Genomic DNA, 121,896 nt, shown 5'->3' on the forward strand with positions numbered 1-121,896 from the left:
AAAAGATGTTTGCTGTTAGATATCTTCTTCTTCTTTTTGTGCTAGTCCTATCGAAGATTGGAAATCATCAAGGCTATCCTGACCTTGTTTACAGCTGACCTAAAGAGTTCATTACTGACCCTTGAAATATCGTTTTTAAGAAAAAGCGCTAAATGTGAAAACTGGTTCTTTTTTTCAGTTGTCCCAGATGTCTCACATCTAATGCAAGGGTTAACTAAACGCCAAAGTTTGCTTTTAAAATTTGAATTAAACTTTGACAGCCTTAACGTAAAATAATGTTAATTGTTGCGTCTCAGTGTTCCCACATTGAAAGGAACAGTGAGACATTTAGTAATTTTTAGTTTTAATATTTTTGAGGTGCAGTGGCGCACCGAGGGGGGGGTTTTGGGGGTTAACCCCCCAGGACCCTATTCCGACACTGTTACTTACACATTTTGGACTCAAAATGGAGGTAACATCATGAAAAAAATTTTGGTGGCCAACCAAAAGCCCCCCCCCCAAAGGCAAATTCTAGAGGTGCGCTACTGTTGAGGTGTTAACTTTAGTTTATATCAAAAGCATGATTTTTCAGTTCTTGTTTATATACCAAATATAGAGGTACAATATAAGATTAAACTAGCATTTAATAAAAAAGTTATTGTCATAGAAAGTTTTGCGTCTCAGTGTTCCTACCACTCCCCTTGTACCCTCTTTAATGACAGATTAGAGGTTACACAAAGAACGGTACTAGGCTCGGGCTTCAGTCTGGTAGAGATCTCTTGGTCGGGGCTCTTATTACAGCTCAAATATAAAGAATCAGTTAGAGAAGTACTGAAGATACAGGGACGAGTAGTTCGAAGATAAAGAGAAGAGAAGTTAGAAGATAAAGAGAAGAGATGTTAGAAGATAAGAGAAGGGAAATATTTGGGCACTACCCTGTTTTTAGAGGAACAGGGAAACCTTAAGACATATAGAATAAGATAACAAGAAAGGTAAGGTACAGTTAAGATAATCACGGGAGAATAAAGTAAACCGTGAGAGAAAAGGTAATATGATTGTGCGGTACTCACTTAATATTTCGACACATATACACTGGTTATATGATAAAACAAATAGTAATATAAATCAATAACAATGCCTGAGAGATTCACCATGCACAAAAATATAAATTTATATCATGGCACAAAAATAAAAGGCAAATAGTTCGTCATCAAAGTTATATTGAGGTATAGTAGTTACAGTAAATGGACTATAACAATTTTTACTGAACAGTTAGCACGAGGTAAGTTATTGCACAATTTTTTATTGAATACAACAAAAAATATCTTTTTTGAAAAATAATTATAAATAATGTAGTATCCTCAAGAATAGAAAAAAAAGCAATGAATATTATGATTGTATCTACGTCAATATTCGTCAAATAAGTGATTTTTATGCCTTGAGAATACGTAAACATTTACTAAATTTTGAACGTGATCACCTCCAATTTATGCATAAAATTTATCATAAATATAACGTACATTAATATAAAACAAATTTATTTTATACTCGTAATAGTTCATTCGGTTAGAGTTAACCATAAATAGCAAAGTCACTACACTGAAGTCGTAAATCAACTTCTTATGATTTAGGTAGCGAAGATGAGCTTTAGTCAATCAAAATATAGGTACTCACAATACAACAGGCAACAGGTAGGCACAGGTAGTGTACCCTCTTAATGATTGATTGGAGGTTACACAAATAACGGTACTAGGCTCGGGCTTCAGTCTGGTAGAGGTATCTTGGTCGGGGTTCTTGTTACAGCTCAAATATCACGGATCAATTAAAGAAGTACTTACGACACAAAGACAAGAAGTTAGAAGAGAAGATAAGAGATAAGAGAAGAAAAGTTATTTGGGCACCACCCTATTTTTAGAGGAACAGGGAAACCTTAAGGCACATAGAAAAGGATGACGAGAAAGGTAAGGTACAGCTAGAGAACTCACGCGAGAATAAAGTAAACCGTGAGAGAAAAGATATCGGAATTATGCGGTACACTCCTAATATTTTGACACATATACTCAAAATATACGATCAAACAAATAATAATATAATTCAATAAAAAATGCCTGGAAGAGAAACACAAAAATATAAATTCAAATTGTATAAAAAAATATAAAAGAAATAAAAAGCAAATAGTTATTTAACAAAATTATATTTAGGTATATTTGTTAAAGTAAATGTACCATATTAAATTTTATTAAACAGTTAAATGGCATGATTATTGCGTAACTGATTATTAATTACAAACAAAAAATATCTCTTTAAAAAATAGTTATAAATAATTTAGTATCCTCAAGAATTAGAAAAAAGACAAGGAACATTATAATTATATCTACGTCAATATTTGGCAAGCAAGTGAATTTTATGCCTTGAGGATACCTAAACATGAAGTTACTAGGTTTTTGATCGTGATCACTTCAAATCTAAGAATAGAATTTATCAGAAATATAATCTACATATATAAAATAAATGGTACGTTATTTATACGTATATATTATCCTGTATTTTTACTATATTACTCAGTCAAACCAAACCTCCATAAATAAGAAGGTACACTGAAGTGGAGTCATAAATCAACTTCTAAAGATTTCGTTATCACGGTTTAGTCAATAAAACTTATACTCACAAAACAGGTGTATTCAAATAATGGTATGACGCCCTCAATAAGGCACTTGACTTCGGTCCGAACAACAGGTAGTTGGGATGACACGACCACAATAAATTGCGGTCTTCCTAACGTAATCCCTTAGATTGTCTGTTAGGCCGACGAAAAGAGGCAGCTAGACCGGGGTACTACAGGTGGTTGAAATAACATAAAGATGACTGATGATCGAGGTGAGCGAACGTTGCGGTGAATGCTTGAAAATTGTACACGTATGGACGGTGTATAATAGGAATCGGTGTAAAATCTGAATCGGTGTACAATCTGAATTGGTGTACAATCTGAATTGGTGTAAAATCTGAATTGGTGTAAAATCTGAACGGCAAACATAAGTGACTTCAATTGGAAGACGTCTGTTTGACAAAAGAGAAAATAATTGATATAAGACACACTGTGTAAAGATAAATAAGGGTGAATTGAAAATCCACTTACCGCCGATTGTCGAAGATAAGACCGCTTGCCACAGGAACCAACTTGGAAATGAACATCGGATTGTGAACTTAGAAGGGCTTAGACAAGCCAAGGTTGAAAATAGGGAGGGGATATTGGCTGAAGGATGCCACGCGAAATTGACATTAAATAGACGGGCTACTGGGGTTCATTTTCATAACTTTTACCAACGGAAAGTAAACTTTCTACGAAAAACAACTCTTCTGTTTTTCTGAGAAGGTAGCTCGGAGGTTTCACAATAGGTCCTTTTTCCTTTGTTATTAGGAAAGATTTTTATGTACCAAAACAAGATAAAAAGAAGAAGGAACATTTGGCGAAGTTATTTCTTTGTAAAAAAAAGGCATAACGAATCGCTCGGTAGTGTCGGTTATTTGAGGAAAGTATGCAGGCATGGGCGGCGTGAAAATAGTTTACTAAAGAGAATAATTTAAAGATTATGAAATGATAAAGAAATTATGAACATGCTTCAGTAGTGGCGTTCGTTTATAGAACGCTCTCAATAAAAGCACTTGACACGTTGTCCTCGCAACAGGTACTTGGGACTGCAGGTACGGTAACGAATTACGATCTTCAATCTGCAATCTCTCAAATTGATCTAAGCAGACGAAAAGGAAGAAAGAGAAAGCAGCCGAACAGGCACAGTACACAGTAGTAAATAGTAGAGATAGATGAAGAGACGAATGAACGGCAAACACAAGTGACTTCGTTTCTTCGAATTGGAAGACGTCTGTTTGACAAAAGAAAAAATGGTTAATATACGAATCACTCTGTGAAGATATATAGATAAGGGTGAATTGAAAATACACTTCCCGCCGTTTGATGGAGACAAACCGCTTGCCACAGGAACCAACTCGAAAATGAATTCGAATTCTGATCTTAGACAAACTAGGGATAAAAAATGAGTGGGAGTATTGGCAGAAGAGTGACACACAAAAGTGATATTTAAATGGCAAGGCTAGAGTGGTCGTTTTTGTAACCTAACCACTTTCTCTTGATAGGAATTATAATTTCACCGAAAACCAACTCCTCTGTTTTTCTTAGAAGGTGACAGGGTATTTGTCGATAGAAACTGATCTCTTTGTTACTATGAAAGGGTTTCTATTTAACAAATGAAAGTTAAAAAGAGCAGCAAACATTTGGCGAAATATTTCATTGTTAAAAAAAAGCGTGACAAATCCCTCGTTGCTTTTGGGTTATTTTTAAGGCTTTTAACAAAATATATAGACATAGGTGGCGTGAAAGTAATTTTCTAAGGGGATAATTTAAAGAAATTTTAAACATGCTTCACCCTATTCAAAGGAAAATAGAAAATGACATCGGCCAATACGTTAGATGTTTCTTTGGTCTAATTTTCCTAGATCCATTAGACGTAGGTGAGTGTTTTGCTTTAGACTTAAGCGAGATATTACCAGAATAACACCAAGCCGTATAACAATCGACAATAAGACTAGGTACCTACTTGGTGGACAACTATATTTCTGAAGGGGCAGACTTCCCTCCTGAGATGTGGGTGGAAAAGAGTGCAAGAGTACAACCAATGCCTGTGAAAGTTTCCATTCTAAATTTAATTCGTCATTTTACAATCCGCACCCTAATATATTTAAATGTTTAGAAGTTTTAAAAAATATTTAAATTGACACATATAAAAATAAGAAGCTCTGTGAAATTAAAAAAAGTATACTGAAAAGTACTTCCAGAGAGTCAAAAACTTGTTGATCACAAAACAGCGTAATTAAAGCAAAATAAAATTAGTATATTTGATTTTGTCAAATGTATTTCATTCAAAATTCAAATTCAAAATAAAATAAAGTGAATATAATCTAAATAATATACCTAATTCCACTGTCTCGTATATATCTAAATATGTAACAACCAATATTTTATATAATTTCAATGTAAAATACAAAAGTCACAGTATCAATTTTACCGATAATATTTTCCTAGAGCTTGGTATATAACTAGGTACTTACTCCGCTTAACCATGGGAGCGAACTAGTATACGGTCTTTGGAGCGTGCTCCGGCCACTTTTAGTAAGCTTTATATTTTCTTTAATTGATTTTCTATCTTTGTTGTCTGCCAATATGGTTTTTGTTTTTTTGTTGGTCATTTTCCCTTCTAATGGCTTCTTCTATTACTAGGTGTATTTGGGTTTTTATGTTTTTATATCGTTCTTCATTTATTTCCCCTTCCATTTCTTTCGTTTTTGATGTTAAACGTAATATTGCCTATTTCAATAAAGATTTCATTCATTAAGTATTTTCCAGTAAACTTATTTGGCCAAGGTACATAGGTAAAGTACCTACCTATGGTTTGTTCAAAAATTGCAATACTTTGAATATTTTATTGATTCAACAGATTGCAATATTTTGTTTATGGCAAAGGCGTAAATAATCATCAATTTTTAAAGAGATATATTTAAAAGTAACTTTTCAGGTCTAGCTATTTTAAAGTGGATGAAATTTCCTCTGTACAATGGCCTAAGGTCGAAAGTTATAGTCTAGAAATTAAATATACTGTTTAATTACTTCGAAAATATACAAATTTAAGTTAGAACTAAAAATTAAATAAATGCGAAATAAGAATAATAATGATAATCTAAGCCAATTGGCTGCATATTCATGTTACTTTAGCACAAATCAGATTAAGTGACAGGACAGAAGACGATCGAAATTTTTGACATATATTATTTTCCAATGTTTTCCCGCGTTGTTGTGATTATTGTGATAACTATTGTTTTTATTTTTAATACACATTACACATTGTCGGTAACACAGTTTAGACAAAGAATGTTGATAGACGCATAGAGTTTGCAATTTTGCATGTGTGGTTTGCATCTATGATTCATAACATGCAATTTGTTAGTCAATTAGAGATAACGTGGTAGATAAGATTTATACATTATGAGAAAATGAGGAAATTAAAAAATGTTACTCCAGATAAACTTAAACAATCATATATTGTTGATTATTATTCTACGCAAAAAGCATTGAACATGGATGATAAATTTACATATCAATCTCTACGAATGGCAAAAAGTAAATCTGTTCATATAATTCAAAGTAAGTAAAGAATGCAATACTTTATTTGGTTGTTTCATTTCATAACAATTAGAGCTAATATTGTATCAAAGAATATAGACACAATTGTATATAGTTCATAGTACTGTTAACCATTTACTTTTCTATACTGTATACTCACATCACAATTTTTATGTTGAATTATCTTTGGTTTGAAGTGCTTGGTTGGGTGTGTAGTGTAAGGTACCTGGAAACAATTATGGGAATACCCTATTAATCTGAAATTTCAAGTGGATTATGATTTACTTATGATTCATCTTACAATACATATTTTAAGTTGAGTTAATGGAGGGTTTGGCAACTATAAATATCAAATTCAGTGGAGGATCATAGACAAATCATATGTTAACTTAAATTACTTCTCTCTCTATATTGTACTGTTTGTGTGTGATTGAGTGAACAAGTAAGTATTTTTTATCTAATAGTCATTTAACTGGTTTCTACATTAATGGCTAATTCTGCTTTTGTATTATAAAATCACACAAATCACAAGAGGTGCCTTCACATGTTGTACTAATGCGTCAAAAACACAAGGAGTAGAAATAGGATTTTACTGGTTGTAAAACCAGACTGGCAATAGATCTCAGAAATATTCCTACAGTGTTTAAGACAGAGCCGCTAGCAATCAATTTTTAGACTCAATGAGTGCCTTAAAAATATCTTAGCTTTGGCTAAAATATTTATTAGAGCATTCTAGCTGCTCTGAAGGTACTGAAGTTAAGTTATGAGTCAATAACAGCTTGGAATTGCAAAGACTCCCTTGAGCTACGGACAGGGTGCAATAAAGTCACTTTACTGTGGGTGCCAGAGTATAAAGAACTTGTTGGTAATGAGATTGCTAAAGGAGGAGCGCTACTCTTTTTCTCAGAAGAGGGCCATTCTGTGGTGTACCAAAAACACACTCCACAGTGGAAGACAATGTCTTAAAATCTGAAAGAGAACTTTTGGAATGGAAATGGGATCCGAACATTATATATATAATAACAGAAAACCAAAAAAGGTATATCAATGGAAGGCAACCATATATATACATATTTCTGACTATTGGTCATCTTCAATACGGTGCAGCCAAGTTAGAAAAGGAGCATGTTAACTTGGGAAATGATCACTACAGGAGCAATGCTACCAATTTGTGGCATTAGAGTTAGAAGACCCTGATGGTTTCCAGGGCAACAAATAAGCTACAGCTACCTGGGGAAAGAAATGCCAAACATTTAAAACAAATGGAAAATGATAATGCTAGTGAATAATAAAAGTAAAATGTAATGGCATGTCTCACAAAACAGAGAGCCAAAAAAGGTATATCGATTGAAGGCAACCATATGTATGTATTTCTGACTATTGCTCGTCTTTAGTACGGTGCAGCCAAGTTAGAAAAGGAGCATGTTAGTTAACTTGAGAAAGGATCACTACAGGAGCAAATCAACCAATGTGTGGCATTCACATTGCATTTGGTTGCTCCTGTAGCGTGATATCCTTTCCCAAGTTAACATGCTCCTTTTCTAACGTGGCTGCACCATACTGAAGATGACCAATAGTCAGAAATATATATATATATATATATATATATATATATATATATATATATATATATATAAAATAAATGAAAAAGGATAATGCTAGTGAATAATAAAAGTAAAATGTAAATGCATGTCTTGCAAAACAGAAAACCAAAATAGGTCTTCCATCGATATACCTTTTTTGGTTTTCTGTTTTGCGACACATGCCATTATATTTTACTTTTACGTATATATATATATATATATATATATATATATATATATATATATATATATATATATATATATATATATATATATATATAATGAACCAGAGTATTTGCTGACAACGTAAGGAAGTAAACGTTAAATAGTGTTTAACGTTTACTTATATATATTTAACGTTTACTTATATATATATATATATATATATATATATATATATATATATATATATATATATATATATATATATATATATATATATATAAATTACGTGAGGAGAGACATCAAGGAATTTTTTTAATCATTTAAAAGGTTTCTCATTGCTAAAACGGAATATACATAATATTGTTCAAAAGTATGCCGTAGCACCACTGTAGCTATAGTACATAAAACAGGCTGAATTTGACTGATACATAGTATGAGTTATGTTGGCTTTGAAAATGATTTGGCCTATTTGGGGGTGTGATTTGGGGCTTATTCTCATAGACCTTTGACTTAAAAAAATATCACAAAAAATAATCTTATAGTGTCAAATCGCATAATCTTGGTGGCATTCACATTACTTCCATGTGTGATGACCATACCAGCGTTAGGATAGCAAAATACGTAATAAACAGCAAAAATATTTTAATTAACAAAATTGCTGTAAAACAGTGTTATTGAAATACTAATTAGATTATCTTTTACAAGGACCAAAAATTGTACTGCCACCACCGATTGATCCAAATAGGCTACCCTTTCCTCTTCCAGTTTGTAAAAAGCCAGGTGAGTAAATGACATTTCAAAACATTTTTCATTTGGAAAACTGCAGCTAAACATACTATCTAGGGAAAAAACGTTTGGCATTCCTTTCCCCAGGTAGCTGGAGCTTCCTATGTCGTTATTGTTAGTTGTTGCCCTGGAAACTGTGAGTCTTTTAACTCTAATGCCACAAATTGGTCGCATTGCTCCTGTAGTGATCCTTTCCCAAGTTAACCTGCTCTTTTTTTAACTTAGCTGCATCTTACTGAAGACGACAAATAGTCAGAAATACGTATATATGGTTGCCTTCCATCGATATACCTTATGCCATTACATTTTAATTCCCCGGAAAAATTCTAGGTGCGCCACTGAGGTATATATATATATATAGATATATATATATATATATATATATATATATATATATATATATATATATATATATATATATATATATATATATATATATATATATATATATATATTGTGACGATTGGGGTTTATAGAAAATAATTTATAAGTTATATACTAGAGAATTTAATAAAAATATATTTATGTGAGGGCATTTTTAATAAATTAGCATATAATAATTGTAAAAAGTTGTATTTTAATGTTGTAAATATATTTAAGTGAGCCATGTGCATAGGCAACCAAAAATACTCTCGAAGTGACAGATAGAAATTAAGAATTATAAGGAATATAAAGTGGGGTTATAATAATAATGTTAGTTTAAAATGTTTAATTTATATATATTTAATGATTTAAATGTTTATTCTGATCTGAAAAGCCTAAATGTCAACAAAATTATCAATGGAACATTAACGAATTCTCCAGAGTGCAGAGTGTGACCATTGTTTACGTTCGAACATTCTGGAATAATGATTATGTCGGTGGATGGAACAGATACTTTTTTCGAGAACATCCATATCGAAGAAATAGAACGAAATTGGAGCATGATATCTTACCAGATGGTTCTAGAATATCCAAAAAGATATAAATACCCGTGATTTGGATTCAAGATGGCAGTTTTTAGTCAGAAATCAGGCCAGTTTATTATGAAAGTTAGTAGAAGATAGACACAATTAATTAGTGAAGTCAATTGTTCACAGTTTTAGTAAGTCAGTCAAGCAGTTTAATAAGAAATATGAAAGTTAGTTGGAGATAGTCCAATTGTTTAATATAGTGAGTTAAATGAAGATTAAAAATTATGCATATATTTAATGCACATTTATAATTATACACAAATAATTATTGAAGATTATAAAAGTATATTAGAAGAATATTGGATGGACATTGGAAGGAATTAAAATTATATTATGATTGGAGATTAGTATAAATCAACTTATAATAATTGGATATTGGTATATTGAAAAGAAGAATAAATATAAATGGTGTTTGCTGGTTTGGTTGGTGGTGTATAAATGCTGGTGAAGAAAACTATATCTTAAATTGGTAGAAGCTGATAATTGGAAAAAGTAATTTCACAAAAAACAAGGATAACTGAAGTACGAAGACATTCAGTGGTGATTAGAATATATATAGTGGAAAACAGTTCATTTAGGCATTCAGTGAAAGAAAGGTACAAAATTTTGTTAATATAATTTAGTTAGTGTTATAACAATTTCAATTTTGAAGATAGTTTGTTTAAATTTAACATTGTCTATAGAATTTAATTAGTTTTATAAGAACATCAATTTAAAGATAGTTTATTTTAAATTTACATTGGCTAGGTTAGATATATATGTGTGTTTCATAATAGTTATAATAAAGATAATTTAAAAAAGTACTTACAAGCTAATTCTTTGAGAACCGCGATAAAAACCCTATATATTATATTATTAAAAATACTCATTGCTCATCATTCAAACAAAAAACACATCATAACAATATATATATATATATATATATATATATATATATATATATATATATATATATATATATATATATATATATATAATTTATGTACTGGGAGACATCATTGAATTTTTTTAATCATTTAAAAGGTTTCTCATTGCTAAAATGGAATATAATATTATAATCCACAAGAAACTAAGTTCCTGTAGCTGGCTGTATACCAAAAAATTTGTTAAAATCCTTTATAAAAGGTATATAAATTAAAAAACCCAATCGGGCTATGTCATGAAGACAAAACATTTTTGGAATCCATATTCCATCATCAGTGTCTAGGTGTACATTGTTTGAGCCACTAAGTATCTGGGTAAAAACCTGTTAAAAGTTATAGGTTACATTTTAGGGTTTTTACCCAGATATTTAGTGGCTCAAAACATGTACATCTAGACACTGATGATGGAATATGGATTCCGAAAACGTTTTGTCTTCATAACATAGCCCAGTTGGGTTTTTTAATTTATATACCTTTTATAACGGATTTTAAGGATTTTTTTTTTGAATATAATATTGTTCAAAAGTGTGCTGTAGCAGAGAACAACCCAACACAGAGAAGCGACAGTCCTTTGAAGTTACGTGGCCAAGCCGCCAATGACAGCTAACAACCAGAAAATTAATAGTCAGTGGGCATATCACACAATATAAATTCTTAAGAGCGTAGGCGCAAAATTTCGGGCCAATGTTTTTTAAATGCATTCATTTTTTCCGAATCCTGAAAAAACTAATAAGTATTTTTGAAAAATTTAAACGCAGAGTGAAAGACTACATTATTACTGAGGGCCGAAAGTCCCTGAAAACTTCTATAATGTTTATTTTAATAAGTTACAGGGGTGAAAAAAAAAAGAGAAAATTTAGTGTGATTTTTAATTTGAAATATCTCATTCAAAAAAACTTTTTGTTTATTCTAAGGGACTTTCGGCCCTCGGTAATAATGTAATCTTTCATTCTGTATTTAAATTTTTCAAAAATATTTGTTAGTTTTCTCAGGATTCGAAAAAAAATGATTGCATTTAAAAAGAATTGGCCCGAAATTTTGCGCCTACGCTCTTAAATCAAATTGAGCATTTATGTTGACTTTCAATAAATATGAAATATTGCACTAAATAGTTACCTGCAGGGCCGACTTTTGTTGACATTCTTAATGGTGTAATTATTTTTTATTTACAAAAGGTAATTTACTGATGCCACCCGGCTGTCGCGGAAGTTACGCTAAAACGTCTTTTGACGTGTCCCGTCCTTAAAGAGTTACACAATGAAATTTTTTTATTATTTAAATTATTTTATGTATTTCGATCCATATATTTGATCTTTTTTATTTATATTTAACGAATTAAAAATTGGCAGACAACTTTTGTATATAGCAAAAAGTAGATGAGTACCTATTTAGTTTTTTCATAATTTAATGTAAGTTTGTTTATTTGCAACCATGTTTTTGCAATTTTGAAGTCTTGTTCTGTTGGAATTTTAAGATTTTCCCAATTATCGGTCTAATTATGTTTCCAACAATTTTTAGTTTGAGCATTTTAGTAATTTCTTTGTTTCGTTTAAGAGCGTAGACGTAAAATTTCGGGCCAATGCTTTTTAACATTTTTTTGGAATCCTGAGAAAACTAACAAATATTTTTGTAAAATTTAAACACAGAATGAAAGATTACATTATTACCGAGGGCCGAAAGTCCCTTAGAATAAATAAAAAGTTTTTTTGAATGAGATATTTGAAATTAAAAATCACACTAAATTTTCTCTTTTTATTCACCCCTGTGACTTATTAAAATAAACATTATAAAAGTTTTCGGGGACTTTTGGCCCTCAGTAATAATGTGGTCTTTCATTGTGCGTTTAAATTTTTCAAAAATACTTATTAGTTTTTTCAGGATTCGAAAAAAATGAATACATTTAAAAAACATTTGCCCCAAATTTTGCGCCTACGCTCTTAAATAAAATATTCTCGTGTATAAAACCCTCTATATATTTTTATTTCTTAAAAATACTATATTCGTATTGTTGTCTTCGAGCGCGCCGACATTTGGCCACCATCTGTTGATTTTTTGACCTGAGCCTTCGGAGACTTGCGTCTTTCAATAAAAGAAATAGCACTGACACCAAATTTAATGTTTTCATTTTGAACTAGGTATCCCTTGGCAGACCAAAGTTTATTTTTTTATAGCTCGGACAGACACGTCGGCGTCGGCTTACTGTTCGAAAGTCAAACCAATACTATTATGTAATTAGTAATAACTAATAATAATTACAAAGCAATAGTAATTACCTGTTATTATTCTTAGGAAATCTAAATAAACTTATTCCTTTTCCTGTCACAGATGAACATCCGCGAATCTCACAAATATATCCAGACATTTTAAATATAAATTAAACTTTTAACTATAAACTATAACTATAAACTTATATATTTAACTATAAACTATAACTATAACCTTTTAACTATAAATAAATTATATAAATGGTCAAATGCACTTGTGTCGAGTATTTACCATAGAGGCCTACGGACTATCGAAAACAACCAGAATTAAAGAATAAGCACGTGTTTTTGACAGTAATACAACCAGAATCGGGCATGCGTATACAAAAATGGTACACGCTTTTGGACCGCTATGTCGCTTCTATGTGTCTCTGTTATTCTAGGGCTGTAGCATCACTGTAGCTATGGCACATAAAACAGGCTGAATTTGACTGATAGTATGATTTACGTTGGCTTTGAAAGTCGCTGTGATTTTGGGCTTATTAAAATAAAATCTAATAGTGTCAAATCGCATAATCTTGGTGGCATGCACATCACCTCAATGTGTGATGACCATACCAGCGTTAGGATAGCAAAATATGTAAGAAACAGCAAATATTCTTTAATTAACAAAATTGCTGTAGAACAGTGTTATTGAAATACTAATTAGATTATCTTTTACAAGGAACAAATAATGTACCGCCACCACCGATTGATCCAAATGGGCTACCCTTTCCTCTTCCAGTTTATAAAAAGCTAGGTGAGTAAATGACATTTCAAAACATTTTTAATTTGAAAAGCCGCAGCTGAACATACTATCTAGGGTAAAATTTTTGTGTCTGATACTGTTCATTAGCTAAGTTTAAGAATTATAAGGCAGCTATATATCTTGAATCTATGACCTTGTCGCTGATATATTCAAAATGTCATCATCATCATTGGCTTTACAACATGGGTCTTGGCCTATTCCAGAATCAGCTTCCATATCGTCCCTTTAGTTTTCCAATTTCTTACTCTTTAACACTATTGAGTCATCCTCCACCTAGTTCTTAAATTGTGCTCTGGGTCTGTCCCTCTTTCTCACTCAGATTCTGGTTTCGACGGCTCCTATCTTGTTAATTCTCTTCATCTGATCTAACCACTGCAGCCTGTTTATTTTGAAAGACCTATAATATCAAGTTCATATAGAGGCGGTAGCGCCTACGCCATTATCCTTTTTCTTGCACGCCTTTATAAATTTGTCTTAAGATTTTGTGTTCAACATAGCTAAACATTCTTCATTGCTTTTTGTCATCGTCCGCACTGAGGTGAGGCAGACTTGATAAGAGTTCTGTATACCAATATTTTTGTTCTTTTTGTGACTAGGTAATGATATATCAAAATAATGTAGCCCCATTATTTTGATTGCTGCTTCTACTGCTGTGATCGATTGGAGGTCCATCTTTCTTTTTGCAATGATGTAGATGTTCTAGTGATGTAGATGATATGCTAGTATTTGTACACTCCCACTAATAATGGTTTCTCTGGCTGTTATTCCAGGTTATCTAATAGCTTTTTCTAGTGCAATGTTAAATGGAAGATATGGTGTGCTATCTTCTTTTCGAAGTCCTATCTGTGTCTGGAAAATTCTTGATACTTCATTTTATACTTTAACCTTACACTTGATTGTTAAGTGGGTTGCTTTTACCAGTTTTACTAAGTGTACTGGGATATTAAATTCTACCGTCGCTTTATATAGTGCATTTTTCTACACTAGCACATCTAAAATCTATAAACAAATGGTATCAATTACATACTCATATGTTTATCCAAAACTTGTCTTAGAAGAAAAATTTGATGGATTGTTGATTTTTCTGTACGAAACCCACACTGGTATTTGTCTATTACGTTTTTACAATATTCTAATAGTCAATTGTAAAGAATGTAGACCAATATTTTGTAAGGATGATTCCTGTATAGGTATCACAGATTGTTTGATTTCCTGTCTTGTGAATAGGTAGAATTATACCTACATTCCAGTCTTCTGGTAGTTTTACCTACTTCAAAATTAGTTATACCAGCTTACATATACATCAGATTTTTTGCAACATGTTTTAAAAACTCAGAAGCAATGCCATCTACTACTGCAGGAGCCTTGTTCTCTTTCAATTCTTTTATTGCTTTCATGACTTCTTCCTCTGTTAGGAAGTTATATTTCTCTTTTGTTTTCAATGTCTTTGAACTGGATTTCTTGTGATTCTATCTCACTTCTTATATTTATATATGCCTACTATTAAGTTTGCAAGATACAGTTATAAATATGCAGTAGTAATCTTTTGTCCAACATACCCATTTTTTGTAAGATAATATACGAAATCTGATCTGAGGCTGTGTTTTTGGATATTTTAACAGCATATTACAGTTCAGATTAGATTTCTTTTAGTAAATAATGTTCTTCTATAAGTGTACGTGGGTGAGGTATATGTTTGTCAACAAAAGGTAGACATAGCTTCTGTAGAATATCTTCTACAAATGTAGGGGGAGCATACAGTATAGGTAAAAGTTCATGGTCGGTATGGACCTTACGTGAGATGGAGTGAGAAACACATGTTTAAAAAGAGAGAGGTATATTAGGTCCGCCCTTTAAATCGCCAAAACATGCATGAGTGGATATAATAAAAAAGGGGAAGTTCAACGTTGCCAAAAGTATTGGTTTTATTTGACCTGTTGTCTTTTTAGCATTTGAACAATGTTCTAAGAAATTAAATGTGGGCGAAATGGATTTAAATGGCAGCTTACTGTTTTTTATTGGGAATATGCCACAATTTTACTTTACAATAAGTGTAAAATAAAATTTTGATTTCCACTTCGGAAATCGTTTTATATAAATAAAATTTATTAATGATTCGTATTTTAAGTACGATTTCCGAATTAAAAATCTAAACATCCAAATAATCTTATTTTAAAGTCAGTTGTGCCTTATTTCCAATAAAAATAATAAACTGCATATAACGTCACAATAAAAAAACTTCATACAAAATTATTTGGCAACGTCTCGTGTCGCGTGGTCAAAGCACCGAATCAAAGTAGGGACACAGGTAACGAGTAAAGGTGGGTCGTTGACGTTTTTATCGTTAAGAGCGTAGGCGCAAAATTTCGGGCCAATGCTTTTTAAATGCATTATTTTTTTTTAATTCTGAGAAAACTAATAAATATTTTTGAAAAATTTAAACGCAGAATGAAAGAATACATTATTACGGAGGGCCGAAAGACCCTGAAAACTTCTATAATGTTTATTTTAATAAATTACAGGGGTGAAAAAAAGAGAAAATTTAGTGTGATTTTGAATTTCAAATATCTCATTAAAAAAACTTTTTGTTTATTCTAAGGGACTTTCGGCCCTCGGTAATAATGTAATCTTTCATTCTGCTTTTAGATTTTTCAAAAATATTTGTTAGTTTTCTCAGGATCCGAAAAAAATGAATGCGTTTAAAAAGCATCGGCCCGAAATTTTGCGCCTACGCTCTTAATGCAACTAAACCGATTTTCGTAAACAAGTAACTATGATTGTTAAACAGTAGTTTCAAGTAAGAGAGTACCTACATAAACAAATATAATGGCTATTATCGTTTATGTGTATATTTATTGAGGTGAAAGAAACTAATGAAGGATATATTTATTATAACTTGAAAAATAAACTAAACAATACAAATAGTAAATCGTAGTTACATTTACATTACACGGTATTATTAAATCGCGAATCGTCTCAATTGGCATTTAAAAGCATAAGTTTTTCTACTTTACTTCTTGTTAACCGTGTTCTTCTTTTATTTAAAATTAAACCAGATTATGAACATGTGTTCACATTTACAATACTTTATGAATATAGTGGTTAAGTTAGGATATACAAGGCGATGGTTTTTCCACCATTGTAATGGACTCTGGATACAGGTGTACGTTTAGATGAGTCATGTCCAATTAATTGATCAAAAATACACCATGGACTTAAGTTATCTTTATCGGTTTCTTTTTCTTGTACTGGTTGATTTTCAATAGTACAATTTTCTTTTTCTTTTTTTTTTTATAGAAGTAACCAGCTTCTTAACTCTTTCTTTTGTTTTTTATCTGCATTTTTATCAGAAAATCCCTGCACTTTAAATGGTGAATCCATAAATGTACATAATGACAATGTGCCACTCTCTTCTATCCCTCTAAATCTTTTTGCTAAACCCGATATTAGTAATTGTACTACGTCGGATACTATGGATGTAAGGTTACCGTTTGCTAAAATTTTATTGCAAGATTCTTGCAGGCAGTGTACCATAACAATCACTGAACTACCCTTCAAGTATTTTTGGCCACTCATTGTACTTGTTATTTCTTTAAAAGGCCGTAAAATTTGGGAAAGTTGATAACAAATAATCCAGTCTTCATTATTTAGATTTGGTCTAAGTCTAAGTCTGTATTAACTAATACCAATGTGGAACGGATTGCCTCTTCTAACTCGGCCATTCTTTTTAACATGTAATAGGTGAAGTTCTACCTAGTTTCCACGTCTTGGATTGGCCGTTTGGGAACTTTGTTATGTTGTAATTGATACTTTAAAAGTCTTTCCGAAGATAAGGTACTTTTTGGAAATGTGTTTTTTGCCGAATTGTCGAAAAAAAGACTTTATTTTATCTATTTGTACACGACAGCATTTAAGTGCGTCCTCCACCAATAAATTTAACGTATGTGCAAAACAATTTAAATGTTTTCATCCCAAAACATCTTTAATAGCTTTGACCATATTTGAGGCATTATCAGTTACTGCAAAATTTACTTTTCGTTTTAGACCCAACTGATTAATAATTTCACTAATTTCAAAAGCGATGTTTTCTGAATTTTGGTTTCCAGAAAAATGGCAGCAGCCTAATAAAAGCGTTTTAAATTCCAAATTTGCGGTTAAATATTGTCATGTTAATGCGATGTAACTCTCAGTTACTCCAGATGTCCAGAGGTCAGTAGTAATACCGATATTTTCTACTTCTTTAACAACTTGTGATCTAATAATTTGCTCAGTTTTGATATAACATTCCTGAAGTAATGAACCTGACAAAGTTTTTCTTGTTGGCGGTTTATATCCAGGAATCCACCCTGCAAACTTGTTAAAAGCTCGTTCTTTAACTATGGAAAACGGATGAAAGGAGTCTTTGCATAGGTTTAGTAAATCCATATATATTTGTTTCTTTTGTGCTAAACTAATATTTTTATTAATGGAAGTATCCATCTCCTTCGAAAATGCAGATCAATCGTAAATCGAAACTCATTCATTAATCAGAATACCTAGTTATTTTATTTTCAACGTTAACCGATAGCCCGACTGTCCACTGTTCCGAAAGAGTCGCATGTTATTTTTAGTTTTGTAGTAGTCTCTTAGATCAACTAATCGTCCTCGTCGACGTAAAGTGTTCGTTGCCCCTCTGTTTACGTCAACACAAAACGTAGTTTTTTTGAATCAACCATCAACTAGTTGGCTTACCACTGAGAAACCGTATATTCGTAAATGACAAATAATGATTTAAAATGCAGGGATTTTCTGATAAAAATGAAGGTAAAAAAACAAAAGAAAGAGTTAAGAAGCTGGTTACTTCTATAAAAAAAGAAAAAGAAGATTGTACTATTGAAAATCAACCAGTACAAGAAAAAGAAACTTATAAAGATGACCATGGTGTATTTTTGATGAATTAATTGGACATGACTCATGTAAACATACACCTGTATCGAGAGTTATAAAAGAAGTCGACATTTATTTGTCTGATGATATATTACCCACAAAAAATTTTGAACGGAGCTTGGAACTGTCCATTACAGTGGTGGAAAAACCATCGCCATGTATATCCTAACTTAACCACTATATTCATAAAATATTATAGTATTGTAACAAAATCTGTTCCTTGTGAACACATGTTTAAAATCTGGTTTAATTTTAAATAAAAGAAGAACACGGTTAACAAGAAAAATGGAAAAACTTATGTTTTTAAATGTCAATTTAGACGATTCGCGATTTAATAATGTGTAATGTAAATGTAAGTAGTATTTACTATTTGTATTGTTTAATTTATTTTTCAAGTTATAATAAATATATCCTTCGTTAGTTTCTTTCACTTCAATACTTATACACATAAACGATAATAGCCAACATGTTTGTTTGTGTACTCGGTTATTTGAAACAATCAACTAGTTACTAGTTTACGAAAAACGGTTCCGATAAAAAGGTGGATCGGAACCAGAGATATGTAAAATATCTCTGATCGGAACTAATCGTCTCACTAATGGGCAATAGGCGTCCATTAGAAATATGGAGGGGAGACCAAGGGGAAATATGATTGTTATCTTTGTCTATTCGCTGAAAATATGATTTTATATCTGTGTTAGATATCATGTTAAATTGTACCATACCGACCATACACTTTTACCTACACTGTATATCATTTTTTTGTGCTGTTTAATCTGTTCACCATCTTTTATAGTTGAGTTAGGCAGCTGGAGTCAAGACTTAAACAAAATTGAATCCATGTGTTTCTGGCTTTCTGTTTAAACATTTTTTTAGTGTATTTTATACATTTTTATATTCGAGAAAATTATTCAGAGTAGATTAGGTTTTGTACAATTTAAGCGCATTCTTCTTAAGCTCTAACTGTGTGTCACATTCATCATCCCATCAACTCCATTTTTGTCTATGTTTAGGAATGAAGGATGTTTTCATGTATAGAAGCTTCGGCGCTGTTATTAATTGCGCTATTCAGAGTAAGTACCATTTCATGACAGTTATCAGAGTATACAACATTCTTTAGTTCCACTTCAATAATTCTCTGGAATAATTCCGAGTTGGTCTTATCTAAACTCCATTTCTTTGTTGGATAGACAATGGTAGAAGGTACATCAATACTTAATTTAATGGATATAATATAATGATCAGATCCAAGAGTTCTATCCAATGTTTGCTAATGAGCTACTGCAGTTAATCCAGGAGTTACTAACGTTAAGTCTTCAGCTGATTTTGTGGAATATTGAGTAATTCTGGTTGCTGAACCATCATTTAGAATCATTAAATTCTTATCAGCAAGTGTCTTAATTATCCAATTGCCATCAGTATCACTGCCTTCTCCTCCTAATATCGTCTCTCCTTCAAGTGAGGAACACCAATTAAAAAGTTGTTCCTATTCCCGGGTGCTTATATTCTTCTCAGCTTTATATAACGAAATAATATTAATTAATCTGCAATTAAAATGAATTCTACACCACACATTTTAGTTAATGAATTAAAATAAATTATTATAACATCCAATATTTTATCATTATTCATCCGTAAACCTAAAAATATAGCTACACCTCAAAAACTGAGATCTTGACGATATTTTCTAATAATATTGTGCCTATTTATGGACATATCCGCTTTCTTTTGTCACCGATTCAATTGCAATGTCAGTGACATTAGAATATAGAAATTGTTTAAAAGCTTCCGCATTAGATACAATAGAACGACTATTCCGTTGAATTAAATTTAAATTCTTTGAACTATTATGAGCCATTGAAAGTGGATAAATTTTCTAATAAATTAGAAATGTGTTTTTAATTGAAGTTTGATCATTGTGTAAACTGTTCTTACAATTTAAAACATCTGAGAGAAAGCTGAATATTATATTAGAAATGCATTCCAACTATTTTTTCTTTATGCAACATGAACTCATCTCTATAAGGATTTGGTGAGATCGACGAACTAGCCGTATTCTTCTTAACTCTTTCATTATTCATATTATCGCTCTCATTCAGTTTTTGTTGATGATTCTGAGCTATTATTTGATGTGGAATTTCTTCTCACAACTTTCGGTTTATAGATAATGCTTACTGAAGGTAAATTGACATTATTTCTAGAAGGTAGTGGAGAAAAACGGCTAGAATCATTAGCCAACAACGAAAATCTGTTTAGTACCTACATTAAAAATTTAAAAATTCTTTAATACTGTAAAAAGCATGGCTAACTAGAAATGTATTTAGATTTTGTTCAAAGAATTTAATAGTACCAAGATGCATCTTATGTGTCACCGACATGTCCCTGAACTTATTAAAACATGTGGATGTAGATCAGCGTTTCTAAGGAATGTTTGCTCATGTTTTTTTTATATATTATTAGCTGTCAAATATATAGGCTAGGAAGAGGTAAAATGTTAGCTTTTATAAATAGTGGCTTACATGATGTAGTTGGTGATACTTTAAACATAGTTAGTAATATTTTTTGAGATATAAAAGCACTATTCATATATGGAGATGAGCCCCAAAATATTAAACTGTACTGAAGGACTGACTGCACCAAGCCATATTAGATTATTTTTAATATATGGAAGGATACAGTATCCCTTATATTTCTAATTATACAACGACTACTTAGTGTCAAGGTTACTTTAGCTATGTGATCTTTCCAACTTAGCTTTATATTTAGCATCAGTCCTAATAATTTTATTACTTATACGTGTAATATTTACTTGTATGTTCTATTATTAATCAAAATACGTTTGAATAATAATTGGGATTATTATAGACTTTTTCAGCATCATGAAACGAGATATTTTTTGTTGACATGATGTTCTTAATTTTACCCTGTTTAATGTATTCTGAGCATTCTCTTGATAGTGCCGAGTTCTGGTGAGCACAGTGTACCATTTGGTTACCATAGAGCAATCCGTATTAACACGTTAATCCCCATGTGTACCACACTGGCACACACTCTAATTTTATCTGGGACCGTGTGTACCTATCAGGCCACAGCTAAGTGTCGTGTTCCTAAAGCTGTGGCTCGTCGAGGATCGCATTTGCCGTGCTTTCTTACGTATAAATTTGTGTAAACGGTCTGTGGTAAACAAAATCAGAGGTTGAACGTCTAACGAGAGTGACTTTAGTGATATCAGTATGCCTGAAAGTACGTTTTATAATTCCGATGCCGATCCAGTGTACAATGAAAATGTTACTGATGGTTCTTCAGACTCATGCAGTAGTGAATATGAGTCTCATAGAAAAAAGCTAAAATTTGCAAACAAACACAAAATTGCAAAGAATTTACTGCAGGTCCTAGTTCTAACCAAAAGAAGCCTGATACAAGAAGGATAAGTAAGTTATTTAGGAATACACAATTTCTGTTTGTAGTTTACTCTTTTTTGCTTTATAGAAAAATCTGAATCTGGAAGCTGTTATTGACGATGTTGTATCAAGAAATAAAATAACATGGAGCGATGTGCCAAATCCAGATGATCTCAATAAGTTCGAACTATCCTTTACTTCAGGAAGAAATTGCAAAACTTACAGACTACAAACCAATATATTTCTAAATACTGTTTATCGACCGTCAAGTGCAAGATTTGTTGGTTACTGAAACTGCCGAACAATTGCTTATGAGTTGCTTATGAGTAACTGGAGACCAATTGACAGAGAAGAATTGCTTCGATTTTTGGCTCTTATTATTTAGATGGGGTTAAACAGAAAACCCGAACTCAGAGATTATTGGAGTAACAATTTACTTTACAAGAATGAAGTCTCTAAAATGTGTGAAATAAGTAGAAGTCGATTTTAAATAATATTACACTTCTTTCACATTTCAGATACGAGAGCTGCCCACCTGGAAACAGACTCTTCAAAATTTCTCCTCTTGTACAAATACTAAATGAAAAGTTTCAGAAAATGTATACTCCTAGAGAATCGTTATGTATTGACGAATTTGTGGTGCCATTTAGTGGTAGACTTAGTTTTTTGCAATACATTCCTGGAAAAAGACACAAATATGGAGTCAAATTGTTTAAACTTTGCGTCGCAGATGGATATACGTACGCCGTAAAAGTGTACGGTGGAAATGAAATGCAACCATCTGAAAAGTCGTTAGCATCCAGACTGGTGATGGAATTTATGCGATCGCTTCTGGATACAGGCAGAACTTTATATACTGATAATTTTTATACGGGTGTTGACTTGGTCCATGATTTAAATAATAGGAAAACCCATTTAGTCGGAATATTACGTGCCAATAGGAAACATAATCCAAAAGCGGTAGTCGATGCAAAATTAAAAAGAGGTGACATGAAATATTTACAGAGTAATACAAAAGTTGTTATCGGAAAATTGAAAGATAAACGGGACGTTTTGTTTTTAACGACCAAGGATATTCCTTTGATGGTAGATGTTTAAACTATAATTCTGCAAAATCTTTTATCGATGTGTCGGATGAAAAGGCTGCATATAATTCCCCTGTTCGACGAAGTATAAAGTGGTATCGTAAATTGGCTGTTGAATTACTAACAAATACCGCGATTGTGAACTCCTTAGTTCTCTATAAATCTGTTACCGGCAAACATCTCTCAATTACTGAGTTCCGTGAACAGACTGTTCAAAGTCTTTTAATGTCACAAACAACTTCTGAAAACACTTTAACAACTCTGCATACGTTGGACGAGAAAGAGAAAAGGGGAAGGTGTTCAGTATGTTATAAGAACTTTTCGAACCGTGAAGGAAGAACATCAGCGATGAAGAATTCCAAAAGGGTGTACACTTTTTGTCCGGCATGTGCCGTTACTACCGCATATATGTGTGTTAAGTGTTTTGTGAATATGCATACATGTTTTTTGAAAAAATAAATTGTTTTTGTATTTTTAAACTTAAAATATCTTAGGGAGAAGGTATTTGATTATCTTGCTGGTGTGAGCCAATATGGCATACATGGTACACATTAAAACAAATTACAAAAATAATTATAAATAGACCGTGTGTACCGTGTTGGTACATGCCTTTTTTTACTTAAAAAAATGTATTTTTTTTTATTTTAGAATAGAAATAAATAGTTATACACATTCTTATTTTAAAATTATTAAAAAAATGTTCCGGTCTGACAGAAAATTTATATCATGATGGTCCGGGGCTTAACGTGTTAATATGATTTCCACCACAGCTTTTACAGCGATCTTTCCCTGTACATTGTTGAGTCATATGTCTATACCTTAAGCATTTCTGACACTGTATAACGGGATGTATGTACGGTTCTACCGGAAAAATACAACTATTGATAATGACTTCCTTTGGTAAAGCAGTTCCGATGAATATTATACATACAAGTTGTCTATTTACTAATTTAGTTTCATTTGTTTCTGTAATGACTCTACGCTTTAGTCGTTTTAGTTCTTTAATATTACTATCTGGATTCTCATATTTAATTTTTTCTAATAGATAATAATAGTTATAATAGTTTTTGGCAATTCTCCATATTAATTCCTTAGCATTTAAAATGCAGTGGTATGGTGGCAGACGTAATACTTTGTGACCATATTGTTCTGGTAAATCATCAACAATGTATTTTGGAGGTGGCTTGTTTCTAAAAATAAATATTGATAACCTGAACTAAACTCTCATTAGTTCAGGTTTATTGTTAGTTAATCAATGTTTTATTTCAGTCTTAGTTGAAGACATATTTGGTGCTTTCTCTAACAGCAAGCGTTATCCATTATAATTAGGGGTTGTTCAGACAACTTTTTAATAGTTGATTTTAACGACGATAAAAAATTTGCTTAATTCATTTCCCCATAGTAGTCCATTAAAGCCGATTTAGTGGAAAATTACCGTTTTCCATCAGTTTTAATAGATTTTACACTTCTTTTATTCTTATCTTGCCATGAGCGACATATAGATCCATTCTAAAAATACGAAGTTTCAGAATATAAACACAAACTTGTATAGTTCTTCATGTTTATATTTTTGATATAACCTCAAAAACTCGGCTCTCTTCCCAGCAAAATGAGACTGTTCCGTTAGTCCTTGCACTGGATTATCTTTTTGCAATTTACAACAAATATCTTTACTTCTATAAGTAAGTATACTAAAAAAGTATACTTACTTCATTCATACATACTGTAAATTGTATTACAAATTTCGCTTGTATTTATTATTTATGTATTGGTAACTTTCTTGGGCCTATTACGTTTTTTTTGGGGGGTGATGTTAGAGGTGTATTAGTTTCTACGGCCTGAGAGAAAAAACTCACAGTTAAAATATGTAAATTTAAAGCTGAAGCTATACGCTAAAATAAGAATGTATATTTTAAGCGTCTAAAAAATTTTGTTTTTCAAAATGTTTAAAAATTTTCATATTGAAATTGAAGAAAATAAATAATAAGAAAAACCCAAGTTACCATAAACAAAAAACTTTTTAATAAAAATAATGTATTAATCCAACGATATATGAATTAAAATTTTATTATATTTTTAGGGACAGCATCAACTTCATCCAGTCAGATTAATAAATATTGTGCAGGCCATACGAACAGTACAACGTCTGGTCCATCCGCCAACTGGTCTAATAGTATAACTAAGGAAAGTTCCTTAAACAAAAGATTTCCCGAATACCAAAACAGAATTGAAGCAACGTTCCAACCACAACCACAAAAGAAAAAAGGTGACGCCCATACAACAAATATAAGATATACTACTACGAGTAATCAGAATAACGGGAACCAAAATAAGTTAACACCATCAACATCACGTACTGACGGTACGAACGGTACAACGTCTGATCCATCCGCCAACTCGTCTAAGAGTATAACTAAGGAAAGTTCCTTAAACAAAAGATTTCCCGAATACCAAAACAGAATTGAAGCAACGTTCCAACCACGACCTCAAAAGAAAAAAGGTGACGCCAATACAACAAATATAAGATATACTACTACGAGTAATCAGAATAACGGGAACCAAAATAAGTTAACACCATCAACATCACGTACAGACGGTACAAACGGTACGTCTGATCCACCCGCCAACTCTTCTAAGATTATAACTAAGGAAAGTTCCTCAAGCAAAAGATTTCCCGAAAACCAAAACAGAACTGATGCAATGTCCCAACCAAGACCTCAACAGAAAAAAGGAGACGCCAATACAACAAATATAAGATATACTACTACGAGTAATCAGAATAACGGGAACCAAAATAAGTTAACACCATCAACATCACGTACAGACGGTACGAACGGTACAACGTCTGATCTATCCGCCAAATCTTCTAAGAGTATAACTAAGGAAAGTTCCTTAAGCAAAAGATTTCCCGAAAACCAAAACAGAACTGAAGCAACATCCCCACCACGACCTCAAAAGAAAAAAGGGACCAGTAAAAAAAATACCAGAAATATTACTATGAGTAATCAGAATGACGAGAACCAAAAGGAATCAACGCCGTCAACATCACTTACAAGAAGGGCAACAAAGGACGAAAACAAAATGAACGATGACTTTTTAAAGATGATGAATGATGTATTTTACACAGTTTTGCATAACCCGAATCTTGTTCATGTTATTGACGACAAAGCAATCGAGCTGTCAGTTATTTTACAATCTGCAAAAAAAGAATATCAGTACATTTGTTACAAATTATATACCAGAATGGTCGCGTGGCACAATATTTTTAAAATCTGTAATGATTATATGCCCAATTTGCCAGCTGAAAACGTTATTAAGATTTTCAATTTTTTAAAGGAAAATACATTTGTTGATACAGGTGAGTACCAATATTTTAATTATTTGTGGAATTGATTTTGGATCTAACCATTCATGCAGTCAACATGCCTCCTGATACATGATGTATTTCAATATATACAGTCCATTAATTATAGTATTGCAGTATCGGGGTATAGTCGGCACGTAATTTCATTGGAAAATTTATAGGAATAAGAGCGAGTAACATACATGTTTGATTACATTTTTCCAGTTGGTTGCTGTGATCTTTGTTACTTCTCTTCTAATTAACTGGAGAACAGTAGACGAAAATTTAGGAGCCACGTTTCTTCTTCTTATATTTACTTCAAGTTGAGTCCATATTAACTCTATTGGGTTCAATGTACAATAATAAGGAGGAAGTCTAAGGTATGCTCATTACTGCGAGTACTGTTATCAACAACATATTTCTTCTGGTACTATCTGCTATAAACAACCTCCAACAATTGCTTTTTACTATATGATGCCTCAAAATACAAATCTTTCTCAAATAAAAATTCTTGAATTTGTAATTTGTTTAAAGTAATATTTGGAATTTTCTCATTAATCTTGAATGATATGATGCGTTGTCCATGACAATAATATTATATTTCATATCCTCATGATAATCTAGAGACGCGTCTTTAATTTTTTTTGCAGATAATAATACATCGTCGATCCATCTATTTTCTCCACCGTAGTGTAAAATTATAATTTACTGTCCTGTCATGAGTATCACACCAGGTCTCATCTAAATAAACAACATTTCGTTTCATTTTTTGATACTCAGTTATCTGTCTGATATAATTGTTTCTTAAAAAAATTATTATTCTAGTACTTTCCATTCATGTTTGGCGCTTGTCTATAGTTTTTTACTTAAAATTATGGGTTTTAAGAAATCATCAAAGTGCTTTTGCTGAACATGAGAGAATATCCTTTCGAACCAGTTCACTTCGAAGGCTTTCAATAGTTGGAAAAACATTAGCCGCGTCCTGTTCACGCCACTATGTATTTTAAGTTTATTTCATGAATTTTTCCGATCCGGCAACACAGCAGTCTATGCGTATGCAGATATTAGGCCATATGTGAGGATAAGGCGAGTCCCTAAAAGCACCTCAAGACGACAACACTCAAATTCGGGTCGAGATCGGTGATACAGCATTCAGAGCGAGCGGACATAATACTTATTAGCGTTCAGATATTCATGTATTGTGTAATTCAAAATAAAGTCAGTTTTTCACACGGAGTTTGATTATTTACCAGCGGCACACGCGAAGTGCAAATCAAGTCATTTGCACATCCATTTTGTATATTGTTCTGGTTACAAGTACCTTCTAGAAGAAGATGTTTCTCCTATAATCTTGTATCAGGTTACTTTGGGCACTCTGATTTAAAAAAAAACATGTTTTTGCAATTGCCTCTGATTTAGACAGTTCAGAACATAATCTTTCATAAACATGTTTCAACATATGTTTGGGATCATCAGAGAGGTATTGAAAATGTCGCTTATGTTTTACTACACAGCTTTGTAAATATTCCAATTGATTAGAGGGTTCCACTGGCTCTTCAGCTGCAGAAATATTATCACTCCACGGATGCCACATTTTAAAAGTATCTTCGTAAAATTCAAGTTTCACCACTTTTTCACCGCTCAATTTCACAACTTTGCCAATTGCAGTTCACTATTTGAATTTAAATGAACGCTGTAGTAGTTATGGTTATACTAAAAATATTCTTGTTTCGCAAAATCTGCTTTCGCTGGTTTAAAAATAAAATATACCTACCTACCCAAGTGCAAAAACACTGAACGGGGTGAAACGTGATTTTTCCTGATAAACTATTTGATGGTTTCGTAAAAAAATCGGCAAATATTGTTATATCTTACCCAAAGGATGCATAAGTCTGCCGATAAAAGATAACGCATTATGATTTGTCATAATGCCGTATTGATGTAATGATTGGATCTTGTTATTAGATCTCTAATATTTACACCTCTATTCCTGGTGTAGAGTATTTTTATTTTAATTTTTATTGCCTGCCTTTATTTCATATACATATATTTTTACACAGTCTCATCGAAATACGAGGCGGTTATAACTACGTTATTACACTGGTAACTTTTCTTTGCTTTAATTTGAAACAACATCCTAAAGTTAAATATAAACCTTTTATTAACAATTATCACAACACTATCAGTGATTTGGTATTCTGTTTGTCCTTCATGTTATAAAGTTTACTGTTATTTTACATATTTTTACGTACTTCCGTTCTTTGTGAGTTTTATAAAAACTAACTTGTTTTTTCTTCAAAAAAACATTGAACGTTTACATCTATGATGCCCGAGTTAAACTTTTTTTTATACTTCATTTCTATCATCGTGATAGCTGAAAATTCTTTGTAAGTTATTCTGTGTAATTTTGTCTATGGTTGTAAGCATATCGATTTACTTTTAGATGAACTGATGATGTGTATGGATTTATATATGAAACCTTTCTAATAAAGGATTGAGTAACAAGATCCCTTTGTTTTCTTCTCCAATTTTGTGACCGATATCACTCCAACAATAAGCAGATATCCTTGTGAACTACATTTTGTATTTCAATTGACGATCATACTTCTTTTTCGATATATATATATATATATATATATATATATATATATATATATATATATATATATATATTTACTACTCCAAGAAATTAACGCACCACTTTAAAACTTACCATATGACAGGAAAATATTAACTGAAATGAAAATCATTTTATTTCGTATTACTTTACTTTGTAAAACAAACATATTTAGTGATGTTGTCGCCATCTTCAATATTCATAAACTTCACACAATCTTAAAACAATTAACAACAAAATCTCTAATTCTAAAAAAAAATTGTTCAATTTTTTTGCTTAATAAGACGTATTTCCACCCTTTCTACGAATGACAGCTTGGCATCGACGATTCATACTTAAAATAAACGGTCTTAAAGTATACTGATCCAGTTCATTCCAAATTCGGACAAGACGTTGTTCCAGCCCCTGCAGATTGTTTGGTTGATTAGGAAAATTCCGTAGACGTAAAAATCCTACCACGCAAACATTCTCTATAGGATTAAGATCGGCACTATTCGCTGGCCATTCCATAACATCGATTCCAACTTCCTCTAGATAATTTTGCACTATATTTGTAATGTGCGGTCGTGCATTAGAACAAAATGTTCGACAATATAAGGAGCAAATGGCACAACGTGGTCTTGAAGAACGTCAACGATATATCGGTGAGCGTTGATGGTACCGTTATTCAACACCACCAAGTCTGTACGATCCGTTAAAGAAACGCCACCTCACACTATAACTGACCCTCCACCGAATAACGTCGTTCCTCGCATGTTACACTGTGCATACCGTTCGATCTGACGTCGGTACACGCGAATACGCCTATCACAATTGTAAAGACAGAATCTGCTCTCATCTGTAAACAGAACTCTATTCCAACCAGCCTCCAACCAATGGATATGATTTCGTACAAATTCTAAACGCGCTCTGCGATGAGCTACGGTCAAGGCTGGCCCTCTGGCAGGTATACGATTTACCAAATTACCTTCCTTGATACGTTGGCGAACAGTTCCACAGCTGATTCGAACATTATGAACATCTTCAAGTTGGGATTGTAAGCTTCTGGTAGTTACAATCTTCGAAACTCATCAAAATAATTACTCACTATGGCAGCAGCATGTGGTCGAGCATTATCGTGCATTAACGTGAATCTTTCATATCCAATGTAACCAACATATGACAAAACATGATCTTAGAGGATGTTTTAAACGTAAGAATCACCAGTCATCCGTCCAATCACTTTCACAAGTGCGGTACGTACCTCCCAACTAATACCTTCCCAAATAATTATGCCATCAACTCCAAAATAACAGTCTGGGCGAGACTGCAGCTGCCGAATCGTTCTCCAACTCTTCTGTAGAGGTAGATTTGACCATCTGGCTTCCATAATAGGATTCTGGTCTCATCAGTGAAAAAAACGTTTTTCCAGTTGCCGATATTCCACTAAATATGTGTTCTTGGAAATTCCAAACGACGAGCTTTATGATTTTGGAGGAGACGTGGAACTTTGGCGGGTCGTCTGGGCTTTAAGTTTGCTTCTTTTGATCTTCGTCTAACTGTTTGTGAACTCACATTAACTTGTCTAACATTTAATAGCTCATTTCTGATGTGCATCGATGTCAATGAACGATTTCGTGTAGAATTAAGAACCAAAAAACGGTCATCAATTGCGGTTGTGCATCTTGGGCGTCCTTGACGAGGCCTTCATACAAAATTTCCTGTTTCGCGGTACCTTTTTAGAGTATTCGAAACTATAGGTTCAGTTCTGCTGAGACGTCGTGCGATACCTTTTTGTGCATATCCTTCCTCGTACAAAATTACAATATGTGCTACTTTCTTAAAGAAATTATTCTAGTAGTTTCCATTAGTGTCTGGCGCTTGTCTACATTTTTGTAGCTATGTGCGATTCTATTTGTCTGAATTAGCTATCATCATTTCTCCTCTGTCCAGAAGAAGCTGTTTCTCCTATAATCTTGTAGCAGGTTGCTTTGATCACTCTGGTTAAAAAACATGTTTCTGCAATTGCCTCTGATTTAGACAGTTCAGAACATAGCCATTCATAAACATATTTCAGCATATGTTTGGCATCATCAGAAAGATATTGAACATGTCGCTTACGTTTTACTACACAGCTTTGTAAGTCTTCCAATTGATTAGAGAGTTACACTGGTTCTTCAGAATTATTATCACACCGCAGACGTCACATTAAAACATCTTCGTAAAATGGTAAAAGAGGTTTAGAAAGAACACTGGTGAACCAAACTCACTTGCAGTTCACTATTTGAATTTAACTGAACCCTGTAGTAGTTATTGTTATTCTTGTTTCGCAAAATCTGATTACGCTGGTTTAAAAATAAAATATTATACCTACCTACCCAAGTTGGGCGGTCGAAACGGATTTTTTTCTGATAAACTACTTTATGGTTTCGGTCGCTCAGGCAAATATTGTTTTATCTTGCCCGAAGAATGCATAAGTTTGCCGATACAAGATAACGCATGGACTGATCAACAGTTTGATGATAACTTCAACTGGGTGACTGCCCATATTTTCAAACATAAATCCAGGCATATCTGAATGTAAATATCGATGAGAATATTAAAACTTTGTATTATTATACATCTCAGTCATTGATAATTTTTCAGTTAGTAACTACTCCGGGTAGAGTGCTTTTATTTTAATTTTTATTTCCTGCTTTTATTACAGATAAAAATATTTTTACACAGTCTCACCGAAATACAAGGCGACTTTACATGATATCAAGGTACAGTACCTTGACATATTGATTTACTATTTTTATTGGGAATTAGCTGATCCGGCGAACTTCTTACCGCCTGAGAATTAAATAATGTGTCAAAGTTTAATTTATTCTCTATGAAAAAAGTTTAATCAATCAACTGCTTTCTGATATATGTAAATATACAACGATAACGGTTTTCTAATGCGCTAAAACGCGACGTATGATTGTCCATGTAAACATAAAAACTTCAATAAAGTAAATTCATCTCGTTTCACATTTCTTTTATTCTTTTAATGTTTCACTGTAAATTCACTTCACACCAACTATTTTCGCGCTGTCATGTAAGTGGCACGATCAAAAACTAGAGTTGATTTTGGAAGAGTTAATCGCTAGTCTAGTCACATTTTGGCATTAGATGCCGACAGGACATTTATTAGTCACTATAAATATTCTTCCGATTCATTCAGTACCACAATGTCGTCTGTATATCTTAGGTTATTGAGCAACATTGCGTTAAAATTAACACCCTCTGAACGTTATCAGATTATGCTTAGACGTTAAGAGAAGCAGAGGCAGGAGGCATGCCTGACATAGTTGGTATTGCCATTTGCAGTACGAACGCACCCATTATGATTCCAGTATATATTGTAGATAATAATTATGTCCCGTCCATTGAGCCATATCTCTTGTAGAATTGAATCATTTTGTCGTGCTTTATATATAACCGTAAAATTTTCTTTGCCTTCCAAATATCTTTCCGACAACAGCGTCAACCCCAGAATTGCTTTCCCATTGCCCTTCCCTTTGGAAAACTATTAATGATGAATATTTATAAAAATGAATAAAATACTCTTGCATTTTACAGATTATAAACAAGATAGTATGGAATCACTGCTGGTACAACTGCCTGCAAAAGATCTTAAAGATATTTGTTTACACCTTAAAATTAAAGCCAACACTACTAGAGATAAGATGATAGAAACTTTATTACATAGGTGTAGACGGCAGCCTACCCTCTGCGGTATTAGGTCTACAAATGATATTATCTTTGGCGAAATAATCAAAAAGATGGGGATATATGTTGTAAGGATTAACGACTCGTTTAAACAACATGTTGATCGCATTTACCTATTAGCAACATTCACTAATAGAAGATTTCAAAATATTCAAGATTTCCTACGAAGGGATTTAAATCGGGATTTTCCAGATTTCGTACCTGAAAACTATAAAGTTTTCAGTGATAGACAAGAATTTCTGAGGTAAGGGCTTTATTAATACATTGTGTTAATTTTAGGATTAAGCATTTCTCACTGAAACATACATTACATATTACATATTCATCATATCATCCACCATATAAATGTCTCTAGTTTTTTTTGTATGTACTTTCTAACGGTATTTCAAATCTCCTCATTCAACATTTTCAAACAGTCTCGTACTACAATGCATACCTTATCATCCTTATCACATAGTAATTAATTCGACATTAGAAATACAACAACCGGAAAAAGTGTTTGTGTTGTGTTTAATGTTGAATTATACTACAAACTTAGGTATTAGTAGGGCAGCCAGGAGCAAAATGTATTTATTAAAAAGAAAAGACAGTTAAGATTTGATTTTACGTATAGTGCGTCTGTGTATCCGCTTATACGTATTTCACCCTAAAAGGGATCTTCGGAGCGGCTGTTCACAAATGCTCTGAACGTGAAAATAATCTTTCCTGTCATATTAGAAGCAACTATAAAATGGCTTCGATCTGGACGCAATAGCGACATCTGATAAATAAATCCGTAAACTAATTTTCGAAACCAAATTCAGACGATTATTTCAATCCTCACTTAAAACTTTAACTGAACCATTAATTGCCACAATACCTTACATATTTTTCATGGAAATAGACGAACAACGAGGAACATTTCAAATTTTATGTAAAATTTGGATCCACACCTAAGCCGACTGTCTCTTACAGCGACCCAAGTGATAATGCCGCAATTCTTAAAAATCATTCGCTTCCCAACTTGGTATAAACAATATATATAACCGGATTATTTATTTGAAACACAGAATATCCTAAAAGTGGTTTTCGAACAAAAGAATGCCGAGAAAATACGCATCTGTGGAATGTAAACAAACTTTTAAAACGTGTTTATATCAACTTCAAGCCTAAAGAAGAAACAAGTAAGTGAAGAACTGATAGAAGCAACAAAGAGTATATACATGAAAACAACAAATACAGTAAGAATGTTAAATATACAGTCAGAACCATTTGACCCAAGGAGTTAGACAAGGGGGAAGTCTCAGCCCAGTACTATTCATAAATGTAATAGATGAGATAGTGAAAGAATGTAAGAAAACATTCAAGAAATACTGCATCGGTTGGAACAGAATGCAAATGATAAATGCTGAGATGTGTATATTTGCAGACGACATAGTATTAATTGCGGAAACTGCAGAAAAACTTAAATACAACTTAGAGAAATGGAACCTAGAAGCAAGCAAATACAACTTAAACGTAAACAAAGAGAAGACTCAAATAATGAAAATATCAAGGAAACAAGGGACGGAAGATCAAATAGAAGTAATGATAGACCAACAAAAAATAATACAGACAAATTCATACAAATACTTAGGAACAGTAATCAACAACAAAAGAGACATCGAGGATGATCTTAACAACAGAATGGAAAACACAGGAAAACTATTCCAAGCACTAAATAGAGGATTCCTTAATAACAAAGAAATATCAACAAAGACCAAGATGACAATATACAAAACAATATATAGACCTACAGTGACATATGGAGCAGAAAATTGGATATTAAACAAAAGACATCAGAGCAGAATACAGGCAGCAGAGATGAAATACCTCAGAAGAACGATAGGAGTAAAAAGAACTGATAGAATCAGATATGAAGAAATAAGAGAAAGACTCAAAATCAAACCGATACTCGAGTCAATCAAAGAGAAAAAATTGGCATGGTTCGTACATCTAACCCGGATGGACAATAACAGACAAGTTAAAAGAGTGTGGGACGCCAAACCAATAGGGAAGAACAGAAGAGGAAGACCCATTAAAGAATGGAACAGTGACATCTCGCAGATACTGCAGAGTAAGGGTAAGACTTGGCAGGAAGCAATACAGATGGCATCCAATAGGAAGGAATGGAGAAAGTTCGTTAAGAGCTAGGGCACCTCAGAAGACTGTCAAATTTTGTAATGTAATGAAGTGTATTTTAAACGGCCCAACACCGAAAGGTACAAATGGGTCTACTGATTAAGTAAAATTAAGTAAAGTATATCAACTTGGCGACACAAAAGGGATCGATATATATATTTCGGGTATTTTACCTTTTAAGATAGAATACTGAAATTCACTGAAATTACTCCTTGGTATATATATATATATATATATATATATATATATATATATATATATATACGAGAGGATTTTAATTTATACCAAGGAAAACGCAAATGCTACAACTTTCATCCAAAACCTTCATTAATGCAGATAATAGCAAACGCCACATTGTTTTGCAAGATATGATTATTTTGCAGATATTACGTACATTTCCTCAGATGTCAACAACCTTGAATAGTAAATAAACAAGGGTTAAATTATGCTACATACCGTAAGTCACAAACGCTATTTTCAGAAGCGCTTTCACTGCGTATGACGTTACCAGATTATTTAATTTTCTGAAAATAAAAATTTGCGTATATGGAAAACAATGTATTTTTTTTTTCAAACGGTTAAGTTAAGAAAAAAGTGTTATAGGACTTTTTTGTTCCAGATTGTGTATTATATCCATACATTAAAGGAACGCACTATTTTCGGGGACACCCTGTATATAAACATAAGCTTACAACGTCCTACGTTTTCCGATCTCCAGTTATCTCCTCCACTTAGGTTGTCCGACGAGGTCTAGCGCATTTTCTTCTCTAACCTGATTCTCTCATTTTTGTGTTGTGTGTATACGTTGACATATCATTCGTATACATGGTGTTGCTTGCTGGTCTTCTCCAGAAGTATATTTATGTTGCTTGTAGCATTTTTTATATATTTTTTAGTGGCCATATTTCTTAACTTAAATACTTTATCTAGTATCTTTGTGGTTCTGCTATACACATTTTTACATACTTTAGGTATACAGGGTGCAGTCATTCAATGGAACCCCAATTTTCTGCATTTGTTCTTCCATGTTTCAATGTTTTCTAAAAATATTTTAAACAGGATAGGTGATAAGTAGCAACCTTGTTCAATACCTTTTATTTTAATCGCTCTTGTTGGCTCTATATTTGTGTTGATTTTTACTATCGCTTCCCATAGTTTAGTCAGGACACCATCGGGGGCTTTCTTTAGGTCTACAAATAGGAGATGTAGTTTTTGATCATGTGGTTCTTGTTAATAAAAGTGGTCTACTGTTGATCTTCTTACTCTAAATGCTCTTCTTCTGCCTCTTTATATTTGTCATTTTCTTATTTCCTATCTTAAATTTTAAGATTTTTCCTCCCTTGTGCTCGTATGTTTTGTGTGATTTCCTCTCTAAACCCTTTGTTAATAGATCTTTAAAATAATCTTCGACGGATTCAAGTTTCATTATCTCAAACAAACCATTGATAATATTTAACTTGTTGATTTTTTCTAAAAATTTTAGGTATGCAAATGCATGTGAGCTCAGAAAAACTGTAGAAGTGACTAAAAATCATGAAACTTTACAAGAAATTGGCAAGAAAGTTTATGAAACTTTAAAGACTTTGAAACGAACGTAAGTAAATGATAGTTTAAATTTAAATTTTTAAAACCGAAATAGAACGATCTCTCACACTTGCACCTGTCTTAACACTAGTTTTGCTCTATCATAAATATTAAATCTTCATATACTCAATGGGAATTAATTTCTTATTAACTGCCCAACACACTATTTGTCGAAGTATCATATGCTTTTTCAAGATCGATTAATACAAATTAAACGTTTATTGTTTTATTCGTTAATTTCTTTTTATATTTTATATTCGTTAAAATAAACTGTATCTGTTGCTGATGTACATTGAATAATTCCATGTATTTTATATCACCATCATAAACTAAAGTAAATGTAGTTTAATTTTTCTTAGGTATTTCCTATGTCTATACTATAGTTTTCGAGATATTTTAAATAGTAGCGGAATTTTGCCTTCTTTAAGTCAATAAATCAAAATTTGTTTTATAGTAAATATATTTTTATCTATAGTGCCCTATCCCTATGATATCTCGTATGTCGCTATACGTTCATCATTAATGAAGATACTGTGTAGTACCCTTTTGGTGGTCGCCTTGTTTGTTTTTCCTTACTTAATATATTCGTTATTTCCTTCCTTTTCATTTGCTATTTCATATGTTGGGATTCGTTCAGTTGTTTATTTTGTACTCAGCCAGAGGCCTTCTTTAAGTCAATAAATCAAAATTTTTAGTGTAGTGTTATCCCTGTATACTTCTGTGATTATTCCTAAAAGGTTTTGACTAATGAAGAGTTGTTGTATAGCTTGCCACAATTTGGAAATAAAGTCTTGGAACTGTATCATACGCCTTTTCTAGGTCGATAAAGGCTAGATGTACCTCGGTACCAACCGCTATTCTTTTTTTCTATTAATTGTTTGAGTATAAACATATCAGTCCAAGATCTACCAGGCGTAAATCCACTTTGTTCTTCGCTAATTAGATATTCTACATCATTCATCATCTTGTATTTTTCCATTTATTATCTTTCCAAACAATCTCCCGAAAGTAGGTAGGACACTTAATCTTCTGTAGAAGTTAGGATCTTTTCGATTACCCTTTTTAAAGAAGATGGTACTTTAATTTGTTGGCAGCATTGATTCATTAGAAAAGTTAATCGTTCTATTAGGAATGGACCTCCTGCTTTAAGTAACTCTACAGCTATATTGGCAGGTCCTGGAGATCGCACGTTTTTAGTAGTATTAATGTTACTACACTCATCGACAAAAATATCGAATATTTTGGAACTTTCTAATTTTTGTTTTTTCAAAATAAATTCTGGTCAATCAAGTAGTTTATTGTGAAGTAGAGTTTATTTTAACAATATTTAATGACTAATTTTAAGTTTTTATGCGGAGAAAATTGAAAAAAAAAATAAATGCTTAATATTAGGTAAATAAGGTTATTTTACTCTAAATTTTAATGTTAATTTAAATTGCATAAATAAGTCTTTTTAACAGAAAGAAGTGCATGATCAGTGAGTATTCACCCTCTAGCTCTTATGACTGCTTGCATCCTTCTCGGCATGCTTGCAAGTAAATTTTGGACATATCCTTGGGAAATTGCATTCCAATTCATACTGTGCAGCAAGTCGAAGCTGCCCTTTGTATTTGAAACGGGATTTCTTTGTTGTATGTGGCGTTTTAGGTGATCCCACATGAGCTCTATTGGATTTAAATCCGGGCTAAACAGTGGCCAATCCAATCTTCGAATTTGGACCTTATTAAGATAATTACTCACTATGGCAGCGGCATGTGGTTGAGCATTATCGTGCATTAATATGAATCTTTCATATCAAATGTAACCAACATATGGCAAACATGATCTTGCACGATTTTTTAAACGTGTGTCACCAAAAGAGTCACCAGTCATCCGTCAAATCACTTTCACCAGTGCTGTGCGTACCTCCCAACTAATACCTTCCCAAAGAATTATGCTACCACCTATAAAATTAACGGTCTTGGCGAGATTGCAGCTGCGAATCGTTCTCCAACTCTTCTGTAGACGTGGTTTTGATCATCTGGCTTGCATAATTTAATTCTGGTCTCATCACTCTCATCAGTGAAAAGAACATTTTTCCAGTTGACGATATTCCACTGAATATGTGTTCTTGCAAATTCTGAACGAGGAGCTTTATGATTTTGGAAAAGACGTGGAACTTTGGCGGGACGCCTGAGCTTTAAGTTTGCTTCTTTGAATCTTCGTCTAACTGTTTCTAAACTCATATTAACTTGTCTAATATTTAATAGCTCATTTCTGAGGTGTATCGATGTTAATTAACGATTTTGTGTAGAATTAAGAACCACAAAACGGTCATCAATTGCGGTTGTGCACCTTGGGCGTCCTGGACCAGGCCTTCGTACAAAAATTCCTATTTCGCGATACCTTTTTATAGTATTAGAAACTGCAGATTAACTTCTCCTGAGAGGTCGTGCGATATCTTTTTGTGAATAGCCTTCCTTGTAAAAAATTACAAATTACAGTCTGTGCTACTTAGGCTTCATCGCAGTATCGAATTGGTGGCATACTTGTTTTAAACTAAGTTGAATCAAAATAATATTTAATTAAACTTAATAAATTAAACTAAAAATAACCGAATTATTATAATTTTCCATTTACGTGAAGAAGGTTTTTATAATAAAATCTACGAATGACACACATCAAAATATTTCAAACCAGTTGAGTACATCAGCCTACTATATAAGTACCATCAATAATCTAAAATTATTTTGAAATAATAGTGACTAAAAAAAATTGTAAAATTCCAAAATATTCGATATTTTTGTCCATAAGTGTATTAGTTTGTCTCTCCATATTGTATTCCTCTCCCATATATTCCAATCTGGACTCTTGGAGTAATTTTTTATAGTGATTTTCCCACTTTTCTATAGGCATTAAGTTGCTTAAGGAGTTGTGGGTGTGTTTCTTTAGATTAGTGATAGTTCTCCATGCTTCCATAATCTGAGAACCGCCAATTAAATTTTCAACTTGGAGATATTTTGGTTCCCAGAAATTGGTTTTTGCTTCTCTTATTTGATTGCGTACTTTTATATGTTACTGTATTGCTAGATGTTTTATTTGTTAGCCATTTCTTATATATTTTGTTTTTTGTCTTGAATCATTTCTTTTACGTTTTCTGTCATCCATGGTGGATCGTGGTGTTTTTTGTCGTTGTTTTCTGTTCCTAATACTTCATAAGCAATTTTTTTTATCATTTTGAGGTTGTTGTATTCTTGTTCTACATCCATATTTATTTTCACCTCATTTAGTTCCTTTTCTAATCTAGATTGAAAAAGATGTTTAATGCTTGGTTGAAATAAAATGTTCAATTTATATCTCTCCGTTTTGTACTGTGTAGTATTGTTTATCTCACTTTCGGTGTTCTGTTTGTAGTATTGTTTAAAGGGGCACAAAAGATTAGCTAAAAGAAAGTAGTGATCTGTCCCACAGCTAGATCCCCTTTTTACTCTGCAGTAAGGCAGGCCAGCAGCAGGCCAAAGTATACAGAAAGAAAACCGTAAACATAGAAAACCATGGATGACAAACGAAATATTACAAATTATGGAGAGGAGACGGATGGTAAAAAACAAAAACCTAACAAGATACAAAGAACTCAACAGGGAAATTGAGAAATAAAATAAATGTAGCTAAGGAAGAGTGGATGAAAGAAAAATGTAAACAGGTAGAAGATCTGCAAATGAAGCATAAAGATAGAGAACTACACAGAAAGGTTAAAGAAGTAGCTGGAATATGGAAACCCAAACACTTATCGATTGTAACAAACAAAAAAAACAAATAGAAATGGACCCTGAAAAACAAAAAGAAATATGAGAGCAATATCTTAAAGATTTGTTTGGTGATCCCCACAAATAGATACAGATGAAAAATTAAACATTCTCACCGAAGAAGTTTTGCAGGCAATAAAAGACGCAAAGAACAACAAGGCACCCGGCGAAGACCTAATAACAGCCGAACATTTTTAAACACCTAAGTGATAATGCTGTCAGGAAATTAACATCCCTCTACAACATTATATATGAACATGGCATAATACCGCATGACTGGCTAACATCCACATATATAACTCACATATTTTCATATATATTTTCAAACTTTTCATCGATCTAACACCGAATAACTAACGAACTAGTGTTTGCAGATGTTTTTATAGTCCCGAATATACTTCAAAAGTCCAGTCTGCTTTCTGCCACAAAGTATTTCTTCTTCTTCTTCTTCAGTGCCTTATCCGGTCCGGATGTTGGCGATCATCAAGGCTATCATGGTTTTGTTGACTGCTCTGCGAAACAGCTCCGCTGAGGTCATCCCAAACCATTGTCGGAGATTTTTCAACCACGAGATACGACGGCGTCCCGGTCCTCTTCTGCCAAATACTTTACCCTGCATAACAAGTTGAAGAATTCGATATTTTTCTTCGTTCCGCATCACGTGGCCGAGGTACTCAAGCTTACGTTGTTTAATTAAATTAAGCACTTCTTTTTCTTTTGTCATGCTCTGTAGGACCTCAACGTTGGTGACATGGTCCACATAAGATATTTTTAGTATCCTTCTGTATATCCACATCTCGAAGGCTTCGATTCGTTTTTCAGTGGCTTGCGTCAGTGTCCAGGCTTCAACTCCATATAGTAACACTGGAAGAACGTAGCACCTCACTATCCGCATCTTGGTTCCCAAACTGAGATCACTGCAGCACAGCAAGGATCTCAACTTAATAAAAGTAGACCGTGCCATTTCAATTCTGGATCTAATCTCTTGAGCGTATTCCCATTGTACGTTGAGGGTAGTTCCGAGGTAAGTGAATCTGTCGACTCTCTGGATCTCTTCGTTACCTGCCATTAGTGCCCCGGGATCTAAATTTGTACGGCTGACAACCATGAATTTAGTTTTCTTAATATTAAGGTTCAGTCCGTATGTTACGCTCACAGTTCGCACTCGGTCTAGTAAGGCCTGCAGATCGTTTAGGCTGGTTGCTAGTAACACAGTGTCATCGGCGTAGAGGATATTATTGATGTATTCACCGTTCACTCGGATTCCCATGTCTAGGTTTGTGAGGGCTTCATTAAAAATCTCCTCAGAGTATATATTGAAAAGAGTCGGCGATAGCACACATCCTTGCCTTACTCCTCGCATGATCTTCACTTGGTCGGTCAGCTGGTCTTCGACCTTGACTTGAGCACGCTGGTTCCAGTATAAATTCATGATGATCCGAATGTCCTTCTCATCCAATCCTACTCTTTGTAGTGCGGTGACCATCTTCTGGTGCTGACAACGGTCAAATGCCTTGGCGTAGTCAATAAAACAAATATAGACATCACAACTGACATCGCGGCATCTCTGAAGTAGGACTTGTAAGGTGAAAAGTGCTTCACGTGTACCCATAGAATTGCGGAATCCGAATTGCATTTCACCGACATTTTACAACATACAAAGTATTTGCTATTTATAAATTACTTAAACGATAAATCACACACTTCCTGATGGAAAAAACTTACGGTTCGATTTCTTTATATTTTTATTTATCCTTCTACAATTTTTTTATGACATTCTATAAGATACAGCTTATAATAATCATAAAACTAGGGAGAGTTCTGTTTTTTTTTTCACGTACAAAGCATACCAGAAACATCTAACCAGTTATAGAAACATATCCGCTATCACTGACTCATTCCAGTACCTATTATATATGCATGCAGCTCAGATGTAACAAAATCTTCTTTTCCCTCTGTTTAATGTTACATTAATAATAAAGAAAATATACATATTTCTGTTTAATGTACTTAAAAATTGTTTTACATTTTTTTTTTATTTTTAGTAACGACGAAATATATCTCAACGCACCACATCTAAAACGTTTTACTGCCGAGTCGGTATACTGTGGAATTTTAACCAATATTTGTGAAGCGTTAAAAACAAAATACGCCGACAAGGTCCAAGAGTTTTTAGAATATCTGATCGAAAATTTTCCGCGATCACACAGAATCGGTAGTTGGTATATGTTTTTGTGTGACATATTTATTTCCCGCCATTTGTCAAAAGAAGCTGTGAATACTATTATAACAGCACTCAGTACGAAAAAAGAATATATTTTGGAGTATCAGATTTATGAATTTTCACATAAGGCGCAACAGCTAAAAAAACGTAGAATCATTGATCAATATTGTCATGATCAACTTGTGGGATTATTAGTTTCTCCTGTCTATTTAGAAGACTTTCCCCAAAATGTTGTAGATGCCAAAGCAATTAGGAGGTAAGTATATTAACATTATATATATATATATATATATATATATATATATATATATATATATACATCCTACTATCATTTTCGCATCGATACATTATGCTTTTACCATCAATTTAGCATCGTCTTGCAAAGTAGCATCTGTATATCGACGCTACTTTACAAGACCTTAATAACTTTTTTCCTGTACTTGTTACAAGAATTTTAACCATCTCATTGATTAGAGTTTTGATACCGTGCTGGTATATTAAAATATCCGCTTTCTCTTTTTATCCCTTACTGAGTTATCTAAGTTTATTCCAGAAAATGTTTGAGTCTAAAATGATGGTACAGTGAAAATATTATATATATTTAGTTCAGGGTTTTACCGTTTACTCGCTGCCATTATATACATGAAAATGTATATCCCACTTTCATTATCAATCATTTTCGCATCAGAAATTTGGCATCGTTGTTGGATATAATATTACCCACAACGAAATAGTAAATTTAAGAATATATATATATTTTTTCATTCACAAATCATTCTGGCATCATGTTTGGTTAAAAGTAACGGGTTATGATATATTGCAACTACCTATTGTATCTTCGCTCCAATTGGTCCAGTCGCGACGTACAGCGCCTCAAATGATAGGATTTAACCAATAAAATATAATAAGACAAAAAAATCAAATATAGCAGCATGTCAAAAAGGCCTTAATTATATATCTTCGTTTCTATAAGTCCAATCGTGACGTACAGTATCTCAAATGACAGGATTTAACCAATTGAAAACGATGAAATAAAAAAATGAAATACAGCAACATGTCAAATGGGCCGTAGTCACGTATCTTCGGTCCTATTAGTCCAATCGTGACGTGTAGTACCTCTAATGATAGGATTTAACATAAAGAATACAATGGGATAGAAAAATCAAATGCAGAACAATGTCAAAAGGGCCTTAGTTGTGTATCTTTAGTTCTATTAGTCCAAGGATGACGTGCAGTACCTCAAATGAAAGGATTTAACAAATAAAATACAATGAGGTATAAAAATTAAATGGAGTAGCATGTCAAAATGGCCTTAGTTATGTATCTTCGGTCCTATTAGTCCAATCGTGACGTATGATACCTCAAATGATAGCACTTAACCAATAGAATACAATGACATAGAAATCAAATACAGCATCACGTCAAAAGGGCCTTAGTTACGTATCTTCGTTTTTAGTGGCCCAATCGTGACGTACAGTCCTCAAATGAGAGGATTTAACCAATCGAATACAATAAGATAGAAAAATAAATACATCAGCTTGTCAGAAGGGCCTTAGTTATGTATCTGCAGTCCTATTAGTCCAATCGTGACGTTTCGTACCTCAAATGATAGAATTTAACTAATAGAATACAATGAGCAATAGAGTAGCCTGGCAAAAGGGCCTTAGTTGTGTATCTTCAATCCTATTAGTCCAATCGTGACGTATAGTACCTCAAATGATACCATTTAACCAATAGAATACTACGACGTAGAAATCAAATACATCAACACGTCAAAAGGACCTTAGGTATATATCTTTGTTCCTATATATTATGTTATGTCAAAAGAGCCTTAGTTGCGTATCTCCGGTCTATCGATCTCTATAGGTCTAATCATGACATATGGAGCCTAAAATGATAGGATTTAACGGATATAATACGATGGTGGAGAGAAATTAAACATGACGGCATCTAATAACACCTTAAACAGGCAGCAATAAAACGAATTAGACAAACCAACCATTATAATGCCCTCTTATTCAGACTTGCCAATTTTAACTAATCTTATATTCAAATCCATACTAAGCAAATTAGGGGAAGATTTAACAATAATTTATACAGATGGTTCAAAAACTGTTGAAAGTACTGGTTTCGCTTTTTTTGTTTCAAACAGCAATTATGTTGAGAAATATCGAATTCCTGAATATTGTTCTATTTTTACAGCCGAGGCTGCTGCTATACAGAAAGCACTAATTTGGTGTGTCACTAATTATTGTGAGAACATCGTAATAGTATCAGATTCTCAGGCAGTATTACAAGCTATTCGTAGCCATCCATTGGATAGTTTTTAAAACTCCATTATACTTGATATCAAAAAATTATTACATGATCTAAAATTCACAAAAAAAACAGTTACTTTACTCTGGGTTAAAGGACACAGTGGAGTAATTGGAAACGAATTAGTGGATGGTATGGCAAAAAATACATCTGAGATATCCGAAATTACAAATTTTTACTATTTTAAAGATATTTTTTCTATTATCAGGAGTATTGGCAGGGAAAGATGGATGTCAAAATATAAAGAGGTTCAGAAGACTTCAAGAAACCATTACTTTTCTATTCATCCATGCTTACCAAAAAATATTCCACATTTTAATTTTAACTATAATAAAGTACATTCTTCAATAATCACCCGGTTAAAACTTAACCATGGCCTCTTTCCAGAGCATCTGCATAGGATTGGAATCTATGAAACTCCTTTCTGTCCTTGTGATGGTAAATCTGTCGGAGATTTGAACCACTTATTTTTCGATTGTTCTAATCATAGGGAACAGACTCGAAGCCTATATTTAGGTTTAATTGATCTCAATATTAGCCTACCAGTTAACATAAGCAATCTGTTATCTTATTCTGACAAATCTATATATAATATTCTAATCAAGTTTATGAGCGATTCTAAAATAAAAATTTAAACATCCTTATAACAATTTTCTGTGGCAAAAAGATTTTTTGTCTAATGCCATCTCTCTCTCACACACACACACACACACACACACACAAAACGAATTAACGCACAGAGGTGTGTGGCATATTACGTGACAGGATTTAGCGAATACCATACGATTACGTCGTACATCTCTTTGCATACGTCCACTTTTAGTTAACTACTTAGTATGTATTCAGTACTTTGCTTAACGGTGTTGAGGCATGGACTCTTAAACAGAAGAATGTTAAAAATCTTAAAAGCTTTGAGATGTGGTGCTACCGCCGTATACTAAAAATAAGTTGGGTGAATAAAATTACAAATGAAGAGGTAATACGCAGAATAAATAACGATCCAGAAGTTATACTGAATATAAAAAAGAGAAAACTTGAATACTTTGGCCACCTGATGAGAGGACAAAAGTACACATTCCTACAAAATATAATGCAAGGAAAAATCCAAGGACGCAGAAATCCAGGTCATAGAAGAATGTCCTGGATGAGAAATTTAAGAGAGTGGTTTGGCTATACCACTAACGAATTATTCAAAACAGCAGTAAATAAAATTAGAATCGCCCTAATAATATCCAATCTCCGATAGGAGAGGCACTCAAAGAAGACGATATAATAAACTCGAAAAATTTCCAACGTTCACTGTTAGACATATGCCTTCCGTTCACTGCAAACATTTACTGCTCCTTGACGCTGTGACGAGAATGAGATAGGATTTAACAAATAGAATGACAGAAAACTAAACAAGACAGTGTGTCAAACGTGCAATGCGTCGTAGAACGTGAAATATTAGCGTAAAATTATATGATGGCCATAGACGGTTCTTTAATACCCAGCAAACGACTCGCGTTGTAAAGTTACATAGGCGGGATCTGTGCGAGAAAAAGTCGATCATTCGTTTTATAACCCAAAGGGGACCATAAAATATTCGACGTTAAAATGTTACATAATGTAACGGTATGACTGAAAACACTGAAAACTTTTGTTTTTAACTGTACGTCCGTGAATGACTTACCATTTTTTAAATAACGCTTAATATTGCACCTTTTTATTGTATTTTTTTTCATCTTTCAAGATAATTCTTATAGGGATATATTTATTTATAACATACGGCTTATTACGGTCTTATTACGGCTTTAAGATTATACGACCTAAATGTATCTTGTACCGCACTGCTAATTGAGAATTATGTTTGAAATGCGATAAGAGGTCTGAATATACGAGACACCAGTGATTCATGCCGCACTGTTAAAAATCCGACAGGAATCTGCATTTCTATAAAAAAAATAGATTAATTTGTTTTGTTTATTAATTTAGTTTAGTCGAAGAAGAGTTGCAGTAAAAGATTTTTCTAAATATAGGATGTAAACCATATTACCAATGCTTTGTGAAAGAGAACCAGTTTATAATATTCCGGACGACGTAAAAACACCTTATTTTAGAATATTGGTCGATGAATTGAAATCATTGTTCAAGAAACGAATTATTCATGTGCAGATGTTTTACTATAAAAACATGTAAAACCAAAATCTCGATTAAAAAAGTTGCAACCAGTTTCTCACGATGAAACTTAACCCTATTATTGATTTTACAAGTGATAAAATGGGTCGACAAAAGACCAGTTTTAATCCTTACATATAAACATCATAGTTGTATCTCGGTTTAACTAAATGAAAAGAAAAATTATACACAAGTACTAAAACCACAAACTATTCTCGATTATAACTTAATGAAAAAGAGTGTTGATTTCAGTGATCAAGTGGCTTCTTACCAAAGCCCAATACGCAAAATTCTGAAGTGGTACCGGAAAGTGACAGTGGAATTAATATTTAATACCGCAGTAGTCAATGCTTAGTTGCTAAATAATAGAAAACGTAAAAAAAGCGACAACCTATCCTTGAGTTCAGACTGGAGTTCGCGAAGGCATTTGCAAATAAAGAAATGTTGTAACCCTCACGACCATTTACACCCAAAAATACCATCTCAGGCAAAGCGATGTAGATAATACAAAGAGAAGAAAGTGTACAAGATGTTACAAAATTTTAAGAAGAAGCGTGACTAGTAGAAAGGCCGATAGAAACGTTAAAAAAGTTAAAACATACTCTGAAGAATGTGATGGCAAAACTGCAATATGTCTAGTGTGCTTCATTGAAGCACATTAAAAAACAATTTTTCTTCTACGGGAACTATTATTTAGTAAAAACGTATTGTGCCTCAAGTGGCCTTATAGTATTGGAAGTCGTAAGTTGACAGTTTCTAGTAGAACGCTGTTATTGTTAATTACCTCCGTAAAAGTGAGTTATAGTATTTATAAAAAAATGGATGTAAATAATATGTCTTCGACATCTAAAAAAATTAGATGTGAACATAAACGTAGATTAAGTACTATTTAAATGGGAATAAGCCACAATTAAAGGTTAAAGTACGTTTATTGACGTTTCAATTTCCACTTCGGAAATCCACTTTCAGAAATCGGAAATTTTGAAACGTCAATAAACGTACTTTAACCTTTAATTGTGGCTTATTCCCATTTAAATAGTAATTACTTTAAAATGCCACAAGAAAATAGCTTCAGAACAATAAACGCAGATTGACCACTGCTGAATTACAATCATTGTTAGAAGCATCTGGCGAGGACGATGTAAATTAAATGAATGGTGGAAGTGACTCTGATTGACTCTGACCAAATATTTGCACAAAGTCGTTCAGAAAAGTCGAGGATTGCGTTTTGGAAAGAGACAACACAAACAGAATTTAAGACTTTTCTCGGGCGTATGTTCCATATGGGGACAACTAAGATGAACCGTCTGAATGACTACTGGAAAAGTATGGGTAACTTCTATAATAGTGTTGACTTGACTAGACAATTGCTCATAGCCCATATTAAGAAATAAGAAATAGCCCAATAATAATAATATGTTAAAGTTTCTTTAATGTACTCTAAAACTGAAAGCGCAAAGAATCGACTGCAAGTTACAAAATACTGGTAGAGTCATACTGTTTGGACAAGTACAGTTGTTTAAATAATCGCTTTCTGTGATAAACAAATTGAATAAATTGTAAAATATTTTTTGATCTGCTTGATATTTAGCACATCATAACTCATCAATTGCCATAATTTCAAGTAGCTATATTACCTGTCGTTAGGCAAAAAACAAAGTTATTAACATTTATAAATTACTACAAACAAAATATCTTAGAGTTTACGGTTTTTTGGAATTATCTCAATTATTTATGTATTTAAATTTGGTATTTCTCTACATAAAAAACTTTTTATGGTCTACAACTTTTATTTGAAATATTTTTCTTTAGAATGTATACAAAACGTTTTATAATCAAAAAATTTTTTTTTGCCTTTTAAGATTGTTTAAAAAAACAAAGCAAAATCAACTGTACGTCTTTACTAATTTTTCGTCGGCTACCCCTCATACTATTTAGAATTTAAATTTCTGTATAAGATTTTTTTAAACTATTTAGCGAGGTTCCGTGAACTACTTTCTTATGGCATGGTCAAAGTCAAATATTATTTTTTTATGTGATTAAGCCACAATTATTGGTCGTTATTGAGATGAAAATTACATTTTTAATTAACTAATATTTAACGTTTTGATTTCCACTATTATTTTACAATAACTTTATTTATTGTACAAGTTATGTAAACATGTGTATACACATTTTGTACAAAAAAACGTTTTTTGAGAACGATTTCCGGAATGGAAATCAAAATTTCAAACATTTACACGATCACAACCAATAATTAAGGCCTTAATCCCATAAAACCATAATATTTATCTCAAACTATTCATCGATAGCTTCGACTAAACAGGTTGTAAATTGAAATTTATGTAAAATATTCCCCTACACGATTCTCTGGGCAAAAATATCTAGGTTGAATAAATATAACATCTAAACGAAGAAAAAAACCCGTTGAGACTGCAACTTGTGAGCAGGTAGTTTCAATGTCGTTATTCGAACTTGACCCGAACGTGACAAAGCGATCGATATTTAGGTATCTAAAATATTATTTTAAGGATTAATACCGGCAACATCTATTGGCTCTAAAATGATGCCAAATACAGTGATTTTACCGCTCGATGTTAAAACGTAGGTATGACGTAAAAAATTAAATATATAAAAAAAATCGGAATATTGAAAAACCGACAACAGTGCCAAGCCTACAAAGGTGCACTAAACGAACATACACAATTTATCAATAGAAAATGATAGCAATTCTTGGTGATGCTAAATTACTGCAACGTGAAAAGAGTTTAAAAGGATAGCGGGATGTATATATATATATATATATATATATATATATATATATACATCCCACTATCGTTTTAAGCTCTTTTCACGTTGCAGTAATTTAGCATCACCAAGAAATGCTATCATTTTCTATTTATAAGTCGTGTATGTTCGTTTAGTGCACCTTTGTAGGCTTTAGGCACCGTTGTCGATTTTTCAATAATCCGATTTTTTTATAAATTAAATTTTTTACATCAAACCATCATTTTAACATTGGGAGGTAAAATTACTGTATTTGGTATCATTTTAAAGCCAATAGATGTTGCCAGTGTTAATACTTAAATAATATTTGAAAATATAAAAATATCGATCGGTTTGGGTTCAAGTTCAAATGAAGACATTGAAACTACCTGCCGGCCGGCTGAGGTCAACCAACAAGTTTTTTTATATCAATGTTCAGTTGTTATTCAATTTAGATATTTTTTCCCAGAGAGTTGTGTAGGGGAATATTTTACATATTTGAATTTCCAAGCTGTTTAATCGAAGCTATCAGTGAATAGTTTAAGATAAATATTAGGTTTTTATGGGATTAGGTCAAAAATATTGGTTGTGATTGGGATTAGAATCACATTTTTAATTATTTAATGTTTAACATTCTGATTTCCATTCAGGAAATCGTTTTCAAAAAACGTTTTTTTGTACAAAATGTGTTCACACATTTTTACATAATTTGTACAATAAACAAGGTTAAATATTGGAAATCGTATCGTTAAATATTAGTTAATTAAAAATGTAATTTTCATCTCAATATCGACCAATAACTGTGGCTTAACCACATAAAAAAATAATATTTGACTTTGACCATGCCATAAGAAAGTAGTTCACGAACCTCGCTAAATAGTTTAAAAAAATCTTATACAGAAATTAAATTCTAAATAATATGAGGGGTAGCCGACGAAAAATTCGTAAAGACGTACAGTTGATTTTGCTTTGTTTTTTTAAACAATCATAAATGGCAAAAAAATTTTTGCTTATAAAACGTTTTCTATACATTCTAAAGAAAAATAATTTAAATAAAAGTTGTAGACCATAAAAAGTTTTCTATGTAGAGAAATACCAAATTTAAATACATAAATAATTGAGATAATTCCAAAAAACAATAAACTCTAAGATATTATGTTTGTAGTAATTTATAAATGTTAATAACTTTGTTTTTTGACTAACGACAGGTATAATATAGCTACTTGAAATCATGGCAATTGATGAGTTATTAAAGTGTGCTAAATATCAAGCAGATCAAAAAATATTTTACAATTTATTCAATTTGTTTATCACAGAAAGCGATTATTTAAACAACTGTACTTGACCAAACTCGTATGACTCTACAAGTATTTCGTAACTTGCAATCGATTCTTTGCGCTTTCAGTTTTAGGGTATATTAAAAAAACTTTTAACATATTATTATTAAATTTTTTTCCTTTTTAGTTTTTAGACCACTTAACGTTTTTTTAGTTTCTTTGACAAGTGAGGATTCGGTTATTTCTTCATATGGGCTATGAACAATTGTGTAGACAAGTCAACACTATTATAGAAGTTACCCATACTTTTTCAGTAGTCATGCAGACGGTTCATCTTAATTGTTCCCATATGGAACATAAGCCCGAGAAAAGTCTTAAATTCTGTTTGTGTTGTCTCTTTCCAAAACGCAATCCTCGATTTTTTTGAACGAATTTGTGCAAGTATTTCGTCAGAGTCACTTCCACAATTCATTTAATCTACATCGTCCTCGCCAGATGCTTCTAACAATGATTGTAATTCACCAGTGGTCAATCTACGTTTATCTTCACATCTAGCTTTTTTAGATGTCGAAGGCATATTATTTACATCAATTTCTTTATAAATACTATAACTCACTTTTACGGAGGTAATTAACAATAAAAACGTTCTACTGGAAACTATCAACTTACGACTTCCAATACTATAAGGCCACTTGAGGCACAATACGTTTTTACTCAATAATAGTTCCTGTATAAGTAAAATTGTTTTTTAATGTGCTTCATTGAAGCACACTAGATATATTTCAGTTTTGCAATCACATTCTTCAGAGTATGTTTTAACTTTTTTAACTTTTCTATCGGCCTTTCTACTAGTCAGGTTTCTTCTTAAAACTTTGTAACACCTTGTACACTTTCTTCTCTTTGTATTATCTACATCGCTTTGCCTTAAATGGTATTTTTGGGTGTAACTGGTCGTGAGGGTTACAACATTTCTTTATTTGTAAATGCCTTCGCCAACTTCAGTCTGAACTCAAGGATAGGTTGTCGCTTTTTTTACGTTTTCTATTATTTACCAACTAAGCATTGACTACTGCGGTATTAAATATTAATTCCATTGCCACTTTCCGGTACCACTTCAGCATTTTGCAGGCTTTGGTAAGAAGCCACTTGATCACTAAAATCAACACTCTTTTTCACCAAGTTATAATCGAGAATAGTTTGTGGTTTTAGTACTTGTGTATAATTTTCTCTTCATTTGATTAAACCAAGATACAACTATTATGTTTAAATGTTGCAAGGATTAAAACTGGTCTTTTGTCGACCCATTTTATCACTCGTAAAATCAATAATGGGGTTAAGTGTCATCGAGAGTAACTGGTTGCAAATTTTTTAACGAGATTTTGGTTTTACATGTTTTTATAGTAAAACATCTGCACATGAATAATTCGTTTCTTGAACAATGATTTCAATTCATCACCAATATTCTAAAATAAGGTGTTATTACGTCGTCCGGAATATTATAAACTGGTTCTATTTCATAAAGCATTGGAAATATGGTTTACACTCTATATTATTATCTCCGTTAAATCCTATCATTTTAGGCTCCATATGTGATGATTAGACCTATAGCACCGGAGATACGCAACTAAGGCTCTTTTGACATAACATATATAGGAGTAAAGATATATACCTAAGGTTCTTTTGGCGTGTTGATGTATTTGATTTCTACGTCGTAGTATTCTATTGGTTAAATGTTACCATTTGAGGTACTGTACGTCACAATTGGACTAATAGTATCGAAGATACATAACTAAGGTCCTTTTGCCAGGCTACTCTATTTAATTTTTGTATCTCATTGTATTCTATTAGTTTAATTCTATCATTTGAGGTACGAAACGTCACGATTGGACTAATGGGACCGCAGATACATAACTAAGGCTCTTTTGACAAGCTGATGTATTTTATTTTTCTATCTTATTGTATTCGATTGGTTAAATCCTATCATTTGAGGTGCTGTACGTCACGATTGGGCTACTAAAAACGAAGATACGTAACTAAGGTCCTAACATATTGCTGTATTTGATTTCTATCTCATTGTATTCTATTAGTTAAATTCTATCATTTGAGGTATCGTACGTCACGATTGGACTAATAGGACCGAAGATACATAACTAAGGCCATTTTGACATGCTACTTTATTTAATTTTTATACCTTATTGTATTTTATTTGTTAAATCCTTTCATTTGAGGTACTGCACGTCACGATTGGACTAATAGGACCGAAGATACGTGACTACGGCCCTTTTGACATGGCTGTATTTAATTTTTTTATTTCATTGTTTTCAATTCATTAAATCCTGTCATTAGAGATACTGTACGTCACGATTGGACTTATAGAAACGAAGATATATAATTAAGGCCTTTTTGACATGCTGCTATATTTGATTTTTCTGTCTTATTGTATATTATTGGTTAAATACTATCATTTGAGGGGCTGTACGTCGCGACTGGACCAATTGGAGCGAAGATACAATAGGTAGTTGCAATATATCATAACCCATTACTTTTAACCAAACATGATGCCAGAATGATTTGTGGATGAAAAATATATATATATATATATATATATATATATATATATATATATATATATATATATATATATATATTCTTAAATTTACTATTTCGTTGTGGGTAATATTATATTCAACAGCGATGCCAAATTTCTGATGCTAAAATGATTGATAATGAAAGTGGGATATACATTTTCATGTATATAATGGCAGCGAGTAAACGGTAAAACCCTGAACTAAATATATATAATATTTTCACTGTACCATCATTTTAGACTCAAACATTTTCTGGAATAAACTTGTATAACTCAGTAAGGGATAAAAAGAGAAAGCGGATATTTTAAAATATCAACACGGTATCAACACTCTAATCAATGAGATGGTTAAAATTTTTGTAACAAGTACAGGAAAAAAGTTATTAAGGTCTTGTAAAGTAGCGTCGATATACAGATGCTACTTTGCAAGACGATGCTAAAGTGATGGTAAAAGCATAATGTATCGATGCGAAAATGATAGTAGGATGTATATATATATATATACTCCGCCAAAAAAGTATCGGATCACTTATATTAGAAATATTTCTGACAGCATTTCTTTAATTTAAATTATTTTTTTCTGATCCTTAAGAATATTAAGGCTAGAATAAATATTAAAAAGAAATTGTAAATACAGCTTACTGTTTAAGAAAAAAAAATGGTAATTGCTATTTTGTCTGGTCTTTATATTATCAGTCTTTATCTTACTTTTGTAAAATGTATACAGTTTGCGTTTAATTTAAAATTTAGTATTAAATATTGAGTATGGAAGGTCGTGACAATATAAATTTAAATTTAACGGGAGATCAAGTGGTTAGAATAATTTCCCTCATTGAAGACGGAAGGAGTCAGAGATATGTGGCAAATTTAGTGGGTGTAAATCAGTCGACAGTATCACGAGTGGTAGTAAGGTATCGAGAGACTGGACTTTATGAAAGACGAGACAATAAACTTTTAGTCCTTCAAGCTTTGCGTCGAAGACATGTGACTGCAAGTCAACTTCAACATGACTTAGCCGAGACTCGAAATGTACGTGTCTTCAGAAACTATTAGGCACATCTTAAGACAATCTGGAATTAGGGCCAGAGTAGCTGCCACTGCTACGAGACTTACAAGAGAACACCGTATAGCACGTCTAACATTTGTAAGAGAGCACGTAAACTGGAATATCGACGACTAACATACTCTTTACGAATGAGTCAAGATTTTGTTTATGCACTTCGGATCGAAGAATACCAGTTTATAGACGAGATGGCGAGCCTGATTTTCAATGCAACTTAAGACCGGCGACCAACTTTGGAGGAGGATCTATTATGCTCTGGGGCGGAATATCTCTTAGGGGTCAAACCGAACTGGTACAGCTAGATGGAGGATCCTTAACTGCTGATAGGTACAGTAGAGACATTTTGGAGATGCATGTTGTTCCTTACGCCCCATTTAATGGTAATAACTTTGTTTTAATGCATGACAATGCACGCCCACATGTCGCAAGAATCGTTACCGACTACCTTCAAGAGGCAAATTTACAAGTTTTGAATTGGCCAGCGTACAGCCTGGACTTAAATCCAATAAAACATGTTTGGGACCATCTGTACAGAAGGGTGAGATCTGGTAATGTGACGCCAGCTAATCTTCAGGACCTGCAACGGTTGTTAACCGTAGAATGAAATAATATCTATCAAGATTATCTAAGAAGATTAATTGGAAGTATGCCACAACGTTGTCTAGAGCTAGAGGAGGCAATACATCTGGTTGCAAATATTTTGCTGCAAGCTCTTCACGGTGAATCATACAGTGAATAAAGCCTACGTGAGGTGCAATCTCAGTTACTTTTGCTTTGAATCCTGTTCGGGAGCCGGTCAATGCAGCTACATCGTCTGTACACACAGATACACAATATTCCCACTTTATATCATGGATTTCAAAAAAGGTGTTAACTGCATTAAAAATTGCTTCACCGGTTGTTCTTCTTTGTAATTCTTGACAAAATAACAAATCTTCGCATATGTCGCAAATATCAGAAGTTGAGCTACATTAGCTACATCAGTGCTTTCATCCAGCTGAGTAGTATAATAGGGACTCCCAGTATATTGACATACTTTTCTCCTTTCATGATCGAATCCATTTTCATTGCAGCTGGCAAAATGAGCGTCTCGCCAATGTTGTGTGGATTTTTAGTTTTGGCAATCAAAAAGGCAACCTCGAAAGATGCTTGTAACGCTTTCTGGTTAACTGTTGTGTATTTCGGAAATTAACCTGCTGTGACGTTATTTTGGTGGCATGTCGTTTAAAATAAGATTCATTTTTATTCTTTAACTGTGGATGCTTAGTTTCTAGGTGCCTTTTCAATTTGGCCGGCTTCATGCTCTCGTTTGCCAAAACCTCCGAACAAACAACGCACTTTGGACGTTGTTCAAAATTAAACTTCGAAGAGTTCAATCTCTCTGAATTTAAGCCAATTAAGTTTATTCTTAAAGACATCCACTTTCCTATTAACGACTCTTTTTTCTAAATTACAAATACCGAAAAAGTGTTCCTTCTTCATTTTGTGAACGATTAGAGGATTTTTTTTTCGGCACGAACTCATTACAATCATGTAGTCTACCGGTGAATATATTCTTTTTGTTGGAATTTTAAGACGCATTCAATGTCACCTAAATCTGCATCATTTGGCAAAAAGCTATGGCCAGATGTAAAGAAACGTAAAGTAATTCTTTATATTGGCTAGTTTTCATCCCTCTCCCCAAAAAGGCAAATGCCACCAGATGCTCTGATTACAGAATTATAAGCTTAATGAGCCATGCACTCAAAATCCTTCTTTCTGTTATTCACTCTCGCATATATAGAAAACTTAAAGAAAACATTAGCAGTGTTCAGTTTGGGTTTAGAAGCGGACTGGGAACGCGAGATGCCCTATTTTCTATACAAGTATTGATACAAAGAGCTCATGACGTAAATTGCGAAGTCTACGCATGCTTTATAGACTTTGAAAAAGCATTTTACAAGGTGCAACATCAAAAATTATTTCAGATACTGAAAGAATCTAGTAGTGATGACAAAGATTTACGCCTAATTAAAAATTTATACCTACAGCAAAGGGCGACTGTACGTGTAGACAACGAAACCTCACAAAAATTCACGATAAAACGGGGAGTACGTCAGGGCTGCATTTTATCACCGACGTTGTTCAATACTTACTCGAAAATGCAGTTCAGGGAAGCTATTGATGGTTTAAGAGAAGGTATAAAAATCAGTGGTGAAATCATAAACAATTTAAGATATGTGGACGATACGGTTTTGATTGCTGATAGTGCGGAGGATCTGCAAACATTAATAGACCGTGTAGTGGAAGCCTGTGACAGATACGGCATGAATTTAAACTGTAAGAAGACCAAAATTCTTATAGTAAGTAAAAACGACGTAATACAGCACCAATTCACAGGTAATAATGAACCCTTGAAAATAATCGACAAAATTACATACCTTGGATGCAGCCTAAATAAGGAATGGGACCACACAAGAAATAAGGTTCGTATAGAAAAGGCGAGATCTGTCTTCAATCGCGTCAGGAAGATGTTATGTAATATGCACCTGAACATTGATATAAGAACACGAGTCTTGAGGTACTATGTATTTTCTACCCTTTTATATGGAGTCGAAGCCTGGACCTTAACGGAAGCAACATACAAACAGACTACACTATAATGCACAGCCTAGGTTTGGCGTGATTGGTTGGTGGGTGGGTCCCAATTTAAAAATTGGCGGGTTTCATGTTTTTTAAAATGACAATTGAGGTATTGTGACACAGTATATCGCTAAAAAATTTATTAGCAGAGTAGCAATCTACTCCTACTGTGGTATTGGTACAAAGCGGATGCTATTCACATTTTAGGATTAAGCTGGCTATTATAGTTTTATTAGAAATGTAATTATTTTTTCTTTTGAGATTATGTAGGTAAAATTAATTTCTGACTTGTGTTTTTTTATTTTGATATGCTAGTGATGCTTTTTTATTAGATATATAGATATTGTTTTAATTTTTTTTGATTAGGTAATTTTTTTATTAAGATTTAGAGGTTCTTCTTATTATTTTTATTTCTAGAACATTCATTAACATTATTATTCTCGTTAGCTTTCTCTATGTGGGATCGGCTTCTCTAATTATTTTCCTGTAAACTTTTCTGTTCTCTTCCAGGGACTAAGTACCTCTCCGCTTTTTCTCTGAGATTATGGTTTTTCAAAAACATGCAATTTCTGTTCATCCCCTTTTTTACTGCCCTACATTCAGTACCATACATCACAGCTGGTCTAAAAGCAGTCCTATACAATTACCTTTTAGTTTTCTTCGTACCTTTTTTATCACACATCATTCAATTTGTCTCTTTCCTTTATCTTTAATTGAAGTATGATAAATAAAACGGTAATACCGATCCTAAAAGCCGAAAATTATCATCTTTTGTGAGTTCTTGTCTATTCAAGCCAACTACTCTATCTGGAATTGAAATATCATATTTAAAAGAATATTCTAAATATTTTGTTTGTATCCAACTTAATTTTAATCATTTTTCATTAAGGACTTGTCTCCGCTACTCTATACCAAGGAGGTTCAGTTGTTATCTAATCCAGCACAAATGAGAATAAATATGGGCGAAACCCGGATGGAGCCCTATTTTCACACAAAATTGGCCAGTTTCACCTACAATTGTATAGTTCTAACACTATAATAGTTATTCTAACTATATATAGTAGTTCTAACACTATTATAGTTGTTACTTGCTCATACTCCACTCACACATTCAGCTGGCACTCCTTTCCTACTAAATCTCTGCTACAGTAGGTTTCTGATAACTTCATCATGTGCTTTCTCAAGATTAATAATACTATTCGCAAGTCTATCTCTTTCACTCTAAATTGTTAAATTAGCTGTTTTATAATAAAAATTGCTGATGTAGACCTGCCTCCTTGCATAAATCCAAATTGACATTATTTATCCATTTTCATTTTTTTAGAACACTGAATTATATTAGATTTCACCACAAATGTAGGATAATAAAAAGATATATATTGTGAATCGAGTACTATGAAAAATTGTCATTGTTAACAAAATGAAGCAGAGGTTTACTGGAAATAACTATTGCAAACCAAATAAAACACTAAACAGCTATGTTTAAAATGTCTTTATTCTTTATTAAAAATCTGGGAAATCAAAGAAGGGGGGGGGGGGCCGTTATTGATGCAATGGCGAAGGAAAACCCCTCTAAACCTCGCCTAGGGCCCAGTACATCCCGATTTAAAAATGCAATTCTAATATAAAAGCATACAAATATAACATCATTATAACATCATTACTTAACACAGCTTTAAAATGCAGGCCTAAACTAAGCATTTATACATATATTTTATGAAATTTTACTACATATATTACTAATTGTCGCTGGATTTGACCCTCGGGAATGAGGGAAGGTGGTCCAGTCGCACTATCCATAGCTATGTTGGACCGGAGCATATAGGGATCACGGTCCGTGGACATAAAGGTTATATATGAACCCTAGCTAGCGGGAAAAATACCTTTATTAAAATACAATAACATGTTTATTACAAGTAAGAATCTGCAATAAAAGTTGATTAGTATTATAACTAAGAATCTGCAAAGAAAGGGGTTAGATATCTTAATACTAAGAATCTGAAAATAAAGTGTTAATTAGTCTTAGAACTAAGAATCTGTAAAAGAAGGTCGTTAGTTATGACATCTAAGACTAATTAATGCAAAAGGCAATTTGCAATAGGTAAATAAGCCTATAAAGTGAGCTACAAGAATGGTTCAAATTTAATTTTTAATCAGTTTCTTTTTTTATTGGAAGGAAAATATTTCTGCTTTTCCATTTTTCGCTTCTTTGTAATATCCTTAGGGGTTTCCTGAAATTCTTTCTTCACCTTACGTCTTGCTTCTTGAACGTCTCTCATAAATTTGTCATGTAATTGTGTATAAGTTTCATCATCTAAGTCATGTAAGCTGTCTATGACATTTTTGAAGTTTTCATTTTGAAGACATCGTCTGGTGTTTTCCTGGATCACATTTGTCTGTTCTACCTTCCCTCTGACAAACTCATTAATTTCCTCTTGATGCCTTGATTTGATAATTGAAGTTTCTGCCAAACACCTTGCAGCATCATCTAAAACAGAGTTAGTTCCCTCGCGCTCCTCGTGCATTCTTACCAAGTGCACATGCTTACACAAGATATTCCTCACCACATATTCAGCACACTCACACTGATAGCGATGAATACAAATTTTACATACTCTACAATACAATGTCTTACATTCATTTTCACATACTTGCCTTATATTTACATTATATAATTTATTAGGATCTCTAAATGACTTTACCTGAAATTGACCATATACCTTCTCATTTTTCTTAACCTCCACTTTGTTTTTCATCGTTTCTGCCATTGTGTGTGCTTTTGCTATAACCCTATCTTGATAATTGTTCGCATTTGGTCTTTCGATGTCTATAATCCTCTTCCACATTTTAATGTCAACTAGATCATCTATTGTGTCCAATAACTTTTCAATTGTTACCCCAGCACTTCTCCTAAGGTGGTTGGTCTTCAATAGGTTGTTGAAAGATTCTATCGCCATGTTTGTATTGATTCCTGAATTTTTTCTGTAACAATGAGCCCACATTTTGATTCTCTCTTCATTCTGAAAGTAATTCCTACAAAAAAAAATAGACTTAAGAATGACTTAAAATGTATGATTTCATATACTTATTTACCATGCCAGATAATTAAAAAAATCTATCTCATTTGCCTCTTGTAATTTGATTATATATCTATTGCATAACTCCATAAATCTATCTTCATCCGTTTCATTAATAATTCTTTTCATCTCAGTTTTCATCTGTTTCTTCAAAATTGGATCTTTTATTTTCTTCTTCCCTTGAATGTTCCAATTTTTCACAACGTGCCATGTACATAAAAGCCTCTTTGGTTGGTTGCCCATAATCTTCACCCATGCATTATAATATTTTTTATCGTCATCACTCATAAAATGTTCTGCATGAATTCCAGTTTGCATTCTATTTTTGAGAGCACCTAAAAGTTTTTAAAAATTATTTTTACTTACCAGTCATAAATTGTCACTACTCATATAATACATACCTAAAAAAACTTCTTGAACTACTTGGTCCAATCGGTTTGACAGTAAGAATGCAACTGGAAATCCTGTATTCCTGTCATCTTTAATAAGCACCACTGTTAAATTCATTCCCCTCTTGTTCGTGCCATGTGTACCATCCATACAAATTATGCTATGGAATTCTCTTAATTTATCTTCCATTACAGAATTCATGAATCCTAAGGCAAAATCTTCTTTTTTAAGTACATCATGTTGTTCTCCTAATAAAAATAAAAAATTTATAGTTTAGCGATAATTAAAGATAATAAATTAATGGTAAGAGACTGAAATTTTATTGTATTTTTTAACAAGTAATCATTAGTCCTATTTTTTTTGTTGTGTTGACTTATTATTTAACATATCATATTTATCAAAAACTGGAAGAGCAAAGTGTGAAATAGATCAGAATGGAGAAGTATTCTTTAACAGACTAAGACCCAAAAATGGTTGTCTAGTAAAATAAAAAAGTTTGCCCAATAAATCAGCACCTCCATTACAAAATTAGTTTTAATGTAAAAAACCAATGACTACAATCTTACGAGATATATTATTTAAAAATGTATATTGTTGATTCTGCTAAGAGTAAGGTTTGTTACATGAGTCAAGTGATAACAATTCACACAAGTCAAATTGGAATAGGATTAATTATAATATTGTAGTAGGCATAAAAAAATGATAGGTCTTTACCTTCCTTCTTGAGTAAGAAAGCATAATTCTTGTTGTTAGCATTCCATTCCTGATCCTTTAAAGCCGTTGCTACTATATCATTTTGATTTCGTTTCTTATATGTATTATACTTCCTGGACAAATTTGAGAGATCTTTACTTGTTAATAGGGCAAGTCTTTCTAGTTTTGGTGTTTCCAATTTTCTTGAATCTTCTAAAATTCTGCTGGATGGCACCCCAGATATTAACTTCTCTACAATCATTTTTTCTTCTGCTTTTGCCAGATGCATGGTTCTTAATTCCTCTTTATGTCCAGCATGTGTTTTCCAATAACTGACTGAAACTTGTCCTTGATCTCTCAGTTTGCAAATCAGCCTGGAGGGACACACTCCTTTAATTTTAATTGATCCACCAGATTTCTCTGTTCTAATTTTATAGTTGGGCTTATATCCTAAATATAGATTAGTATAAGTTTTAAATATTACAAGTAACAAAGTATTGTACCTACCTTTAATGTTACTTCTGTTACACTCATAGTATAATGTCTTCTGTTCATTTCTATTAACAATTCTATTCATTGTATAACTTGTCTCAAATTTCTGCATGTCTTTCCATGTCTCATATTCTTGTAAACTAGAAAATTCAAAAGTTATTAATTCAATACTCACCTGGTGGTTCCCTTTAAGATGTTTTCGTAAGTTCTCATGGCTTTTGAAATTAGTTTCTTGTTCACATAAGGGACAAATAATGTGATTAATTTTCTTAATCGACATATCTATGTTATGTATTCCTTTGATATGACGATTTCGTAATTCCACATTTTTAAATATTTTGCTGCAAAGATGGCAGGCTCCTGAGTTAATTTCACAGCTTGTTGAAGTAGATGGATAGACAGAATCCATAATTGCTTGCTAAAACAAAGTCTTAGGTAATTAAATATGGTGTTCTAACGAACAGATTTTTAAAACAATTTAACAGATTTTTAAAAATAAATGAGAAAAATTTAAATTGAAATGTTCTGTGAAATGGTTGCTTATTGGCAAATTGGTATAAAACCGCCTAATCACAGATGTTTAAGCGCCAAACAGAGAGATACATAACCTGAAAAATTCAAAATTCGATGAAGATGCTGACCAATCCACAGCTCTTATGCTGTGACCAATCACAGCCAAATAGGCTGTGCATTATAGTGTAGTCTCATACAAACGATTAGAAGCCTTCGAAATGTGGTGCTGCTGCCGCATGCTCAGAATTTCCTATATCCATCATGTTACAAACAACACCGTGATCCAAGGTATGAATAAAGATCTGGAAATTATGCGTATCGTAAATATCAGAAAGATGACTGCCCTAAGGGCATGTGATACGCAATGAGAAGTATCAACTGATTCAACTAATTTTATAAGGCCAGATAGAAAGCAAAAGATCTCAAGGACTCAGGACATCGTGGTTGAAGAACATCAGACATTTAGAGCAGCTGTCAACAAAGTTGTATGGACCAACGTGATTGCCAACATCCACAGAGGATAGGCACCAAAAGAAGAACGGATGCACATCAAAAATGGCATTTAGCATCAAAACTATTTTAATGTTTCGGTTCTGCCCTTCGCAGCTATCCGACCACAAAATTAAATGTTTACATGCCTCCATATCTCTAGCTTCCAACACATGTCTAAATAAACAAGAGACAACTTCTTGAGTTCCTCGGCCGGCTTCGCCTTCTAACCACACATAACAATGGCCTTTATTATGTTTTGCTCTATGTATACCTAGATTATAAAGCCAAAGTTGGCGTTTGTAAAAAAGTACATTTGTAGGTATACGGGGAAGAGGCAGTGTTTTTTCCATATCAAAACACAATACTTCAAGTTGTTCGTCAAATTTTGCACGCTTTAAGCTGTAAATCCATGGTACTTGTTTTTTCCCTTGCATAAAAAAAATTATATTTTGGAAATTGTCAATATGTTCTAATATTTCTTGTAATCGTTCTTCTGATATTTTATTTTTTCGGCCTTCTTTTCCACTTAAGCCTTTAACTCCTATCCTTTTTTTTTTTTTTATTTTAAGGCATTATCTACGCTTGCATTCGAAATTCTTAGGGATTGCAACAAAAATGTTTTGCTAACTACGTGACCATTAATATTGTACACCCTGGAGTGCATTTTTTTAGTAGAATTTTGTTTTCTTTTTCTTTTTATTGGACTTTCTTGAACCATGGCGCAAATTAAGGCACGTTGAGCATCATGCAAACTTACTTCATAAAATTTGTCGTGTTCTTTTTTAGCATTTTTAATGCCAACTTTTAATGACGAAACTCTTTTTTTAGTTTTGCTTCTCCATTTTGTGTGAAGTATGATTTATTTTGAATGCATTGTTTTTTGTGGATTTCTCTATTCTGACTAGGGAACTTTCTTTTTCTCTAGATTACAGAGATTAGATTTTTAGAGATTTTACGTCATTATTTTTCCCATCATTTCATTCTTTATCAGATTGCTCCATTTCCAAATCATGACGATATTCTTGCCGACCCGTCTGTGTCTTCTTCTTGATTTGGATTATCATCAATTACTCTTATGTCACCTATTTGTTTTTTCTTGTTTGAATATCTTCTTCTTCGTCTTTTTATATAGACATCACTCTGTCTGTTTTTCAATGTGCCTCCAGTCAGTTGTCGTTCCATCGTTTTCGTGGTCTTCCTACTGATCGTATTCCTATTGAGGAACCGTCTTTTGCCGTCTTTACTACTCTATTTGTTGTCATATCCATGTCATGTCATGTTTATGAATATCCATCCGAATTATTTCCTTCCTACAAATAAAGTAAATGAAAATTTACAAATCTGATGTTTATTTAAGTTTTTTTATACCTCAAAAATTATGTCTGGTAATTTTAGATTAAATTCCACTTCCCGAAACGACCGTAAATCGCTGTAAATCTTTGGGGAAACAGCTGCTTTATGACTACTTTCTTCCTATAATTAACAAAACTCATTTAAAAATTAAAACGTATAATGCTCACTATATGCTATATGCTCACCATATGCCTCACTCATATTTGTCGCTGAGTTAAAATCAACTTCCTGTAATGGTTCTAAGTCTTAAGCGAACTTGTTTCTTGACGAATACCTTCTGCCTATAAATAAAGTAAAAAACTGTAAAAATTTAAGTTTTTAATTTATACCTCCAAAATAATGTATGGTAATTTTTATAATACAAAATAACTTACCTTCTCCTCATTTGTTATTTCTCGAGCACGCTTTAAAATTATAGCAGTCCTCTGCAACATATTTACACACTTTTAAACACAACTTAATTATTGCTCAACAGACTGAAGTGAATTAAAAAAATTTACAAAACGTAAACAATGCTATTAAAATGGCGCCGATTTCTGTTTTGGCCAATATTATGTCACATAGTCTTATTATGTTAAATCCAAGTCGCTTAGTGGGGTATTGTCAAATGTTTACACACATAGTCGATTTGACGTTTAACTAAAATATTTTCCAAAATACAGATTTCTAGGCTTTGGTGGTTTTTTCCAAATTAGGTAACGTCATTACGTGATAGATGGCAGCATTATTTCAATAAACTTGAATTTGCCGCTTAGTCGAGTTATGCATAAAGCGGTCAAAATATCGTTGTTCAAACACAAATTAATCCCTTAATTTGTAATCTCACATTATTCTTAACTTCTTGACCTTTTATGGTTTCACCTTGTATAATTGAGACATTGTGAAAACATATCGAGTAATATTTTAATAATTAGAGTCCATTCACCTGCAAAGCTGCACTTAATAAATTGTCGAATAATATATTTTTCTAATTAAACTTCCTAAGTGTTGCAATAACCGCCTAGATTAAATTGTAGTGTAAGCTCATAGCTCAAAATTTGTTAGTATGATAGAAGCATTAACCTCTGTGCTGATGTATACATTCTTAGAGTAGGGAATTCTACTCGTCAAAGGAGAGGTAACGCGCCATCTAGCCTTCAAGCGAAAGTGAAGCCGATTTTACCCGGTCCGCCATTCGTTTGGTGCTCATTTTCGGATTGACACAACTCGTTTTGTTAATTATTTTTGTGTGATTTCTGAGTGAAAAGTAGCAATTTTTTTAACTCTTTAAAATGGTGATGTGTTCGGCTTACGGTTGTAAAAGCAACAACAGAAAGAATGAAGTGGAAGTTACATTTCACAGGTACATAAATATTTTTGTTATGAGTGCGTAGATGAAAATACACTAACTACTCCTTTATTCTTACATATTGCCTTTTAAACTGTTATTTATTTAAAAAAAACGGATGTGGCAGTCCGGTGGGACTGCCGGTAGAAGTTACACTTCTATACACGCATTCGCCGTTACAAATTTATTTGGGAGTCAATCTGCACAACCATTATATATGTAATGCTATAGGTAAGACATAGCAGAAGGAGAAACAGAATTAATAACAACTTACTAACAATTAATAAACAACATTTGACCTGTAATAGGAGTATAGTAAATGAAGGATTGAATCAATATTTTGATGAAAATGTATATTTTTATTTTCATATATGTATGAAAGGAGTTGAATGCAAAAATTTTTTAACACATACTCTGCAATAAAATTCATTGTTTATTTTGTTATTAATATAAAAATACAATACACTGCAACATAATTCAATATAATAATACAATACAAATTAAAATGCAATATTCATAAGTATTTAAAAATGACAGTAATATACATAACTTTTCTACTTACATGTTTAATTTACTATGTAATAATATTAAAAAAGTCCTCCCCGACTGCGAATCGAACCCCGGTCTCTCGCGTGACAGGCTGGGATACTGACTACTATACTACCGAGGACATGACACAAACGCATTTCAAAATTGACAGTTCTGGGTCATACAGTGATTTATTGAGATTATTATTTTAAAATAAAGACTAATATAATTATGAACATTTAATAAATAATACAAAACATATCACATAAATGATAATATTAATAAATATTTTATTATATATATAATATATGTATATATAATATTAAATATATATACAAAAGGAACATTTTTATATTCGAGAGAGGAAGAGAGAGAAAATATATCTTCTGTCTCTCTCTTACTCATTATCTTACATATGTAATGATTTCACAGATTCACTCCCATACAAATTTCCAACGTAAAGCGCGCGTATAGAAGTATAACTTCAAAAACAACACCTTAATGTACCTAATTACATAACTAAAATTACATGTTTTAGTTATAAATTTCGAAAAATTCACATGTAAACTTAAAAACAGCATAAAGGAGCACCATTTTACCAGTGGTGTATGATTAAATTAATTTATAATGTGATTTATAAAATATATTATGGCAACTACGAAAATGAAATCAATAACATTTACTTTTTATATAGGTTTCCAACAAACGAACCAAAAAGAAGTATTTTGATTGAAAATATGAAAATTAAAAACTTTGAGTCGTTGAGTCCAGATTAAAAATTATAGATTAAGTACAACTAGTTTAAAGTCACTGATTTGAAACTTTAAGTTAAAAATGATTGTACAGGCCATTTAATAAAATTATTAAATGACACTGTACAGTGCCCTATTATTAAAAAATATTTATTTGTCTGGTTTTTCTTATTTTACATGACTTCATAATTATTTATTATCATGGTATATTTATAATACATAGTCATGTTTTGAGTAAATGAACTTAGATCACAGTGAGACTATGTTTATTTAATCAATGTTTTTGTGTTGACGTTTTACTAAAAGTTCCATAAAAAATTTACGCTTTATGTACTGTATTGTTACAGAGAAAGAGACATGCAGAGTCAATTGATGTGGGATCAACGAGTGGGATTGCTATCTCTAATGATGAACTCAGTGTTCAAGTGAAGGGATTAAAACTTAGGTTAGAACTGGCAGAACAAAAAAGTGCGGTTAAGTCCCAGAAAATCAGAATTATGTCACAAAAATTAAGAAGAATGAAGTAAAAGATATTATCTATAAAACGTCTGATAAAGGAGTTACAATCAAAAAATTTTTTGTTAGAGGAACATTCAATTTTATTTGAAAACATGCCACCCATATGTAAAGAAATGGCAAGACGGAAAATAGGCAAAAAATGAAATATTTTTCTACATTGAGACAATTTGCGATAACTTTAAATTTTTTTTCTCCAATGGGCTATATTTATGTAAGGGAAAAATTTCAAACTTGTCTTCTACATCCTTCAACAATATCCAAATGGTTCAGAAATGTTAACGGAGAACTTGGGTTCACAAAAGAATCTCTTGAAATTAAAAATAAATATATGGCAAGTCACAAAGTCCTCTATTGCTACCTCTTATAATGGACGAAATGTCAATACGTAAAAATGTAGAATGGGACGTGACACAATTTCACGGGTATGTAGATTTTAGAAACGATTTGCAAAATGATAGCCAAAGATGCTTTTGTTTTTATGGCGAATTTTGTTAATGGAAGCTGGAAAATTCCAATTGGGTATTTGTTTATAAATGGGTTAAATGACGCATATTCTGGGATGCAGCAGGAAATTCTTCTTCTTAGAGTGCCATATCCCTACGGAACGTCGGCTACTACCATGCTTATAATATTGTTATACTGATCTCGGTCTTGCGCTACGTGTAGCAATTGGTCCGCTGTCAAACCTGTCCACTGCCGCAAATTCCTCAACCAAGAGAGTTTCTTCCGTCCTATCCATTTCTTTCCTTCGATTTTACCGTTGAGAATTAGCCGAAGGAACTCATATCTTGGTCCTCTGATTATATGTCCAAGATATTCTAGTTTACGCCTCTTAATAATATTTAATAGAGTTCGTTGATGTCCCATTCTTCGAAGAACTTCTTCGTTTCTGGTTCTGCTAGTCCATGGAATTTTTAGTATCCTTCGATACAACCACATCTCAAACGCCTCGATTTTTATTCATGATATCGGCGTTTAAAGTCCAAGTTTCACATCCATACAAAAGTACAGACCACACGTAACATCTTGTAAACTTTTCTCGGATTTCCAAATTTAATAAGTTATTGGATAATAGAGGCTTGAATTTTTGAAATGAGTTTCTTGCCTGTTCAATTCTACATCGAATTTCGAAGGATGGATCCAGATTTTGGGTAATCCAACATCCAAGGTATTTGAATCTCTGAACTCTCTGCAGCGGTTGTTGGTTTAATATCAGTTGGGTTGCGCCGATATCCACTTTACTGGTCACCATGAATTCAGTTTTATCGATATTTATCGACAGTCCCCAATTTGTGCATTCCATGTCAACTCTATTGATTAGCTCCTGCAGATCGTCGATGTTTTCAGCTAGAATCACAGTATCGTCGGCAGCAGGAAATTAGCCAACGTAAAACCCTTTTTTTCAATACATTATAAAAAATATTATTGCATATTTTACGACCCTTGTCATATGATTAAATTAATTAGAAACACTTTTGAAGATAAACGTCATACAATAATCGATGAAGATGGAAATTATATAAATTGGAATTATATAGAATATCTTCAAGAGTTACAAGAACACGAGGGTTTACATTTGGCTAATAAACTTTTATTAAATAAAAAATTAATAAAAAGTTTGTACAAGATGCTATTACGTACTTCTCAAATCTTAAATTTGATAATGGACAGTTAGTAACCCATTCGGGAAAAAAACTGGATTTTTGGGAGTTATCGTCTCTTTTAAAAAGTGCTCTTGGGTTGTACGAGGACATTGTTGTTCAGAAAAAATTATTACATTACCTTTCTTTGTACAAATTTAGTCAAGATCATGTTGAATTTTTTTTTCTAGTATAAAATCAAAAGGGGGATTGAATAATAATCCGACTGCCAGACAAATCACTGCTGCTTATAAGAGGTTGTTAGTGCGTAGTGAAATTCGATCTGGTGGTTTAGGAAATTGTGTTCCATTGGAAGATATTCCTATTGTAAGTTGATTTAAAAAACCTGAGTTGAATATTTGTTCACCTGAAGCTCGATTATTTGAAACATTTTATAAACAATTTTTAGAAACTATTTGGAGCGAACATGACTACATAATGAATTCGACTGTAATTAGCGAGTATTCCATTCAAATAATTACTTATATAGCAGGTTTTGTAGCCCGATTAAATTATTTAAACTCATTAATTACAAAAAAAATCAAGGAGGATTAACATATCCGTCCAAAGATGTGATTGCAATTTGCAAAACATCGGAACATTTTTTAAGAATAAACGAGCAAAATTTGGGAAAACCCAATTTTATCTCTATTCTAAAAAATAAAATCATGATCAACTGCGTTCAATTTGAACAATATTTTTGCACTCTACATATTTTAGGGTGTGCTTCAAATCACATATATTTTTTAATTGAATCAATAGTGGATAAATATTTAAACATAAGATTACATTTTATAACAAAAAAAAACAAAATGAATTTGATAATGTTATTCGAAATAAATATAACAAGTGAATACTGTTTAGTGGACAATAAATCAATCATTCAAAAAGTTGTTTGCTTCTATCACATCCCCTTATCCCTAATCCTGGTTTATTTCGACCTATGTATAAAAGTTCGACAAATTAAAAGACATTTTTAAATCTTTTGTGTACATCTTGCATAATGTTATGTAAAAGTAATAAAAATAGAAAATTAAACTAAAATTATGATTACTATTATTTGGAATTATGTAGTTTTATATTGTTCTTATTGGCCTAGGTGATACGCCACTGGTACACGTGTTTGGTGCTCACTCGGCTTCACTGTTGGTATCGTTGCGGTCACTCCTTTGACGAGTAGAATTCCCTACTCTAAGTATACATTATTTGTGAATTTATAAATTAAGGATTTGAGCTCATTTGAGCGCAGTCTATTGTAGAAAGTTACCTAACCAACATCTAGAGTGTAATTATCAGTAGCTGTCAATAAAACTATAATTTTTACTCCACGACTTCAACATTTTATTGTACAGTAGACTCCCTCTATAACGAGAACTGAAATGGCAGACTAATTACCTCGTTATAAGCGGATTTCGTTATATCCAACAACAATAATATTGTGCATACATATGAATATGTAGTTTTCTAAAACATTAACTTTCTATGGTGAAGTCATTCGGAGCAATATAAGATGCTAATAAATATTGTTTGAATGGCGTTTTTAAAACAAAGTTGTTTACTTTTATTTTCACTGAAATGCATTAAAACAAAAAAGAGTTGTTTACTTTTACTGTCAAGGATATACCTTAAAACAAAAAATCTATATTCTGTAAATATGTATAAAGCGTATAAAGTTATTTTGTCATTTTTGACTGCTTTAAATTGTCCAGTATTCTATCTATCATATTTTCTAAAGATGTGAAACAGTTTTATGCTTCTTCATTTGCGTTTTGTCCTTGGATAAATTTTCTGACAACCTTTAAAACACTTTCCACATCTTGTCTATTAGGACCCATATTATTAGGTGTGAATGGTCAACCCAATACAATGACACTTGTGAATCATAAATTTTACATTTCCGACTAAGAATCATAAATTGTAAGAAGTTTATCGCGGGCGGCCTGCAGTTAAAAAGGGTATTTATTTATAGCTATGGTCGGGCCAAAACGTAAAAAATACGTTTTTCAATCTTATTTTCTCTCGTTATAAGCAAATTTACCTCGCTATAAAGGGTTATAGTTCAATAGAAATTTCACGGGACATCTATTGTACCTCGTTATAAGCGAAACCTCGTAATAACCGTGTTCGTTATAAAGGGAGTATACTGTATTACCATCGTCGATCGAGAAGAATCGGACAAAGGGGCATTACAAAACAATTCGATCCTTATAACTACATTCGAATCTGTCGAATCGTATTGTTTTGCGCATGTAAAAAGTTGAATACCAGTATTTACATGTGTATAAAGTCTTTACGTACTTTTACAATAATAAATACTTCTTTTTAGTAATTTTTGTTTTTAACAAAAATGTAATGTTTTAGTGATCAACCTGGGAGAAAGCGGCACTATGAAATACACAATTCAGATGGTAGTAAAACATATAAAACTGTAGAAGAAGTTGCACAAGACCATTATATTGAAACATGTGGTTATACCCATGGCATACATTGTGAAGGCAGGATTATAATGAATTCGTTCGCGCTTTTCTTCTGGGAAATTATTTATAGCCAAAATCCGATCATCCCGGGTACTTTTTTATCTAAATATCAAGAAGTCCCCCTTGATATGTATACCACTGATTTCTACAAAAATCGGAAAGAACTAATTGACAAAAGATTGAAGGATATAGCTGAAGGTTGGACATACGAAGAAACTATTGAAAACGCTTCAGAGTACTGGCATAAATATTCACACCTATCAGGATTGTGTGGTCCAATATGTGAGACTATAGATATCAACTTCCTTAAAATAATTGTGTATTGTGTCGGAAGAAAAATGCTCTCTAAAATTTATGAAAGACTGGTTAAAGATATACGTCAGTACCAAAGTGGAATGCCTGATTTATTTTTATGGAACGTAGACGAAAGAAAGGTATGTATATCTTAATAAGTTTTTTAAGTATTTTTTAAGTATTTTAAGTTTTTTTAAGTATTTTTTACTTATGTAACAGCACAATGTCAGAGTTATATTAACTTGATTTCCCTGTAACAAAATATTTACAGCTCATTATCGCTTCGGACAAAAGCAGAAATGGCCCTTAACTTTGCTGTTTTTAATGTAAAATTCTGTAATTCGAAAAGCTTGATTTCCTTTCTTAAAAATATGTTTTTTTTTCATTATAACGGCATTCAGTAGTACGAACAACAAGTTACAAAAAGTACATCGTTACAGTACAACCAACCAACTGATTTCGTAATTTCTAAAATAACTTGATTGATAAACGCATGAAATCGACATTCTCCTGAAACGATACGTTTAATAAATAACATTTTAATATATATAATTAATACAGTATTATTTTAATAAATAATAATTATATATTAATATGATTAATAATTAATCTTAATAATAGTTTTAAGGTAGAATTTATTATAAAATATTTTAAAGCTCTACGTTATTTTAGATTTAAAACCTAGCGCCATCTAGGAAAGAAAATCTGAACTACTCACATCTGACATTTCATTCATATTTTTTTCTTGAAATGATACGTTCAATTAAAAATACTAACAATATTAATTACATAATATTAATATACAGGGTGAGTCATGAGGAACTTTACATACTTCTACCATATGTAGAGTCCCTCAGGGAGCATATCATGTGGCCACTAAAAAATGTCAACTCCTCTTCTTTATTAATTAACAGGGTGATTTGTGTAATTGACCATTTATTTCATTTTACTGTAGTGTTTATACGACTCATTTGATTTTTTTAATTTTTGCATGATACAGTATACTACTACCAAGCATTCGACTGGTATTAGCTAAACTAAAAAATTCCAGGACTGGCTGTGGAAAAATTAATTTAGGGATTCGTATTAAATATTACACCCTGTATATATTTTTTTTAAAATGCAATAAGTGATTTTCAAACTACATAAATAGCCAATGAAAACGACATATGCGACAATGTTGTCGCACTTTTATTAAATTTTTAGTGAACGATCAAATCTTACCAAAAATAGAACAACTATAATGAAGTATCAAATTATAAGGTAATTAATTTAAACAAATGTTATAAATTTCAAACATTTTAATTGAAATGATAAACTGAGTCACTGCACAACAAAAAACAGTAACTACTAACAATAACGAAGAACAATTTAAAAAAAAACTAGAAATATGTACATAGTTATGATAAACCCATAAATTAGAACTGCAAAAGATACAATAATGGTAACAAAATAAAATAATTCAAAATAGATTTTCGAAATGGAACCCTGCAGCCTGTACACATTTTTGTTGCCGAATTCTGGGGATCGTTTCTAATAGTATTACAACAATGTATAATTCTATCAATTAATTGTTGTCGGTTATTAATATTCACTGCGTAAACTAGTTGCTTCAATCGTCCCCAAATATGGTAATCAACGGGATTGAAATCAGGGGATCTTGAAGGCCTCGAAATAGGACCTGCACGTCCTATCGACCTGTTGCCATAAACATTATTGAGATGTTGTCTCACTGCCAGCAAAAAGTGTGGGGGTGCCCCATCATGCTGAAAATACATCCCTCGGATAGCAACGTTCGCGTTGGCAAGCAAATTCGGCAAAATATTTTGTAAAAAGTTCAAATAGACCTGCCCTGTTAAAGGACCATCAAAAAAGTGAGGACCTACTAATTGGTTATTTATGACACCTATTCACACGTTAACCGAAAACCTTAACTGAGAACGACGTTCTAGAATAGCATGGGGATTTTCTTCTGCCCACACATGTGAATTTCGTGAATTATTTATCCCGTCTCTGGTAAATTGGGCTTCATCTGTAAATAGTGTCCTGTATAGCGTTGGTCGATTATTGTTAATCCATCTACAAAATTCCAACCTATCGATCTCATCTCCAGCATGTAGTCGCTGAACCATTTGAATGTGATATGGGTACAGATTATTTTTTTGTAAGACTCTACTTACTTTTGATTGAGTAACATTGAGTTCTCGACTTACTTGTCTAGTGCTTATTGTAGGGTTCATAGTAACGGCGTCCATAATGTCATCTTCCTGCGCTTCATCTACATGTCGCTCTGTTGTTCCACTAGGAAAAGTGCCATTTTCTCGCAAATAATTAAAAATTGACCCAAATGTTGGATGACTGGGAGTTCGACGATTAGGAAATCTCCTGCGATATTTTCTACTAGCAGCCCTACCATTCCCATTACAGAATCCATAAACAAATATTATGTCTGCATATTCTGTGGTCGAAAACTGATGTGGCATTTTGAACGAAAGTAACAAAAGCTCTACCAAAACTAACACAATGTACTTAACGTAGATATGACAGAAGAAATATGTATTCTTGTACACATAAATAACAATTGATAATGACAATAATGACAATGGGTATAAAATATCAAGAAACGTCAAACGGTCAACGCCAACCTTCTTTTTAAACTTTTTTAGATTTATTTTTATTTAGTACAGTTGATGCAATGTATTATTATTTGACATAAAATTTTAATCATTTACAATCAACAAAAACTACATACAAGAGGTTTGACTTTATCAATTTAATTTATTATTTATCGAAAATAATGCCCCAATACGATCAATGAGTAAAAATTTAAATTTGAAAAACAATTGATTCTATCGTAGAGATAATACAAAGTGACGGTAAAGATGTTAATTTTCTACGTATTAGAATATGTTGTAGGAACTCATTTTAATTAAAATGTTTGAAATTTATAACATTTGTTTAAAATAATACCTTATACTTTGATACTTCATTATGGTTGTTCTATTTTTGGTAAGATTTGATCGTTCACTAAAAATTTAATAAAAGTGCGACAACATTGTCGCATATGTCGTTTTCATTGGCTATTTATGTAGTTTAAAAATCACTTATTGCATTTTAAAAAAAGTTTATACAGGGTGTAATATTTAATACGAATCCCTAAATTAATTTTTCCAAAGCCAGTCCTGGAATTTTTTAGTTTAGCTAATACCAGTCGAATGCTTGATAGTAGTGTACTGTATCATGCAAAAATTAAAAAAATCAAATGAGCCGTATAAACACTACAGTAAAATGAAATAAATGGTCAATTACACAAATCACCCTGTTAATTAATAAAGAAGAGGAGTTGACATTTTTTAGTGGCCACATGATATGCTCCCTAAGGGACTCTACATATGGTAGAAGTATGTAAAGTTCCTCATGACTCACCCTGTATAATATTTACATATACTAAAACAATTTTTAATTGAAGGTGATTATAATTGGCAACATCGCACTTAACGATAACTTGGCAACGAAATCATATTTCACTTATCAATTTTGCAGAGGTGTACCAAAAAAAATTTACTTTTTTTACTTTTTCTTGTAACAGGTATCTTATAGTTGTCTAACAAAATAAAGTAAAATTTTCTTGTTATTATAGAGTACCTAATACAGTACTTCAAAAAAACACAAAACTTTGCAAAATGCTTAGTTTTTCATTAGACTAAATCTGAAATTTTAACATACGATCTTGTTACACTTTATTCTCTATTTATAGAATTGCTGTCTGCTGTAAACGTTATATTTGTTTTTTTTTAAATTGATTTGAATTGACTTAATTATTTATTTAAACACATAAGTAATTACGTAAAAATTAAATCAAGATAATAGGTTAATACTATAAAAAGAATAAACTTACCCCAAATTTACTTTAGTTACCTTAATACTATTTGAAATATTTTAATAAAGTCTATTTAATAAATATATATTCCCAAGAAATAGAACACACTACGCCTACGCACATATAGAATTTGAAACGAATAAACTAAAATATCATATTTCTCTCATTCCCATTCTTTCTAAGAACGTAAATATATATATAGACCAGCGAAATGTTGATAAGTTTACCGATGTTTCAAACTATTCAATGAACTTGTGTAACTATACGCTCCTGAATTGCACCAATTTATAGTGTTACGGGGGCAAATTTTATGGGAATATCTTACTTTTTCACTTAATATCGCGCATCATACACAATAAAAATGCCCCCGGTAAGAATTTACTTCTGAGATTTAACATGGTTGCCGTTAGTTGTTAGTTCAATTTTTAGATTAGTCACCTTTAATTAAAAATTGTCGGACTATAGATAATAGGTTACATAGATAATTAATAATACGAATATTTATTACTATTATTTTTTTCGAAAATTGCTAAAATATAGGTTACTGTAATTGTAAGGTAAGATCAATGACGTATAATATATATTTTATATGTCACTGGGTAAGATAAACACACGTTTACTATAAAAATAAAATGACGTTTGACAAACGTCAACGCTTTACCTTAACTAAAGGTAAATAGAATTATATAAAATTAAATCAAGTTAAACAGAATTATGTAGAATTTTAAATAATTTTTTTAGTGAGGTATGGTACATCATTGGAAACGAGAGGCGGTATTGAATATGTTGAGACAGAGAAAACACACATTGCGGCATTGCAAAGAGGCCATTACATCATATCTCCTTTGTTATTAGTCCGATTTGAGCGTGTGATACTTTAAATGAAAGAAAAGGATATCACAAATATATTAAGATAGAAAAAACAAACAAAACGACTACCAAAAGGGCACTACACAGTGTCTTCATTATTAATGAACGTATAGTTGTTACATACAAGATGTCATAGGGCACTATGTATAAAAATAGTTTAACTGAGACAAATTTTGATTTATTGACTTAAATAAGGCCTTCGGCTGAGTACGAAATAAGCAACTGAACGAATCCTAACATGCGACATGGCAAATAAAAGGGGAGGATATAACGAATATGTTCAGATAGAAAAAACAAAACAAGGCGACTACCAAAAGGGTACTACACAGTATCTTCATTATTAATAAACGTATAGCGACATACGAGGTAACATGGGGCACTATAAATAAAAATAGATTTACCATAAGACAAATTTTGATTTATTGACTTAAAGAAGGCCTCTGGCTGTATACAAAATAAACAACTAGTTTAATACTAGCATAAGACACATCAAACCAAACGACGCGACGTGAGACGTGTAGTACATACAATGTATATAGCGTGCCTTCAATATATATACAGGGTATAGTAAAAAACCATGATGTCAGGTCAGAAGTGCACTAGATCATACATCATATTTACTTGGATTATATGCAAAGAGTTTATTATTTTAAAAATTTAATGACTGACCGTAGATGACAATTTATTGGATCCCCCGTCGACAGGCAAATTTATTAATATATATATATATATATATATATATATATATATATATATATATATATATATATATATATATATATATATATCATTCAATCAATCATTTCAGTCTTTCAATTTCATCAATCGTTAATATTTTAACATTTTTAAGGCATTATTTTTTAATTTGAATGTAATTTTCAGGCTAAATTTGTTGAGGTTAAAGGGGAAAATGACAAACTCTCGATAAAGCAGAAATTGTGGATAAAGTATTTACTGGATATCGGAGCGAACGCAGAAGTTTGTCATGTACACTGTAAGTACTCTATTATAGTTAGTTTGTAAAATTTTTGAATAATTAGGGATATGTGGTTTTAACGTTTCTAATTTTAATTTAATAAATGACGGAAAATTTAAAAATATACAGAATGTATCATCGAATAATGAGTATCTAGATTATGTGAAGCAACGTACTGACAGTGGGCAAGTACAAAATTATTCAGATCATCGAGAAATTTAATGTACAGTTACAATATATACTGTTCTGAAGCTATTTTCTTGTGGCATCTTAAAGTAATTATTATTTTAATGGGAATAAGCCACAATTGAAGTTTAAAATAGGTTTATTGACGTTTCAATTTATACTTCATAAATCGTTCTCAAAATACAAACATTAATAAATTAAACAAATTTTGTTTTTTGTTACTTGGTGAAAAATTCTTCTAATAATTTAATTTTATCTGACTATTTTATGTTGACAATCCAGACATATATTATACATTTTAAAGTAGACGTCTTTAAAATGATATTGCCGAGTTGCGTTCCTAGGACGTCTGTATTGTAAGATAGTTTATTTGATTACATGAAATCAATTTTAACTTGAGAATATCCATCAGAAAAATCATAGCATGTGATTCGTCTTTAAAAAGATAACCACATGCCATGATGGCAAAATTCTCCTGATAGTTATTGCATAGTAAATCATGAGGAAAAAGTAATTTCTATTTTAATGGGAATAAGCCACAATTGAAGGTTAAAATAAGTTTATTGGCGTTTCAATTTCCACTTTGGAAATCGTTCTCAAAATTCAAACATGAATGTTTGTATTTGTTATTGTTTTTATTTTAAGAACGATTTTCGAAGTGGAAATTTCAAAGTCAATAAACTTATTTTAACCTTCAATTGTGGCTTATTCCCATTAAAATAGAAATTACTTTAAAATGCCACAAGAAAATAGTTTCAGAACATTACACGAGGAAAAAAAACCTCAATACTATCCCGACGTGGTAGATATTTGGTTTTACATTTAGTTTACTCTCAATAAACACCAAACTCTGATTTTATGTGTATGTCATTTAAAAAACATAAACGATGATCATTTTTATTGAGGTGAAACATTAAGTCCATTAAATGTTATAATAAGTGAACATCAATTTTATATCAATCAAAATTTGATAGATCTTAAATATGTAAAAACGCATGGAGAAAAATCAAAGAAGCATACATATATATATATATATATATATATATATATATATATATATATATATATATATATATATATATATATATATATATTTACTTACCATTCCCAAAAATGCTGTGACTATAATAATACCGCCCCATTTTTAAATAAATTACGTTTTTGGCTCTATACACTAGTGGCCAAAATTCTGAAAACTTTTAGTTTTGTTATTAGCATTCCTCTTTTTCACAAAACTTCTGTTATTTATAAGTTTATCTATAATTATATTGCATGGTTTTATGCTTATACTTAATATTTAACATCTATTTTTTAAGAGCAATAACCCTCTAAAAATTAAAAAAAAAATAACACCTATTAGTAGATATATTTAAAAAAAATGGTATAATAGTTATTATCAAGAAAATTAGTATTTGGTGGAATAATTTTTATTTTTACGGCAGACTCGATTCTGCAAGGTATGGAGTTCACAAGACGAGTCAAATCTTCTGGTGTAGTGTATCTCATGGAAGTCTTAGCCGTATGACAAGGCGATCCAAGGGATGCCCAACAAAGCATCTTCCAGCAGGAAACAAATCTCTGATAGTCGGCAGCAGTTTGGCTTGCAGTATTTCTTCTTGATATTGTTTTGCATTAATATTGCCCTCTATTAAAGCTAAATGTCCAACTCCACTATTGATCATATAAGCCCATACCATGACACTCACAGGATGCTTCATAGTAACCGTAGTGCAGTGGGGCAAAAGATCTTCCCCCGGTCGGTGATAAACTATATAAATCACGGTCATGAGACGAGTGTTGTAGGAAAAACGATAATTTTTGTTAAGTTTCTAGAATTTTACCACTAGTGTATTAATTTGTCTTTATTTTTAGCTAGAGGATCTAAGAGAAAATTGGTCGATAACGAAATGACCACTAACGAATAGACCAATAACACAACCGACAACAACAATAGATAAAGTAAGAAAAAAGAAGAATATCCATCATTTATTACGCACTTATTGTTATTCAGACATTTCAGTTTATGCCTGAATTGGAAAAAAGTGGAAAAAATATAAAGTGACTAGTTAAACCAATGATATAAAGAAGGCACATGAGCATCTGGTCTTTTAAGACCAGATTGTTATTGTATTTAATATTGCATGACATCTTTAATTATATAACGATATGTACAAAATGGGTTTGAACACTAGAATCTGTTAAAATATTGTATATCGTGCATGTGCCATGACTTCTTTGGCATATCCCGATTTTTGATAATTTTAGTGCTTCAACCTACAGGCTGTGACGTTCGCTATTTTTTAAGTATTCTAAATTTAAATTTAAATAATATTACGTGTAGTCGAACCGCTGAGAGAATATCCATGCGACACGGACATACATTATTTCTTTTCTAATGTCCGTTGCACGTCATCAGTGAGATTTTTTTATTCAATTTACAGAAAACTCATTTGTTTGTTACTCAAAATCAATAATTTATATTATATAGCATTAACGGGTTAACTGCCATGCTGATTTAGTACTATTTGCCATTTTGCAGAAGCCAACCCTATTAATATAAACATCATCCAAGTCTATGCTCCCACTGCAGACAAAGAGGAGGAAGAAGCAATTGAGTTCTATCAGAACATCAACAATATCATACAGGCATTTCCTCGACAGGAAGTTCTTATCATTATGGGCGATTTTAATGCCAAGATTGGAGCTGGAGATAAGACACAGTACATTGGAGCACATGGACTTGGACTTAGAAACGAGAGAGGAGACCTCCTAGAAAAATTCGCAGAAGACTCAGAACTAGTTGTCACCAACACATTCTTCCAATTACTACCTCGCAAGCTGTACACGTGGAAAGACCCGGGAGAATTATTAGGAATCAAATAGACTACATTTTAGTAAATAAAAGATTCCGAAACAACGACATCTGTCAAGACTTATCCTGGAACAGACTTGGAGACGGACCACGTTCCAGTGATGTGAGTATTTCGAGTCAAAATCAAAACAGTTCAGAAAAAGAAAGCACCTTGATACGAGGATGAGAGTCCAAGCCACGTTAAACGAGCCAGTGACTGCAATTAGAGACGAATCGAACGAAGAACAAACGATCAAACATCAGGAAGTTTATTCCGCAATAACACAGTTAAAGGAGATGGCAAAACGGCAGGCCCTAATAATATACAAGCAGAACTACTCAAACTAATGGACAACGCATCAATAGCAATAATCGCAAAGATATTCAACAACATATACAACTCTGGAGAAATACCAACAGAATGGCTGAAATCTGAGTTTATTGCACTCCCAAAAAAACCAGAAGCCAAAAAATGTGAAGATTACCGTACGATAAGCCTCATGAGTCATCTCCTAAAATTGTTCCTAAAGATAATTCATAAGAGAATCTACAAGCTGTGTGAAAGTCAAATTTCCCCCAACCAGTTCGGGTTCACAAATGCTGTTGGTACTAGAGAGGCTTTGTTCTCAGTACAAGTCTTATTCCAGAGATGCAGAGACGTCAACTGCGACGTATACGCAGCAATAAAAATGTGGCCCTAAATCAGTTTTATCATATAAATATATAGGTCTGCTTTTTTTCTGGCTCTTTAGAATTTAATGAGTTTATTTGTTTATCTTTGTTTAACGTATCATTTGATAATATTTGTAAATCCGACTGCTCTTGATTCGTACCTTATGTTATAAAATTATTAATATTATTAAGACTACTTATCTAGTTTTCTGGCTGGTTGGGTGGATATCCATGAAAACCATTTGTATAACTGCAACTATCCATCGCATCCTCATCCCTTGGTACTTTATCGGGGGGTTCACTCCCGTTAGAAGACTCCATAAATGGAATATTCATGTATAACTCAAAGAATTTTGCAGTTTCAAAAAGAAAATGAACAAAGAAAAATTTAACAACACTGAACAAACGTGTTTGGTTTAATTAGCCTAAGTTTAGTTTTTTAGAACTGATCGCTTCGACGACTAAACTAGTACTGTGCATCAAAAATACGGATTAATGCAATTTAAAGAAACAATCAGTGCAAAAGTATTTACAACTAATCGGACAACGTGTCCACACTTTTTTATAAGTTTATTGTGCTTCTTTTCGTCCCTCTTTCTTCGTGACTTACTTATAGCAATTTTGGCATCCTCTTCTTTTGTTTGTCTTCTGTAAAATGTGATGATTTATATTTTCAGAACTTTCTGCTGTCTTTTTTGTTAGAAGACTTTTCACTAACTCTTCTTTAAATTCTTTAATTTTCATTTTTTTTTGTTTGTTGTTACTGAATTATACATATACATTGCGTTTACTATAGCTGTATTTAGAATAATCTCGAATGCAACTTTTCGATACCATTTACAGATCTTCTTAAAGCTCGATGGGGTCAGATAAATCAATAGCAGATTTGCCGATATTATATGCTCTAATGGCACATGGTTTAGATTTTATGCCACTTCGAGTATGCAATTCTGTAACTTGATCTATTAGTTTAGTTTTTAATAACAAAACATTTTCAATGAAAGCTTCATCTTTCCTGCGAATGATGCGACTCCTACTGTGTCCAACACACACTTCAAATCTGGACTCATCACTCCATTGCATTGAATCCCATTGCAACTGAGTCCAATATTTATGTTCTTTTGACCATCTTAGTCTATTTTTCTTTTGTTGTAATGTTAAAAGTGACTTTTCCTTAGCCCAAAATAAAATGAAATTTATTAAAAACAATTCGTACAAATTTTTTCAACTATAAAACTTCTTTCTAAGTACCAAATCCTAATTTGTGGGCCTCTCGGTGACATGTTGACCTAGAAACGTGTCTTCCAATAACTTCACTCCATAAAACGCTTAACTCCATATAATTTGCTCGTCGATTTTTCACTATAATGCGTCTTAATTCCCTTCGATCTGCATCTGTTATTTTACTTTTTCGTACATTTTTAGGTTTTGTGACGACCGAACCTGTAGTTTTGTATCTTCTGACTATATTTCTTACACTATAGCGTGACAATTACAACATATTCGCGATTTCCGAATTGGATTTTCCAGAATTAAAAAATTTACAAAAGTAATCTAAGAAGTTACAAAAGGTCTGTATAAAGAAAATAAAGTATCCATTAAAATGGGAACAAGAATCATAGGAGACTTCACCACAAAGAAAGGGCTCCTGCAGGGTTGTTCCACATCTCAACCCTATTCAAAATATACTAGAGAAAGCCTTGACTATATGGAAAAGAAAATGCGAAAGCATGGGAGTACCGGTACGGAACGAATACCCATATACGTTAAGCTTTGCAGACGATCAAGTAGTGATTGCACAAGACCAAGACGACCTCAGCTACATGATGAAGAAACTACAAGAAGAATATACCAAGGCTGGCCTAGATATTAACCTCACGAAAACAGAGTACCTATCTACAAGTGAAGAAGACATAGAAGATCTACAGATTGACCACAACGTAACAATCAAAGGAAAATATAAATTCAAATACTTGGGGTTTATAATCACGAAAAAGGCAACAACAGAGGAAGAAATTACACAAAGATTAGGACAAACAAGAACAGCAATCCGACAACTTAACTCAGTATGATGGGATAGACACTTAAATATGAAGACAAAAACACAGATTTATAAAACATTAGTGCGAAGTATTACGACATATGGGGCTGAAAATTGGATCATAAACAAGAAAAACAGCAGTAAGATAGTAGCAACAGAGATGGAATGCCTCCGAAGATGCTGCAGAGTAACAAGAGTGGATAGAAGAAGTACTGACGAAATAAAGCAAAGAACATCAATAGAAACATACATACTAACATATATAGAACAAAAAAGACTAAAGTGGTATGGACATGTAAGAAGAACTAGCGACAGCAGATGGATAAAGAGAATAATCGAATGGAGCCCCATAGGAAGGAGGAAAAGAGGACGACACCGAAAATCCTGGAGGAACGAAGTAGACGACGCCATGAGTAAGAGAGGCCTAAACGATGGAGAATAGGACAACAGAGAGAGATGGAAACGGTTGAGCGAGGAACGGCAGTGAATACAGTAGAATCTCTGAATATATATATATATATATATATATATATATATATATATATATATATATATATATATATATATATATATATATATATATATATATATATATAATCTAATAATTATTGAACAAACTTTCCCATCTATAACTTTACCTCTACCCATTGTATAATCCACAAACGGCAAAAAGCTTTACAATACTACAAAATACATTTGACATTACCTGACAATATTATTGTTTTAATGTCATTTTTCCATAAATGTCTCTGGATTTAATCTAATTATGAAAAAATCAACAATAGTTGTTGATCACATAAGTGAATGCATATCCAGGATTTAGTGAAAAAATTTTTATTGTTGAAAATAAATAAAAAACCATAAGGGTAATGTTTTTAATAAATATTAATAAAAATGTCATATTAATTAATATAGGAACTTACAAAAATATGCAGAGTATAATTTGTTTATGGTAACCGACTAGTGTTGTGTCAATCGTTCATTTTACAAGGACCTAATCAATCAGTGACCGACTCTGAAAACAATCGAATAATTTCAATCGTTTGTTCCTTTTAATACTTTTCGTTGCCGTTTAAAACAAATAACAAGTAACCGATTGATTGAGCTGAATCGACTGAAAACCGGTAGTATTGCTTACCGTATTTCATATGTGTATTCACCTTCATTGTTCTTCATACGTTTATGTTAGTACGAGTAGGGCTTAGATTCTTAAGAAATATTCGAGAAGCTAAAATTTATTGTTTTTGATTTTAGGTTCTTAGTGTAACTCAGAAATAATTATAAATTTATATGTAAATATGTGCTGCATCCAAATATAAATATTTATTGTCATTGTGCAAATTTTAATTTTGCGATATTTTATGATTTTAACTATTTAATAACTATTAACAACACAAGCGAAAGCAATCGCTTGGGCCCGATAGAATATTTTCCAACTCTAATACTCCCGATCTGTAGCTAAGTCGCTGCCCTGCACGCAATTCTTAATTCAATAATGTAGTATTTTAATTTTTCAATCATTCAAACGAACGCAATTATTCAGCCGCATAGCATATATCGGTTTTCGTTGCGTTGCAAGCGAGGAACGACCTAGGATCGAAAGTAATGAGAGTATTGGCTGTGCGATAGTTTTGGTTCGATCTCGATCGGCGCCGTCAGCGGTCGATCAATAGATTTTTGTCTCCATACGATTGGATCGGTATGAACTAGCGGGATTCGGTCGTTCAATACTCACTGAAGTGATTGAATCAAAACGAACGAATCAATCGCGATTAATACAACACTACCAATATACAATTGGATGGCGTGCAACGTATTTAAGAAGAATTGACGAATACGATCATATCACACACCTTTTCTGTGTAGCATCTTTTTTATCAATATCAAACAAAAGCGATAGACTATAAACGATATTTCAATTTTTATATTTTTTTATAATAATTGTTCCGTAGCTCTCAGCGGTTAAACTATATAGTTATCAATTTATGTACGCTAAATTTTCTTCCTTTTTATATCAAGATGTAGTGAGTTCCTGCGGTAAATAGAATTTTGTTTTATTACTTCTTAATCTCTTATTAAGAACTTGCAAATGTTGCTGACCTAAATAGAGTAATTTAGTCCTAAGTTTTTAAATATATATATATATATATATATATATATATATATATATATATATATATATATATATGTATTGTACTGTTTTTAAATAAAACAAGTTCTAATTTATGTAAATATATTTATTTATAAATTTACAGTGTAATAGTACCTTAACAACTGACCTAGCTAATATCAGCGCTACTTAATATACAAGTTATTATGTACTAGAATATTCTGGAGCAGTCCACCTCTATTATTTGCATTAGCGCTTCGATTCCATCTCAGTCGATACAACCGGAAGGTTCTCGAAGGCAGATCATCGTCGTCTCGAGATGCAACCGTTATATGGGCTACGTCGAAATAAGCAAGTTCGGTACAATATATATATATATATATATATATATATATATATATATATATATATATATATATATATATATATATATATATATATATATATATATATATATATATCAATATAATAAAATTGAACCATCAACTTTTCAGATTCAATTAAAATTAAGTATTGACTTAAACCCGCGATGTCTCTATAGTGAATATTTTTGTTTTAAGTTCTGTCACAATAAACTTTTATTTTTTCCGTTTTTCTTTTCACTTGTTACTTGTCAAAAAGGGAGGCAACTGCAGGTATATAAGTGTAGAATAGGGTATTATTTACTGTCTGTGTAAAATATTTTTAATTTAAACTATTCTTTACTTAACGCTAATTATTAATATACAGTAAACAAAGATTTATGTTATCTTTTTACCTATCAATTGTATTGAGCATATTTTATTATATTGTTATAATAAAATTAATAATATTTTATTGTAGTTTTATTTAAAACATAGTTTGAGATCAAATCCAATTAATGCAGTGTTTACTTACTGTTTAATTAAGTGGGCATGTATATATATATATATATATATATATATATATATATATATATATATATATATATATATATATATCTACGGCATAAAGTGGACTCCGCCCATGTTAAAATTCAGGTTTAATTGAGCTCCGTGGTCAAGTGGATACCGATATACGGAGCTCACTTGACCATTCCATAATATTGGTTCTGTCGATTCATCAACATGTAGAGTTTAATAATTTATAAAAATTTTTTGGAGCCCGTAAATACCCCTGTATCATAAATGTATATCGTTTAGTTCACGAGTATATATTATAGGGGTCGTTCAGATCTTTTTCATTGTATATTTGAACCATACGTTTATCGGTTTAAGTAAGCTCTGAGAGTTTGGCAACTGTGCGATTATACCGTATATTTTCAACATATACCCTGAACGGTTTATATGGGCTCCTTATTTTTATCTACTATTTGTAGACAGTGTAATGTCATATGCATTACACTGTGTAACAGAGGATATCTTATTACCTGGTATAACTACGTACTAAAAGGTAACTGGTTCTTTAAAAAACAGGTATATAGATACAAAAGGATTTCGGCTTATTATTTAATGGAATGTTCGCTTGCATAGAAAATTTTATTTTTTCTGCATTTTTAGAAATATTATTTTTTTATTTAATATAATTTATTAGTTCAATGCCGAATTCGATGTTTTTTTTTTATTACAGAAATTTCGTAATGTATTTTGTTTACGTGAGTATGTCTTTGTACGTTTTATGTAAGCACCCGATTAATAAAAACTACTTTTATTTCATCTACTCTACTGCGATATCTTGTATAAAGCTTTTTTATTATTTTAGTTCTGGTCTTATTTGTATACTCGATATCTCGTATACTATATCTCGATAGAAGGTTATCTCAAAATAAATATGGTTAAGTGCTGCAATAGATATTTTTGTGTTAAAATGGGTAGTAGTGTTGTGCACAAAACGAAAGAATGGTTAATTTGTCTATCAAGGTATATTCGGCAGCAGAAGCATATAGTGCAAGCGTCTATGTTTTAAAGGCGGAAGGACGTACGCCTCATTTTTAGCTGACAAGCTTGCGAAGAATATTATTTCTGGTCCTCAATTTACCTTTTAGTTTTAAACAATGATCTGTGACTGATCCCGTGGGATACAAACTATTTTCAAGAAATTTATAGGAAGTCTACAGTTCAACAATTCATCATCATATAACGGGGGTCCTACGACGATTGCCGCTTCCCGCATTTCAGCCTCCATCTTTTCCTATCTCTCCAATCTCCCTCTTCTAAGCCTCTAGATTGCATTGTTTTTGTAATTTCTCTTCTCCAGGAATTTGGTGGTCTTCCCCTTTTCCTTCTTTCTGGCGGAACATACATTAAGGCTTTCTTTGGCCACCGCTCCTCCTCCATTCTCATCACGTGACCATACCATTGTAATTGCCTTCCTTGTATTCTATCTGAAAGAGTATCTCTAATTCCTGTACGGTTTCGTATTTCCTCATTCCTGATTCTTTCCATTCTCGATACTCGAGAATGGAAAGTTCAACAATTTCATGACATTATTGGATGTTCAGTTTGTGAAAGCGTCTATGTTAGGGAAATTGAGGAGCGCACATGAGTTTTTCAGGGGTTTTGGCTGAAAATTGATTCATAGTTTATTTTTATTGTGCAATAATAGGTGTATCGTCTTTATAATATTAGTCCTATTATCTACTGGTATAAGTTGATCGTTTGGGTAAATGTTATACAGTGTAGGTGCTTTTATGCTACCCCAAGCGAGACCGTTCTTCATCTGCTATTCTTAACATTGAGTGATACAAAAAATATTCTCTTGTGTAGGTATACGCAAATAATATAAGTGAGTTTGTTATCTAAGGGAATATCATATAGTTTTTCGAGAAATATTTGGTAATTTAAGGTGTCATAAGCGGCATTTAGATTGAAAAATACCACCCCTGATACCCGATATTTTTCGTACCCGTCTTTGATGTGTTGGGTAAGATTTAGCATTTGTAATGTACATGATCTTCCCTATCTATAGCCACTTTTGTCTTTTAATTTGAGATTTTCTTAAAATATCGGTGAAATCATATTAACGATCTTGTGCAAAAGTATTTTAAATAGCTGATAAAATAAAGATATTGGCCGATAGTTTTTGTGTTCGTTGGAGTTTTTGCCAGGTTTAAGCGAAGTAACAACTTTGGCTTGTCTCTAGATTTTGGGTGTTTCCATAATTTGAATACAGTTGTTCATCATCCGGATAAGCCATTGTGGTGTTTTTGGTCTAGATTTCGTAATAAGCTTTGTGCTCAGATCCTCAATGTCGGTAGTTGTATTATTTTTCATTAAATATGTAAATAGTGGATCCAAGCTCAACATCGTTGAAAGGTTCTCTGAAAGCTGACTGGTGTTGTCCTTTCTTACTTTGAGTTATTCTTTGCTTTTTTTCCGACAGAGATAGCATGTCTATAATTATAATGTGGTTTTCAGCGATAAGCTTTATACCAAATACCCTACGTTAGGCCCTATATGTGTTTCCTGCACTATAAATAAGTCAGATTCGTGTTTAGCGCATATGTCTGATAAGTTTAAGTAAAGCAAAGTTTCTTGATCTCTAGATATACCCTTAACAGTTATAAACATATGTTATTAGAATAGTTGGTCCTAAAAAGGACCAATTTAACAAAATCATATTAAAGGGGTGACTGGAGAATTAGCCGATTAATTATTTAATCATTATCCTGGGTATGCCCGATTGTGGTGATCTTCTTAGTACTTAAATTTTCGTAAAGGCTCGTTCTTTGAACCCCATAAGTAATACCTAATATTTTACTTTTTATTGAAAATTTAAATTTTACATGCCGTGTATTACTTTTTGACGATATTTCGAATCAGATTTGTATAGTAATAATTTAAGGTATTAAAGAGCCTGTTTGTGGTAAATAAATAGGTTTGTGTTATCGTTCGTAACTCATATATAGATAATAAAAAAATAAACAGTTAAAATAGGTGTAAAAAATTTCAACTTCATACATCGGCGCCATTGTTCAGGTGATGAATTTATCACAGATATCAAAGGTTACATTTTAATTCAAGGTTCTATTTGCGTATTTTCAATATTATAAGAGTAGGAAAAGACATGTTTATGCTTTTATTTTTTTTTTTAAATCTATTCTATTTTCTTTCTAGAGTTCCGTCTTTTTTGAACGACCTGTGGTCTTTTTTCAATTGGACACTTGTCTAAGGCTATGACAAATACTCTGTCCTCTGCTATTCTACATTAATATGACTGATTCATTTTCTCTTTCTTGCAGCTATTTTATTGTTTATCCTGTCAATCCTGTGTATCTTTTTCTTCTTCTTCTTCTTCTTTTTATATAGACATGACTCTGTCTGTTTTTCAATGTGTCTCCAGTAAGTTGCCGTTCCATGGTTTTCGTGGTCTTCTTACTGATCGTCTTCCTATTGGGTAACCGTCTCTTGCCATGTTTACTACTCCATTTGTTGTCATTCGGCTTATATGATCTTTCCATTCTACTCTTCTATTTCTTAACCAGTTCTTGATGTTCTTCACCTTGTATCTACATCTTATATCTGTACTTCTAGCTCTGTCCCATAGTGTCTTACCATCAATTTTTCTAAGTGTTTTTATCTCTGTTGTTTCTAACATCCTTTTTGTTCTCTCTGTGTCAGGTATTGTTTCTGCTGTGTATGTCATTATTGGTCTGATAACTGTTTTGTAAATTCTGCCTTTGGTTTCTTTCCCGATATTTTTATTTCTTCATATTGTTTCATTTAGGCAGCCTGCGGCTCTGTTTGCTCTATTCAGTGGATCTTCCACTTAAGTTTAGAGTTTTCCGTAGCTAGATAATATGATACCTAGATATTAAAACTCCATCACTTGTTCTATTATCTGACCTTAAAACTCCAATTAACATATTAGTAAACTTGCTGTTGTAACCATGCATTTTGTCTCTTTTGAGGAAATTAACATGTTAAATTTTCTGGCGGTTATATGAAATTGGTGTAGCATACGTTGTAAATCATCTTCACTTTGAAAGAATAGTATTGCGTCGTCTGCATAGCAGATTATTTTAATTTGTTTTTCTCCCATTTGGTATCCTCTTTTATTTCTTACTTTTTTAATATTTCATCCATAATCCGGTTGAACAATAGAGAACTCATTAAATCTCCCTGTCTTATCCCATTACCAGCTTCAATAGGGTCGGTTAGTTCTTCTTCTACTTTTACTTTTATTGTGTTGTTTTGGTATATATATTCGATTGTTTTGATTATTCAATGAAATTGACATTAATTTGATAGTTTTCATTTTATTAGTACTGATGGTATATAACTAGCATCTGTTGGTACTATATATCAATTTGAACATGTGGAAGTAAGAGAACTCTCTTGTTAGTAATTTCGGTGTAAATTATGATGAAACCAGAAATAACCCATAATATTATCCCACACCTCAAAGGTCTGCCTCGCGGTATCTGGGAGACGCAATAATTCGCTTTTGATAGATAAAAACAAAAACCCACTAAGACGAACACAACATAAATCAAAAAAATCCGTCAACCTGTCAATAGGGACATACAATATTAGATCAATGTCTACGGATGAAAAAGTACATGAATTGGAAGAAGAATTAACAAACATAAAATGAGATATCATAGGCCTATCAGAAACTCGACGAAAAGAAGAAACCCGAATACAGCCTATGTCATACTTAAAATAAGAAGAACATCAATTAAAATTATCCAGGTATATGCCCCCATGACAGCTTATGATGACGAAGATATCGAACTATTTTATGAAGATATATCAAAGGCTATGGAAGAACATAAAAATCGTCTTATACTAGTAATTCGAGATTTCAATGCCAAACTGGGTAGAAAACTAAACAAGGAAGAAACTAAAATAGGAGATTTCGGGTATGGTCAGAGAAATGATAGAGGTGCTACTTTGATGAACTACCTAGAAGAAAAGCATCTATACGCAATGAACTCCTTTTACAAAAAGAAGCCTTAACGAAAGTGGACATGGATCAGCCCTAATGGATCCACAAAAAATGAGATCGACTACATACTGTCCACGGAACGATATATCATTAAAGATGTAACAGTTCTTAACAGATTCACAACAGGTAGCGATCACTGGTTGGTCAGAGCAAAACTTAGTATTGACGGTAACTATGAAATGAAAAGAAAAATAATTAAAAACTGGGATCTAGTAGATAGAAACAAACTAGGGCAATATAAAGAGATATACAAAGACCTATTAAAAGAACAACTTACTTAAAAATTAGACAGTGATGACAAAGATATAGATGAAATAGACAACATACTTACAGCAACGATGATTACTTCAGGAAAAGAAATAGCAAAAAAGGATCTAAAAAAGAACAACTATATATCAACAGAAACAAAGAAGCTTATGGATAAAAGAAGGACGCTATAGAATATGTAGAAATCAATAAAACAATAAGCAGAATGATAAGAGAAAATAAGAGAAAAGAACAAGAAATAAAAATAGAAAAGGTAATACAAAACAACAAAAATATGAAATGCTTAAGACCGAAATTAGGTAAGTGTGAAATAAAATAAAAGATGAAAACGGACTAGAAACAAACATTAAAGATGACATTATAAATATTATCCACCATTTCTACTCAGAACTATACAAAACAAAAAAGGAACCACCAGAAACAATTAAAAACCAACTTAAGGCTAAAGTAAAAAATGTCAACTCAGAGCTATAGCCAGAAATAAGCAAATCAGAAATAAAGAAGGCATTGAAAGAAATGAAAAACAACAAATCGCCTGGAAAAGATGGGATAACTGCAGATACGCTGAAATATGGTGGAAAAATGGTAATTAACACTCTACATTCCCTTTTTAACAAGATATTAAAAGAAAAAAGAATCCCAAACAACTGGAAGGAATCCGTAACCATTATCCTACACAAGAAAGGGGATAAAGCAGACATAAAAAACTACCGTCTCATAACACTCCTCAATGTAATGTATAAACTCCCAACAAAAATTTTAACCAATAGATTGACGACAAAATTCGATGGATACCCAACAAGCTGGTTTTAGAAAGGGATTCAGCAAAAGTGACCATTTACTAAGTATGAAAATACTTATAGAACGAGCAAATGAATACCATATTCCTCTATATATAGCGTTCATAGATTTCGAAAAGGCTTTCGACAGTGTCGAACATTGGGCAGTGAAAAGTTCTTTGATTAACAGCAGAATTGACCACAGATAAGGAAGCCAAAACAACAATTAAAGGATATGAATAAACAAAATCAATACAAATAAATAGAGGCGTGAGACACAATATCACCGAAACTTTTCAATCAGGCTCTGGAAGATATTTTTAAAAGATTAGAATGGGAAGAAAAAGGTATAAAAATTTGTGGACAACGCTTGAACCATCTAATATACGCTGATGACATCGCATGGATAACAGATAAATGAGAAGAATTATTTGAAATGATGAAAGAACTGGACGTAGAAGCTGGAAAGATAGGCCTTTTTATGAATTACAGCAAGACCAAAATTATAACAAATACAGATGAAAACATCACAATGAGGATCGGACAAGATGAAGTAGAACAAGTTCAGGATTATATATATCTGGGTCAAACTATAAAACGTAACAAAGAAAACCAAACAGCAGAGATAAAAAGACGAGTTAGACTGGCATGGGCGGCATTTGGCAAACTAAGCTACATTCTTAAAAACAAAAGATATCCACAGCATCTTAAGACTAAAGTATACAATCAATGCGTACTCCCTGTTCTAACTTATGGTTCTCAAACGTGGACATTTACAAAAGCAAACATGGACATAACCATAAAAACCCGAAGAGCAATGGAAAGACAAATGTTGCACATAAGACTAATGGATAAAAAGAGAAACGAGTGGATAAGAGAGAAAACAAAAGTGAGGGATGTTAGACAAGAAGTTGCAAAATTGAAATGGAGATTTGCCGGGCACAATATAAGACAAAAAGAAGACCGATGGAACAAAATTCTTATAAGTTGGAGACCGTGGGAATATAAACGAAGCAGAGGAAGGCCCCAAATGAGATGGGCAGATGATATCAAGAAGCACGTGGGCTCTAGGTGGATGACTATACCGACAGACAGAGAAGAATGGAAAAGGATTGGGAAGGCCTATGTCCAAAGATGGACCGAAAAGGGCTAATTAGATAGGGACAGATTCTCCCCGTGTGATCTTAGTATTTCCGTTGATTGAATAGTATAGGGTATCCAATATTTTAATTAACGGTATGTCAGAGTTTTATTAATTTTTATATATATTTGCAAAATGAAGAAGAAAGTTCAGTACAGGCAGTTAAACAGCTGATCTGTCGATTTAGAAGTAAGAGCAAGTACCAACTTGCTGAAAAGCATACCATACACAAAAGGGATAATAAAATGTACTGCACAAACTATAGCGATATAAGCTATATATAAGCTATATATCTATTAATTATTAGGATATACAATATTTTTTCTAATACACCTGGAACGATTGAGTGAATAATCAATTATTGACTATTAGGCAGTTAATTAGAAATGTTGGGAATACAAAAAAAAAACATTAAATTAGTTATTAATAGATTTTAAACAAACACTGATATAATCATAAGAATAAAACTATGAAATACCATGGCAGAACTTACTGTCGACTTATTTTCAAATGTATTGCAAAGAGCTTTAAAAAATGTGAACGAATTATTAACAGCTGTTTTGAAAACTAAATATTATGAGACGAATTGGGGATATTATATTACACAAACTAAACCGCTTGCCTACAAAAATATTAGGAAAATATGATACGACGCGAAAGACTAATGACTTTACAGCTAATTGCCACATAAGTATCAATGTAACTATAGCTCGAAAAATGGGTTCAATTACATTGCAATTTTTAAATTTTTCGTGATAAAATGAAGTGATTGACTGTTGTTTTGAAAAGGTAAGTTGTTTTTTATTTTTGTATTCCTATCATCTGATATTGTAATATCAACAACATTTTTCATAATATATTCTGAAATGCGCTTTCTCTTACTGATAACGAACAAAAGTTTTATAAACTTCTCGTTAATAGAATTATGAAGGAATTTAGATTTTTATCTTGTTCTTACTATAGTTCTAAAGCACAAATGTAGTCATAGTCTACCGTATATTTTTCATAGTGGTCATAGTTTTTAATTGTAGTATAGCTTATGTGTTTATAATAACTAGCGCATAGAAAATAATAAAAATTTTTACCCTGTGCTTTATGTTTATTATCCTTTATTGTATTGGAACATCTAGAAGTATAGCAATACATTTTAATTGTTGAACAAAAGAGAAAATAAAAACACTTTTTGTGGTGTGTCACTTAACCATACACAAAATTGTACACAAATAGTCAAATGGTAGTAAAAGTTTCCGATATAGGCCGCCAAACGGCAGAGGCACCGCCGCGCTCTATGTCTATACTATGAGATGTTTTTCATACAGTTTTCGGATCAGATTTTTTCAAAACATCAAATTACATCTTCTTTTTGCCTTTCTTTATTTAGGCTAACCGCTACTGTTTTTTTCTTCAGCATTTCTTCTTAATCTACATTAATGTTTATATTTACAATTCTTTCTGGAACGAGCTATAATTTTTCTCAAATAACCATTTTGTGTGGTTTAGTCGCCTTAAGGTTTAGCATGCTTTATCAGATGCTCTTTAAAGTCCCTTTTAATATTAATATCGTTTGAGAAATTTTTCCCAGATACTTATATTTCGTTTTGATTTTCAATCTTCTTTTAATGTTAGTTTAAATGGTCCAGTAGTGTGTTCGTACAGTTCAGTTATAAGCAAAATTAGGTGTTGTTGTACACCTAATTCTTTTAGTATCAGTCATAAGTGTATCCATTTGACTCTGTCGAACGCTTTACGATAATCTATAAAACAAATCCATAGTGGGATATTGAATTCCCTAGACTTTTATACTTTTTTTTGGACTATTAGAATAATAGCTTTAAAATTAAATGTTTAGTGAAAATCTCTACGCGACTTTAATGCATTAAATATTTTAATTAAAAATCGACATATCTATTGAAATTAGGCAGTAAAAAAGTATGTTATTAAAGATAGATTTATAAATTATTGTAGTTTAAATTCAACTACGCTATAAAACAAACATTGCATGTCTTAAACTGCAGGAATCCAAAAATTACAAAGATCTTCCTATTGTTTGAGTTTTCTTTAATTATATTAATAGGAAAACAAGCATTATAGTCCTACCAAAGGGGCTTCTACTTTCATAAACTGTTACACGATTACTCTATCCGATGTACGTACATTTATGAACTAAATGTTTTAGTGACAATGCCTTTTAATAAAAAATACTAATTAATAAAAATGGAAACTTAACTTTTCCACGTTTATAATAGACACTTTCTTATGTTTAAAAATATATAAAACAAGTAATATAAATTACCGCCTTGTTTATTAAAACTAAAAAGTAAAATAAAGGTATATGTCGGTTAACAATTTATATTTAACTACATAAATTAGCCAAATAGTCCTCAAATTCCTCCATGATTAAATTAATGGATATTTAAATAAATTTCCAGTTCCAGAATGTACCTGCTGTAAAATTTGAAAATCTACTACTAATACAATTATTGGCAACATCGCAGGAGTTTAGAAGTATATGCAATATCGTAAATACGGATCCCACAAATGGTTTATCCTTTTGTGGAGTCCACTTAATCCTACGTGTTGGTCGGAGTCTACATAAAGCGCTACTCAGATAATAAAATACACGGTGTATATTCTACTGGAGTTAGTATAATACCGTTTTAGAACGGAGCTTACATTAACCGCTAGATGTATATATATATATATATATATATATATATATATATATATATATATATATATATATATATATATATATATATATATATATCTATATATATATATATATATATATATATATATATATATATATATATATATATATATATATATATATATATATATATATTTCAACTGCAGAACCTGTGGGGCTTACAGAAACAGCACTGTCATGGGGTGAAAAGAAACAACACTTGTTTTTATAAAAAAATTGATGTAGTATAAATATCAAATTATAAATGACCAAATATCAAATTATAAATGACAAAATGAATCGTTGCTATACAGCGTTCCACGTTAAGAAAATAACATTAGGCTTATGGAGATCAGTGTTGCCAAAACTCTCAGGCATGCGGTTTACTAGATTGTCGATATATTTTTCGAATTTCCATTTTCAATTAACATTTAACTGTAAAGTCAGAATAACAACTGAAGAACCACAAAACCTTATTATCATTATGTAGTCTCAGTGAACGACATAAAATCGCTGACATACGTACACCGTATTATTTTAAGTTGCAATTAGTAATTAGATATATGCATTTCAAGCGGTCCGTTTATTTGCTTTTAAATCTTTAATAGCCGGCAAAGTGCATGATTTAACTAAGCAATATTTTCTACTGATTTCTATGATTCATGTAATATGATATTCTTACCGAAAAACAAATAAACTATCGTTACTATAATTAAAATAAGATAAAATAAAATTATCTTTTGTAAATACTATTTATTTAATTAAAATCATTTTCCCTACTTTTCATCTCTTGTTTCGAATGGGCACTTTTGGTCAATTACGTTAAAAAACATTAATTTAATTCATGTCTGTGAAAACGAAAATACAAATTATACAACCCTGAATCGCGCCTGTGTTCATCGTGGCATCGCTGCGCTTCTATCGTCCATAAGAAATACATGGCCCTATCTCCGCAATGTTATTTTCTTAACGTGAAACGCTCAACGCTATAGTCAAGTTAGTTAATAGATGGTAAAGTTACTGAGATCATCAAGGAAACTAATGCTTGATTTCATACGAGAGGAGGAAGACTTAGATGCTTCAACTGGCGGCATGAGTTTCTTCATTACATTGTCCTTCAGGAAAAAGCACTCTTCTTCAGTTGGTAAAAATGTGTTGTTAATATTTGATTTCTTGTAAAAAATTCAAACATAACCATGGTCTTCAAAGCGGGAGATTTTGCTAATGTATATTCGAAACACATTTTTAGTTTTCCCATATACTTTCACAATTGCAAATTCATCAACCTGTATGTTATCGTCAAGTTCTTGAGCATAGTTTGTCATGTCAGATTCTTCGAAGTCAGATAGAATAAGTTCTGCATCACTATCTTGGAGAGAGTACCCTGACTCTTTTTCAGATGAGGAATTAACATTTTTATGTTTTTTGACCTGCTTGTTATTTTATTTTTAGACGTACTAGAACTCCCATTGCCAGTGCTTGTAGTGACACTGGTAGGTTCGACCTGAACTGGATCTTCTGGAATTGGAAAATTTGCCACAGAAACACTTTTTCCAGGCTCAAGAGAAACACATTTTTTGCGGGGTTCAGTTGCTTCTGGTTGTCTAAGAGCTGAAGTATGTTATCCTTTTTATAGCTATATAATACTAAAGAAATAATACAAATCGAGAATAATAATATGATAGAATGTAATACATATAAAGATTCAGAAGATGACGAAATATCTGCTTAAAACAAAAGTGCAAAAGTGTTATTTTTGCAATAAATCTGACTCTCAATGCTGCCAATAACATAAATTTATTTTTCCCTTCAAATTTAGAGTGTTATTGACTTGCAACCAGAAATTTACCCCTTGACCACTACTTTTACCCTCTGAAATGTCATAAAACTATTTTGGAAGTTTTTTTACTATTATATATATATATATATATATATATATATATATATATATATATATATATATATATAGTTTAAAATCGCGACGATTTTAAACTATCTATATTTTGAACGATATTTCTCAAAATTAATTTATGGGGAGTACAAGTTAAGATGAACTTAAAAAAATCATCATCATCATATACATCCCTATAAAAGAGCCTCGACCTTCCCAAGTCTATTACGCCAGTCATTTCTATCCATTGGCAACTGTTGCCAGTTTGCTGCGCTTATTTTTCTACCATCCTCATCTACATCATCCCGCCAACTGAGTTTTGGCCTACCCCTACTTCTCACAGGTTGTGACATAAGGATTCTTCTAGAAGGGATGTCCTGCCCATCTTAAGCTTCCTATTTTTATAACGGATACTATATCTTTACCACCAAATATATGGTTATATCTGTGATATATCTTGTAGTTATACCTCCTTCTCCAAACAGCATTTTCGCAGATGCCACCGAACATTCTTCTCAGGATCCTTCGTTCAAATATAAGCAGGTTTTCATCTGCCTTGGAAATGGCCCATGTCTCCGACCCATATGTCAACACTGATTGTATAAGGGTTTTGTATATGGTTATTTTTGTTTTTTGGCTTAAGTTTCTGCTTCTCATATGTTTACTCAGTCCAAAATAGCATTTGGCAACTTATAAAATACTTTGACAAAATTTGTATAAGGTATTATAGGACAAAACTTACAAACATAATGTCTTGAAAACCTTTGCACACAGTGTAGGTAACCTTATAGGAATTTACATCGAAATCGAACTTATAAATACAGGGTGTTCACAAACGGTACGCCATTTTTTTTAAAGTTCAAACTACAGTAAAGCAATAATTTTAAATGAAACACCCTGTATTTTATAATTTCAATGAAAAAAGAAAAATTAGTTGTCTTTCAAATAGTATTAGAGTTCCCTATACCTAAAGTTGATACTTTTCATGATAATTGTGGTTTAATGTTAAAGGTAGGATATTTATCGTTTTATTTTAGCAGGCCATGTATGAAGATGTCATAGTTGTCATTATTTGTAGTTATTGGCACTTTTGCAAAGTGATAGAAATGCCTCGGTTAGAATTAAACAGTGACGATTGCGTAAATTTACTTGAAAAAAAGTAGTTTAAGTTACCATCATAAAAGTGAAGAGCTACAACCTAGCTATACCACGTATTCTTGCGAATATTGCCTAATACACAGCATATGTGTATTAAATGTTTAATACATTATAAGTACATACAATATAAGTATTAAATAAATAAAACGATATTGCAATACAAATAACTGAAAAATTTGTACTTTAAGTGGTCAATATAATCTAGAAATATAAATTCTACATCTTTCATGTACAATACAACAAATTCGGCTATGTTGACTTAAGCCACTTTCACTCTAAACATGAGCAAGGTAAATTCAATCATAATGACTGGACTCTAGAAAAACAATGAATTTTGTTGAAAATTTGAAGTAACTACTGTTACATTATTAGCACGTTGAATACATTACATTCATTTTTGGTTTTCAAAAATGTTTGCTACTTCCCCTTCGATCATTAGGTTCATCGATTTTCTCTTCATGGTACGGTAAAGGTCCAATATTATCTTCAACGTCATATGCGATGTGTAGATTTAAGAAAACTGTGTGATGCACTGGAGGAATAAACGGTAGGAGTCTTGCTTTTTCATCTCCCCAACAGGTCTCTTTGATGGATACAGTTTATCGTATGGCACATTCTTTAAAGCTACGGGTCTTAGCCTTAAAAGGATTATCTTCTTGTAGTCTGATCCATTGAATTTTCAACCAGATCACACGTTCACAGAATTGTTGTCAGCGTTTTTCTTCCTCTTGCTCATATTTCTCTTTAAATTATTAGTTTAAAAAAATCTTCATTTGTCGTTTTGTTTACAATGAACTTCTTTTATTTCTACACTTGGCCAGCATGTTATGCCAGTCTTCTGGAACATAAATGACCTTTCCTTTTGCTACTGATTCTACACTGACAAAGTCAGCGTCGTTTCGCAAATATGGATCGATGTTAGTCTCATCACTCTGAATAAACCTCATTAATGCTAGACACATATTCGTGTTGCGATTGTGACCTCCACAGGTATCGTAAATAGTTACATGCTTTTTATTATTTGCATTAGGTTTCAAGTGCTTTATTATACATGAAGAAATGTCTTGTGAGCCTCCAGATATATCTTCTGAGTGAATATCCAAATTTTTTTGATAATCATGTACTCCAAAATTGTAGCAGTAGAGGTTTCGTTTGAAGTAGGCATTTGAAACCGTTAATACTGGAAAGGGTAAAGCTTTTTGCAAATCTGCACTGCATACATAACTGTCGTATACTTGACATTTTAGTAGTTCTATGACATGACACTTGGACGTTGACAGATGTCATGGGACGTTACTCACTTCATTACTTACTGAGTTACGTTATGTAGGTTACCACACACCTGTTTTTAATTAGTAAAATAAAAGAACATAAAATACATTCAACACCATTTTCATTACATTACATGTACATATATACAATAATAACTTTCTTGATTGTTTTTGAAAAATTTGTGTTATCATCTTTCATGCAATCTCTAGTTAATTCAGCCTTCCTTAGGCGAAGCTCATGATCCCTTTGAAGCATTATCTTATCTTCCTGGCTCAAATCAGAGTTAGATATTTTAATTTTGTATTTATCACATTTTCATGTATCTTTGTATATTGAATGTACATATATTTATAAAAGTGTTCCTTAACTGGGCATCTCTCATATATTTTCTATTCGGTGTAGTTTCCTCGTGTAATGGTGTTGGTAAGAAGGGAATGGCTGGATATGTTGCATAACCTAATTTATATTGTCTTCTGATATTTTAGCAAATATTATTTATTCGAAAATGATCTCTGAGTTGTTTCGTCCTTTCTTGGTCTCTTTTACTTTACTGCATTTTTATGTATCAAAATATACCACATATATATACCACATAAAAATGTATTTTGGCTGTTGAAATCGAATATGATAAAGTTTTTCAGTCCCTTTTTACTGAATAAAATATTAAATTTTTCAATCATTAATGATCGAAACTGCACTTACCTGGGATTTACACAACAACAAACAGTGACTTCACTTTCGTTCTCAACAAAACAAATGTTTTGTAGAGAAAGGAAACTAGTGCTGCTACTAGTGGCGAATACATGTACTACTGACTAAGGCCACTTTAATTCTGAATAGTATTAGGTATTTCAGAGGATTTGAAAAGTAAACTTAACGCATTTATGAAATTTTATGACTTTCATTCTCACCGGCCCATATATTCTTCATATTGTTACAAATTCTACAAATTCTTCTATTATAGTCTGTTTCCTTTAAACTTTAAACTAATAAGAATAGGAATGAACCAAGAACACTAATTTCTCTGAAGTACTCCAATAACTCGACCTTCTAGAGCTAATTTGTTTAATTCATTTTATAGAGAGCGATGGATTATGCACCAGAAGGCATGAATGCTTATATTTTGTCTCTAAAATTCTGTTCTTCATTCACACATTTTTCGGCCTCACAAAATAGTGATAGGAATTCAAGATAGACTCTTTTTTGAATTCCCGTCGCAAATATTTGGTGTAATTAAAAGAAACACAATTAATAAGTATTAATAATATATAAATTTACAATCACAGATAAGAAGTTTAAATATTATTGTATGTTGTTAGAAACTATTAACTTCTTAATACATCAAGTTCTTCAGGTGTAACATGGAGCCTAAGTTGTTTTTCAATAATCAAATCTTGTATTTGTGATAATTCAGCTGGAATATATATAGCAGCATCCATGTATAAAGCCTGAAAAATGCGCATTTTTTAGCAACAATTTCACTCTATAAACTAAAAAACCTAACTTCACTTTTGGTTGTCATAATGTATCTTATATTATTGTAGCAAACTCTTAATATATGTACTAAATCGACATTTGCGAAATTGTACTATCGAATATGAGTGGAAAAGCAATTATTCTAAAACAGATTTACAAGAGGAAAGGTCCAGTAGCAACAAGAAGCATTTCTAATAGTCCGAGCAACCATGTTAAAAAATAATACATAGAGAAATAAGTTTTATCCTAGCTTCATTATTTTTACTAAAGTAAAGGGTGTTTTTTTAGAAATATAAAAATATAAGTTAGCAACACTTTTTTAACTGGCGGCCATTTTAAAAGCTGGCAAGCGATTAATGTTTGATTTGGTTTGGCATTTCAGCATAAATAGACTAACTTGTACAGTGTGTACAGAAGAAGTTATTGCTGATGTAGAGCGTAGCATAGAGGAAGATACGAATCGGTGTATTCGCCATCGTGCACAGCAGTTGGATATGTGCCCATCCACTTTATCGAAGATTTTGCGCAAAGGTCTTGGTTTGTGTACTTACAAAATCCAACTCGTGCAAGAATTAAAGCTACACGTTCACCTAGCAAGGAGTAGATTCTGTGAATCGGCTCAAAACGAGATTGCCGTTGATCCTGATTTTCATAAGCGAATTTTTTTTAGCGATGAAGCTCACTTTTTGTTGAATAGCTATGTCAACAAACAAATCTGCCGTATTTGGAGTGAAGATAATTCTCAAGTATATGTTGAGACACTATTACATTCAGAAAAACTGACTGTTTGGTGTGTTTTGTGTGCTGGTGGAATCATTGTTCCGTACTTCTTCAAAAACGATGCTGGCCAGAACGTTACAGTCAATGGTGACCACCATAGAGCCATGATTACTGAATTTTTTATTGCTCATTTGAACAATGTATACGTCCTACGTCAAGAAAAAAGAAAAATTTTTTTTTATATACCGGCGAGAGCCATAGTATTCTTAACAAACATAGTTAATGCAAAGTTGAGATACAGGAAATTCCCAAACAGATGGAAAGAGGCCCACGTCATCATGATTCCAAAACCAGGCAAATACAGTAAGTTCCCGCAAAACTACAGGCCAATAAGCCTACTTCCAGCAATTAGCAAAATTGTGGAAAGAGTCATCCTCAGCAGACTCCAAGCCGAAACGGACAGACTTGCAATAATCTCAGAAGCACAGTTTGGCTTCAGAGCTGACCACTCTTGCGAGCTACAAGTACTCAGACTACCAGAGTACATAGCAGCTGGATTCAATGACAAGCAGTACACAGGAGTAGCCTTCCTGGATGTAAGCAAGCACGCAAGCGGTGCTATTCAAAAAGAGATTTCAGCAGCCAAAGGAACAACTTACTGTACAGAACAATCCCATGGAGTGGAAAAGCGAGGCAAAATACCTGGAAGTCATCATGGATAAAGGACTTACATTCAAAAAGCACGTAGACGTCACAGTGCAAAAAGCCAACATGGCTAAAGCATCCATCAGATGACTCACAGGTAGAAAAAGCAAACTGAGGACTAAAACCAAAATGAAAATAATAATCAGTATCATTCTACCGATACTTACATATGCACCTTTCGCATGGGGCACACCTGTAACACCACAAAGAAGATGATTCAAGCAGTTCACAACAGATGCCTAAGGAAAGCTGTCGACATCCCAAGATATGTAGCAGGACGCTTCATATTCAGGGAACTACAACAGGTCAGGGTGACGAAAATAATGAAGGATGAAGAATAGATCCAGGACAAAATTCGCAGAAATGGAAAACTACCCTAGTCCCATACTGCGAGAGATCATGAGATACGACGCTTTCCATCGATGGAAATATAAAAGGGCTAAACAACAAATAGCGAAATAAATAAAGAAACCAAATAAAAGTGAAGTCAAATAAAATAAAAAATAGTGAGCGAAAATAAAATAAATATCAGAGAAAAAATCAAACAAGGAAATAAACAAAATCACCAGAAAGAAAACAAAAACCCCAGAGAGAAAACTAAACAAACCATCAGGGGATAGTTTGTAGCTCTAATTATTCGACAAACACTGCAAATCGCCGCTCTGTGTGGGCCCCAAGGGGTAAGGACCAAATGAACAACAACAGGACCTTTTACGTAGACGTCCTACAAAAAAAAATAATAAAAAATATAAAAAACGGCCTAAAAACTTAGCAAAACACTAATAAAAACCCGGCGAAAGCCAAACAAAAAACCCGGACATGTAGGGCCCAAACACTTGAGCACCAAGTCTACGAACCGGACGTAGTCCGGAGCGGAGGCTGGATGCCCAAGCAAGCAACTTTAGATTCGCGGACAACTCAGTAGAGGACTACAGGAACAAAGTGCGTGACGCTGTCCTGAATTTGAATCGGTTAGAGAACCATGTTGGAGTTCTATTACCCAGGATCTCCACATAAAGAGCATTTGGCTGATAGTGCCCCTATCGCGTCAGTGGCGCACCTAGAATTTTCCTGTGGGGGGGATTTTGGTTGGACACCGAAATTTTTTTTATGCTAATTCCGTTTTGAGTCCCTAAAATTTGTGAGTAACAGTGTCGGAATAGTACCCTGGGTGGGGGGTTTAACCACCAAACCCCCCCCCCCCTGGGTGCGCCGCTGTATCGCGCATCGGAGTGCTATAACTGGGTTTAATTAAATTGCTTGCTTGCTTGCTATTAAAAAAGGTTGTATAAATATTTTTACTTACTTTCAGCCAAGGACATTCTTCTACAGCGCAATAATAAACTTTTCTGCAAATATCTGGACTAAAGTAAGTATAAACAAACTGTAAGTATAACCGCCATATCAAACCGCACTTTCTAGTGTTAGAAGCTGTAGTGACGTTCTTAAATAACGACAACATTTTGTTCTTTAAGCCAGTACTGATCTCATATTTAGTTCCTAAAAATTAAACTTTATGAATTATTTGCTTAATTTTAAGTAAAAATATGAAGTGATAGGGTTTGTTAGACTACTTGTTAGTTATTATTTGTTACAGTATTCTTGTATACAGGCATTAGTAAATGTATATATTCAAATCGTTGAGCTGTTAACCGAAGAGACGAATACTTATATACTTTAATTTATAAATATATCTTCTTCTTCACGTGCTATATCAGAGTTATCCAACGCTGACGTTCATCATTACAGCGGCTTCTTGATCTTCTGTCATATTGTACGATTCAGGAGCCACTTGGAAGCGTAAAGGCCAACTGCGAAAACATGTTTCTGGAAAACTGAGTATAAAGTTTAAAAACATGTTAGAATAGTAATGGCGAACAAGTTTTATTTTATTAACAAAACTTAAAAGAGGAAAAGTTCTGAAGCTATTTATTTGTGGCATATTTGATAAAGGTATAGTTTGATGGGATCTAGGATTTAGCCACAATTGGCTGTAATGATAATTACATTTTTTTTTAAGAAAGAAAAAGTTTTTTTTAATGTAATTATCCTTACAACCAATTGTAGCTTATTCCCATAAAACTATTCCGTTATTAAAAGGGGATTTAGCAATATTTGCAAGATTTTTATAAAATGAAAAGAAAAGGAGTTATTCTACAAAAATAAACATAATTTTGTTAACAAAGTATGTGGAAGCTAATAGCAGTAAAATAATTTGCAAAATTCAGAAATAATGCTTCAATTAAACTCAATTTGATTTTCATCGTCTACAGTTTCTTCGACTTCAGTTGTACTAATTCCTCTACTAATAGCTTCTTGTAAAGCACGCTTGTGAGGCATGGGAACATAATCAAGAAGATCTGTAAGTCCTTTTTCTTTTCTTCTGTAAGCTTGAGAGCATCCTGGTATTTGAAAGGAAGTTCTATTTTAAAATTATTACATCGTGAAGTTTCTTTCGTCCCTTTTGGAGTATGACATTTGTAGGAATATCCGTGTTATATGCGATTTGAATTTTAAAATCCATCTTAAAATCTTTTGAAAATTCGAATATTCTGCCATCCTTGAAGTTAGCTCCCAACATTTGAGATTTAGTTGCTGCTTTTTGAAAAATACTGAAATCCTTAACCATTTCCCTCGTGACATTAACAACTTGGAATGTGTTCTTATTTTTAGTGTGTGGAATAAAATGGATATAGTGTTCCTTAGAAAATACCTCACAGTCCTTGATCTTTAATTTAATTAAACCAAAATCTCGATCACATCCCATCATCGAATGCCTTGACATTAAAAAAAACGGGCTTAATAAGATCAAAGCGATTTACATGAATGTGGCGAAGGTTAGACAAAACAATTATTTTGACCGGAACAGTTATCTCTATAAATTTTTACTTTTCTCACATGCTAATTAACAAAGTTCTCCAGGTAGTGACTAAGAAAACTGGCTATTTTGCACGATCCGCGTTTAGCAATGGTTTCATCCCATACATATATTATGGCTGCTCTGTTTTAACGTTGTGGATTCCTAAGTTGTGAGTCCACATTTTTCTTTTGTAGTATTGTACGTTGCAGGTAGGTTTAGGCGTGGGTAATGCTTGTTGTAAATCAATACATACAACTTCAGTATTTCATCCTATTCTGAGTGCTAAATGAACCTTCAGTTCAGTATCCAATTCAGTTATTCTGGAAGACTTCGGGTTGCTAGTCTTTAACCCATCAAGTTCAACTTTATTCTTCATCATCAATAGAAGGAGGCTGAACACCTATATTGAATTCGTTAACAAAGATATTTTGATAGTAGGACTCTACTCACAGGTTGTTCTTCAGGATGTGTGTTTCTTAGCCATTCCATATAAGCTCCATATACTCCAGTAATTGACGAACCCGGTGGCATATATTTTCGAAAAGGACTTTTGGCTCTACTATAGTGACTGGAAACGGTAACAAGTGAATCAATGTGATCTCTGACCAACTTCTTTCTATATCCAACCATTTTATTTCCTGAACTTAGCTTCCCTCTGTTATCACCCAGCACAGTTCCTGTGGTGGTCTGCTTGTCTAAAACAACGCGAACTCTCTTTTCGCTTATGAAATGGATGCTAATAAAAGCCAGACGACAAACACATTTTCTATCTCCATTTATTGAAACACTATATTCTATTGTCATATCAAAATTGTTCAAATATTATTGATATTATTCACGCCCAACTTTTCAAAACACATTTTACGACAGTTACATGGCAGTCCGATTGTGCGCGCATATACAATTTTCTTTGTATTTCTTGAAACGTACGCTTCACCACAGTTTCGTTTGGTTTTACACACGTTAACAAGCAATTGTTCCGTTTTCTTTTGCTTCCGCCTTGTTTTCTCGGCGTTCATTTTGAAAATAAATCAGAAAAAAACCAAACAACTTTAAGGCTAATGTAACGTCGATTTTTTCTTGAAATATGAGTAATTAAAACTACAACAAGCACACTATGGTACCCAAATCTCAAGAACAACGCATATATCTGAGATTATCTCTCACGAACTACAGAAACACCGGTGAGTTTATACGGTTACAGAGGAGAAGGGGCGAACCTTGAACCAAAACGCTACGAAAGTCTGTAGATTCGCCACTGCTCTTCTAGACGATTATGTAGTTCAGTTTCTCCATTCAGTGAATGGAGTGTTACATTATTACTTACAGAATTTTAGGAATATGAAGGGCGAAACATGCTTTTATAATATACGCAAGCATTCTTTAAAGGTTTGTGACAAAGATCATACTGTTTTTGAAACGTCCACTTTGCGAGTTCGCCCTTACTCTTCCAATCTCCAAGAAACCTGTTTTCTTCCTACACTTCTACGACCTTCTATTTTGCCTTTAAGCGATATTAGGTCCCCGAAATACTAATAATCAAATTTGGGAGAATTGATTTATATGGCAGCTTACTAGTTTTATTGGGAATAAGCCACAATACTTATAAGTTTATTTTAATCAACTGTAAATATGTATTTCTGACTATGTGGTCGTCATCAGTAAGGTGCGGCCAAAGAATGTTATACTTGGAAAAGGAACACTACAAAAGCAATGCGACCAATTTGTGGCAATATTAGAAGACCCTGATGGTTTCCAGGGATACAACTAACAATAACCACGGATGAAGCTACAGCTACCTAAGGAAAGGAATGCCAAACGTTTAGAACGTAGCTGTAGCTTTCTCTGTGAATGTGTTAGTTGTTGCTCTGGAAACCTCAGAGTCTTCTAACATTATTGCCACAAATTGGTCGCATTGTAGTGATCCTCTTTCAAGTTATCATTCTCCTCGGCTGAACCGTACTGATGACTGCCGATACTTTCTACCTTGATTTTACTATTAACTCGCATTAACCATATATATTTATATATATATATATATATATATATATATATATATATATATATATATATATATATATATATAATGAACCAGAAGTATTTGCTGACAACGTAAGGAAGTACCTAAACGTTAAATATTGGGTTTGCAGCAATAAAAAATGAAACGTGTACTCTTTTAAATTTTTATTCCAAGCTTTCGGACATTGGTTATGTCCTTCATCAGGGAGCTACAAATGTGATGAATAAATTGTTGGCGTTGGTATAATTAATTAAAAAATTCACTACTTACAAACTTAATGAGGTTGTATCAACGATGATGTATTATAATGTTGATAAAATTTATCACAGTCTCTCATCTTTTTTCAATATACAAAACCTATTTTTATGTTTAAAAATTTAAAAATTACTGTACATCCAAAAACACTTAATTATTCTAAATACATACATGACATTATTCTGACAAAATTCTTTTAAATGTTAATTGATAAATTATTGTTTGTGTTATTATTGCATTTATCTAGTAGTAACAAATAGGAGAACATTTTATTTAGATGACCGATATTCAATATGACCAATAATTTTTAAATTTTTAAACATAAAAATAGGTTTTGTATATTGAAAAAAGATGAGAGACTGTGATAAATTTTATCAACATTATAATACATCATCGTTGATACAACCTCATTAAGTTTGTAAGTAGGGAATTGTTTAATTAATTATACCAACACCAACAATTTATTCATCACATTTGTAGCTCCCTGATAAAGGACATAACCAATGTCCGAAAGCTTGGAATAAAAATTTAAAAGAGTACACGTTTCATTTTTTATTGCTGCAAACCCAATATTTAACGTTTACTTACCGGCGTAATTTACCACCCGGTACATATATATATATATATATATATATATATATGGTAAATATATATTGTAAATTTACATTTATAAACCATTAAAGTGTACCAGTAAAAAAAGTTGTCAAGTTTTTCTACCATTTTTTCAAATTAATTTGTACGGCAAGCGGTAACCAAGTTGTAACCTAGATAAGAAATCTTCTGAAAAAGTTATAAGCATAAGTTTACCTGTAATAGTATCCTGAACGACGTTTTGAAATTCTTCGAGTTGTTGATTTACGATGATAAGAGCAAAAAGCGAGGGTAATGCTCTATCTGATTTCAATAACAACTTCTTTATTTTCCACCATTGCAGACCTAATGAATACTCCAACGAATATTGTTTTTTCAAAACTGATAACACAAACACATTATTTGGATATAGCTCTATAGCCGTTTCCATAGCAGATTCCAACAATTTTACTGTATCAGTTTTGCATTGTTTTCCGGAGTACTTAAATAATAAAGCTATATAAAATTCATATAAAACTTCTTTTTGCCAAATATCGTGGGTGTCGGAATTTGCCATATGGTGCAAAATATTCTGAAAAAATTCAAAACACTCGTTGGGGCCCTTGCAAAGTAAAATAAACCAACCATGACATATTATCCAATCGGTAAAAAAGTTTGGCAAAAAATGTTCTACACACGCTAGTTTAACTTGTTCAGCTTCCATTAACTGTCGAGTGACTGTGTTAAATTTGTCTGTTGCGTTTTCTTTAGTTTCGTCATTCAGTTGCAATTCGTTCTGTTGTAAACTCATTTGACAAAGAAGCTTCAAAGCTTCATTTTCATCACTGCTAGTATTTTTTGCAATGTGCAACTGAACCAGGTGTTTATAAAGATTACACCAATTTTTCTGAAACGTCGAAACATTGGTAACAGACATCTGAAATCTTTGAGTGAAACTTACAGCCGTATTGATTATTTTGATACAACTGTCCACATTTCCAAATTCAAGTTCAGCTAGCGCATATTCTAGATAAAATATTGCATTCTGTCTATTTTCTTCAAGTTTAAGACACTCCTTGAAATTTTTCTTAATGCGTTTTTTAAATTGCTCGGTCATTGTAAACAACTGAACTTTATCTAAAATAATTAATAATCTTTGAAATTTAAAATACCATAAAGTTACCGCCGTTTTTTCGTCCCCAGTTAGACAGTTTGCAACATTTTCCATAATTTTATTGATAAAACCTAAATATTCCTCATGGCCGGGTATTTTATTTAAATACTGTGGTCCTACAGCCAATCGTATATTGCTCCACAGACTTGTTGAAGTATCAACTGGATATAAAGGAAAATACATCGAGAGAAGTGGCTCTACTGAATCGAAACTCCAAGGAACATAATCTAAACCTAGTTCTCCCATTGTACTATGTCTACACGGCAATAAAGGTATTTTAAGCAACGAGAATATTGTTGCAGACATTTTAAATATATTGCCTGGCATTGTGATTGGATGAATCAATTGAACTACATCATCAGTAAGTACTATTCTTTGGGGATCTTCACATTTTTCGTCATCCACACAAGGTAGCCAATGACAAGCTTCGCGCAGTTTCTCTGTGCGCAACCATAACTCGTGTAGAGGTAAGTTTGATGCAAAAATAATATCTTCCAATTCCATTAATTGACTTTCCGCAAACTCAGATAATATATGAAACCTACTACTATTATTTGGGGACAAGTTTAGTTCAAGATACATTCTCAAAAGAGTCCAAAGTTGTTCAAACAAGCCTACTTGTTTCATAAATAAACCGCACTGATACAGCATCTTCAATATACATTCTTCTAATAAATGTCGTTCCACGATATTTGTTTGTCTCAGTTGATGTAAAGTTGAGAGACACTTGGCATATAAACTTAAAACTTCTGGTGTGGAACAATGGGACATTGAGCACTGTGTGGCTTCTATATATCCTTGCCATAGGATAATATTACTTTTATCTTTCTCGACTAAATCCCGAAGGTATATCTAAAATAAAAAAAAACTGAGGGATCATCTACACATTATAATTATGTATATTTAAACGCAAAAACTACTAAAAGACAATCGTTCTTTGCGCCATTTCGACTGGATTAAATACGCTTTAATATAGAGGTAATATAATATGCAGTAATATAGAGGCTTAACAGGCAGCTAAAAAATATAAATTTAAGCCAAAAAACCAAACTAACAGTGCCGACATATGGATCGGAAACATTGACAATCTTCAAAACGGACGCAAATCATCTGCTCGTTTTTCAAAAGGAAAATACTAAGAAGGATAAGGGGACCATCTTTGAAAATGGTATTTTGGCAAAGTTTGGAGTCTCCAAAAAACAGCCCTATTGTATGCAGGTGTTCCTTAACAGGAGCATATCCAGTAAGCAAGCCTGTCATGACTCTGAGCTCATTCAGATTATTTGTAAAATTACTATTGGTGGAACACCAAATATTATAAGGATGAAATCTGGTTGTGTAGACATCCTTCTTCTTCTTCTTAAAGTGCCTATCCGTTCCGGACGTTGGCGATCATCACGGCTATCTTCACTTTGCTTATTGCAGCGCGGAACAGTTCAGTGGTAGTCATGTTATACCACTTTCGCAAATTTTGAAGCCAGGAAATGCGTCTTCTTCCCGGTCCTCTCTTACCATTTACTTTCCCTTGGAGAATCAGCTGGAGAAGGCCGTAACGTTCTTGATTTCTCATTACATGACCTAGATATTCCAACTTTTTAGTTTTGACGGTCATGAGAATTTCACATTCTTTCCCCATTCTACGCAGGACCTCCACATTAGTAACTCTGTCAACCCAGGATATAGACATCCTTAAAGAATAATTTTCTGGCAACGAATTCATGTTTCTTTATTGTGTCATACATCAAAAAGATCTGTGTAAACCTGCTTTAGACATTAAACATTTTCTGATGTAGTCTACCACACATACAATAAGATGGCTCAGGACAGGACAGGTTTGAGTTTGGGATGTAAAAGATGAAATAATCTCTTTAATGGAAGAAAAAGGAATGGAAGAATGTGAATATTTGAAATATATATTATGGCTTTAGGACTTTCCACTTTTAACTTCAGGGAAAAAATATTAATCTATTATATTTGTGGCAGGATCAGGGTTTTCAAAATGCAATGGAATCTATTTTCCAAATAACTAGCCAAGAAAGATTTTACTAATTTTCCAAAAGAGCTATTATGAAGGTGAGAAATATCTTAACAGGTTCACTGCCGTAGCGGTCAAATAAGCCGCTTGTGCGACTATCCCCACGCGACATGGCGGTCATATAGGGCGCTGAGTCATTTGACAATAAATCTAGTAGAAACACTGACCGCCGCTTCCATTTAAAATGCACATGAAATGTGACTGCTTGGCGTGTACGACTATGTGAGTTTCCATATTAAATTAATAATTTTACAACATTACTGAAAATCAGGCAAAACATATTAAATCAATGTTTATTTAAAATAACCTGCGTAACAAGTATTATGGTCAATAAAAAAGTAAAAGTAAAAGAAACACTTAAATTTAAACAGAATGTAATGCATTAATTTTTTAAATGTTTTGCATTGAAGCAGAGAAGGCAAAAATGAGGATGATCTTCGCAGTCTGTTCAGTATGTGGTAACCTTTTTTACCTATTAGTAATTATAAAGTCTATTAGCTTCTAAACCCCCTTTTAGTAAGTTTGCGACAACAATCTCACGAAACTTGCTTATTGTAATGTTTGTATTAGATAGTTCTTTGAAAATTATATGCACATTTACAATAGCTGTGCCCAGTATGATTTCCATTGCGATCTTGCGATACCACCTCAGTGAACGCCGCAAAGCAGAATTATAACTAGCCATCTGGTCACACAAATCGATTGAAGGTTTGCATTGTAGTCTATTATAGCTTCTAGTTTACTCATAGGTCGGACATCTTATCGAGACATCGGACTCAGACATCTGTTTTCATGTACAACAGAACAGGTTTCAATTTTTCGCACCTTCTTTTTTGAAGTAGTATCTTCATGTGAAGTAGACGATAAATCAATATCTTCTGAACTTGAAGGTACATAAAAGTCTTTCTCAGAATCCAATGTGTCCAAGTCGTTACCTTCCTCGTCAGTTTCTAAAATAATTCTAATCTCACTTTCAAGCGCTAGTAAATAACAAAAAAACTTACAGTTTTCTTGTATTTTTTCCCTTGCTAATCGTAATAAATATGCACCACGTGAATTTGACAGCATTTTCAATCAATAATCCTCTAAAAAACGTATGAAAATCGTAATAAAACGCAACACAACACATGTACTACAAGCTCAAGGTAACTGCTGAACCTGACCTGACCTGTGACTGCTCGGTGTACAAGGCTATTATCTGCTGCTGGAGCCGAAGTTGTCTCCTTATTACAATATTCACTTTGGCGCCAGTGAAAAATTTTATGAAAATCACCTTGGCAGTTAACCTGTTAATAAAGAATGTAAATGAAGATTCCACAACTTCACATTTATCATATAGGCCAACCTTATCATATATTTAATATCTCATTTAATGTGGATTATGAATCAGTTAAACCAGAATTGCAACAAACTAATTGAGTTGCAATGTAACGCTAAATTAAAGGAACTATTTCTCAATGTTTCTAAAATTGAGTACTACAGAATATTATTATTTATGTACAATATGATGAATAAATTTAAAGCATATATTATGTGTAGGTATATTTACATCCTAAAAGTCATTGTCCACAATTATATTATTAATTTACTTGATTACTAAAAAAAGCAAAGAATTTGCAGAGGATAAAATACCTGTAATTCATCAGAAGGAAATGTTACCACAGCTATATTTAACCTTTCTCTGTGGAGTTTCTCACTATAAGGATTTGACATCAAAGCTTTATCCAATATAGACAGCTTTCTTTCTCCTAAAACTCTCTGAGCTTTAGCTATACTCCCTAAAACATGTAAATAGAAGATTATTTCAGGAAACTGTTTCTTTGTGTAATTTTCGTTTTTTCAAATATCTTTTTAGTACTTAATGAACTTTTAAGAATTCGGTACAAATCAGAAGCTGATTTTTTAAAATTTTAATTAAATCAACATTTGGTGTAAAAGGTGAAAATTATAAAAGCCATTATGCCAGTCCTTTAATATCTTTTATATTTCGACTCGTCCAACGAAGACTGTACTAACTCAATTTTTGGCGTTTTTGAGTTACACCCCCGAAGAAGTAGATTACCGTGATATCTTTTAACGAATAAAGTTCTAAGTTAATTTGACCATGTTTAGGCAACCAATTTTGCACTTCAATATTGTACTAACTTGTATATCTATACATTTTCCGACGAAAACTATCCTATCTTAAGTTAGTATAGTCTTCCTCGGCATTCCGAACGGAAGCGCCGTTGTCTCGTGAGTTAATACAGTTTTCGCGTTTTGAGATTAAGTAAAGTACGCCGGTGGTACGCCTACATGACCAACGGTGTTTACGTATAAAAGTACAGTGTATAAATTGCTATCAAAAATAATACGTTTGAATAGAGGGTACATTTTTATAAATTTAAATAAGTATCCAGGATGTATTCGGGGAGTCAATTCATGGTAAATTTAGTAAGGACAACTAACAAGCGAGAAACAGATTCTCGACAGACGCATTGTTCAAGAGGTCAGTATATTTTTAATATGTATAGAAACATGAATTATTTATACCGTTTTTAGAAACAATTTGTGATAACCCGGACCTAAATACGACCAAAGAAGTTATATCTACTAATATCGAAGCATCTATAGGTTTGTTTTAATTTAAACAAATAAAGATTCATAATGTAACATGCATCGTCTTTTGTTTTCAGAAACAGAACGAACGAATACAGTTAACGAATATTTTGAAGTTGATACTGAAGACCCTTTTCATGCAAGCTCAGATAGTGACTCAGATTATTTACCTTCAGAAGATGATAATAAAAAAAAAATAAAATCTAAAACTGGTCTAGATCGTGGGTTGGAACATTCAAATCGACAGGGAAAAATGGTTAAGGCAAGAAAAATAGGCAAACCCTGCCAACAAACATGCAGACTTAAGTGTAACACAAAAATGAATCAAGAAATGAGACAGAAGATTTTTAAAAACTTTTGGAATTTTAAGATCTTCAAAAACAAGATCATCAAGGCAATGGGACTTTATTGTACAGCATGTGACACAGATAGAGAAAAAACAAAATACTATTTCTGCTGGTGTACACTCTCGTAGGAATTTTTCTCGGCAATATCATTTTCAGCTTGGCGGTGAACAAAACCAAATTTGTAAAAATATGTTTTTAAAAACTCTTGGTATTTCACAAACATGGGTAAATACAGCATTTACTACAAGAAAGAAAACTGGAGTTTTACAATCAGATCAACGTGGAAAACATAAAGTTCGACCACATAGAGTTACTACAGATATTGCAGAAAGATTACTTTGATAAGAATGGCCAAAACTGTGGAAAACGTATATAATGTAACAGAAATGTCACAAGAAGACTTCCTAGATTTCAAAAGCCTTGTTGGCAACAAAAATTGGAAAACTGACAATCTAAAAGGAATGATCAAAATCGGTCAAATAAAGGAAATCAGTACTTCATATAACACACCAAATGTTATTTTTTTAAGTATGATTTAAGTTCCGAATCTATCAGGTGTGATCTAACAAAAGCAAAAAGGGGACGTCCATCTCGTATTGATCAATTTCCATCTAAAGTATACACAAATCTGTTGCCAATAGATAAGAAGAAGTTAACTGGCTTATTATGGCTTTGTGATACTGGAAAAATTCCTACTATGTATCATGGCTTCTATAGAAGTCTACATTCTGATACATCAGAAAAGTATGAAATCACTGCTAGCAGTGACGACGAAGAACTGTAATAACGTTTGTTTATAATATTTTGTAATTTAACTTCGATGTAGACTTTAATTATAAATACAATTTCACAGAACGATAGTATGTATTATTTATATTCCCGATTTTTTTCCAGCGAATACTGTACTAACTCATTCAAAAGTCAGATAAAGAAACAAAATTGACAAGTTTAAAAGAACAAATGGAACAATACGGTAAACACAATGGATAAATATAAAAAGAATTTAATAAATAAGAACCCCTGATTTTTTGCGCTAATCAAGACTTTATCTTGCTTTATTCGAAAACTTCAAAAAATGAGTTAGTACAGTCTTCGCTGGATGAGTCGATTTGTACATAGATTATTTGAATATTAATGTCATACTGATAATAAATGTTAGTTGCTGTTGAAAGTCACTAAAAATGATAAAAACTTATATTAGAAGTAGTAGTGGTCAGTTTCTGTTTACTCTAAATGATTTACTACACTGTTTAAGTAATATTAATAATAAATCTGATCATCTGAGATGGCACTAGATAGCAGTAAATACTGTTTACATAGTTTAGCTTAGATTTACCTTTCCTGTAACTCTTTTCAAATTGATGCACTGTATCTTGAAAGTTTATATATTCTAGCCATACATTTATATCTTCTGGTTTACCAGTTAAATAGTTATTAAAAAATCCTGTCTTTTCACTTAGTTCTTGTTCTTGTTTGAAGCCTGTGAAATTTTCGTCTCTAGGAGCAAATCCTATTTGATTTACATTTTTCTGAGTTATTATGTCTTCTTTTACTTCTGGCTCACGCGAAAGATGCTTATAGTACCGTTTAATTTTATTTTTTGACTTACATTTTTTATAATTTGTGTTACCAAGGAAAAACTTTACATGGTAAATAGGTGCTGATGGTCGTGAAATTGTGTTTACAGAAAGTAGTTCCTTTGCACCTTTCGTTTCGATTTTAAATATGTCGTTCTCAAATATCTTATATTCTAAAATTTCTGACTTCTTGTTTTTGGTACTCTTTTTATGGTTTTTCTTTCGTTTTTTAGATACTGGCACTTTAGGACTATCTTCTTTTAATTCTGAATCGGAGTGTGTTTCATCTTGAGCTTTTTTATTCTGCCTTGCAGAATTGGAACAAGTTTCTTGTTGTAATGCCTGAACTTCAGATACATTTGGTAAAGTTGCTTGAAAACTAGAATTTGTTAACCAGGAACCATTATCTACATCTGGTTGGGAAGAATTGTCTGCTTCAGATGCGTAAGCAGCAAAAACTGACATAGCGTAATTATAAAATATTTTTATATTTTTAATAATATTGAAGAAACCATCAATTGTTTACCTATGTTTACATTTTTATAACCTAACTTTTACACATTATAGAACACAAAACACAAATTATACACAAACACAACAATCGCCACAAACACAATCACACAAAAAGTCTTGTCACAAACGATATTTAGCTACTTAGCGTAATCACAGAATAATAAACAATTATTATTTATTCTGTGACATAATAGCATAATAATAATACAGCATAATTTTGCTACATAATTTAAGCTATTTTCTTAGATGTTTTTTAGATAAAAGAAAATCATAATGCCGACAAAACCTCAGAGATAAAACCGACCTTTGAATTCGGTCACTGGTGAAAAATAAATACTTTAAACAGAGATTTTAAATGACTTCTTACGCTTTAAGAATATACCCTATTATATTGCGTCGTTCAAATGTTTTAACTGTTGTCTTCTGTGTCCAGATTTGGATAAAGGTTCTCCCAAGCAATCCTAAATATTATGTTTATATGGGATTAAGCCACAATTGATTGTAATTGAAAATTACATTTTATAATAATTATTATTTGACGTTTCGATTTCCACAGCGGAAGTTGGTAAAACCCACGGTTCGTAGTCTAGGAACCGTGGGAAAAACCTCCAAGGAAAAAACTATTCTATGTTTAAAAAAGAAGACTAAACAATTATCCTTCAAGTGACGTGGTTATTTGATTTGGTTATGTTATGATAGATTGAGACAATATTTTGATTCCCTTTATTAAATTTTTAAACTATAGTATAAATTAAATTAGGAATCCTTGTATAATATACTATAATATAAAATATAAGTAAATATTAATCGATGGGTTTCATATGTATAAATGGTAAGTGTTTATACATAATAAACTAATGAAATTAAAACGGCTTTTTTGTACTATTTCAGGATGAAACAGTCTAAAATTTGGTAATGATTTATAAAGCATATGTTTCTTTTACCAGGCGTAAAATTTCGTTTTTTGTTTTGCCCTTACTGATTGTATCCTTTATTTTTATAATATACCAAGTCTCAATATTTGTGCAGCTCTCAAATGACTCTAAAAATCCAAAGATTATTCTTGTTAGAGGTGTTCACCCAAAAGATTCCAGGTAAATGATATTTTATTTTGGTAGTGTAAATTATTGCAAGTAATGAGAAAAACTGTAAGACCCGTTGTGTATATCCTTTTAATTCGCTTTTTTTAAGTTTCTTGCTTATAGTTGTTTTTTAATTTGTAGATTTTATGAACCAAATACAAAAAATAAATTTGTATGTATTAGAAGTTTAGAAGAGATAGATTTTAAGAAGGTTAATGATGATTACTGTGATTGCCGGGATGGATCTGATGAACCTGGTACAAATGCTTGTCCGACTGGAGTGTTTTACTGTGAAAACCAAAACCGTTTACCAAAATCAATAGACTCATCAAAGATAAATGATGGGATATGTGATTGCTGCGATGGGTCAGATGAATGGAAAAACATAGATGTATTACAAAACTTTAATTGTAAGTCTATTTGTATGTTTGCATTTGAAATTATAAATAGGAGGAACTGTTGGATCTTTTGCCTATTTCGACATTCTAATGTTGGCAATAGATGTTTTTTGTTATATTTTAGATTCTGGTAACACATCAAATGTGGGTCACTAATAAAATATAATAAAAAGAGTTTGAATCACAGGTACAAAAATATTTGTTATGTGATTAGCTCTACAAAACATTTTTGGTACCTGGAATATTTGCCGTTCGTCTTTAATGAATGCAAAAAAAGTCAATGTAGCAAAATATGATGAAATAGATCATCAAACCAACGAAAACAACAAAAAGTCTTAAGACCAGCCAAATATCCAAGAGAAGAACAGTTGTCAACTGCTTTCCCTGTTTGGTTCAGTCTACATTGAGGATAAAAGAAAAATTGCTTTATTAGACAATGCTAAAAATCATATGTTTGCAGAATGCACTACAACAAAACTAACCACCAAATTTTATTCGAAGAAATACAGGTGCTTGGCAGAACATTTTAATACTATCTACGGAGGTTTGGGATGCTCTCGAAGTTAAAAAAGACCAGTCAATTGTAATAATAAGGAATAATCAAGATATGAATCTTAACATGTCTTGATACAAATCTTCCTGCCAGATGCCAGAATAGAACCAACTGACTAATCCCGAACGGTACAACAAGGCTCTGGCACTTGAGGAATGTCATCAGTGGACAATTAGAGGTTGTGTCGCCTCCTGGCGAAATTTCAGGAACTGTGGCGCATGACGATTAATGATAAATTTGAAGACTTAGATGTAATGAAATTAAAAACTCTAAAAAAAATGGAATATGGAGTATATCAATGGAATGGAAAAAAGAATAGAGAGTTTCCAGCATTGATAACCATGAATGATGATTTATAGTGGGTGATCCCTAATTAGAATCAAAGTTCCAAATAAGAGAGTCCAGTCCAAAGTTCCAGTCCAGAGTTCCATAGGATGATGATCTGAAGCTTTTATGGAAGCTCTTATTTTATTTTAGATTATGATACTTAACTCTGCCTGGAGTTATTTTGGGGATGAACTGATTAGCTTATGAACTACCACATCCAATCCTAATTACAGACAAAAGAGGAAGACAAACTGACGACCTGTTCTTGTAAATTGAAGGGATCATGACTGAAAACCAAGGAAGAACGATGTAAAGGAAACAGATAATGAATGTAGAGGACATACATGGAATATACAGATGTTCAAAAAGTATGGTAAAAAGGCAACCAATAACAACGGAGAAAGACAAATAATGATCAATATTTGTGCTAAAAACCTATTAAATCGGTATAATAATATTAAAAAGTAATATTAAAAAGTATTAAATCGGCACTTCCAGTATAAAGAAATACACAAATATACGTGGAGAAATGATACAAGAGGGCAATAACAGATTGTTGAATATATAGTAGCTAAATATATTTCAAATTAAAAATTTCAAGACATTTTCAAAATATTGCTTAGGAGAGTGCTTTGAAAAAGACGTAGAAGTTAAAAAAAAGAAATACAGTTTAGGGAAAAGCAATACAAAATACAGGTTTAAGGAAGCACATTCGCAATTTTGCAAAATGATTGCCCAGAAAAAAAATTAAACATGGGAAAGCAACTGAATCAACATAAACAACTACTTAAGATGAACAAAAAGTAATGAAAGCTGGAGACATAAAAAAATATCCGCATGACAACACCATAAAATATTTTATCCAAAATTAATGTATAAAGATATGTGGAATTTTGGATAAAATATCTTATGGTCTTGCCATGCGGATGGGCTAGGAGGACAAATTCGTTAAACTTCACATGCTCGAATCGGTCTCAATAGAGTGTTATGACTCTTTACAGCATCTCTGCTTCATCAGACACCCGGGCTGATACAAATTCAAACTCGGAAAGTCCAACGAATGTCTCCTAAAACTTTACCACTGTACTGCATGTATTAATTTACATGTTTTTTTTTTATTTTTTAGACGCACAACAAAAGAAGATGCACAAATATCATCCACGTTGTCCTAATGTTTGCTAATAGTGTCTTATTAAGAGGTTCGAATTACGGCTTTAATTAAATTTAGGCATGTATGATTAATGATGTGTTAACGATATATAGATTTTCCTTATACCAATTTTTGTATATAATAAAAATAAACTTTAAAATTTGTTTTGAATGGTTTTAATTTGTACCCAGATAGTGCTTTTACATCAGAATATTTTCTTAATTTAACCATGTCCCAGTGTCTGTCTATTGATACATTAAGAACACTTGGTATTTCAAAAACTTCGAAATTGAATCATATTTTTTTATATATTTCATAATAATTTATATATTATAAAATACTATAATAATCATTTTGATGATTTTAGGCCTATAAAATTCGACAATGATACGTTCGTATAAGTAAATGAATAAAATTTTATTGTTATTATAGAGTGGCTAATACAGGACTTCAAAAAACAGAAAACTTTGTAAAATAATTATTATATTCCATTTATATACAAAAAGAACTACAATGCAAAGAAATAATTACCTAAGTTAAGCTTATGAAGTTTCTGAATCCAGCAACTCGTCCTAATAGGAATCCTCAGTCGTCACACTTAAGACTATTTTATTTTGTCGAAAACAGTGTCTACCATACCGTCCAATCTCCACCTTTTCTCTTCTTCCTTGATCACATGGATCAGGGCATTATCCCAATCGTCTTTCCGTATTCGTTCCATTTCGAGTTCTAACAAACGTTGGACATCAGAAATTTTATATCACGTTTTCACGAGCTACGTAACCCTTTACATGAGCCCAGATTAATTATATCGGGTTTAACTCGCAATGGTAAGGAGGAAGTCTCAAAATGGTGAATCCTTTAGCCCCAGCTATTGTATCTACAACATGCTGGCGATATCTGTCGCGATGCTGTCTAATGACACTTATAAGCTCATAATCATATGACACCTATATGATTTTCGAAGTGGAAATTGAAACGTCAATAAACGTACTTTAACCTTTAATTGTGGCTTATTCCGATTTAAATAGTAATTACTTATAAGCTCAGCCATACC

General features: G+C 32.3%; 3 protein-coding genes across 8 annotated transcripts; 2 read left to right on the forward strand and 1 right to left on the reverse strand.

Annotated features, from left to right (window-relative positions):
* The first annotated feature begins 5,825 nt into the window (after positions 1-5,825).
* LOC140445743 (fanconi-associated nuclease 1 homolog) lies at positions 5,826-86,189 on the forward strand. Of its 6 annotated transcripts, none has more exons than XM_072538048.1 (10): positions 5,826-6,193; positions 8,626-8,700; positions 13,496-13,585; positions 25,087-26,364; positions 32,552-32,945; positions 36,345-36,455; positions 42,276-42,710; positions 71,380-71,929; positions 77,422-77,533; positions 79,574-86,189. In XM_072538048.1, exons 1-10 carry the CDS (start codon positions 6,043-6,045, stop codon positions 79,624-79,626), a joined length of 3,249 nt encoding a protein of 1,082 aa, XP_072394149.1. In that variant the 5' UTR covers positions 5,826-6,042; the 3' UTR covers positions 79,627-86,189. The 6 variants fall into 6 exon arrangements, with proteins under 6 accessions (XP_072394149.1, XP_072394150.1, XP_072394153.1 ...); XM_072538049.1 differs by having other exon boundaries at positions 13,511-13,585; XM_072538052.1 differs by lacking the exon at positions 13,496-13,585.
* Positions 86,190-101,744: 15,555 nt separating this feature from the next.
* Positions 101,745-117,390, reverse strand: LOC140445744 (nuclear exosome regulator NRDE2). The gene is made up of 5 exons (XM_072538054.1): positions 116,576-117,390; positions 113,927-114,072; positions 109,323-111,111; positions 104,687-104,880; positions 101,745-101,927 (listed from the first exon to the last, which is right to left on the reverse strand). Exons 1-5 carry the CDS (start codon positions 117,279-117,281, stop codon positions 101,805-101,807), a joined length of 2,958 nt encoding a protein of 985 aa, XP_072394155.1. The 5' UTR covers positions 117,282-117,390; the 3' UTR covers positions 101,745-101,804.
* Positions 117,391-117,989: 599 nt separating this feature from the next.
* LOC140446948 (uncharacterized) lies at positions 117,990-121,003 on the forward strand. The gene is made up of 4 exons (XM_072539543.1): positions 117,990-118,161; positions 118,221-118,423; positions 118,553-118,821; positions 120,816-121,003. Exons 2-4 carry the CDS (start codon positions 118,245-118,247, stop codon positions 120,869-120,871), a joined length of 504 nt encoding a protein of 167 aa, XP_072395644.1. The 5' UTR covers positions 117,990-118,161; positions 118,221-118,244; the 3' UTR covers positions 120,872-121,003.
* Positions 121,004-121,896: the final 893 nt, after the last annotated feature.

The sequence above is a fragment of the Diabrotica undecimpunctata genome, chromosome 7 (assembly GCF_040954645.1).
Source record: "Diabrotica undecimpunctata isolate CICGRU chromosome 7, icDiaUnde3, whole genome shotgun sequence".
Taxonomy (NCBI): Eukaryota; Metazoa; Arthropoda; class Insecta; order Coleoptera; family Chrysomelidae; genus Diabrotica; species Diabrotica undecimpunctata.

Excerpts from the sequence above, each read along its gene's own strand:
- LOC140445743 (XM_072538048.1), top strand. The coding sequence starts at position 6,043 with ATGAGGAAATTAAAAAATGTTACTCCAGATAAACTTAAACAATCATAT. Across the intron at positions 26,365-32,551 it reads AAATACATTTGTTGATACAG|ATTATAAACAAGATAGTATG; the intron begins GTGAGTACCAAT and ends TGCATTTTACAG. Across the intron at positions 77,534-79,573 it reads AGAAGTTTGTCATGTACACT|CTAGAGGATCTAAGAGAAAA; the intron begins GTAAGTACTCTA and ends CTTTATTTTTAG.
- LOC140446948 (XM_072539543.1), top strand. The coding sequence starts at position 118,245 with ATGATTTATAAAGCATATGTTTCTTTTACCAGGCGTAAAATTTCGTTT. Across the intron at positions 118,424-118,552 it reads GTTCACCCAAAAGATTCCAG|ATTTTATGAACCAAATACAA; the intron begins GTAAATGATATT and ends TTTAATTTGTAG. Across the intron at positions 118,822-120,815 it reads TGTATTACAAAACTTTAATT|ACGCACAACAAAAGAAGATG; the intron begins GTAAGTCTATTT and ends TTTATTTTTTAG.
- LOC140445744 (XM_072538054.1), bottom strand. The coding sequence starts at position 117,281 with ATGTCAGTTTTTGCTGCTTACGCATCTGAAGCAGACAATTCTTCCCAA. Across the intron at positions 104,881-109,322 it reads CGTTCAGGATACTATTACAG|GAACTAAATATGAGATCAGT; the intron begins GTAAACTTATGC and ends TTTAATTTTTAG. Across the intron at positions 101,928-104,686 it reads AAGAATGTCCTTGGCTGAAA|GCTTTATACATGGATGCTGC; the intron begins GTAAGTAAAAAT and ends CGCATTTTTCAG.